The sequence below is a fragment of the Mytilus edulis genome, chromosome 11 (assembly GCF_963676685.1).
Source record: "Mytilus edulis chromosome 11, xbMytEdul2.2, whole genome shotgun sequence".
NCBI classification, from domain to species: Eukaryota; Metazoa; Mollusca; class Bivalvia; order Mytilida; family Mytilidae; genus Mytilus; species Mytilus edulis.
This window is the reverse complement of record NC_092354.1, coordinates 53,887,265-54,031,443: the sequence shown is the minus strand read 5'-3', so window position 1 is coordinate 54,031,443 and position 144,179 is coordinate 53,887,265. Positions and strand designations below refer to the sequence as shown.

At 31.3% G+C, this 144,179-nt stretch overlaps 2 protein-coding genes and 1 long non-coding RNA gene across 3 annotated transcripts; 1 reads left to right on the top strand and 2 right to left on the bottom strand.

Annotated features, from left to right (window-relative positions):
• Positions 1 to 38,787: 38,787 nt before the first annotated feature.
• LOC139494887 (uncharacterized) lies at positions 38,788 to 41,002 on the bottom strand. The gene is made up of 2 exons (XM_071283032.1): positions 40,235 to 41,002; positions 38,788 to 39,256 (listed from the first exon to the last, which is right to left on the bottom strand). Exons 1-2 carry the CDS (start codon positions 40,977 to 40,979, stop codon positions 38,883 to 38,885), a joined length of 1,119 nt encoding a protein of 372 aa, XP_071139133.1. The 5' UTR covers positions 40,980 to 41,002; the 3' UTR covers positions 38,788 to 38,882.
• Positions 41,003 to 71,530: 30,528 nt separating this feature from the next.
• Positions 71,531 to 72,879, top strand: LOC139494886 (uncharacterized). Its single transcript, XR_011657197.1, has 3 exons — positions 71,531 to 71,805; positions 72,162 to 72,240; positions 72,807 to 72,879. It is a non-coding gene; the product is annotated as an uncharacterized lncRNA (long non-coding RNA).
• Positions 72,880 to 93,151: 20,272 nt separating this feature from the next.
• On the bottom strand, positions 93,152 to 97,556 carry LOC139494885 (cysteinyl leukotriene receptor 2-like). Its single transcript, XM_071283031.1, has 2 exons — positions 97,414 to 97,556; positions 93,152 to 94,801 (listed from the first exon to the last, which is right to left on the bottom strand). The coding sequence occupies exons 1-2, from the start codon at positions 97,414 to 97,416 to the stop codon at positions 93,653 to 93,655; spliced, it is 1,152 nt and encodes a 383-aa protein (XP_071139132.1). The 5' UTR covers positions 97,417 to 97,556; the 3' UTR covers positions 93,152 to 93,652.
• Positions 97,557 to 144,179: the final 46,623 nt, after the last annotated feature.

Here is a 144,179-nt window from a genome sequence, read left to right as displayed (position 1 = left end):
AATGGCCAGAGTCAACTCAAAGGAATTATTTTTTTCTAGCAAAACTGTTCTCTGTCTGTGTTTCTAATTTTGTTTTAAACGATAGATTGAAAAATAGGTTTTCTACATTAAGAAATGACTGTACCAAGTCAGGAATAAGCCAGTTGTTTCATTTATTTGGTGTGTTTGAGCTTTTGATGTAGCCATTTGATGATGATTGTTATTCTACTTCTGAATCTGTATCTTGTTAGAAGTTTAAATATACAATTGCTTTGCAGATTTTCAGTTAAAAGACAGGGCAATACTAGTGTGTTGCTGACAACATTATTAAACGGGAATACTAGGTATGTTAATATTTTTTTTACTGAATTGAAAATGGAAATGGGAATGTGTCAAAGAGACAATAACCCGACCATATAACAGACATCAGACAAAGGGCACTTATGTCTAATGGGTCTTCAATGCAGCGAGAAACTCCTTCAGCTGGCCCCTAAACAAATATTAAACTAGTTCAGTGATAAATTGACGTCATACTAAACTCAGAATTATACACAAGAAACTAAAATTAAAAATCATACAAGACTAACAAGGCCAGAGGCTCCTGACTTTGGACAGGTGCAAAAATGCGGCGGGGTTAAACATGTTTTTTTTTTATAGAGATCGTAACCCTACCCTTTTATCTCTGGCCAATGTAGAAAAACAAACACACAACAGAACGCACAGTAAACTCAGTTTAAGAGAAGTCCGAGTCCGAGTCCGATGTCAGAATATGAAAAAAAACCTGACAACATTATCGTATAACTATATCCTTTCTTAATAAGTCAGTTTAAAGGTTTTGTTAGATTTTGATGTGAATACTGACATTTTTGTGCTTTGTAAAGAAAATTACCATAAAAGATTGGATGTGAAATACCAGAACGTCTAAAATGTCTGCATGTTGAGTTATATTTACGAATGAGGTTCTTATACGATGATAAAATGTGTTTTTTGGGGGCAGTGGTCAATGTTAGTATTAGCCTTATTGTAAGTAAGTTCAACAGGAAAAATTTCTCTAGTATACATAGTGAAGTCGTCATTATTGGGAGCCAATATATCATCCAAATATCTAAGTATTGTGATTTTTGTAACGAAAAAGCACGAAGTAAATGATTCGTTTATTCAGATAAATTTACTTATAACATTGTTAGAAATGTTGCCGGTCCTTAATAAATAATACAAGGTAAAATAGAAACTGAGTCTGTTCAATATACCTTCTTCACAACATACAAAACTAAAGAACATGATATAGTTTATTACAAAGTTTTTTGAGTGCATCTTTGACCTCAGCGTTAAATTTCATTGTAATTTGTTTTTAAATCCCTGCCTTTGATGTAACACTGAAAGATATGCATGTCTAAAATAATTTGTGCTATGCACCAAAGTCTCTAGCCATTTATGCACTGTAACAAACTGCTGTATCTAGCTAATTCTTCTGTCGTCTTCTCCTAAGGAGAATGTATAAGCTGGAGTGATTTGATCTCGTTCAAAGCAAATGTACTCGTCATATATATCAGGATTAAAACTGTGTTTCCAGAGGATATATAAGACACAATGCGTACATAGCTATTGATCTCACCCCCTTTTGTTTATTGAATGTGAATTTACATTGTGTCATAGATCAAATATATTCGTTCAGTGTATGCACATTTGTGTTAATATGTCTTTGATTGAGTTAAACCATTTCAATTGATATTTTAAAGTGTGTATTTCTATGGTGTAATGTTACACAATTATTTCAGATAAGGATGAAGGTTTGTACATATTAAATCATTTAACCGGATGCACTTTTTGCACCTGTCGTTTGTTGATGTGGTTCATAAGTGTTTGAGTTTTGTTATATATATATCTTAGACCGTTGATTGGTTTAACACTTGTTATTTTTGGGGCCCTTTATAGATTGCTTATTGCTGTGAGCAAGGGCTCCGTAGTTTAACCTTTACTGGTTTACTTTTACAAATTATGACTTGGATAGAGAGTTGTCTCACTTGCACTAATTCCACATCTTCTTATATAGAACTAGTTTCCAAAATATACATTTTATGTATGCCACTAGACTTTTTAAAGTATTGATGAATATTATAGAAAAACTATATCACATGTAACAAAATTTCGTCGAAATAACTAATATTGATATTTTGTAATCAGCAAATCTATGCATAGGAAGCTATGTTTTACCGTAGAAATTGTCAATGACATATAAATACATCGAACAGGAAGGGAAATACAAAAGATTCATTCATCTGAATGTGTCTCTTTGAAACAAGCAGAATATACCATTGTCGTTTGGAAAAAGGTTCCTAGTAAAAGTACCAAAAATACCCAAAATTTGTTGGCATTGCTCAAAATTGCAAATATTTCTTTTTTTAAACTAGAAATATTGCAAAGTTATTTACATTCAGTAATTAAAAATGATTTGGACACTTAATTTTGAATAAGATGTGAATTGTATAAGTTTAAAACTTCTAAAATTTTGTTTATGTTGAAAAAAGAAAAAAATATTTTTTTTAATTTAGTAGAAAATATGAACTGGCATTTGATTTATATGTTTTTTTGCACATGATTTTTTTTTATTATATAAAATATGCTGAATGGAAGGTAAAGATATGATTATAGTGCTCTTTTCCCTCACAAATATAAACAGTTAAACATAAATACAGTAAGTGGCTCTTCTCCTTTGACAGAAGACAGAGTTGTCCATCGTATACTATTAGTATGTTATAAAAAAAAAAACAAAAAAAACTCAAATTTGATATAAATACTATGAATAAAGAAGAGCATAACACTTATTAACTGTTGTCAAAAAGTGCTTAGAATATAACGAAAGAACGGATTAATATTTTTAAACTGATTTATGTGTTTGTCGAAAAATTATCAATTGATCACTTGTTACTATTTTTTATTAGCAAAAGGTAATTAATACGAAATAATTTTTAAAATGAAATGCAATAACATTAACATTGTTAATGACAGCATTTTTTTATTTTTTTTATTGCTTATCATATTTCCAAACGTGTCTTGGTGCAGTTCTAACGTAAAGTAATTGTATTCAAATTCAAAACAACATGTACTAGTACATGCAACAAAATGCAGCTTGTTTCCGTAATTTAATTCATTGCTTATTCGATAGGATATTATTAGTCATCTGACCACAGATGAATTATCACGTTGTGATTGGTTAAACGCCGTCACGTAGTGACCCCCTATGAGACCGTATGGGTAAGCACGTTTCATATGGGGTTCATGACGCGTTAATGGCGACGTCATCTATTAATGATGTTGTGTGTCATTGTTTATTTTTCAACAAAACGCCGCAGAAAAAGTCCAGCGTCCGATAAATTCGTTATACGGTTAACTACTGACCCCCTACGGATCCATAGAGGGTGAATAAAATTCATAAGTGACTCGGTCTCCGGCCTCACCCCCTTTGGATTTTACTTACCCTCTATGGGTACCGTTTTGTTTTTTTAAAGGGACGTTACACCACTACTTACCGTGTATGAAATATGCCCCGCCTCCCTAATAACCTAATATTAAATGTACACGGTCTCCACGAGTACGCTTTTAACCAATCACATTCCTAGAAATGTATAGGAGGTAAGATAAATTCAGTTACACACTATGATAAGAAGATTATTATTACTATATCTCAGTCAGTGACAAAGATATTTTTAATAAATCAAATGTATTTTCTAAAAAAAAGTAAATCAAAGTTTAGTGCCAACATAACATGCATGATACCGATCTGTTGTACTGTACTTTTTATTTGCCAAACGATGCATCAGATATATATGTAGTACGCTTTTTTCAAAGAACTTAAGGGGGTTCGCGGGTCTTAATCATTTATATAGGATTTCTCTATATTTTTCTATAAATGAACTTTATCTTATAGTTAATAGAAAAATAAAATAAAAACGTAGGGTCACCGTTCATTTTCGCTCACAATCTACCTTCGAAAGAAACAAACATTTTTGTTAAGGCGGTTTTTCTGTTGAAGTAATAGAAGAAATAAAGGTAATATCGAAATAAAAAAAAAAATTATTACAGAAATCGCTAAAATTTTACAATAATTTAGTTTAAGTACAGCTTATATGGAAATTATATTAAAAAAGATAGGTCACCGATGAGTTGAAAAAGATATTTCAATTTTAGAGCCAAAAAGTGGCAGTTTTCCACCAAAGGGAGATAATTTGGAACTTTTTCAATGATATATACATTTTGAAAGTCATCTTGGACCAACACGAATTGATTGTTTTGAATGATTTTTGTACCATATGATAAAGTAAAAACTACAAAAGGAAATAAATAAAATTTGTAATGAAAAACAAATGTTTGATTTTTTTCTGAAATTTTTATACCCTCGAGCCTCCTTAAAGTAAACAGCAGTAAAAATATATGCGCAAGTTTTTGTAAAAATTACGCAAAAAAGGATACAAAAAGGAACATATATTTAGTTTTTCACCATATACAACAAAAACAAAAAATACAATTAATGTGCTCAATTGTAAAAATAAATTTGGTTGTACTGGCCATGGTATAGTAATTTTGTGTAATGTAATTGTCAAACTAGTTTTCTAAAATTAAAACCATCGAATCCAGTTTTTCCTTGTCACGTTTGGTATCATCCACTTCTTTAAAACATTGCCTTTTGTCGAACCGCAGTTAAATTATCACGTTGTGATTGGTTTAACGCCGTCACGTGGTGACCCTTATGGATCCGTAGAGGGCCAATACATTCCATTCGGGGTTCATGACGTAACGTTTACTGTTAATAGTGATTTCATCTATTAATGTTGTTGTGATTCATTGTTGATTTTTCTACAAAAAGCAGCAGAAAAAGTCCTTTGTACGATAAATTCGTTATATGGTTTGCTACTAACTGCCTACGAATCCTTAAAGGGTTAGTAAAATTCACAGGGGGTGAGGCCGTATGAATCAGTTTAGGGTTAGGACCAAATCATATAACTTATATTCTTATCCGTGTCGACCAATTAAGAATAAAATACAGATCAAGACCTTCAATGTACATCTATACATGTATAGTTAAGGTGTCATATTTATTTCTTTTATTTTATTTTCCAGTCGTTTAGTATATAAGTTTTATTTTTACTGGATATTTTTTCGTTTTTGTTTTTGTTTGATTATCTTAAACTTCTTGTTGAATAACTGTTCCATTAAATTAATTTCAGACATTTTGTATTTATGTCGAACACCATAATGTGTTTGATCAGAGCATCATTGATAAGTGGAGATTAAAAGCGCATGTGGCGTATCAAATTATAAGCCTGGTACCTTTAATAACTTTTCCTTTGTGAGAAGATATTTTCATATATATTTTTTTTAATCTTATAAATTCTTGTTCCTTGTGAATTTCTTTCTAGCATATATTTATTTAAAACAATATTGATATACACAAAAAATCATGCTGACATAGTGTATGATTGGTTAAATGTTAGTAACAAAAAAATATTCATGATGTTTTGAAATGCATAAAGTAAATTGTGTCTTAAACATAAAACATCAAATGGTAACCGATCATACTATGTGGTTGTAGATAAAGGCAACAGTAGTATACCACAGTTCGAAGTTCATAAATCGATTGAGAAAAAACAGATCCGGGTTACAAACTAAAACTGAGGGAAAAGCAACATATTAGAGGAGAACTACGACACAACAGAAAAACAACAAATTAAATGTAACATACACAGAAACGAACAATAATATAACAATGACCATTTTCCTGATCTGGTACAGGACATTTAAGAAAAAATGGTGGGTTCTAGACTAACAAATGCGTTTTTTCTTTAAGATTTAAGCATAATTTCTTGAATTTTGAAAAATAATATATTTCGGTCATTTATATGTCTAACTAATTTTTTTTTAAACAAAAAGCAATCCAGTAGTTCTTCTTTATCATTTTTATAGGCTACATACAAGTCTATTTTTAAATTTTACGATCAGTATAAATGTATTCTACCATGATATTTGATTACAAAAGATTACAATTAAGTGTTTCTTCTAAGGAGAGACTGTTGATAAAAAGGGAATATTCAAGGTCAAGACAAATGAGATGCAGAAGTTACAGAAAGGACGTCAACAAAAGGCTTCATTAGTATACCGCTGTTCGAAAGTCATAAATCGGTTGATAGTCAAACCTCCCGTTTGTATGGCAATGTTAAATATAACACTTAAATGAAAAAATAACATGACAAGACTATAATACAAATAAATGGAAAAAACATACAGGACAGAGAAATACACAAACAAACAATACAATACAATAGAACATTACAACATGCAAATATTTGTAAAAGGTACCTGGCTTATAATTTAATAAGTCAAACGCGCGGTTCGTCAACATAAGACTCATAGGTGACGCTCTGGTCAAAACAATCAAGAAAGCCAAACAAAGATGAAGAGCAATGATAAACCAAAAGTCTAGAAGTTTGTGCTAAATACGGCTAAGGTTATCTGCCGGGGATAAGAAAATCCTGAGTAATTTGAATATTTCATACTTTTACAAATAGGAATTTTATAAAAAAAAAAGATTGATATACATGTCATCACCGAAGTAGTGACTAACTACAGAATAAAACAAAAACGTAAAACAAGCTAGGTCAGCACACACAAACAGCTCAGCCGAACCATACATTGTATATCGCCCGACTGGATTGACAAACAAACTTGACGTCACAGGCCAACCTCCAACAAATTTCCCCCAAAAAATAAATATAGCTCAAGGTGAGGTTTGTTATGATTATAATCGTATAATATTATGCATTTGATTAAAGTGAATATTATAATACTATCAATACATTGACATACAAAATGGTGTTAGTATTTAGACAAGTAGTTGTATTATCTAGCTATGTCAGAATTTAATCCAAGTCAAACTGTAAACCAAAGTTTGGAAATATTCTAATCACTTGATGTGATACTGGTGAACAGACAGAGCTAAGATTTATCTGTAGCTTAGAAATTAGAAAGATGGCATGGTTATTAATAATATGGTGTAGTTGTCATGTATTAAAACATACGATTTGAGACAAAGTATTGTACATAGTGATTTAAACAGCTAAAAACATAAAAATTCAAGATTGAAGATAAGCAGATAAGAGTTTTATTCCAACATGAACAGATAGAAAATGTGGTAAAAATGTATTCAATGTTGTTGTTAGAAGGATAGGTCATAATTTTTACATAAATAAGGCCGTTAGTTTTCTCGTTTGAATTGAATTGTTTTACATTGTCGTATCGAGGCCTTTTTTAGCTGACTGTGCGGTATGGGCTTTGCTTATTGTTGAAGGCCATATGGTGACCTATAGTTGTTAATGTCTGTGTCATTTTGGTCTTTTGTGGATAATTTTCTTATTGGCAATCATACCACATCTATTTTTTTATAATGACTATTTAAATGATAGTTTATAATACAATAGTTGTGATGGACGTTCATATGAAAAGAAAGATAATCGCTATTGTTTCTGAGTTTCAACCTTTGTCTGCATTTCAATTTTTAAAACGGAAAATATAAATACTACAACGAATTTAACCTTAAATTAGACATTTTCATAATGGTATGTTTTTCTCTTTAATTTGTTAATCACAACATTAATTAACAATTTAAGTTTAATACAAATTTAAGAAAAGTATGTTTCCGCTCGTCATCTTACACATTTGATAGCATAGCAAAAGGTTACTAAAATATTTGAACTGTTTTTATGACAGTTTATTCTCGTCTTTTAAAATTACATGTACTTTATGGTCTCACATGTTACATGTTATGCCATTTCATCGAATTGGAATATAAATTAACAAAAGTGAGTGAGATAGACAAAATACCATACATAACACATTGAATTATAATTAATTTGATTAAATAATTTTGCTTATTTATACTTTTGTTGTACTTTCATCATCATCATAAAATATGAAGCTTTTTTTTATTTCGGATATCCCAAGCGGTTATTTTCTTTTTCATTTGCAATAAATGTTGTTGTTTCCTGCCTTCTATCTCCGATAATTTTATTTTCGTGTTGAGATACCTGATTACCGCAGTCTTAACAAACTAGTTATCAATGTAAATGAATTATATTAGTTCACCTGACCTCCGAGTCCCAAACCTTTGACAAAACATCTCCTTTAATTACATTTACATGTAAGTCAGGAATATGACAGTTGTTATCCATTCGTTTGATGTGTTTGGACTTTTGATTTTGCCTTTTGATTTTGATTTTCCTTTTTGAATTTTCCTCGGAGTTCAGTATTTTGTGTTTTTACTTTTTACATAACACCTTCTTTGAAACTTTATTAATCTATGCATGCAAGAAATGACTGATATGTCCACCATCTGTGGTTGTTATACAGATTCACTATTCGCTTTATGAAAGGCAGTTTGGTCTACTTTCTGATTGATTGACGTTAATTGCACATCTTTGTAAAGGCATAGATTACCTAAGACGCATTTAGCACCACTTTTTGGAATTGCTATTCAACTTTGAACTTGTTTGTCTTTATAGCTATTTGATCTGAGCGTCACTGATGAGTCTTGTGTTGTAAAACGTACGTCTGGCATATACAATTATAATCCTGGTACCTTTGATTACAATTATCTAATGCTATTTTCATCGTTTCGTTATATTAAACACCTTATCATCATGTTTGAACTATATCTTCACCATGAGGGTGAGGTGTTGCTCATTTTCAAATGGTCTAAACAAACAATGCATTTAATGTACCAGTAACCTATCAACACTACAGAAGTTGCACGCACGATCGGTTCAAATCTGTATTTTTGCCATCAAAATGTTAGTTTTTTCATATATGTTGACTATCTATAATCTTTTGCAATCCATTACCTTCTTCAGTTTTATACTTGCTTTTCTTTCCAAGGTGTTTGATCAGAGCGTCACTGAGTCACTGATAAGTATTATGTAGACGACACTCGCGTCTTACGTAACAAATTATAAGCCTGGTACCTTTGATAACTAATTATATCAGATAATATTCGATAATTTAGCATGTGTAGTAATGATTGGACAAATCTTTCATCAAGTATGCAGTACATAGTGTTGTTCTTGCATTGTACGCAAAATTATACAATGCCATCGAGAAAAAGTCCAGATAACAGTTACCTCTTACTAAGGTACGTAAACGTTATACCTGATAAAATGTCGCAGTATTGTATCAATCTTTTATTCTTATATCTGATTAAACTGAGTTATTATTTCATTTTGAACACAAACTAGCATAAAGAAAATAAGATTAAAATCAAGACACATTTTCAATTTAAAAATAGTAGTTCAATGTTGATGTTTGGACAATAATCTTAATCAAAATCACTACACAAGGTGCCTGTAAGATAAATTCAATTTCAAAACGCAATATAACGTGTAGAGACATGATTGCACGGTTGATATCTAATTGTGTTTTCGTGTCTATTAAAAGTTGTTTCATAATGAAAGTATAGTGACTGCAAACATGACATGTTAATGGACATTAAAGTAAATATAAAAAGAAATCCAAAAAGATCGATAAAATACAGTGTGTTTTTATAGCATTTCATAATTTTTTTTATATTGTTTACTTTGTCATAATATAAAATGCATGACATATCTCTGCAAAAAACTAGTTCGTGTTAAAATGACTGGTTTTCTATCTACGTGTACTATATACATATGAATGTAGTACGATGAGTTCGTGCATGCGACTATAGATTTTGTTGCGACGTGTGACATTTATAAATATTAAAAATATATCTAACTCTACAAGAATTATTAAAAACTATAGTATACACAATATTAAAGAAGATAAAGATTAAAATACTCAAATGCCAAAATACGACACGGAGTACTGAACTAAAAATGGAACTCCGTAAACAATTGTAAAAAAACGTTTCAACCATAAATAAGGGATTTACAAATAAGTTGCGGGATACATGTAATCATATTAACTAAAGAGAAACCACACCTTTTATTAACCAATCAATAATCATGTCAAATTGAACAATTTGATTGTTTAATGGATTGTTGTTTGCTACTATGTATTTGCGGTTGCAAAAGGCCTCCCCCTGTTTTCAATGTAATACAAAAATGATAATGCATGTTATGCTTGATGTGTAGTTGGTGCTGAATAAGGCCAAACAGTAGAGATGGAGAATATATAGAAAGCGACTGTATCAATAAAATATTGCATGTTTCGTCTCTTGACATTTCCTCAAATTTTCTTTTAACACATATCTTATATTTTTCTTTAATATTAAAAGTTTTTAGTCGGCTGTTCTTTTAAATTTGGCAATACTTATGATTTCGTAACCAAGAAAAATATTTCGGAACTTGAGACTTCGATGTTCTTTCCCTTCGAACTTTATTTGGTCTACTTTGCTTGATGAAAGTGTCACTAAGTGTATTTTGTAGACACAACGCGCAACTGGTGTACACAATCTTATCCTGGTATCTATAAAGGTTTCAATACCAGTAAAAAATACCAAGGTTAATAAAATGAAATGACAATCTCTTAAAGATCCTTAGTTTTTTGTTACATTAAAGTTCATTATCCCCGTCATTCTCACATTACACAAATAACATAATGAAATCATCATTATAATAAGAGCTAGTTTTAATTTTGAATAATTTATCATTTATATGGACATTGTTGGAAGAACACTACAAATGCTTTTTTTGTGTAAAGTGTTAATATGTGTATATGAGTAATTTTCTGTTGATACTAGCTTTCTTACTCGTTCCTGTCATTACTAGGTTGACGCTTAAATTTTCTTACCCTCCCCTCCCACTTCCCCCTTAAAAACATTGTGTCTGATTTAATTATCATATGAAACGTATCTATTTTCACAACTCAGATGTCACCTTTCTTTCAACATTTTGGCATAATTCATGAGATGTATTCCTTTTACATAATGTAAATAGTTATCAAAGGTACCAGGATTATAATTTAGTACGCCAGACGCGCGTTTCGTCTACATAAAACTCATCAGTGACGCTCATATCAAATTATTTATAAAGCCAAACAAGTACAAAGTTGAAAAGCTTAGAGGATCCAAAATTCCAGAAAGTTATGACAAATACGGCTGAGGTAATCTATGCCTGGGATAAGAAAATCCTTAGTTTATTGAAAAAATCAGTTTTGTAAACAGGAAATTTATAAAAATGACCACATTATTGATATTCATGTCAACACCGAAGTGTTGACTACTGGGCTGATGATACCCTCGGGGACGAAACGTCCACCAGCAATGACATCGACAATACAAACATAATAAAACCCCAATGGTAAAATCAATTTTGCAAACCTTATTTAATGTTGATACTTACATTCTCCTTTATTGTTGCTACTCTTGAAATAAATCAACACGTCAATTTCTTACATTGAGGCTGCTATAATATATATACACCACTAAAACGATGCAAATTATAGGACAAATGGGGAGAAACTTAGTACATGTAGTAAGAATTGTATCAAGTTGCTACATCTTACACATGGTTATGTTTTATGAATTATAAAGCTTCTAATAACACTATTTGTTTTAAACACAAATCCGTAAGTGTAAAGTTTTTAAATGCAAAAGAAATATGCCCGATATCGCAAACACAGCAAACAACTGTCTTGAATTGGAAACATTATGAAAAAAGATTTAACAAGAAGTTAGACTGCTGTACGATCCATTATAGCGACAATTTTAAACTATTTGTAGTTGGATAGTTTTTGAACGGTTCCAATAATATAGGGTTATTGCATGAATATTCCCGAATATTCATGCAATAACCCTTTTATTGTATAGCAATGCAATATTTTCAAGTTAAAAATTGTTTATACTAAGATTTTGACGTTGATGACGTCATGAATCTGAAGATTTATTGCACTAGTGCAATATTGGAATTTATTGCACTCTAACTTTTGGTTACTTTTTGTGGAAAATATTATATTGCTATACAATAAAATATTTTATTTGTATGCAGTCTTGTGTACATAAGTTGCTCGTAAAAGACTGAATAAGATGTTTTCACGCCATGTACAGTCTTTGATTAATGTAGAGAATTATCAACTTTGTTGCATTCAGAACTCGAAATGAATGTAAATCATAATTATGCATTTACGTTATTTTTTTTATGAATATTTAATGAATGGCTGTTATTTATTTTGAATTTAATGAACCATAAAATTAATTTTTGACTCTTCACATTGAATAATCCTCGAAGCCATTCATTATCAATAAATTTCTATCAAAAATAAGGCTCAAAGATGTATATTAATACGAATAACAACGTACACAGATGTTTGTGTATGAATACACAACGCAAGAGTGGACGTTTTGCCACAAAAATTGATAACATTGAAAATAAAGCTAATTCTTTTAACCAATCCAATTAAATACACCAAATTTATATGAAATGAATAAAATTTATCAAATCATAAAATCCTCTCATCCTTATTTCATAACTGGTATGTGAAAGGATTCAATGTTGAAGAGAAAGCCTACAATAATTGCTTCCATATTTTTATTAAAGAAACTTATAAAACATGACCTATTTTTTAAGATTACATAAGCACTTTTTACTAAATAAGGAGAATGACATATTAATTACCAAGCAGAAAATAGCGAAGCACTATAATTGTAGGATAATTCAAATTAATGACATTTGTGGATCATACAGAACGAGAGCAAATCGACAGCAAATCGACGGGAAACGGACCATAGGAACAGATACAAGATATAAAAGAGAAAAAATTAAGCTAATTATTACAGCAAGTCTTGCAAGAATCATTGGATAATATAAAGAGTTGCTGAAAGACAATGGAAATGTCATGTAAAAGGAAGGAGATCTGGTGAGTCACCAGGGTAAGCATCTCTTGATTTGCACGCACCACTTGCCAAGCGAATCAACACTACAAATTATCTCGTTTAATCAGAAAAATAATATTATCGTAACATTTACAGATCAGACTACTATTCTGGTTTGTACATATATGACTGGAAATCCGCCTTGTCCCTTAGGCCGTTTCCATATTGCATGTGTGAACAAATCTCATGTACAGGCAACTAAACCAGGTGCATAGATCCGAAAACATGTAATGTGAAACAAGTGTACAATAGTAAGAAATTCTTAAACGTTTAAGAATTTCTTAATATTGTAACGTGGTTATTTTCTGACGTCATACAACAATAGGCGTTGTAAGGACGTCTTCGATAACGGCGGATCAAAACAGATTGTGAATGCGTAGAAACAGATATAGTTCCTTGCATGTTTTACATTAATTTCTTCAAAAAAAGCCATTTGCCAATGTAATAAAAAGAATAACTAATTAAAGAATTAAACTATCGACAAATATTCAACTCGTGACCGAACAACGCTGATAATTAACTCATGCGCTACGCGCATTCGTGAGTTAATGTGTTGTTCGGTCACTCGTTGAATATTTTTCTCTTTTTGACTTCTTCCATTAGTTATTCTATGATTATATTTAGGCTAGTATTCAGACTTTCATATAACTACAAAAAGAAAAATCCACGACAATGCAAGTTTTCCTAAATTACCGAAAATTGGTACCAATCAAATCAATGAGGCATTTACCCAGCAACACATGGTCACCGTACGAATACAAAATTGTAAATAAGAAGAAAAGAAGCGGTTACACTATAAAGCCAGTATGGTATAAATAACGATTACGTTTACAAATTTTATAACAAAAGAAAATACAAAGTTACAAGGGAGATCCTAAGACTTTCACACAGGTTGTTTTGCAATATTTACAATGATCTAATTGAACCTTTTGTAGTAAAAATAATTACGTAGTAACTACTGTATGATATTTGTGTATACTGTCCTAACTTAAAAACCAAAAAAAATAGAAAACAGGTGAAAGAAGTTTAGTTTAATAAATGTATATATCTCCAAACAATTTGAATTTCGTTCATTTTTTTTTGTGTGTTTGCTGTCTTTTTTTGACGAGCGTTACTTCATCCATTATTGATAGTGGCCCGAACAATATTGAATTAAAGAAACAACAGTTATATCTTTCACTTATTGGACACGTTTTTGATTAACTGTATGCATATAATTGTTTTCTTCGTCTGACAACAACTTCGTTACAATTATATCCAAGGCTTACAATTTGGAGAATAAGACACATCAATCATTATTTATTCCATTTATTGGATAGAAACATATAAAGCATAACACAATTGTAAAGATTGGATTAAATGAACACAGATGACAATGGTGGACGAGAAATCACATATAATTAAGTAAAGATTCAAGTACTTTAACGACAACGTCGAATATATGTAATTACAAACGGTTGTGTGCACGTAAAAGTGCTTGCACCAAAATCAATACTTTGCGTTTAGCACTGTTGTTTATTGTGTTGAGTGCGTCTATTGTTTCATAATCATAATGGCTGCACGCGCGATGACCAATAACTGTTTACATCCAAGTTATTCTACCTGTGTGGATACCTGTCCAAATGACAACCTTGTTTGTATCTTTGCAAAGTTTTTAAGGTAACATATGAAAATTGCGTCCATAGGAAAAGGTCCGAAGCAAAGAATAGATAAAGAGACGAATGAAGGTGTGACCTACAAACATTTATACAAATATCAAACATAAATTGTTTACGGTCTTGGCTATTCGTTTTATCAGAAGAAAACAGGTATCGGTGCTTTTGAAACGGTGGATGTTTCGTTCCCGTGAAATTGACATTATACAAAATATAGCTATGTTACTATATTTAGGAAATAGACACAGCTAGTTATAGTATAAACTCATTTAAGTTGCAATATAAAATCAATATAAGGTCAATGTCACAAAAATATAAACTTATTTGTAACCATCGAAATTCGTATAATATTGTATTAAAATGGATATCTGAGGTAGGTTTTGTTTTATTTTCTGTTTTATTGCATTATTCACATATGAACTGATTTCAGCAAGTCAACATGACAGCTTCTTAGTTAGATTACGAGAAAAACATGTATATCAAAAATGGCAAATATTGGGTTTGAGAATTAAAAGAATTAAATATATTTTTTTTCTAGCGGTTATTCACAAAATAATCAATACAAACTAAAGATTTATTAGAATGGTTGAGCTCTATCTAACGGGGAGTAAAAACGAACAACCACACACATGGCATGACCACCCTCGCTTCAGTTTTAAATGACAATATTTGTCCTATTAGAAACGAAAAAATTCATGGAAGCCATAGATTTATTGTAAATTTACACATGGCCTGGGCCGTGATATTCGTTAATTTTATCCCGCGATAACGCTCAGGATAAAATTCGAATATCACGGTCCAGGCCATGTGTCAATTTACAACAAATATAAGGCTTCCATGAATTATTTCTTAATTTACGTATGTTTTATAGCTTAATATGATATAACGTATACATAGGGCAAATATAATGTTACACCACCTAGCCCAGAAAAAAAGAAACATACCGGAAAGTTATATATATTTAAGACAAAAACGTTTAAATGAAATGAAGCAATAACCAACTTAAAAATTACGGAACCACTGGAGTATTGTTTTGTGGACCAATTTGTCGTTTTATCATCATGTAATTGTACTAATGCATGGCGTTGACAGTCAATGAAATATTTGAGCAGATTCGGCTGACTAATACAATACAAATAAATAAATATGCAAAAATATTGAAAGTTGAAGGCTCTACATTCATTTGTAGCTGTTAATCTTTTCTGAATTGATGTGTTTGTTAGATATAATGGTAAAAATATCACATAGTTGTAATCATCTTACATAATAATATTTGTTAACCTGATCACCTTTTTCTTGTTTTTCTGTGATATAGATACAATGGATAAGCGTTGATTCTTGAAAAAGAAACCATGAGCCCGGAGGGCGAATGGTTTGTTTTTCATGAATCAACGCTTATCCATTGTATCTATAACTTAAACTATTGTGTTAATGTCTTGTCAAAATTAACGCCTATTCTTAATTAGAAGGTATTGTAAGTGAGTTCAAATAACCATGTTATCGTGTCAAACCATCCATTACAATTAAATATCACAAATAAATGTTTAAAAATACAAATACATTATTACACAACACGTCTGCCCTTTAAGATCTTCATATTATCAGGCATCTGAATATTATCTGTTTATACAAAATAAGTTCTATTCGGACTCATTTCTATTAAAATTGAAAATGGAAAAAGATACATATAGTGCATATAATAAGTGTGTTTCCGAAATTTTTTAACACGAAGCCTAATTCTAGGCACATAACGATTTTCTAGCATAGGAATTTGCGAATTAACATTTGTAAAATTATGTAGTAAAACAGATGAAATCATATTATATTAATTTATAAAACAATAATGGACAAAAATAATGTATTCATTTTTATTTCAAACATGTGGAATATAAAAAAAGAAGATGTGGTATGATTGTCAATGAGACAACTCTTATTATGAGACCAAAATTACACAGAAACTAACAACTATAGGTCACCATACGGCCTTTAACAATGAACAAAGCCCATACCACATAGTCAGCTATAAAAGGCCCCGAAATGACAATGTAAAACAATTCAAACGAGAAAACTAATGGCTTATTTATGTAAAAATTGAACAAAAAACCCACTGAATTACAGCTTTGCTCCTGACTTGGGACAGGCACATACATACAGAATGTGGCGGGGTTAAAAATGTTAGCGGGATCCCAAACCCCCTAACCTGTGACAGTGGTATAACAGTACAACATAAGAACGGACTATAAAAATCAGTTGAAACAGGCTTAACTCATCAGATGGACAGAAAAACAAGTGGACGTGGAATAGCCAACATTTATCCGATTATAAACGACTAAACTCGCTTTTATTACACAAAATATCCACAATAACATACAAAACAAGAACAAAAACTGGAAAACCAGAGATTATTGACAACAAAGAGAATTCAGGGATTCGAACCTAAACAGACAAGACCTAAACTTTACCTCATTAATCTTAACCATGAAACCTCGTGGCTACAAACTTATACTGTACGTTTGCCTATTATTAATATATAAAGGTACAAGCCCTGTGTGTATGTTGAACCGATGTATATCATTTATTCATTTTTATATATAAAATAAACATATAAATCGTAACCAATTGGTAGCCCAGAGGTTTCATCGATATGTTGAAGTCAGTAACATTTAACAGAATTCATGGACGGGTTCGATTCCCAGTGAAGGCATACAGAAATTACAAAAATTAAAGGTAAGTTTTTAAAATAATTCCATGTGTGAACAGAAATCAGTAAATTAGTCAATTCAACCTTAATGAAATTAGACACACAAAGGAAACAATAGAATATAATCTGGTGAGTCCATTTTAGCGACAGATTTAGGAAGCGTAGATTCTAGAAAAAGAATCCACGGTAAATGAATAGGCTGACGTCACCACAATGGTTTAAGTGACATTATTTTAAATTGTTTTCATATTTGTTCAGGAATCAGCTATGTAGTAGTGAAAACTAAAACAAAAGAAACTTATATAAAATAGTATTCCATATGGCATCAATCAAAACGTCGGAATTGAGGAAAAGTATTTGCCGGAACATTTAAGGAATGACTGTAATGTTTTTTCTGTCTATGAAGAAATAACATAAAAAAAATTGGTGCACACTGAATAACGCGCGTAGCGGGTTATTTAACAGTGTGCACCACATGTTTTATGTTATTTCGAAAAGACAGAAAATATATTACAGTCATTTCTTATAATTTAATTCTAAATTCCATTTTAAACCGTAGAAAACCATGAAAAAACCGATTTTTGTCTAAATTTTTATTGTCTGTTATCATCAACTTATTTTAAATCTCATTAATTTTTTTTTATGAATTTGCTAATCACATCTTCAACTTTTTTTTATCAAGTAATTAAGTTTTTAACGGATGGTTAATGTAATATTTTACGTACTTATCATGCTTATAGCACAATTCAAAGTAGCTCTATTTAATTTAAAGATTGACAGTAAACTTAATCAGAAATAATTTGAGATAAATATAGTTTGTCACATATTGGAGCGAACTTGTCTGAATAAAATTTGCTTTTTGGGAAAGTTGAAATAATATGATATTTCAAATTTACTAAAAAATCGTGAATTTGTTTTATCTACTTAGATGGTTACATGGTAAGTTTTATTAACAGCAAAGGTGCATTTGACTTTTTTCATGTTCTTGTAAAACAAAATCCTTCATCTGATCAAAGTATGCAGAGATTTATTACTCTTTAATTCATTGTTAATTGTTGTCTTTTGTATTTTGTAGTTATACGTCATGAACTCTTTATTATTGTTAAAAAATGTGTTTGGAGGACTTTCTTTTTTTTTATATATTTTTTTTAATTTTTATATCATTGTCAAGTCTCATCTATAAGTTTTTGCTTTATTGGCAGAGCACAAACTCATAGAGACCATGTCAATCCTATAGTAATATCTAAGCCATTCTATTGCTTCAGCAACAGATGGGACTGTGAATCTTATTCTACATAAGTAAACATATCACTTCAATATGAGAATATATGTATTAAGAATATCTTTAAATACATGATATTTTACACCCAAGATTATACTTGATGAGGTTTGGTGAAAACTTATTTTACATCCATCTTCCAACTTTAAAAAAAAATTAAGACAGTGTGTTCGGACATATCTACATTCAAAAAAGAGATGTATATATGTTTCTTTAGCTTCTGTACAAAAAGTACACAATTCTGTTTTACTATATTTAAATTTCATAAGTAAAATATTAGTTCCTATAATTATATGGAGTAATCTGTATTGAAATGCCCTTAATGTGGGATCTTCAGTTATCATTAAAAAAAGACTAAAAAAGAAACTACATTCTTCATTCATTGTATAGCATAGCTTGTATCTGCTTTAATATATCTGGAGGACTTAGTTTGGATGTATAACATCCATATTATTAATCATTTTACATGTTATAAATGAGTTCTAGTCAAATTTTAAAATTTGAACAAGCATTTATTTGACAAAGTAAAAAGTAAAAAAACAAAGTATAATTCTATCAACTTGTTTGTATATATTTTATATATTTTTAATAGCCTTTATCTACCATAAAGTAACACTGGTCTAATGATTTTCTTCATTTCATGCATCACATGGTTAACTTGCACCAACAAAATCAACAAAAAATATTTTACGAATCTAATTTCATATGACCTTAAACTCCATTACCGTCTGTTATAACAAGGGATGTCAACTCGGTGAAGATTTACTAATCGAGTACTCGTTGGATGATCGAGCGATATTCGAGTACTCCCTCGGTAAAACATTAACCAAATTGAAACACAATATTATACCCATTTTATGTATTATGGGTCGTTGTATTTTGAATGTAAAATCCTCAACATTGTACATTAAGACTAGATAATAGTCCATGGAATTTTATACCATAATTAATGGCTCATTATGCTAATTATGGAAACGGACAATAAAAAAATATCAAGTAATTAATTAATATCTACAGAAAAATTATTACTCAAACAACAGGATTTGGAAACCGTAGAAAAACACATTTAATTATCAACAAAGGGGTGATTAGAACTTACTGATGGTATTTTTCTGGGTACGACGAATATGTTCTTATTAAAAGAATATTATCCTGTCAATTTTTTCTGGGACGAGGCTATTTCTTAAATTTGTTTTATAACTAACATTCCCGCGAATGATAACATGATAACATTGTGTTCTAAAAATAACTTAAAATTATTTCTTATAATCCACTCAATGTTTATTTACTTTTTTAGTATTGTTTCTATATTATCTTTAGATTTTTACTATTTCAAAGTAGATGCATTCAATTTACATGACTCTTATTATATACACATAGTTTCAATGGACATAGAAGTATATTTTAATTTATTACTTTTGTTCGTTGATGCATCAGTTTCAGTAACTTTTTTACTTCAAATTCATCCCAAATATCGATCTGACTTGAAAGTTTCTCATTCTATAGCACGAACTGGGGGAGTAATGAACTATTGCATAACTGGTTAATGCTATATAATATCCCTTTAAAGACTTAAGCTTACAATTAAGTCGATGAATTTAATTCAATTGATTGACAGTTCAACAAATCAGTTTTAATTGATAAATGAGTATGTGGTGTACCTTATTGGATTGAACATACGCATTACGAAAGAATTCGAGTTTTGAAATTCAAATTCATTTCAATATCGATCAAAAGTGAAAGTGTTTGAAGATATTAAACAAGCTATGTAAGATAGGCTAACACGAAGTGTGAATGTATGCTCATACCAATTCTTGAGTATTTTCTTTATATATCGATGGCCATATATCATATATCAGATGAGAACGGTGTCAGACATAGATATGCAATATGTCATTACAATCCTATTTAATAAAAAACAACTATAAGAATAACAACATTGTCCATTAACACAGAGGTAATATTCATAAATTTTCTAATTACAAACATCGAAATTTCTATAAATACCTGAACAATTGATGCAGATCGATAGGTCGAGCATAACTTAAGATATTGTTTAAGGGGTACCATGTCCTCGTTTGTCATACATTTCCTAGCATTTTGTGTCTATGGGTGCTGAAAGTGGAAATAAACTTGTTCCCGTTCTGCTTTTAGTTTAACATACATGTAGTTGTGCTTATTGTGGTAGTTTCATTATTTCAGAAACGAATGTCATGTTACCCCCTTCAATTAAACTCTTTCTCCAGTTAATAATCGTGCAGAAAAACATTACACTGTAATGTTTGGGAATCATTTTATATATCAATAGGTACTTAAAGATTTGAGGTCAAAATTAATTTGCAAAATTAACAGTTGCAGTAATTTAAAAATCTATGAAACTTATCTAAAACGTATTGATGATGTAGCCCTGATCCTAATATTTCCTTAAGCTAATTTTAATCCCTTCTGTACTAAAATATCACTGGAAATGGAATTAACTATTTAATGGTAACTTAAGTGTTATATTGCTATTTTGTTTTTGGTTTGTTTTTCTTTTCAGGAAGAATGAAACTATATCTTATGACGAAGCTTTGAAATATCTGCACTTCACATTATCCAATCTCTATTGCATTCAACGTTCAAGTGAATTGTCTTGTTTAACACCATCATCTAATTACATAAGTTTACTTTTTCACTGACTTTATATTCATAGAAATCGTCGACTTTTCATGTTCATCTGGAATTCTGCAAATACAAAAATAAAAATAAGATTGATATAGTTTTATAAAAAAAGTATTTTTTCTATATGGCTGTAGAAGTTTATGTACTTTTGATATCTTCTCATATGTTTACAGATCATCAGGGTAGAGATAGTTACATATAGCACCTCATGTCAGTGTCACGCATACGGTGTAAGCTTGTATTATGTTGAAGCACAAGTCTTTTAATAGAAACTTACTTAATGCTTGTTCTTGTTAATTTATGAAATCTTATTAATGACCGGTAATTATATAATTGTACCATGTACTTCACGTGACGTGTGTCAAAGTAAATATGCTCATCAGTAATTCGTTTTCTAAACCTTGGGATGTAAGCCTGCTGTTTTATTAACGCAATTTATGTAATTTGAGATGAAAATAGATTTTCATTTCATTCACAGTGACGTTTTATTAATACAGGTACAATTCTTAACGTGCCATAATATATTTATCTTAAAAAATAATCTGATTAAATTGACCGTCAATCTTGTAATTGAATAGAGCTGCTTTCAAATTAGACTAAAAGTACACGAAATGGTACGTTAACCAATCATAATAAATCTCGATAATGTACTTTTTTTTTATTGGAGACTAGAAGGTAATTGTAATCTTTTTTTAATGTATCACATGTATCGTTACCCACTTTCCTCATATTTCCTTATCTCATTATTGAATCTCAGTTCCATTAAAGTGTTTAACTTAATTATGCGCTTCAGTGTTGCATGACTTAATAATGTAAAAGATTATGCACTTTAAGACTTGAGGTTAAACATAAGTAGTTGCATTTAATCATGTTAATTAGTTATGTGTAAATGTCTACAGATGTCTTCATAGGTATATTATATAATATTCATGATCGTACATGCGCTTTATTAAAAAAAAATTTCTGAAATTCAAATTTATTCTTATATCGATCAAAAGTACAATTTTTGATCATATTAAAACTCTGTTACATAATCTTTTATGGGTCGTACATCCATGTAGTCGACAATATTGTCGCTTTTTTTTTAAATTTCAATAGCAAAATACTAAGATCGGATGCGAAAACCAGACATATATATTAAACATTTAATTTCATACTAGCGATATCAATGAATATAACTTTCACGTTGATCGATTTGAAATAATATGACAATAATATGCATATAAAATATTGTCGCTTTTTAAAAAAAAAATTCAATAGCCAAATACTAAGATCGGATGCGAATACCAGGAATAGATATTAAACATTTAGTTTCATATCAGCGAACATATTGAATATAACTTCCACGTTGATCGATTTGAAATAATATGACAATAATATGCATATAAAATATTGTCGCTTTTTAAAAAAAAAATTCAATAGCCAAATACTAAGATCGGATGCGAAAACCAGACATATATATTAAACATTTAATTTCATACTAGCGATATCATTGAATATAACTTTCACGTTGATCGATTTGAATTAATATGACAATACTATGCATTTGTCTGTGTCATTTTGGTCTCTTATGGACAGTTGTCTCATTGACAATCATACCAAATCTTCTTTTGTATATGTATAGTGTATGTTCACTTGTGTTAAGATGTCTTCGGATGGAGTTAAGCCATTTCAATTGATATTTTATAGTGTCTTACTATGTTGTGATGTTACAATATTGTTTCAGATAAGTTTGAAGGTTTTGTACCATTAAAGCGTTAAAACCCGCTGTGATTGTTTGCAACTGTTCCAATTCAGGAATCTGATGTTCAGTACAGTAGAAGAGGGACGAGAGATACCAGAGGGACAGTCAACCTCAAAGATCGAAAATAAATTGACAATGCTTTAGCTAAAAAAGAAAATAAAACACTAAACAGACACATATAAGTACATTAAACACAACATAGAAAAGCAAAGACTTAGCAATACAAATCCCACAAAAGAACTGGGTGATCCCAGGTGCTCCGGAAGGTTACGCAGATCCTGGTCTACATATGGCACCCGTCGTGTTGCTCATGTTAATTACAAACCAGGTAGGTCACATTCATTTAAAGGGAAGGGGATTGTAGTAACGATATAATCTGTGAAACGGTTCTTCTCTAATTTTTGCGCTATTTTCACATTTCCTGACCGGTGTGAGAAAAATATTTCTCCTCACTAGTGAAAAATCTGTTCTCGGCAAATGATTAGTCGAAATTTGATTATGACGTCAAAATGTTTTGTTTTCTTCTCAATTTTCCTATTGTGACGTCATGAAAAAAGGCGACCTTGCCTGATGACGTCGCATATAAAGAGCACAATTTTCTGAAAATCTTTGAAAAAGAACGATAAAAAGCATTAGAGAAACAGATTCCGACACTATAACTCGTGTATTACGATATTCTCCACTCTCGACAGTTAAATTTTATTATTTAAAGGGCTCGGCAAGCCTCGCGCTTTAAATAATAAAATTTAACTGTCTCGAGTGGAGAAATATCGTAATACACTTGTTGCAGTGTAAGAATCTATATTTCCATAACGGGCAACCAACTCGTGATGGCGTCCGAAGTTGTCGTTTGTTTATGTTGTTCATAAACGTTTCTCGTTTCTGTTTTTTTATATAGGTTAGACCGATGGTTTTCCAGTTTAAATGACTTTACACCAGTATTTTTTCGGGCCCTAAATAGCTTGTTGTTCGCTGTGAAACAAGTTTCGGTGTTGAAGACCGTACTTTGACCTGTATTGGTTTACTTTCGTGCATTTTGACTTTGATGGAGAGTTGTCTCATTGGCACTCATACCACATCTTTTTATATCTATGTTGCATTGTCGTCTGCTTCTTTTTGCACTTCAGAGTAACTGTTGTGTCGTTGTTTTTCTCCTAAAGTTTCCCTAGGGTTACGTTTGTAACCCGCATTTGTTTTCTCTCAATAGATTTATGACTTTTGAACAGCGGTATACTTCTGTGGCCTTTATTTATTTAGAACTGTTTAATCTTAAGTTATGGTTTTTTTTCTATTTACTCAGTCAGGATTATACTTTGTCAAAATCATCTCACCATGATGCCATGTAGAAGTTATTGCAGATATATATCGATGAAGAGTGAAAGATTGTTACAATTTAACACGACCTCGATGAGTGATAAACCATTGCATTATTTTTCAACGTGATACAATACGCATTTTAAGAATTAAGCCGACACTAAAGTCGTTGCATTCATTTAAAATAATTGACAGTTTGAAAAATCAGTTAGGATATGACTGTTAGTATATTATATAACTGTTCAAATGTATCTAGTAGTAAGCATTATGAACTTGACACGAGTTGCGATATTCCAATTCAGTTCATTTGGACCAAAAGTGAAAATTTGTTCCTATATACCACAAACAATGTGGCTCATATTGGTAGTAGACTACAATTGTTTGAGTTTTAAGTATTGCAATGCCCATATATCATAGATAAGATTTAAACAGTATCCGATATGTATATGAACCTTTTGGATACTGAATACATACTTTTAGCCTTATTTGTATTGAAAAGGGAAACAAACTGGTTCCGTTCAGACAGTTTATGGAGTACTTTTCAATTTCGTGTCAGATTCAATATGTCTGACATGAATGCACGTGCACCCTTTACACAAGGTATCTCCTCAGTAAATCATCAATCTAAAAACAAATCAATTCTATGTTATGGTATCAATTGATCTCTCATGGTAAATTTCTTTTTACTTTTTACCCCATCTCTGCACCTTTGGATTTTAAAGCAGGACATATGGACACGATCCTGAAGAAATGTTGGTTTAACTAAATAGCTAAATTCGGTAATGAATTGCAACATAACTTATATTCATGAATGGGATGACCTTCCCGGTAAAACGTGTATGTTTTGATTCGATAAAGAACTGCAAATTACACCTCTTTGTATTACGTTATTTTCTTAATATTGAAATATAACTGTGTGTATAATTCACAAGGGAAAACGGAATTATGTTTTATGATATACAGTGTACAGATGAGGAGATGGCATTACTATCTCTGCATCCAAATTTATGTCTTAGTAATGTATAACGTTCTATAAGTCTAATTTGAAAGTAGCTCTATTGTTTTAAGTTGATGATCACAAGGTTTTAAACACGAATATCGGGGTATCACTGAGGAGCATACTTATATTGACATTCTTCACGGGACGTACATGATACAGTTATATTATTTCCGGTCATTAATACGATTTCACAATTAACAAGAAAAGGCACTAAGAAGGTTAGTAATTTAATATTTATGCTTAAAAATAAATAAAGCTGACACCGTACGTATGACTCTGACATGAAGTGCTATTATATCGTGTTTTTTTTTATCGTTTTGATATAGTTTGTAGAATAACAAACTGACTAGTTGTATGCATCATAAACTCATAATCAGGAAAAGTAACGTCCTAGACAAACCGATCACCAAGGATATGTTACTCCTTGAATTTTCCTTTCAAACATGCGTTGTTGTTTATAAAAATAAAATTGATTTCGAAAAATAGTGTGTTGATTGATTTATTGCTACTTGCTCAACAACCAATTAGTTCATGCATGTTAAGGACGATACCATATTTTACAATAAATACAATAGTGCAATCACAAAGCAATTGTTATATAATTAAAAAAACAAATACATATACTGCATATTAAAAACATGTTTTTTAGTGGCACTAATAAAAACCGATTCTATATAAGATTTTATCAAGTACTTTTTTTTTTAAATTTCCCGCTAACAGGTTAGCCTCGTTGTCAATAAAATTGAGAATGGAAATGGGGAATGTGTCAACGAGACAACAACCCGACCATAGAAGAACAGACAACAGCTGAAGGTCACCATCAGGTCTTCAATGCATCGAAAAATACCCGCACCCGCAGGCGTCCTTCAGCTGGCCCCTAAACAATATGTATACTAGTTCAGTGATAATGAACGCCATACTAAACTCCAAATTGTACACAAGAAACTAAAATTAAAAATAATACAAGACTAACAAAGACCAGAGGCTCCTGACTTGGGACAGGCGCAAAAATGTGGCGGGATTAAACATGTTTATGAGATCTCAATCCTCCCCTATACATCTAGCCAATGTAGAAAGGTAAACGCATTACAATACGCACATTAAAATTCAGTTCAAGAGAAGTCCGAGTCTGATGTCAGAAGGTGTAACCAAAGAAAATAAACAAACTGACAATAATAAATAAATAACAACAGACTACTAGCAGTTAACTGACATGCCAGCTCCAGACTTCAATTAAACTGATTGAAAGATTATGTCTTCATCATATGAATATCAGGTACAATCCTTCCCGTTAGGGGTTTAGTATCATACCATCATAACATATATGAGAAAAACATAACCAGTGTCATGTCAACAACTGTTTTTTTAAATGAATGTTTTTGTTCCGATGCAAAGACCCTATAAGTGAATCAATATTAACGCCAAAATATGCAATCTTTAATGAACGGACAACAGTATCAGTCTATTTTCGATTAATGAGTTTGACTGTCTCTCTGGTATCTTTCGTCTCTCTTTTAGCTTCAACTAACATGGATGGTTGACCATATCTAAAGATCTGATTTTGTTGATTTATTGAATCTAATTTTTAGTACGAAAATATTAATATACTGTCGTCAATGTAGCCTCAATCTGAATGTTTCTTGAAGTTTCCGACATCCATTCTGTACTTAACTATTAATTGGATAATTGACTATTAGTATTTATTGATTGGTAAATATAATGTAATTGTACAATTTTGCTTTCATATCATTACCAGTTTACCTTATCTTTTCTTCTCTCATTATTGAATATCTGTTTCATTCAAGCGATTAACCTTATAATGGGATTCAGTGTATTGCATTACTTGGGTATATGATAGTTTATGCACTGTAAGATTTGAGGTTCAAATAAGGAAGTTGCATTCAATAAATGATTGACAGGACTCAAATTCAGTGTCAGTGTCTACATTAAGATATTTCATGATTATAAGGATCGTACATTAGCTTTATTAAAAACAAATCTGAATTCCCAATGTAGTCTAATATCAATCAAAAGTACAATTTTTTGATAATATAGGTGTAATACCACCAAATCATGGTACATCACATCCGGTTGTATACGAAAATAGGTCGAAAAAAATATTTCCTTGAATTTGACAGTTGTAGGTAATTAATCCTACATTTTATTGCAGTAAAGGATTTCTGTGTCATAAACATATGTCTTGGGTATTTCAAAGCACCATTATTTTTTTTATTTGGGATTTCTATAGAATATTTTGTAATCTTGAGGTTACATGATGACTAAACCTTGCACACAGATAAAATAAGGGGAGAAATTTGATTGGTTAACTTCCAGTGATGGTTATTTTCTTATATGCAATGAAATGTTATGTGATTTTTTTTCTATAGTACTGGACAGGATAAACCTTTACTCATGTAAAGTATTTCTTTATTCGAAACAAAGATAAATTCTACAGAATTTTTTGAAAAGTGCAAATTTAACAAATACTAATAGGGGAAAATCAATGGTGGTATTACACCTATAACCTCTATTACATAAGCATGTTATGTTGCTCTCTTATGAACACTATACTATTGGGTGTTTTTTTTTAAAATCGCAATAGCCAATTACACTGATTGACAGATGGAAAAATAAGTCTCGATGTTTATCATGGAATATGTTGGATTGTATCTACGCGTTATGATAATAAAGGAGTTCAGAAATTCCAATTGAACATGTTCAATTCATATAGACCGAAAAATAAGGTGAGTGACGAAATACCACAACTAGGTTAGATACTACCACAATGGTTTTGTCGTAGTTCTCCCCAGTTTAAGTTTGTAACCCGGATTTTTTTTTTTTTTTTTTATCTCAATCGACTTATGAATTTCTAACAGCATTATACTACTGCTACCTTTATTTTCCTTGTATTTCTATACAAAAAAGTCAAATATATCAATGTGTAATCAACAGTAAAAAAAATTAATCAAAACAAGTACGGTTAAAGGCAAAGTAGACTATATATAAAAGAAATCATTTTATACTCAACTATACACTTATTCATATTAAACCAGAAATCTGCAAATTAGAAATAAAACAGGATTTGAATAAGTTGTATAATGCTAGTTTTTTTATAGATATAATCAAGAACATTTAAGATTTTGTTAAATCATGTCTGAAGTAAATCAACTTCTTGTAAATTCAGATATATTCAACCTATTTTACCAAGCTTTGTAGTTGTGTCATAACATGTATCAACTTAGATTGCATTTAATGAATTATATTTAATTAGTTGATTATATCTTCAATCAACTGACTAACTTAATCAAGCAGTACACGTTTTTATGATTAGTTAACGTTACATTTCGGTTGCTTTTAGTTTAATTTGAAAGTAGCTTTCTTCATTTTTAAGATTGACAGTAAATTTATTCAGAATTTTTGTTTCTTTACAGAAGTATATTATGTCAAATTGAGAATTGTGCTTAGAAGAATCATATCTTTTACTCTGATTTACAATATCTAGTTCAAATTTTTTTATTAGAAAAATGAGTTGAACAATACAAATGGATTTACCAAAACTTAGAAAAAATATACTTTTTTAATTGTCTTTCATTTACATTCATTCAGATTTTGAAATTAAAAAGTATTGCTATATCTGAATCATACTTGTTTTCCTTATGGCTATAAATCTAAGACATATTAACTTTTCTTTAATCCGGTTTGATATTCAAAAGAAATTGGTTATTCATTTATGACTTAAAATAAGAATATACACATTATAAAACTCAAAACAAACGCACAGAACAGCGCGTTTATAAATTAAGTTTTGTCATCAAAAAGTCAAAAGGAGGCCTTAAACACGGAACATAATAACACCTCTCACCTAACTGCAAGTTCAATATTTATCATTTTTATAGACATTTTCAGATGTTATTTATTGTGACCCAAGCTTTAAACTTATGTCATTATCAATCTCCACTTCAATTTCTTTTAGTGAATTTGCTTATAATCTTATCACTCAATTGACTAATTTAATTATGTGATAACATTTTTATGGAGGTTTACAAAATGTTTAACGTACTTTTAGCCTAATTTGAAAATAGCTCTATCTAATTTCAACATATAAAAGAAATCTAATCAGATTGTTGTTTTCGTGCTAAGTATAGTATATCATGATAAGGACTATACTTGTATTAATAAAACGTCTGTGTGAAAGAAATGCAAATCCATTTTCATCTCAATTGACACAGAGTCAATGAAAAAGCGGGCCAACATCCAAAAATAGATAAATATGAATATCGGGGTTTTACCGACAAACATACTTAAATAGTCATTATTCACGTGAGGTATGATACAATTACATTATTTCCATTCATTAACAAAATTTCTCAACTGACAACAACAATCACCAAGTAGGTTCCCAATTCAATACTGGTGCTTCAACATAATTGTAAGGTGACACCGTATGTGTGACACTGACATACATTGTTATCTCTCTTTTTTCCATCATGTTGACCGCCCAACCTGTAAGAAGTGATTACAAAGAATACATATAACCAATACCAAACAACTTTACTTTCAATGATAAATTATTTTTTATAATTTTTGATATAATTCATGAAAATGACAACTTCAAAGTTGTGTTCGTGATAAGCTCCTATCATAATCGTTATGTTTGATTAAATCGTCTATTTTGTGTATAACGGAAAAGACGGAAATGATATTATCAAAAGTCTTTGCTTTATTCAAACATAAGAAATCCAACACTCGATTCCTGTACGATATAAAGATATAAATTCATAGATTTTAATAGAAAATAAATGTGGTTTCAAGATACAAAAGAAGAAAAAGAAGAAAAAGGGAAAATGTATTTTCAAAATTTTTACTTCTTTAAACACTATTTAAAACACATTTGTCGTGTATTATTATATACCAAAATGTTTGAAAAAATTAACCTTCAAATTGTCTTTTGAAACTTTCACTTATGTTAACACAATACTAAATTTACCTGATTCAGATTAATGAAAATTGATTGAATACTTTTTGTTTGCTTAGCGACCAGTGGCAAATATATCATGATTGTTCAAGGCGATAATAAATTTATAATGAATATGATAATCATGTTTCAAATATCCATTGATATGTATTCTTTTGAATAAATTACAAATAAAAAATCAACAAAATATGAGTATGAGGGAATGTAACCTAGTTAACTTAGGGGGATCGAACCATACACTAGGAGCTTCACGAAAGATATAAAAAAACATTCGTGAAACTTTAAATGTCCTAGACCTTTTTTGATATACTGCTGGCTGATTAGCTTTAAACATTAAGGGTTGACAATACTTAAAGACTTGATTTTAATTGATTACTATGCTTTAAGGCTTACTTTTCCTATATTAAAATTGATTTGCAAAATACACAGTTGTAAAACAACTTAAAATGGAAATACAATTTCGATGTAGCCTAGATCTGAAGTTTTTCTGAAGTTTACCTCATCCTTTCTGTACTAAACTATCTACTGAATAATGTCACATTTTATTTTGTAGTAAATGAAACGTAGTTTTGACAAAAAATGATGTTATATGTAATATGGTTCACTTACCCTATATTTCCTCCTGTCATTATCGAATCACAGTTTCATTTAAGGGATTGACTAAATCATGCGTTTCAATGCGTAATAAACTATTGCATTACTTGGTAATATGGTAGTTTCTGCACTTTCAGTTTTAAGGTTAAATCAAAGTAGTCGCCTTCAATACGCATGATTGACAGTACTCAAATTCAGTGTCAATGTCTATTAAAGTATATTAATTTTAAGGATTGTACATTAGCTTTATTAAAAAAATAAACAGTTTAGAATTCAAATATATTCAAATACTAAGCCTACAATTACATTGATAAGAGGCATATAGGGATTAAACCTAAGGATCAATTATATACATTTCTATGGTTTTCGCTTTGCTCGTGTTTGACGGCCGTACGGTGACCTCTAGTTTTTAATATCTGTGTCATGTGGTCTCTTGTGGATAGTTGTCTTACTGGAAATCATCCCTCATCTTCTTCTTTTTTGAATTTATATTATTGAATTTCTAGATTTGTTCTTGCCCAACTTTGGCATTTTTTTGGGTAAAAGGTTTAGGATAAAAAAAAAATGTTAATCATTAAAGAGAAATTTCTTATCGAAATGTACGTTCATTGTAGAAAAATTGGTACTCCAAATGGCATTCAAACATAATGCGTTTTTATGAAGGGTAAATTTACACACGTGGGAACCAATTATTATTTTAGACAAGGAAATTTAGCCGTCTTATGAAAGACTAATCTTGGGGGAAATAATTTTTATGTTCATTTCTTTATATGATGCAATATATGTTAAAAATAAGTCATTAATCAATGTCAAGTCAACATAATTATAACAAGGATGTAGAACGTATTTAGTTTAAGTCGTAACACTCACATACATTTAAATAAATAACATAGATATACATTTATGATCCTCAATGATCTTCATATTTAATCTTTTTTTCCCAATTTGTTTAATTCGAGCGTCAATCATGAGCCTTTTGTCAAAAAAAGTGTAAGTTTGGTATATAAATTGAATGTATTTTAATACTTATGACATAAATAAAAAGAATTACTGCAATTGGTGATGTCAATATAAAAACAATTCCTGCCATTACTGTGAAATATTCAGATTGAATTGAATGTATGCTTCTACGAACAATGTAGTTCTATTTCAGATATTCAATATTGGAATGGTCTTTCTGGTCAATCATATAGTTGGTATGAAGTCAATTGTTCTCAGGCTTCCAAAAAAAATTAATCAGCATCATTTATAATAATGTTCTAAACATATTTGAACATCAAATGTCGTAACCATTGTCTCTTGAGACTTCAACTTATAGATTGATGTCGGAGTTTATAATTCTTCGACAGGTTTCCTAGCTTGTGATGGAACAATCTGGTACTCGGCCCAGGAGGGCAGCTAAAAGAGGTAAATAGATCTTACAAATGATTGGTTGTGTTCCTTTATCAATGGCGTCGTCAATTTGTCTTTGGTCGGTTTGTTTTAAATTAATTAATTAATTAATCTCTTGGTGTCGTTTTTATAATCAATACACAAAAAATATCAAAAAATGATCAGTACTATATTTCTTCAAAGGATTACCATGACCTTTATTCAACAGCTTAAACAGATGATGTTTCAATGCATCTGGTAAATTCACAAACAAGACTAGCACATTAGACTGACCTGCAAGTCCTGGTTAATTGTGTTTTATTAGCTTAAGTAATTAAGAAACTACTTGTACAAGATACAAAATCAAAACTAATGTCTTTGCTCAAAGATTTTTAATAAAGTAAACATTTGAAATGCATAAAAATGTGAAAATTGCTAGTTAATTTTATTACTCAAAAATGATTAATTTTGTGTCGGTTATACAACTGATACCAGTAAATATTTGTCTGTTTCAACAATCTCATTTGATTGTAATATAATAATAATAATTATTAGTATGATTATATTGATAATAATTAATATTATATTTATAATAATTATAATCATATAATCATAAGTATTATAATTCATTAACTCAAAACAGAGATAATGTCTGCGCTTTACAAACAATGGTTTAACTTAATATAACAGTACACACAGATTGAACTGATTGAACTGATCAGTTTAATGAAGACAGTTGGTAAAACTAAATTATATACTACCAGTTTTGATGTAGGATTATCGAGTCATAAGGTTGACCTTAATTGACGATTTATAGGTACGATTGCTTTTCTAATTGACATTACGTCAGCAAGGGAGATTGTCAGTCATTAACAAAAGTTAAATCGTAGTTATATATTGAATAGATTCCCTCTATGTAATTCCTATTGGATATGTCACGTAATGGTTATAGACATTAGTTATATTGAATTAGTCCGGACGGCAGCTGTTAATGTGTCTCAAATTTCTCCAAGGAATAAGAACATAAAAACAATTTTGGCATCTAAAAAAAAAACTCTTCTGGTTACCCAAAAAAGTAGAATAGTTGAGTTAGAACCGAGTGTATCAAGTGCTAATTTTTCTAAGTACAGTTTGTTTTTTTGGGTATTTTATGTATGTGTAACTTTTCTGATACAGTATAAAAACATCTACAACTGGTTTTAAATTGTGTTTGTAAAAGCAATAAAAAAAGTTAAGTCTTTCAAAGAAAATAAAATGACAAAGTAAATAATGATAACACATTGTTGAATAAAGTGACAACAACTGTTATGATGTTATTTTCATTTTACATTTTTTTTTCTCACTTTTATAATCAAAATATTTTACCTGATCCTCCAACTTGGGTTTGTTTTCGTTATGGGGAGAAGATATATGAAATTTAATCGATGATTTTTGGTTAATCCTTAGAATAGAAATATATAAGGTACATTTAACGAACATTCAAAAATATCTAAAATTGAAGTGTATAATACTTGATTAATATAATAACTAATACATACTTTGAAGGACAAATGCCGATTTCTGGTTGCGATTTTTCTCATTTCTATGTCAAAACCTTCCTACAGCGACTGCAAATGGAGACTATATACATACCTCCAGGGGTCGAATTTAAGCTTTTGTGTGTACTGGCTAGCCGAACCAGTGGACTAAACACTCTACTGGTCCGGCTCTAAATCTACTAGTCCTGCAAAAATGACATTCATTTGACAAACACTAATATAAATGATAGATGTTTTATTTTATTTTGATGCTTTCGTTTACATAAGTTAGACAGGAACAAAGGGATAGTCTTGATTCTGATGTTGATAAAGGCTTTGATAATCTCAATGATTTTCTTTATCAAAATCTGGATCAAAGACAGAAAAAATATCAACATTGTCTTCCACGTTATCGCAATCCTCATGACGACTATAGGGTGCCTGACGGAGTCGTCTGGAGCGCTGTCCAGAAATATTCAACATTTCAATAGCCGGGACCGGATCAAATGATGCTATATCTTCAGTGTGAAACATAATGAATAAAAGATCTGATAAAACAGTTGGACGCAATTTTGATCGCCAATCATTCTTTACAAGTTTCATCTAAGAACCCCCCTTTCTGCATCAGCAGAATGAGCAAGAAGGGAAAGAATTAAATCCATAAGTCCTATAATGTTCAAAAAGTCAGTGGCACCATCTTGGTTAACATTTTATATTGTTGTGAAGGACGCTCACCCGAGATATTAATTAACTTGATCAATTGTAATACCCCCCGGTACCGTGTAACTGATTCCACAGGTAAATTGTTTTGTAAACAAACGGAGATTGCGATGCAATCAGTGATTTTTATCGACAAATATCTACTGGTCCGCCGGACCACCAGCTGACAAAATCTACTGGTCCGACGCACATTCTACTGGCCCCGGACCACCGGACAGGCGATAATGTCGACCCCGGCATACCTCCCAGTTGACCTTTTATTCATATACTTGCGTTTCCCTTTATAATTTCCTTTAATGCTTGTTAGACTGTTAGTACTAACTATTAAGCAATGAAACCACGGCTTGCAGTCAGGTCTTTGACAATTACACGGACGCTATTAAGATTTGGTTGACTGCTATTTGATTTTTATGTCAAAGATGACGAAAGATATGTTTCTTTTGTCTACTTGGTCAAATTATTGGCAGATTAGCCTAATATGTATGTTTGAGTTGCTGACCAAATATGTCAGTATTACAAACTATTAACAACTGTTATATAAGGGGGGGGGGGTCAGCTATCGATAATTTCATTTGGGAAATGCCCATAAACACTCATAGATCAACATGACTTGTGGCAAATGCAAAGCAGGATCAGCTAACTCTCTCGAATCACACGAGATAACCTCCGCTTTTTGTCGTGATGTATGTTGTTCGGTCTTTAGTTTTTATGTTGAGTATTTGTAAACAATTGTTTGTCTTTTTTTTAAATTTGTTTTTGTCATGTCGTTTTCTGTTCCTCGACAACTGTTTTTTACTTGATTGTTTGAACACCTGTATTAACTTAAATGACAAACGCCTCTATATATTGGTTAACGGTTACAAACAAATCAAAATTACCTTTAATTTTTTTATACGACACTTGCACCTATTGTTACTTTAAATTTTGGATCTTATATGGCAGAAAACATTCGATTTATCTTAAATTAATTCAGATTTAAAATATAATTTCTACTTTCGTTTGTGAGGTTTGAATTATAATATCTTTAATAGTAAATATTCTATTATTCAAGGTATGTCGGTGCCAATATAGAAATTTGAGCATAAAACTTTTCTGCTCAAGACGAGAAAATAGCATAGAACATCAAAGAACGTTGCAAATTATCAAACACGGATAATTTTTCGATGAATATTTTTCAATGATTCCGTCATGATTTTTATAGTTCGTTCTTATGTTGTAGTGTTATACCACTGTCCCAGGTTAGGATGAGGGTTGGGATCCCGCTAGCATGTTTAACCCCGCCACAGTATTTATGTATGTGCCTGTCCCATGTCAGGAGCTTGTAATTCAGTGGTTGTTGTTTGTTTATATGTTACATATTTGTTTTTCGTTCATTTTTTATACAAATAAGGCCATTAGTTTTCTTGTTTTAATTGTTTTACATTGTCATATCGGGGCTTTTTATAGCTTACTATGCGGTATGGGCTTTGCTTATTATTGAAGGTCGTACGGCGACCTATAGTTGTTAATGTCTGTGTCATTTTGGTCTCTTGTGGATAGTTGTCTTATTGGCAATCATACCACATCTTCTTTTTTTTATATGAACAGTTGTTTCAATCAATATTTCAATAAATATTTTTTAATAAGTAATCACTATAAAAAAAGGTGTATCAATCAATTATTCGACCTCGCTGACAATTTTATTTTTTTATATCTTTGTCGATTGGTTTTTTTTCAAAACTTTTAAATGTTACTTAGGCTTGACTTTATTTTATTCGTACGTAATACAATATCATTATCTATCAAAATTTGTCTTTATATCGTGACACCTTTCCTTTTAGTTATAGTTTCTCGCGCTAAAAGAGGGACAAAAGATACCAGAGTGACAGTCAAACTCATGGATTGAAAATAAACTGACAATGCCATGGCTAAAAATAAAAAGACAAACAGTCAAATAATAGTACAGACGATTCAACATAGCAAACTAAAAACTAAGCAACACGAACCCAACCAAAAACTGGGGGTAATCTTAGGTGCTCCGGAAGGGTAAGCTATATCTTAAATTGCGTGCAGTATCTCGTGTGATGAGCTGCATGTAACTAAATGTGAAATTCATGATATACTCTTGAGAAAGTAACAAATTTTAAAATTGTGATGTATTTTCTTGAAGGTTAACTATCTTGGTATTAGGAAATCACGTAGTATTGATGTATTAAAATAAAGTTAATTAATTTGTATTGTGACACATTGATCTTCAAAGGTCAACATGTTCATGAATGCTTCGTTACACTTAAGAAAAGTCGAATAATCTTATATACTATGAACCAAGCCTTGATTTTGTTGCATTCAAGTAAAAAGTTAGTTTCTGTCAATGTTATCAATAAAGTTAACGCACACCATGTATCAGTTTATCAAATAAAACCATGTCATAGTGTTTCAGCCCATAACATGTAATGTGGTATTAAAGCAGATCAGATAAAAGTGTTTTCAGAGCAGACCATGTTGTAGAGTATCAACTCACATGACTCAGACCATATGATAGTGTATCAACGCAGACTATGGTGTAGTGTATCAACGCAGATCATGTTGTAGTGCTTTATCTAATACTGTATGTTCGCAGACAATGCATTCATGTACAGGTATTGAAACATGCTATGTTATAATGTTTTCAACGAAGACCATGTGATAATGCATCATCCAAGACCACGCAATAGTATATCAACGCAGACCATGTTAAAGTGTTATAAGGCATACAATATCAAAGTGTATCAAAAGATACCATGTAAAATTGAATTAACATACTGTGAAAGTACTTTAATTCGTGGGTATCAATTTTCATGGTTTGAGGAAAAGTTACATGTTCGTGAGTTCTTAAATTCGTGGATGTCATTTTTCTGAGAAAAAAAAAACTACGGAGTGTTTGTTATGTGGGCACTGCAAGCTCCGGTGTTAAGATTTTGTTTTCTCTACTCTAGTCTTGATTTGATTGAAAAAATTGCAAAGTAAACATTTAATTGTTTCACACCTGTAATCACAAGTAATAAGTCCTAGATCGGAAGTCAATTGTCAACAGATTAAAGATCATCAATGGTGTTAATTGGGTCATAAATATGTCACTTTTAAATAAAAAATGAAACGTTAAATTTAAAAGTTGAAACTTCGAATCGTAAAATTAGTTCTAATGAAATAAAAAATCAAGCACAATCAGAGATATTTTTGATCTGTTGAGAATAATGAGGAGATGGACATTTTATCATGAATTTTTTACCGGAAGAGCAAATTTTACCGATCAATATTTGTTTTAGAATTAAAGGGTAAAACTTGTTCTTCATGGAATGGAAGGATGAAATCGATTGAATGGAACTGTTACTTATTTTATTATTTTATTTAATGAATATATATATCTGCACATGTGAAAATTATTATTTATATAATATATATTTCTCAGTAGCATGGGTTCGAATCCCGGCGAGGGAAGAACAACACATTTTCGAAAGCAAATTTACAGATCTAACATTGTTGGGTTGATGTTTAGACGAGTTAATTTACAGATCTAACATTTTTGGGTTGATGTTGAGACGAGTTTAACCATGAAATAGTGTATCTACACAGACCATAAATAGACTATGAAATAGTGTATCTACGCACAGCATGTAATGATTTATTGACACAAACCATGTAAAAGTGTACCAACGCATGCATGCACAACCATGTACTATTGTTTCACCACACACCATGTAATACTAGTTATGTTGAAGTGATTCAACGTTGACCATTTAATAATGTAAACACACAGACTTTGCAATAGTCTATCAACGTACAGGATGTTAAATAGTATAAACACAGACCATGAAATAGTATATCAACGCAGAGCATGCAAAAATGTTTGAAAGACCACCATATAAATGTGTTTCAACAAAGACCACATAATAATGTATTAACGCAGAACATGTTGAAGTGCATCATCATAGACCAGGAAACAGAAAGCGCTTCAAATTAATGGTAACGAATAAAATTTTCGTTTAAAAAATCATCAAATACAAACGTTATCGTTATACCTCATAGAGATGTACAATTGTTCCATATAGTATTTAGTTATGTGCACTTTAAGTACAAATCGACACGAATCATAACCATACTCAATTGTTCAGCACCCAGGAGTAGTCAGTTTTGTACTAGCTGCTTTAACTTGTTATTAAATAATCGGTTACAGTTTAGGATGACGATGAACGATACATTATGACAATAGCTTACATATACATTTCAGTCACATTGATCTTAGCACTACTGTCATCTTGGATAAGGGTGCTGAATCGATTAAATTGTTTAGATAACCAAAGACACACAAGAGAATACCGAGAACTACGAGTATTCAAGCATTTTTAATGAACAAATGCTATCCCCATTTCAAAATAATTACGTACAGAATGTATCTTTATAAATTAAATCTTCAATATAACATAAAATGATAAAATGATTTCACATACATGTAGATTTTAGTTCAGTGCACTTTAATTATTGTAAGACACGAGTATGCACCAAACACACTGGCCAATTCTCCATACGTATCAATGTGTACTAGGTCCGTTACATTAAGTTCAATAGCGGCAATACCCGTACTCATGTGAAATAACTGATGCGAATCATGCATTGCAGTGTACGTCTTAACTATATAATTTTCGTTTTTATAGATTGCAAAATGGTCATCACTTGCTCGGGACATTATTGAAACGGAGATATGATATAATCCAGCATATTCACAGGTAAACAGTCCAGTAGTTTCGAATGAGGTAAGGTTGACTCCGACGGCTGTTTTTATTGTTGGAAATTTTATTATCCTTCCGACAATAGTAGCATCACATGCTGTAAATGCAACTGAAAAATAAGTTGTAAATTTAACATCTAGTTGTCACAATTCGAAATAGTGGAGATTTCTAAAAAAAAAAAAAAAAAAGAAACACACAACGGTTTCTAAAAATTGTTACCATAATGAGTATATTTCAAATCAAGATAGACGAACATTTGTCAATGGGTTTCGACGGAAAACAAAACAATATATGTGTGTCAAAGTCTTTTGTACAAATAACAATGGTACATTAAAACCCAGAAAAACAATTAATCGTTTCTGGTGAACATGATGACATAATCTTTAAATTAATATTGTTTAACTGGTTAATCACAATTTAAAGTTTCCATTCTGTAAATATGACTTCTAGAGCTTGTATGTATAATGGAGTGTCTGCTGAAAGGTTTATGTGAAGTTTCATTTTAAATATTTGAGTGCATTTGTGTTTGCTTTTTTAAATCAACTATGACGTTGTGTTATACAAAAAGAACCTAAGTCGACTGTCTCTTGTACATCAACTCAAATAATTAAATGTGTAACACTGTCAAATCGTGGTATGTAACATTCCAGTGTCATTCGAAAAGGGGTCGAGAAAATATTTGAACGTAGATGACGGTTGTAAGAAATTATCCATGCACTTGCAGACAAATTGTTTGCATTCATGCATATTTATTTTTTAGTGTTTCAAAGCACAACCATCGTTTAATCTGGTGTTATAATACCGTATTTGGTAAGGAAAAGGTAACATGGCTACCAACACTTGCAGACAGGAAGAGCACGATTCATACTTCCCGTAATGGTTATTTTTTTTCATATGCAATGGTATGTTATGTGAAATTTGTGGCATGGTATTAGAAAAGATAAAACTTAAATCAAGTATTGGTTATCGTAATAAAGATAAAGTCTGTATATTTTAAAAAAACTGCCAATTTAAAAAAAATGTGTAGGGGACAATCAATGGTATTTATGTTACTGTACTTGTGAAACTTAAATAAATATAAACACACCTTTGCGTCCCTCGTTGCTAACAGTCTGCAGTAATCTAGAATCAAGTGTCATATTGAATTTTTGATCGAGTTTCTCTAAACTTGCTTCTGTATTAATATGCAAATCTGTTAGGGACTGGTTTGTATACGTTTGAAAATAGTCTAATTCATTCTTTGACGTTTTAATGTCGTTATACATAGCAACTAGGTCTTGCTGTCGTGCTAATTCCTGACTACGTAGCGCATCTGTTTTTGATTTAAGAGTTGTTATATCGCTTTGCATATTTTGCAAGTCTTGCAACTGATGAATTGATTGTAGACTTTGAATTCTATTTAGTTGATCCTTCAATACATAACTTCTGTTTTTTAAGTCCAGCAGTTCAATTGTCTGAGCACTAAAGGCGGATTGTAGGGTTAAATGTTTATGATTCAAGACAGCAATAGTGTTGTTCATTTTATGATTATTTTGTGTCAGTTCGGTTATTTGCGTCTTTAAATCCGTTATGTCATTGCCAATAATCGTCGTATTATCCGTTTTCGAGTGCATTTGCTGTTTCAGTCCAATCATCTCTTGTTGTAGTTGAGTAACGAACTGCTCAAGCTGATGGCGCAATTGTTTCTCTTCCGACAACAGTTCAATTACGGTTACAAAATGTCTGTCTGTCAAAGACGACTGACCTAATATTGAAGATTTCGTACTTGTATCCAACAAGAATGCAAAATATAACCCAACTGGTAAGGATAGAAAATATAAATGAAGTTTCATCTTGCCTACCAAGTCTTCTTCACGAATTTTCTCATTTATCTAGTGACTAGTATATTAAGCGTGACATGTATTGATTACACACTACTAATATACCTTTATCATATAGATAACCTAGTGTTAATCTGGTATTTTCTATATTTACAATAGCTTGTCCTGTTTGTAGTTATGTAACACTATTTACCTGTAACGTAACAATACCCAAATTGCGCATATTTAGCAAAAATAGCAGCGGATATCTAACAAAATTTCTTAGAGACTTAACAATTTGTATTTTTATGATTTGATACTATGCACGTCTTTCAACATCAGTAAAAATATTTAGATAAAAACAAAACGTTCACAGTATTTACCACCAGATGAAGTGTTTACTGAAAAAGCAAAATGTTCGGAAACGTCGCCATGCAACGTCATCAAAACATCATGTTTTTTAAATTAGCAAATACGATATTTTACAAGTATCCATTTCTTAAAAAAACGAAGACTTATCATGGACTCATATCCAATTGTTCAAAATATTTGAAGAAATTAAGCAAAAGGTCTGTTATTCGACGTTTGACGATGCGAATTTAAGCATGGATACAATTTGGAATCATTGATGGTTTGGAGGTCAGTTCAGACCAATTTTCCTATTTTCCTATTTTTCATATGGATTCCAAATAAAATTGGTGAAACTATATAGGTTGCATTTCTGTAAATATTGACAATGCAATTTTCCATAAGAACTCCTTTTACGGCTAAAACTGTACCACTTTTACTATGAAGTTTAAAAAAAAATCTTATCCTAGAATTGAAAGTTCATATGCACCACAATTTTTTTCAAAGGTCAAAATATAGGGCTGTGCGGCATATTTTCAACGTTTATATGCCCTGAACCTCTTAGAGTTTAAACTAACACTAATTTTCTTAACTACCCCTACCTCGAATGAAAGGTTACAACAGATGTCAATGTAAACAATATGCACATGTATATTTACTGGTAACATCCCCAAGTTATGTCTCTGTGAGATGGAACACAGAGAGCATAACTGGGAACCAGTATGTAAACAAAATTAATTTTCTATGAATATTCAAATATCCACAAAAGAGCAGTCTGTTTTTATCTCATGAATCAATTAATAACTGCCTACAATAAGCATGTTTTCTATTTGATTACACAAAATATACAACCTCGTCTGGTAGGAACAGGAACGTTGGATACAATGGCGTGTTTATGAAACATGCACGGTGTTAGAAGAGCATGGACGTTATAAATAGGGTTAACAGAAAAGAGAATAATCAACAGACTTAAGAAAAAGTGGTGCTAAAATAAAAACAATAACTGCAAAAAAATGAATAATTTAACCAAATATACTGATTTCAACATAATCCAACTGCGTGTATGTATGTTCACAGTACACGAGACAATGTTCCGATTTGAAGAAATAACTAATGTGTAATCAAATTATTTTTCGTTTTTGTTTGTTTGTGTTTATTCTTTGATTTTTTAAAATATTTTTTTATGTCTATTTATACTTATTGTGATGTTTACATAGATTTATGTGACACAAATGTACATTCGTTATCGTCGCTTGTACTTTGAACATATATACACGCAGTTGTGATTATTTTATATCTTTATCAGTACGAATACCTGTTTTACTTTACTCTTAGACTGTTCACATTCACGCAATGGTCAGTATTATGCGTAAAAATGGAGATCAATTACACAGAAATACATGTATCGAAAATAATAGTCTAAAATTAGGACGAAGCTTGCAAATAATATCCCCGTCTTAAGTTTGAACGCCTTACGATCAAAAGGACTTTTGAAGATTTTACATTTTACGGAATCACCTTTGGCGTTTATGATCTCATCTTTATTATGTTTATAGATTGAAGATTTAAGATTTTTCGTTACGACTGAAAGGTTGTTAAAATATAGTTATGCATAGGTAAAAAACGTTCGTGTAACTTCTATGTTTGCTTGGCATTTCATTTTATGATATAGGCAATAGTGTTTATGGTCTATCAACTTATTTACTGGTAAGGTTCGCATATATGCTTGGTAGTGTTTGGTGTCAATCAACTTATTTAAATGCTGATTACACGTATATGTTTTGTAGTGCTTTTATATATAAAATGTAGCATACGAATCCTTTTAATGATTAATAAGCGTAGTAATTGTAACGTTTTTCATATTTCCTCAAAATATATATATATGTACTTGACAGAAATGCAATTTTCAACTGTATGTAATGGTTCTATTTTACAATATAAAAGTATCTATTTAATGGTACACAATAGAAACATTTCCTAAATGTTGACTACATGATAATAATTAGTAAATATCGTTATCCTTTGAGGAGCAAAGAAAAACCTTATCAAAATATAATAATTTAATTTTGGATGTAACGCGTCTTCTGATTGGCTGACGTTATTTTGTTATCAGACCATAGACATAATTTAGTCATGTGACTGTGACGTCATCCACGTTTTTTCAAGGTTTTCAACGGTTTAAAATGGAATTTAGAATTAAATTATAAGAAATGACTGTAATCATGGTAATATTTTTTCTGTCTATTCGAAATAACATAAAAAAATGTGGTGCACACTGAATTACGCGCGTAGCATCAAATTTTTTATGTTATTTCTTCATAGATAGAAAAAATATTACAGTCATTCCTTAAATATTCCTTTTTTTTTCGTCAGGAATATCAATTTGCGATTTATTATAAATAACCAAAAACACGCATTCGCACATGAATAGATCATGCGATAAGTTAAACAGGTCCGATTTTGTTTTTTGTCAATAGATTTATAAGTTTTGAACAGCAGTATACTACTGTTGCCTTTATTTATCAAACAGTAATCAGATAAAGGTTCCGATTTCAGTAGACATTTTGCAAGTCAAGAGGTAAATGAGTGTATACATTCAACTAAATATCTTCACTTAAGGTGGTTTAAAACAACTGGAATAACACAATTTGGCTCGTTTAGTTTTAATAACATTTTGACAAAATATTTACTAAGTACCTTTGATAAATAAACTAAGATTTCATAAAATGTTAACTATCTTTTCTTGTAACAAATTCATTGGATATATAGAGCAGTTTGACCAGTACTAATTTTTATTATGGAGAAACTTTATAATACCTTAACAATACAACGGTCATTAAAACATTTAGATGATTTTACAGAGTGATCTCCCTGTAGTGTTGTATACCACCTTTAAAGTTGTTGTGCAATTTAAGTTATAAATGTTTTATGCAGACGAGTCCTGTCTATTTCATAACTTGTCAAAATCATAATGTTCTTTTCAGTTCTAAATTGATGTACTTGTAATCAAAAACAGAAAAGAAAACATAAAGTCAATCATTTAAAGAATTTTTTATATTTATCAAGTTCAATATGTTACATGTTACACTTGAACGGCAGTTACCATTTATAAGTTTGCCTATAAAGTAACATAAGTAAACAAGATGTATGTTATTCTTTAAAAATTAATGTTTTAATGCAGGAACAAATATTTATAGTCATATGCTGTGACGACAATTTAACGATCGTATTACCTATTGCGGGGTGTATTTTTAAACAACAAACACAAGATTTATTTCTAATTTCTACTTAGGATTTCATTGAATCTCTAATGAATTAAAGAGTCGTGCAAATCACACAAAGTTCAATTAACTATCAACATAATATAATTTTTTGTGACGTTGATATTGATATTGATGTATTATTGCTCTTACTGTATCAATTTATGGTTCTCATATGGCGTGTTGACATTGATGACGCATTAGCAGCATGTTTTTGTTATTATGTAATTGTTCTTAATGTATGTGACATTTCAAGAATTAGTGCCTATATGACAACATACGATGTTTGTCTAAATTTCCCAATATGGATAAAAATGACTCATTTAAAAACATGTAGTATCTAGAGTTCCTGAGCAGGTCTATTTCAGAATATAATTTTATCAAATGACCATTAACCCACTTATTCATGGTATGGTATCAATATTTCTGACCTGACACTACGTACTTTTTATTGCTTAATTCATTAGAATTTAATATGCAATGTTTCGGGTTCTTTCCGGAATAATCCCAGGTAAACCCTCATCAGAGGTCGACCTTTATATTTATTTCGTATCTAGTATCATAGATAGATGTGTGTCTGTTTCATAACAGTTTTTTTAATTTATTAACTACACGTGCATATAGGTCTACGTTGTAGCTAGTCTTTCTACAGACTGAAAAAAACTGACCAGGTTGATCAGCACTTTTGTTTAATTAATGAAGAGACTTATTATTATTTTTATTTTTATCACTAGTTACTTCAACATAAGTCTACATGGGATATTGTAGAGATATTGTTTATCAATATCATATTGTTAAATCCAGGGTATACTGGCGTGTTTGTTTTATCATTTATATGATATTATACAAAAGTCTGCATGTTTAGCATTTGAAGAAACATAAGTAGGTACCCTGCCGGGTAGAAACATGGACATATAAGAAACCGTCGGTTATCTCAGATACGTGATCTATTGAAATAAATCGGTGTCATGTCTTTATTACATCTGTTTCATAGTATACACTATATTATAAAGCTTCCTGTGGAGGGCTTCGTCGACTGAATGATTAATTATCATGTCGCTAATATTCTCATTGTTTTTGAAACCCATATCTGGTTTAGATTTAAATATTTGTTTGGCAATTGGATCTTTCCGAATTATATACCAGAATTTTGTTATAATCTTTTTAAGATATTCAGCATTATAATGATATTACTGCTTGTTATTTTATTCTTATTTTGTTTCTTCCGAAGTTTTAACTTAAGGTGGTTTAAAACAACTTGAAATAATTTGACTCGTTTAGTTTTCATAACATTTTGACAAAATATTTACTAAGACCCTTTAATGAATAACAAAAAAGAATTAAAAAAACTTTGACCACCCTTTCTTTTAAAAAAATCATTGGATATATATAGCAGTTTGACAAGTACTAATTTTGATTATCGGGAAGCTTATAATTCCTTAACAATACAACGGTCATTAAAACATTTAGATGATTTTACAGAGTGATCTCCCTGTAGTATTATATACAACCTTTAAAGTTGTTGTGAAATTTAAGTGACGAGTCCTGTCTATAAAATGACTTGTCAAAATCATAATGTTCTTTTCAGTTCAAAATTGATGTACTTGTAATCAAAAACAGAAAAGATAACATAAAGTCAATCATTTAAAGAATTTCTCATATTTATCGAGTTTAATATGTTACATGTTACACTTGAAAGGCAGTTACCATTTATAAGTTTCCCTATAAAGTAACATAAGGTAAACAAGATGTATGATATTCTTTTAAAGTTAATGTTTAAATGCAGGAACAAATATTTATAGTCATACGTTGTGACGACAATTTAACGATCGTATTCCCTATTGCGGGGTGCATTCTTCAACAACAAACACAAGATTTATTTCTAATTTCTGCTTTGGATTTCATTGAATCTCTAATGAATTAAAGTTTCGTGCATATCACACAAAGTTCAATTAACTATCAACATAATAAAATATATTTTGTAGTGACGTTGACATTGATATTGATGTATTAATTGCTCTTAATGCATCAATTTATGGTTCTCATATGGCGTGTTGACATTGATGGCGCATAAACAGCATGTTTTTGTTATTATTTAATTGTTCTTACTGCATGTGACATTTCAAGAACTTACGACGTTTGTCTAAATTCCCAATATGGACAAAAATGATTCATATAAATACATGTAGTATCTAGAGTTCTTGAGCAGGTCTATTTCAGAGTGCATTGGCATGTATAATAATATTGAATACACTTGTGTATCATATTATTTTCATATGATTACATGAATGACGAATATACTTTTTAAAATTAAAATCTTTTTCATATTTTATGAGTTTACGTCACTATAGGAGTCATCAGGAATTTGTGATTTGAGAAAATATAGTACTTTGAATGAAATAAATTATCATTCATGGCATTATGGCTGGTTATTTGTATTTTTTAATAAAAAAATTAAATCGTCAAATAGTTACTGAATGGGGTTACTGTTCTTTAAATGCTTTTCACATGTTTTTGTTTTCTTTCACTGGCTAATTTAAAAAACAAATATGTTAAACAATGAGAGAGAAATGTAAAAAGCAAAATTGATCCACAAGGCAATATCCACAAATACGACAATATTAGTTAAATTGATGGTCAACTCTGGATAGCAGTTAGTGTTATTTGTCATGTTGAATGATAATATTGACCATTGTTGTGTATGTCCTATTGTTGTTAAACTGTAATGGACAGAGAGAACGTGTAATACTAATGCAATTCGTTTGTAACGATAATTTTCAATGGACTTTGACAAATATTGTAAAGAGTGAGATTCCACGTTCTACCAGTGCGAAACTAAGAAAGCAATTTTTTATTCTGATTTTTTGAGATGTATAATTTCGCAAAAAAGATTCAAGAGAGCAATTTTGAACCACGAATTTTTTTTTTTCAATATCAAAACCACGTACTGAAATTAACGAAAGGCATAAATGTGTCTTCTGTTTATGCTTGACATTCTGAGAATGCAACAGTTGCGATGACTTTTACCTTTTATGTATGTTTGTTTCGATCTCACACATTGTTGTAAATTTAATGGAATTTTTATACATCTGTCAAAGAAGTGAGAGATTTAGCTAGCTTTTAAACCAGGTTTAATCCACAATTTTCTACATTAGAAATTGCCTGTGACAAGTCAGGAATATGACAATTGTTATCTATTTGTTTGATTATGAGCTTTTTATTTTTACCATTTGATTAGGGACTTTCCGTTTTAAATATTCCTCGGAGTTCAGTATTTTTGAGATTTTACTTTTTAAGAAGGTCAAGCTTCAGTGTTCTTCATATTTGTCTTGAAATAAAACTACCTGCCTTACTTTTGAAATTTCATTTTTCGAAATGTTAAGAAATGGCTTTTACTTCATGCATTACAAATTGTAGGCGCAACTGAAAACATATTCAAGGACAATCCTAGATTGTAATATTCATTTTCCTATCCTCCATAATCTTATGCAAGTAGATAAAAATAAAAAAATCGCATAGATGTATTGTTTGTAATTCATTACCAGTTTTTATGAGACCATTGTGAAATTATTATCTGGTAGTTTTATTTTACATGCTATAGTACATGTATATACTTAACAATTTTCTATACCAGGATTACAGAAACTACAACAAAAAGTTATAAACAATTAACACAAATCATACTCATAATGTCTATTATTTTAATATCCCGTTTGGGCATTGATCTGTTAGAGTAACTACAATCCCCTTCCCTTTCATGAATGTGACCTACCGAATTAGACTATTTACCGGATTTGTAATCACATAAGCAACACGACGGGTGCAACATGTGGAGCAGGATCTGCTTACCTTCCGGAGCACCTGAGATCACCCCTAGTTTTTGGTGGGGTTCGTGTTGTTTATTCTTTAGTTTTCTATGTTGTATCATGTGTTCTATTGTTTTTCTGTTTGTCTTTTTCATTTTTAGCCATGGCGTTGTCAGTTTGTTTTAGATTTATGAGTTTGACTGTCCCTTTGGTATTTTTCGTCCCTCTTTTGGAGTAACATGGTATTTGGAGTTATTGGCTTCAATTGTTTGTAGCTAAAAGCGTGTCTAATAAGCGTTGTCTGTTGGACAATCTAATTCAAATATTTAAATAGAATACTGTTAAAACTAAAATAAACAAAGCAATTTCAGGAAAATTATACGTGTCTGTTCATCTCACTTTCTTATTACATTTACATCAATGAATTTTGGGCGATATTACTGATATCCATTAATAGTAACTATTATGGATCATAATCATACAAATTTATCGGTAAGGACATATGTTCGTTAACTTTATAGATTCATTCTAATTCTTTTAATGTGTTATACCAGGTTATTACCCTAAAAAACCTAAATGAGTGCTGTCTTTTATTCAGATTGTGTCATTCTAAATGAGCGTGCAATTTCCTGATTGCTTCGTTGACATACAATTTTTTCAATATAATCCGTTTATATCATAGATTTTCACTAATCAACACGAAATGAAAAATTGTTTGACAAAAATGCTCTTTTTAGACGAGTTTTTTCATTTTTCAACCTTGATTACCACATTTGTTTTCAATTTCATTTTGTACTTTTAACATTAACAATTAACCTTAAACTTTAATGATTATTTTTTACATATAGCATTGATAAATTTGCAATTGCTACAGTAATAATTAGAAAGTAATTATATAATAACATGAATGTTTGTTCTTAGAAAGATAATCTACATAAAATGTATTATGTCAGCGATGTTAATCCGTTCATGGATAATTACAGCTAATTATAACTACAGGATATTAAATTTTTATTTCACGGCCTACTGTTTATTTGATTGGTGAATCTTTAATCTCGTAAATATGACAAACATTATATTGTATAGTCAGCATTCGATACTCTGTGTCATAAATGACAGATTGTATAAAAACTATATCAGCCACTTGTATTTGTATTCCTGTTAGTATGCACTAGATTTTACAACAACCATTTTTAATACATTACCGCTATGTTGGAAATGTATAAATATTTTACAGACATATTACGATTATTATACTTATCAAGATAGTTTTGCTCGATGACCGATACATTTGAGAATGGTAAATACATAGACACAATTAAGAAATTTCTATGTGCACGTCATTAATAGCTAACTTAACATTCATCAAATTTAATTCAAAAAAAAAATACAAAGTATGATAGTCTATCCTCTATGCAATGGAAATGGCATCATTATTCCATTCTGCAGACTAGCATTAACTAATGATTCTTTTATTCCATCAACCATACGTCTTTGGAATAATCTTGATGATTCAACTCGTGATGTGGAATCAATTAATAAATTTAAAACTGAACTAAAAAAACCGTTATCCTCAGAGTAATACATTTTTACCGAAGCAATATGGATTTAAAAATCGAAAATTGAACATAATTCTCACCCAACTTCGATGTTTTGCATCATACTTAAACTATGATCTATATAGGGTCAATATTATTTCTGACCCTTCTTGCCGCTGTGGTGTTAATCATGAAGATTCCTATCATTTCACCTTTTAAATGTATATTATATTCAGACATATGAAATAAAATGTTTGAAAGTCTGCGCTGGCTTTCGAATGATTGTAAAATTAACATAGAACTACTAACCTCAGGTAGTTGTCTTCTTTCGCTAGAGCAAAACCAAACCATTTTCAAAAATGTCTTCGAGGTTATTAAAAGTTCGGAAAGATTTCAAATTGCATAGATAGCAAACCATCATCGCACACTTTATCTAAGTAAAATTCTTCACCCTTTTTTTGTCCTTTTTATTTTTCGTTTTTTTTTATTTTATTTTTTTGTGTTTCTGTTTTCTAAATATTCATTTATTTTTTTTATATATTTTGTTTTCTGTATTATTGTTATTTTCTTTTTTCTTCAATTTTCCGTCTTTTGATCCATATATCATGTATATATATATTCCGATATACCATTCTATACATGCATTCTCATACATATATTTTTGTATTATATTGCTATAAATGCTATAAATGTTAAATGGAGAAGACTTCATAAGTCTGTTTGACTTGTGTCTTATCCAATTAATTTTGTACTTACACAAATAAAATATGTTTAAACAAAAACAAATAAAAAACATTCAGCAGGTACGCTAAATGCAAAATGTTTGAAAGGACATCGGTATATGTATTTTAAGGCTTCAATACCATAAAATTTAACAGAAAGATAGTATTGTCGCTATGAAATAGACAGTAAAAATACCAAAGTTTGCAATTAAATGTCATAAACAATTAACAAAATGCTAAACACAAAAATGGTGATAGTCAAACAATAGAAAACACTTAACAAATAATGCACATCGAGTAATTTAACACCACTTACATACAAGGGTGAAGTCATTGGCTTTTTTTGAAAATTAAGCAGTTATGTCTTTCTTTGTGAAGCTCATCTCAGTTGTTGTGTATGTAGATACTATTGCATTGTGCAATTGAAATTTACAGAAAACACGTATTAATCAAAGTCATGACCACAAACTGGTCATCACTAGTCAGTTGACAGGATTTTCTCAATGCATTTCCTCTAAAGAGAAGATTTTATCGAAATTTTGTAATAGACTATGCTATACTATCTATAACTATTTTAACAAACATTTATTTCGCAGCGACGTTAAGGGCGTTTCGAAAAAATTCCCATTTTATACACAGGAAAAAGCATATTGAACTCAAAGTTAGTTTTGTTTGCCTATAGGCCAAAAATGCACGTTAAAAGCGTAAACAGAGGAGAAAATATCTATTCTGAATTGCATTCCAAACTTTTATTTATAGAAAAATATAAATACATTGGTGTCACGTGACTTCAAACTGAAAGTAATGACATTTCCCAAATAAGTCAAAAGGGCAGGTGCAAGATGAAATCGGATCGCCCTGGTTTTGGGCTCCCTGTAATCGGGATAACTTATTTTACTAGAAAAGTGCTGTGCCTAGTTTGATAGCAGAGGTTTTGTAAATAAAAAACAATAAAACGTGGAGAATTTTTTCGATTTATTGACTTTTTGACACTTCGGGTTCTGAAATTTCCTTTAAACGAACGCTAGATAACTAGGCACAGCACTTTTTGGAAAATTTGAAATGTCGCCTGTCTACCAATACCAGAATCAAGTGGGTTGGTATAGTTCTTGCACCTGCCCTTTTGAATTAATTTAACATGTCGTAGCATTATCGTCTTCAAAGGCGAGAGAAAAACGTTTGAATGACGCGGCGGAAGTCGGATCGGCTGACGGAAAAACTAAGTGTTTTTTTTGTACTCGCCGTCAAGCGTTTCATAATAAGCCTACGTCTTGTTTGGGCAGATAAACACATATTCTGTTATTGCTTGCTTAATTTATTGAAGTTTCAAATTCATAATTGTTTCTATTTCAGAGAATATTTAATTGTGATAGGCAGGACTTTCATAAAATAGAATATTTACATCTTCTTGCATTCCATCTCTTGTGCAAATGGCAGAGGTGCCACCCGTGGGATTTAGATGGGCTCTGACCCCTTTGTGTGTGAACCCGTTATGTCGCACTTAATTAATAACTTCCATTATTGTTGGGACACGCACCCCCCTTTTTTGTCCAAGTCCGGAATCCACATCTCGGGTCCTAGTGATGATCTCATTTTGCAAGTGCAAGTATATTGGGAACTATTATCATTTTAATGAAAAAAGTGGGGTTTTTACAAACTTTATACCAAAATTCAGGATTTATTTTTTGCTCTTTGTCATTAATAATATTTAATTAATAAACATAAACTCCTACCTGCATATAAATATTCAGATTTACTAGTTGAATATCTCCTGTTACTCAAGTGCGCCTGGTATCAATTTGTAAAACATGATAGGGAGGTCTTTTTGAATATATTCTGTAGGGACAAGGTGATTTTTTTGCATCACTGAATATGAATTTTCACCAGTCACCAGGGCAGTATTTTGTATGGCTTGCTTTTTTTTTTTAATGATGTCCCTAGTGAATTTCTACATTTTCTTGGACAGAATCTTCCGTTTCATTCCATCTTAAAAAATAATATTTTACTAATTCTAACAGTCTTACAGTTACTTGGTAACTTTTTTTTTCTGACCTCCCATTATTAATTTAATTCTGGTTGAAAGTACACAAAAGCATTAACAATTCTGTTTTCCTCGAATGAGTATACGTAAGTTTGAATATTTGCACAAACGTATCTTCTTTGGGGTATTATTAAAGGATTAGAAGCTATGGCGTTGAGTATCTGATACTTAAAAAAAAATGTTCCTTGAGCTCTCATGGTTTCCATGTATGCATATACAATGTATTACTAAAAGTAAATTTTAATCGCATCTGTGAAAAAATCCACATCCGATTAGTTTCAGATACTTGTACATGTATATATGTACCTATGATTCAATCAGCAACCTTGAGTGACACATACATTTACATGTATACATTAGCCAAAATTTTTCAACCTGTAGTATATATTTGTACCAAGAAGTTGGAAACAGTGACCCATTTGTTCTGCCGCTGATTTCATATTAAATTCCTGCCTACCAGTAGACCAGTGTCAACCAATACAAACGGACAGCCAAGAAAAAACTAAAAGTGCTTACCGGTACATGTATATGTACGTCTCATTCAGCACAATCATTTTTTTTTTCATTATCAAGTGCCATTATATTTTAAGGTTCATATTAAACATGATAAAATCAGAAAACTGATTTCCCCATCACCTGCTGAGATATATTGGAGGCTACTGAATGGTACTTTTTTTCTGTCAGAATAAAAGAAATTCTATGTACCAGTACATGTACATAATAATTTTTTTGTTCTTCCCTCTCCAGGATTATATAATGTACATTATATATTGTATATGTATCATTGTTGAAGGCTGTACGATTACCTAAAATTGTAAATTTCTGTGTCATTTTGGTCTCTTGTGAAGAGTTGTTTCATTGCCATTGGCAATCATACCGCATCTTCTTTTTTAAGTACATGTACATGTATATATAATATACACATTCAGAAATCACTCAATTAATCACAGTTCTTACAAAAGTTTCAGGTGAATGAATCATGACATAGGGGATAGGACAAAATAGTCAGCATGGAAATTAAAATGACATACATGTATGAATGCTTTAATGTATAAAACTACTGCCTTCCATGCCTACCAAATATTATTGACAAGGGTACCATCAGTGGTTAATCTTTACCTGACCTAATCACAATCATGACAAAAAGTAAAATTACTTAATTGTTAATCAAAACTTCATTGACAATTATACCACATGCTGTTATCTTTAAATCAAAATTCTAGCTGTATTACAAAAATATGCATGGAATTTCAAAAAAAGAAGAAAGCAATTTCTGTCTGTGTTGGGGTCATGCTGTCTCATTGCCATACATCACATCTTATGCAAAACATGCTATATATAAGAATCTTTAGTCTACTAATACTGTGAATATTCCATCAAGTTTTCAAGTTTATATAATTATAATGTATATCCTTCAAATAGACTCAAAAAAGTGCGAGTAAATTTAGTCCCAAGATAATAATAATTTATATTAAACAATGCCAGGACAATAAACATGATAAATGTGAGATTTATTATTGCAGTTACAGAAAATCCTGGATACAAATAATGCATTGTAATACCATCATTTAAATAAATTTATATTTTTTTATGCCAAACATTTACAATTATCATGTCATTAATTTATGTCATTATATAACCAATTTTAGTTTAGACAAGAACAAGAAATGAAAACATTGCATTTTCTGATTTCCAAGTATAAACAAGCTACATGTATGTACATGAGATACACATCTTCATGTACAATACATATATACATGCATGTACAAAATGGAAATACCCATAATTATTTTGTTCAAAATTAACCATTATGTGGCTGTTATACAGATGTTTTGCTCATTATTGAAGCCCAACATCAATATCATACGACTTTCAGATGAACAACAACTGCATGATTACAACACTGTTTTATGCTTTTGAACTTTTTGTACACCTACAAATGTAGGCCTGTATTCAGTGTTTATATGAAATGAAATAGAAAAATTATAAATCATGATAAAATATGATTTTCTTGTTCTCTCATGTCTCTGCAGGTGGCCAATTTATAAACAACTATTTTTTGCCTGATGGAGAGTTGTTTCATTGGCAATCTGAGTGAATCAATTTTTTTTATATGTCATATTCTTACTTTTATCATTACATGTACATGTAACTCAAATTAGTGGTGTGTCAGTGAATTGTATGCCTACATGCATATATGTACAGTTGTATATCGCATGTATATCTGTAGGTAGGATTTATGTTTAAATCAAATAACTTTATCTTATAATTACTCCCTGTCATGCCTGTAATTGCCAAAAAATAACTAAACACTCATATTAAAGTCTTATAAATAAATAGATTTCCTTCTTTCAAATTCATCTGAATGTCATACATGTCATATGTTCATCTGTAGATCTCTAATAAACTACTTGGTTAGATATTGCAGATTTTTCAAATATTTCACGAAAGAGACCACAAATTAAATCCATGAAACTGTTGCAACACATTTTTTTTTTAAATGTAATCCTTTTTAGAACTCCAATTGTAAGAAATATACAAAGTCTCCAAACTGCCTGTATATATATATTTAGAATTCATTTTAACTGAGGAAAAAGCTCTCTCCGATGGTAAACATCAACTTTAATGATCACGATGATGAAAAAGAAGCTAAACTGTTCACTTAAATATTCCTCTGTCTCACTGCATCAAAACACTAAACTCCAATTCAACTGGGTCTTGAAACAGCAAATGCTTCTGCTTAGTACATGATATACATGATATAGAATTGCTGTCTTTTTTCTTCTTTTCATTGAAATATTTGGTGGCTTTCCAAACAAATTTTAATCAGATTTTCGGTATTAAATGGTCATGATGAGTTATAAATAAGTAACTTTCTTCTGCTGTCTCGGTACAGGTGATCATCATTTGCTGAAATATGAAAATGCAAATATAATGTACATGTATATATATTTAAATGAAATGTTTAACATGATATTTATGATTAAAGTATTAAAAAGTAAGTGCAAACATATTTCTTCAAGAAGTTACTGTTAAAATGCAAACAACATAATTCCCTGGTCTTTATTCAATAACATGAATAATAAAATTGAGAAAGGAAATGGGGATGTGTTAAAACAACAACAACCCGACAATAGAGCAGACTACAGCCGAAGGCCACCAATGGGTCTTCAATGTAGCGAGAAATTTCATTAAACATTTGAACAAGGATGTAATTTTTCACACACATTTTAATAAGGTGCACTACTTTGATAAAACTTTAAAATAAAATGAGTTATATTGAGATCAGAATGTGTGTTCCATTATTGCAATATTCAAAATGCAAATTTGCTATATAAAACATTACAATAACTTCTGAATATACATCATACATGTACATTAATATTCTTACAATGTAAGAAAACAGAAATTTATTTGCACAAATTAAAAAACGCTCACTAGCATATACAGTAGTTGTCTTTTGTTTATGTAATTTATATGTGTTTCTTGTTTTTTTTTATATAGATTAGACTGTTGGACTTGGTTTTACCGTAAGAATGGTTTTACACTAGTAATTTTGGGGCCCTTTATAGCTTTAAGTTCGGTGTGAGCCAAGGTTCCTTGTTGAAGGCCGTACGTTGACATATAATGGTTAACTTTTATAAATTGTTTTTTGGATGGAGAGTTGTCTCATTGGCACTCACACCACATCTTCCTATATCTATAGACTATTAACCCCTCCACATTCTGTATGCATGTGCCTGTTATTCAGTGGTTGTCTATGTTGCTGTGTTACATATTAGACTGTTAGTTTTCTCCTTTGAATTGCTAAAAAATACATTTGCAATTTAGGGGCCTTTTGTAGCTGAATATGCAGAATGGGCTTTGCTCATTGTTGAAGGCCATACAGTGACCTATAACTATAGTTGTTAATTTTGGTGTCATTTGGACACTTGAGGAGAGTTGTCTCATTGTACAAAAGTTAGCTGATTGCAGGATAAAACAATTTACCTGTGTATAAAAATAAAACTCTCCAATTTCAAACCATCACTTTATATTTCATCAAACCTGGAATGGCATACTAGTGTATCTTGTAATTAACAGGTAAGCTGAAAGAAAAGGTAATCATTTAATTACAAACAGATACTTTTTTAAATATTAGGAACATAAACATGTGTATAATGATTCAAATAACTGTTAAATAAAAAAGTAACGTCTGCCACGTGCACACAACCCTTATTAGATGCAGGATTTCCTTCATAGATACATGTATAATGCCCATTTTTTCTTGGATTTCTAGAATTATACAAAATAGAGATCTGCCATGAACACCTTGTATCACCAGTACAGCGGATATAGTTACTTACCAGGGGTGGATCCAGCCATTTTAAAAAGGGGGGTTCCTAACCCAGGACAAAGGGGGGGGGGGGGCAACTACATGTCCCCATTCAAATGCATTGATTGTCAAAAAAAAAGGGGGGTTCCAACCCCCCCCCCCCCCTGGATCCGCGCCTGCTTACCAAGCAAGCATGATCGATATTGACCTCACACGGTAACGAAAATCATTGCTTTGTTCACATATAAATATCAATATGTAACTCAATCTAAAAATAATTGTTGATTAAAGAAATGATTTGGTCGTAGGTTGAGGATTAGAGATGTCTCATTATTTTCCCAAAACAAAAACGATTACTAAAGACATGTCCAAATACTTGTCAAAGAAGTTGGCACTCGTCTCATCTGATATAATTCTATATTAATTGCAACTCTCTTTCTGATAGAAGACCACTGTGTGTTTATTAAAAGTATAGTTGTTTCAATAATTGGCATTGAAATCTTTCATGTACAGTACACACAGAGAGGATGTACATTTGTAATCTCATACTCCCAACACTGATTCTGGTGTAACACAGTGTCACACTGTGAAACACAGATTTCCCCTCCCAAAAAACACCAAGTAATTACTCCCATCTGGGAGGGTTTTATGACCTGTTGATTGCAGGTAAAAGTAATAAAAATCAACAAAGCATGACTGCATGGTCATGACAGAGACACATAATTACATGTCCACTATTCTCTCACTTCTTTCTATTTTGATCATTTCCTATTCAGTTTAATTTTATTTCTGAAAGCTACTATAAAAAAGGTTAATGAAATGATTTTAAAAAATTATATACAAAAAGTATTTTTAGATTTGAAATTTATGTACATTCTTTCATAATCTCATAATTAAGAAAGGTAACTTGATATTCACAATAAGTTGTATTTATAGTCAGTTTAAACATATATAGATATTAATATATAATACATGGTTTAAAAATAATAGTAATGATACCAAAAAAATTAATATAATAAAATAATGTAGATTAATTTCATACATATTATAGTTAAATAATCTTCATTTGTTATTTAAATTTATCAAAATAAAATTGAATAAATTCAATTAAAATATGTGTCTTTATTTTCTATTAATTATACTCCACTTACAGGTGATATTTTGTTTGTTTTAATTATGTTTCTTAGGTATGAAAAATCAACACTGTCAGAACAAATGCTGAATATTTTAATAAATAAAGTTGTGCAGGAATCTTTAATAAAATCAAACTATAATATATCTCTGATAAAATTTAACAAATCTCACACTTTTCATCATTTTTGTGACTGTCATTTAATGACAGGAAACATAAGAAATGTTAATTGTAGTCAACAACTAGTCAGTCTAATGGCACACTTCAAAGGTAAACATAGCAATAAAAATCATGGTGTTGGGAGAAACCACACCAAGGTAATAAACAATTAAGGAGTTTTAGGGAGGAACTACTCCAAGTTTCTCCCAATTTCCTCCCAAAATTTGTAGAGTGTTGCTGGAGTTTCCTGGTGTGACACCAAGTTTTTACACAGTGTAGGGAGTATGAGATTACATCCTCTCTGTGTGTACTGTATATATGGTTTTTTTTTTATATTTTATTCCGAAAAGAAGCGTTGTGTACAGTGTTTAGCTGACCACATAAATCTGTCTGTATGGTGCACAGTCATTGATAGTTAAGTTGCTGCACACCGACACAAAAATATTATTTTCATACTCGTTTTTTAACCAAAAATGTTCAAGAAATGAGTAATCACAGGTCGGTTTATGATTGGTAACTATTACTTTTGTCCTATATTAGCCTTCTTTAAGGTAAAACATGTAAATGTCTCGACAATTATATGGAAATTGAAAGTTGGTGTTGACATACACAACTATTTGCGCATTTACAAGTTAATTGTTCCTATATATATATATTAGAATATAAAATATTCTTTAATATAAATATGAAAAAATCGATGCGAAAATTATTTTGGAGCAGGAATTTCAGATGTTGAAAACTGTACACTGAATGTTGATAAAACAAAACAAAGATTTCGTTACCATGTCAGTTCAAAAACGATCATGCCCGCTTGGTTAGTAACTATATCAACTGTACGATAATACACAGTGATAATTGGCAAAAAAAAATACATGTACATGTATACATGGTATATGTCTGTTTACAGTTACTCGACTGACCCTAATTTGAGTGCTGACTCAAAACTATTTTATTCCTGTCATTAAGTGAAAAATTTATAAAACTCGTGTCAAAAGCGAAGTAAGGGTTGCCAATAAATTTAATCAATTGCCTGATACATCCCAATGTTCTCAATCGTGAATATGACAGCTGTTCTAAGGAAACTTGCAACTCGTGTCATAAAATAAAAACTTCACCCCCATTTTTCCAACCAATAACCAAGGGAAATAATCCAATCATTAAAAATATGGGTAAACTCGGCCCATGGACAACTGAGACCATGGCACAACTCAAAATCATGCACAAAAAAGGAAAAGAAAAAAAATTAGTAAAAGTGAAATACTGACCTACCTACCCTATATATATTGATGATATACATGTAAGACTGTAACCTTAAACAGACAGACTGACATGGCCATATATACAAGTGTGGTCATTTTGGCTCTTCTTTATACATGTCTTAAATCAATTTTCATGATTAACTAGAAATACTGAAATCACTGCCCGTAATAGCCAGCCCCTCCAAAATATAAAATTTAAAACAAACACCTGAATCTCTGTGAGCTACTGCTCACTAATAATATTCCCATACCCTTAAAGTATAAGGTTAACAGAAAATTGTTGAGTAATGAATCTGAAAAAGCATGACACAGTATAACTGACTCTGACATGCATGTATAAACTCTGAAGCCAAATTTCAGAAATCCTTGTAACATTCCTGCAAACAGTGCTATGAAAAATATTCATGGGACGGACTGACCTAAGGATGTACAGACAGTAGTAAAACAGTATGCCCCAACTTTTTTAAATACTAAAAGTGGTGCCGGGGTACATGTACAAATATAAAAAAAATTGCCAACAGTGGCACAGTTCATGGATTATTTTTTGAATAATATTAAAATCCCATAAAGAGAATGAGTAAAATCTAAAAATATTCATTGTATAAAAAATCATAAGGGATCATTTCAGCAAATTTTCATGAAAATTTGATCAAACAGTTTAAAGTCATTATTTGAAAAACGCAATAATTTCGACCCTTTATTACGAATAATGTCCCTATACATGTACTACTCAAAAACAAGATATAAATTATATGTAATAGAAATGTGAGAATGGAAATGGAAAATGTCACCAATGGGCAGGGGCAGATCCAGTTATTTTAAAAAGGGGGGTTCCTAAACCTGGACAAAAAAAAGGGGGGGGGGGTATCTGTGTTCCTGATGCCTGGTTTGTATAACTGTTACAAATGCACACTTTCGTGTTGTATTTTATTTTGTCTCATCGGCTTATGGTAGACTTACTTTCAGAGCAATAAGAATATGAGACGCCCTTAATCTACAGGTTCCTACAAAGAAATGTCTTTCTCTGTTTAGAATTTAAACAACTTTCTTGCAAGCAGGCTCCCCAAGAAAATTTTATAACTTGATATAGGAAGATGTGGTGTAAGTGCCAATGAGACAACTCTCCATCCAAATAACAATTTAAAAAGTAAACCATTATAATGGTGAAGTTGAAATCATCCCTTCGTAAATTTTACGGACGCCATCACGAGTTGGTTGACCGTTATGGAATAACCGTTTCACAAATGATATCGGATATGTTCCTTACGTCGTAACTACAATTCCCTTCTCTTTCATGAATTTGACCTACCGAATTAGACTATTTACTGGATTTGTAATCACATAAGCAACACGACGGGTGCCGCATGTGGAGCAGGATCTGCTTACCCTTCCGGAGCACCTGAGATCACCCCTAGTTTTTGGTGGGGTTCGTGTTGTTTATTTTTTAGTTTTCTATGTTGTGTCATGTGTACTATTGTTTGTCTTTTTCATTTTTAGCCATGGCGTTGTCAGTTTGTTTTAGATTTACGAGTTTGACTGTCCCTTTGGTATCTTTCGTCCCTCTTTTAAAGTACAGCCTTCAACACAGAGCCTTGTCTCACACCGAACAACAAGCTATAAAGGGCCCCAAAATTACTAGTGTAAAACCATTCAAATGGGAAAACCAACGGTCTAATCTATATAAACAAAACGAGAAACACGTATATATTACATAAACAAACGACAACTACTGTACATCAGATTCCTGACTTAGGACAGGTGCAAACATTTGCAGCGAGATTAAACGTTTTAATGAATCCAAACCTTCTCCCTTTTTCTGAAACAATAGCATCCCTTCTGTTTAACGGGATACATACATGTATAGCTTAAAAACACGAAATCCCTGGCTTAAAAATACAAAATCTGGAGGTCCAGAAATTCGAAAAAAGAATTCCCGGATCCTGAAAGGGTCAATCCCCAAATCCCAATCTAAAAACACCCGGTCCCAGAGTCCTGATAAAGGTCCTATCCCCCCTCATAATTATTTGGACTAGGGGAGGGGTACAACATATGTTAAGCTCCAGATTACGTGTTTCAGGTTCCTTTTGAGCAAGTATGTATGCACCCCTGTGCTCCAAATTAATAGCTCCACGATATCATTATTATTTGGATTAGAGCAATATGTACCCAACCAGGAAATTAATGACAGGTACTGAGGTAGGCAGGACACCTGCGAAACGAAAATTAGAAACGAATTTCGGGGTAAACGATGAGAATGGGCCCTTGGTATAATGCTGGGAACTTGTCTCATTCGATATCTTGTTCATTTATTGACGAGACTCGAAAGATAACTTAAATTTCAGCTATTTGTTGCGGTCTTGTTTTGTTTTGACCACGTGTATGTCATGCTTGCCCTCATTGGACTCGTTTTTTTTCTTCTTCTTCTTCTTCTTCTTCCAATACAGTGCAGTCCTCTAATTGAGTATTATCGCACTATTGCCCATGCTGGGTGTGACAACAAAGGTGCAAGAAAATATTTACAGGTGCAAGTTGAAAACAGTCTGATGGTGCGATTAAGGAATACTGCAGCTCAGTACCCCCTGCTTGAAAGCATCTAGTGAGGTACTGTCCACCAAAGGTTGTGGGAGGCTGTTCCATATCCTTATGCTGTCTGGGAAGAAGGAATGCCTGTAGGTTGAAGTCCTGGCATAAGGTACAAGAAATCGTGTTGTGTGTCCTCTTGCTACGGATGATGTAGAGTGTAGCTCTAGCGTTGGTATTGCTACGAGGCCATTTACTATCCTGTACATCATTACTGCTTTGCAGTTGGCCCTCCTCTCGGCTAGTGGTTGCCACTGTAGAGTTTTTAGCATTGATGTTACACTGCTGGTTTGTTGGTAGTTGTTCAATACAAACCGGGCTGATCTTCTTTGCACACTTTCTAATTTCTGAATGTTAAGGTTGGTGAACGGGTCCCAGACTGAGCATGCATACTCAAGCAGTGGTCTTACTAGCGTTGTATAGCATACAGCCTTGGTTTGTTGGGGACAGTGCTGAAGATTTCTTTGGATGAAGGCCCTGGTTGAATTAGCCTTTTTAGCTATACTCTCTATGTGAGTGTTCCAGTTAATAGTTTTATGTATCGTGACGCCTAGATATTTTGCCGAGTCAACCAGTTCTAAATTGTGACCATGAATGTTGTAGCTTGTTAGATGTGGTTTGCGCTTGTTGGTAACGCGTAGCAGTTGGCATTTGCTGGGGTGGAATTCCATTTGCCAATCAGATTCCCATCTGAGCAAGTTGTTCATGTCTTCTTGTAATAACTGAGAGTCTGCATCATTTTGGATCTTTCTGTACAGTACACAGTCATCAGCGAATAGGCGGACTGTTGATGACTGAACATAGTCCGGTAGGTCATTGATGAACAGAAGGAACATGAGTGGTCCAAGTACGCTCCCCTGTGGTACCCCTGATTGGACTGGTGCAGTGTGAGATGTTTTACCATCCACAACGACTCTCTGATTTCTGGAGCTGAGGAAGTCCCTGATCCATTGGAGTATTGGCCCACTTATCCCATAGTACTCTGCTTTGTACAAAAGTCTCTCGTGAGGGACTTTATCGAATGCCTTAGAAAAATCTAGCAAGATAAGGTCAATCTGTTCACCGAGATCTATGTTTTTGGCCAGGTCCTGTATTGTGAGGATAAGTTGTGACTCGCAGGAACGGTTCTTTCTGAATCCATGTTGAGCGTCGTTCAGAATGCCGTGTATATCAAGATGTTTTGCAATACTACTGCATATTATGTGCTCTAGGATCTTGCATGTGACTACAGTCAATGAAACTGGACGGTAGTTACTGGCACGTGATTTATCTCCTTTCTTGAAAATAGGAACAACGAAGGCTTCTTTCCATTCAGGTGGTATGGTGCCTTGATTTATTGACGCTTGAAAGAAAGTGGTAAATGTTTCTGCTAGATATGGTGCAAGCTCTTTGAGAAGTCTTGTCGGGATCTCATCTGGCCCAGCTGCTTTGTGGATGTTCAAGTTGCTGAGCAGTTTTTGTACGCCATTTTCAGTTACATGTATTTTGTTCATTGTTGGATGTGGACTCTTTCCTTTATTCGGTATGGTTTTAATATCCTCACTGGTGTTGAATACAGATGAAAATTGGTCATTCAGAATGTTTGCCTTCTTTTCACTTTCTGAGTAAGTGAGTCCATCTGTATCTTTGAGAGGTGAAACTCCAACAGATTCGCATTTCTTACTTTTAATAAATCCCCAGAATCTTTTAGGGTTTGCTGATAGTTCAGGATTAATGATGTCATTAATATAGTCTCTGTAAGCCTTCCTACATTCTTTCTGTGTTGCGGCTTTTAAACGATGGTATCTGTCAAGATCAGATTTTTTCTTGGTCTTTCTTGCTTTTTCAAAGCTCCTCTTTTTCTGTCTTGTGAGTTTTTTAATTTTCTGGTTAATCCAGGGTTGATTGAATCTTGAGGATGACATTTTTGATGGTACTGTCTGTTCAAGTATGGTAAGTAAGCTGGTTTTGATAAATTCCCACATTTCAGTTATAGGACTCTCCAGGTTAAATTTCTCCTTAAAGTCTGCATTTAATTTCATAGCCTTTTCAACTTGTTCTTTGGCATCCGCCTTTTTCCAAATAAATATTTTTCTCTTTACAGGTTTGTTGATTTTAGCTGTTATATCAGTGTCGATGAATACAATGTCATGGTCACCAATGCCTGGTAATGGTTCGCATCGATTCACCAATGAAGGCCGATTTGTTAGAAATAGGTCTAATGTGTGGTTTTTTCTTGTTGGAAAAGTGACTATCTGTTCCAGGTGGTTGTCTTGTACTAGGTCGAGGAAAGTACTGTTTATTCGTATTGGATTTTGATGGTCCGTGATAGATTGTGTTTTCCAGCATATATCGGGTAGATTTATATCACCCCCAAGCCAAACAACTGATGATCTGTTTTTTCTTATCAAGTTGTCTACTGTAAGTTTAATTTTCTCCATGTAGTTAATGTCACTGCTAGGTGGTCTGTAAATACTACCAATAATGAGCGATTTGTTGTTATGAAGTGATATTTTTATAAATATCGACTCAGTGTCATTTTCAATGTCTACAAGCTCACTGATGTAGTCTGATTTAACGGCTACAAGAACTCCCCCATAGCCATCCCATCTATCCTTCCTGTATACAGTGTACCCGTCAGGGAAGATCTCAGAGCTACTGATGTCATTACGTAGCCAAGTCTCTGTTCCTATGAGTATATTTGGATTTGCAGAGTCTAATAGGTTACAAAGTTCTTCTTTTTTGTTTTTAATACTCTGGAAGTTGACAACTAGTACTTTTGTGTTCTTCGGTTTTTGGTAGTTGTTCCTATCTGTTTTATTTGTTTTTATTTTTTATCTAATAGTATACAGTTTTTCGCCATCTGGGGCGAATGAGAAACACAACAAGCAACATATGTTTCATAATAAATACATGTCTTGTGGCTCACACTTACTTTTCTGGCTAGATTTTCACGTAGAAGTGAAAATAATTTTCGCTGCAATTTCTTTCCATTCTGGAAACTGCAAACATCTATGTGACGTCGATCGTCTTTTCATTGGTTGATCCGATGGGTCCAAAAGCCGACAATCTCGCCAAGAAAAACAGCTATTGTAACTGTTTTCATAATAATCCAGGCACAAACATACAATATTTGTATTTCGATAAATAAATTACATCATATTAATAGCCGTTTTTAGTTAACAGGCATGTATGTAATTTGATTTCATACATTTTCATCGATAGACGCAGCCTCCGCCATTGATGAATATATGAATAAATAATGAGGTTCTTACGGGGTTATGTGCCCCTGAAAATATCTTATGTAAATCGCCTTAACATCGCTGCGTTCATTTGGTAAATATTTTGTGTTACATCAACTTGAAATAATTTGATCGAAACTTTTTCAATTTTGAAACGTATATTGGAATGGAATTGTTGACAATTAGTCAAAGGTACAAATTGTTTTCACAACAAACGAAAGGATTTTGTGACATAATTTAATTAAGAGCATCTTATTTCGTTTGTTTAATTGTCGTCCAGAATTGTATAACACCAGCTCAGTGAATCAGTACTGAAGTAATTTGTGACATAATTTTCTAAACTCTCTGACATAGGTTTTTATTTCCTATCCTAATGCTTATTTTATGTGCATTTATATAGTATGTATTCCTTCCGTAATCATATACAGCTTCATTTGTGTCGTGACATTTATGATGATGGTTTGAGGTAGGTATTGGTTGTGTTGGCTATTTATTGCATTATTCACATATTAACTGATTTTAGAAAGTGAACATGGCGGCTCCCTCGTTACAAAATGTCAACAGTGAATTTGACGGTAGCTTACAATAGAGAAAAAAATGGCAAATATTGGGTTTGAGAATTAAAAGAATTAAACACTTGTTTTCCTTAGTGATTATCTATAAAGAAATAATCATGCAAACTAGAGATTTAAATTTTTTTTTTCCAGATTTATCTCACAGGAGAAAACATAGATCAGATCCACACATGGTACACCTACCTTTGCTGAAGATCTTTAATGGTGTTATTTACGCTCGAAATTATTCATGAAAGCCATACATTTGTTGTAACGCTCAAGAAAACATTTGAATATCCAGGCCATGTGTAAATTGCCAACAAATTTATGGCATCCAGGAATTATTTCTTAAATAAAATTTGAAAAACTGATGGATATATAACCCAATAACTTAATAAACTGTTTTACAAATATTAAACTCGAGATTTCCGAGTTACATACACAATACATTTACAAATGCAAATTTTCACTCTGCAAACTACATGTAAAATGCTTTACTCTAATTTGCGATAATTAGTTCCATTTTTTACAGGTTGGTTATGAGGGTATTATTTGCGAAGAACTTAATCGTTCTGCGATTTTATTTGTTTACCGGAGTTGTTGAAACAAAAAATGGACAGCGAATACAATTTAAAATCATACGTGTAGTACATGTACATTAGACATATCTAAACTTTGTAGATATTTTGGGAAAAATCTTTTAAAGATAACTGTTGTTAAATAGTTATTTAAATATGTATACCCCTTTTTTCCTAAATGTTATAATAAACGAATGTCAAGAATGTACACCAACAACCAGAAATTATAAATCATAATTTGTCGTGCCTGTACAATAGAGGCTAGAAACCAGTGATACAAGATGACCAGTACAGTGCGCAGTTTTTCACATATGTGTACAGATTTTCAAACTGAAAAGGTTGGCAAACATAGATGTTATAGAATGGAAGGCAAATCATAGTACATGAGTATGTTGAGGAGATAAAGTGCTGTAGACCAAACACAATCGAAAGCTTTGTAGTTTTGGCGAAAACAAATGTTTCAAGCTCCAACATGATGTAATTGACATGAGTTTTATTACCAGCTAGAGTTATGTAAATATTAAACATTGGCCATACGTCCACATGTCGCTTTTTATCTGTTTGTTACAAAACAAATATTTTCTAGTATCTAAATAAAATTGAGAAAGGAAATGGTGAATATGTCAAAGCGACAACCACCCGACCATAGAGCAAACAACAGCCGAAGGCAACCAATGGGTCTTCAATGTAGCGAGAATTCCCGCACCCGTAGGTGTCCTTCAGCTGGCCCCTAAAATATGCATAATAGTACAGTGATAATGGACGTCATACTAAACTCCGAATTATACACAAGAAACTAAAAATTAAAATCATACAAGACTAACAAAGGCCAGAGGCTCCTGACTTGGGACAGGCGCAAAATTGCGGCGGGGTTAAACATGTTTATGAGATCTCAACCCTCCCCCTATACCTCTAGCCAATGTAGAAAAGTAAAAGAATAACAATACGTACATTAAAATTCAGTTCAAGAGAAGTCCGAGTCTGATGTCAAAAGATGTAACAAAAGAAAATAAATAAAATGACAATAATACATAAATAACAACAGACTACTAGCAGTTAACTGACATGCCAGCTCCAGACCTCAATTAAACTGATTGAAAGATTATGTCTTCATCATATGAATATCAGGTACAATCCCTCCCGTTAGGGGTTTAGTATCATACTATCATAAAATATACGAGAAGAACATAACCCGTGTCATGCCAACAACTGTTTTTTTTAGAAATAAATGTGTTTAGTTCCGATGCAAAGACCCTATCAGTGAATCAATGTTAAAGCCAAAATATGCAATCTTTAATGACCTGACAACAGTATCGTAACTATATCCCTTTTAACTGTATAGCAAAAAATATGTAGTATTGTTTTGTATTACATTTAAGTTTCCTTTAAGGATCGTGTGAAGACTTGAGAACAGCCTTTGGATAGTAAACTTCAAACAAGTAATTGATTGGATTAAGATGTTTAGTTCGTTATAAAGAAACTCATCATATACATGATATATACCAGGAATAAAATTTAATATTTACGCCAGACGCGCGTTTCGTCTACAAAATACTCATCAGTGAACGCTCGAATCAAACATGTTAAAGAAGGCCAAATAAAGTACGAAGTTGAAGAGCGTTGAGCGTTGAGCTTATCAAGTGACACATTTCAAAGATATTTAACAAATTAAAATAGCGGGCATTACACGCGAAATCGGACTAAATTGCTTAATCACGACTAAAGCTATTATGTTATAAAATACAAATCACAGCTTCGATGTCAGATTTTCATAGCCGTGTACTCAAGAACAAATTTAAATGAGGAAATCGTCAAGTTCTTGTTAAATATTCGTTATCGTTTTATTTTGCACACAAATAGACGTCACCATTGCATTTATCATTGGAGTAAACAATCAATTAGTCTAAAGTACCAAAAGAAGAAATAGATTAGGACATAATTTTAATGAAGACAACAATTATAGGTATTGCATTCATTCCATTATAGCTTTTAAATCGATTAACTCTCTGAGATATAAAACAGTTGATTCATAGTCTCTACAATAACGGTTAATGCGTCATCTCAAAGAATAATTAGCAGATATAATTGTCGAAATCTATTTTTGTGTATTTTAGCAGTCTAATTGTGTTGTAATATAAAAAATAGATATCTTTGCCCCTAAGTTCCCCTAATAGTATGATTATTTGGAATATATCACTAAGGTCTAAATCGCATTTAGTATATCAATGATATATCATAATTTGTAGCATTTCAATATATTTTTCTTTTTTAAGACATAAAGGCTCTTTTGCACTTGTTAAAAGTGTTGAACAAAGCACACTTTGTATAAAACGCGCGAAGGCGATTCATTCTAAAAAAATGTGTACACGACAAATATGTCATGTCATGATATGTGAAACATACATGTAATGTAGATCTATTTGGAATTTCTTTCCTTAAAATTTCAGATAAAACCAAATAGTTATAAAACGTATCAGGATTATAATTTAAAACGCAACACTCGCGTTTCTTCTACAAAAGACTCATCTGTGACATCGATTAACATCTTAGACTATTTTGTTTTTAAAATACAAGCAATTTGTTGAATATACGGTAACCGTCTTAAACATGCAGTGAGATGAGAGTAGTTTGCTCCATGTAGAAGACCTCACTTAGACTATGAGATTGAAAACAGCTAAAAATCGCTGTTGTGTTGTTTTTGAGCAGTGTTTTGTTGTTGTACAGTTTCTGATTTTGTGTAATGAATAGATTCCACATATCCTTCATTTTTCCTATTTTACAACATAAGATAAAAGCGAATTTAGGAAAGCCCTTTCGCAGCACCTTTGATCTACTCCAGTGTTTGGTCTTTAATTTCTTATGCTATGTTTTGTTATCTGTTTTCGTATTGTAGACTTGTCCTAATCAGTTTATTTTCGACTTTCAAGTTTGAATGTCCTTTAGTATCTTTCGGCTCTCTTTCAGAGAAGGTGGTATTTAAAACCAGACTAAAACAATACGTGAGTAATTATTAGTGTTATAGGCAACTAGCATCTTTATATTAAGTTTGCAATTCATACTGTCATACAAAAACGAATGATTAAGTACCAATGTAGTGATAGAAAAACACGCAAATCTATAATTCAAAAACATTTTCTAAAAGTGCTAATGCATTAAGAAATTTGCTACTGTATCTGATTTATCAAACTAATTTCTATTTTAAAACAAAATAAAAGAGATCTTTTTTATATGTAGTTCACATATAATTGTCTCATATCTTCCGGGCTAAAGCCCTTCAGATGTAAGAAGTTTCCATTTAATACCTAAACATATATAGTTATGAAGGACAGGTCATTAAAAACGTTACGTGCTTGAAAACGTTATTTCCGATGAATAGAAGCATACTTGATGAGTGTCGTAATTGTGGTTTTACTCCATAAACCCTTGTATTAAAATGATCTCCGTAAATTGAAAATCGACTGTGCGATCTAAATCTTCTCCTTTGATTGATATACGAATATAATATCCGTACTCTAATTCTGAAATTTGCCTTGTTACAACTGATGCTAATACATTTCCCAGATCATCCCGAAACAGACTCATGAGTTAAACAAGGAATGAATTAGTGTCATGATAAAGGAAATAAAAATTGAACACAGTATTTCCATTATTGAAAAAACAGTACACGAATAAGATGACTTTTCGTTTTCGATTTTTGTAGTTTTATCCAATTATATGTTAAAGTTGTGTCTAATTGGACATTGATGTTGATGGCATAGTTTTTCAGTTAAGCACTTTCTTTCCCAAGTTGTTGTGTTTTTAGATACGAAGACATTAAGAAAGTTATACACAGCTGTAGTCAGCATATAGACAATTTATTTTAAAGTTTGTATTATGACCTACAATATATAGATATCCTTGTGTCACTTGGTGCAATTACACTTGAAGGTACCTAATATCTCAGTACAAATAAAATTGACAGATCAAAAAGTTTTACTGGGTAATATATATGTAGGACTCGATATATGTAGTGCGATGGTACTCTAAACCGGATGGTCACGCTAAAGTGCGATTGTCTACGCTTAAGTACGATGGTGTCTCAAGCTAAAGTGCGATGGTTGTCCGTTTGCTTAAGTACGATGGTAAAGCAAGCTAAAGTGCGATGGACTAGTATAGTATGGTTCGAGGGCTATAATCTAATGGTTCGTTTACAAAATCTAGTATTAAAAGGTATATTATATGTGATTATAATTCAATAGTAGTCTTGAATGAATTATTCTAAACGATAAAAAAAATTGATTATTGTCGGACTATGTAATATTTATTTCACGGCCGACACTCGGCTAATCGAGAGATTGGTCGGTAATCTATATTGAGTATGCGGCTATATCGGCGGTTGCTCTGTTAATCGGGTTGGCTAAAGTCTGTTAATCAGGTATTATCGAGAAAATTATTGAAAGTTCAGCATGTTTCATTGTATAACTAAATATATTTTCATCATAAAAAGTATCCATGTCTAACAAAACAATTCAATGTACTGAATTCAGTGGTGTAATTATTATTTTTCTATCTTCGATGTACGATCTATAAAATGAAAAGGCGGGTTACTCGTCGATACATTTATACACATTTTACAAACATAAAATGTACACAAAATGACACATTGGTTAAATTTACTTGCATTCCATATTTTGAACATCGAAAAAAGAAAGGCATTATGGTTGTTAACCATATTGATATCATTGTGTGAAAAATCTACACGAAAATCTGTATTTTGGTGACATAAATCAATCTTTCTTTAAAACGTGGTCTGTTAATGGGTCGGATGTATAAAACCCGGTCTGTTAATTGGTCTGTTAAGAGTTATGACTGGCAATAAAAGTATAATTTTATTGCTATATGGGGTGTTATCGGATCAAATGGGTAGGCTCAAGACGAGCGGCTAAAATATACGAAAACAACACATGAGCAATGAAACATAACATATACGGAAACAACACACGAAGGTGTAATACCACCAAATCATGGTACGTCACATCCGGTTGCATTTTGCATTTACATGACAGTTGTAGAAAATTAACCCTGCATTTCAATGCACTTAAATTTTCTGAGTCGTAAATATGTATGTTGGGTGTCTGAAAGCATCATTCTTTTTTTATTTGATGGTCTTATAAAATATTTTGGAACGTTAAGGTTACATAGTTACCAAAGCAGGTAACCAGTAAATAACAGTGTAAAAATTGGGTTGTCTACCCTCGGCGGTGGTTACTTTCTTATATGCAATGAAATGTAGTGTGAAATTTTCACTGTATCACTGGAAAGGATTGAACTTTACACATGCAAAGTATTTCTTTGGTTGAAATAAAGGTAAATACTGTACGATTTTTTTTAAAAGTGCCAATTTAACAAAGACTAATAGGGAAAAATCAATGGTGGTATTACACCTATTTAGGGAAACTAAATGTGCACTCGTGACCCTATTGTACTTTCATTTTTAAAAGTTATTAATAAACCAGTTCATACATTATAAACATGGACTATTCGGAATGGATTTAGACACAGAAAGTACGTTTGAGGTATAATTGCATTGAAATGGGGGTTTACGGGTGTTTTCTTAGTCAAATGGGTGACAGACGAAGCTGTATTTAGATTAGTGTGTTAAATTTTAAATTACCCTTACAGTTTTTGTTTTGTTTATACAACATGTGAATTTTTTATTTCAGTGTTAACCATGTTCTGAAAAGCATTCTGTTGAAAAATCTTATATGTGAATTGGTCTGCAGATGACACTTCAGCATTAAAGTATGTATCAACTATCATCATGTTTTGTTTGTTTTTTTGGGCCGCAAAAGTTTACAATTTGCCATTGTGCAGTCTACATTTTGCACAGACAATAACTCATCTAAACACTTATTTGTCCTGGATTTATACACATCAGAATCTAGTCTCACATACTTAAACTTTATAATTCTTACCAATTATTTTTTTATACCAGCATTCCAAGGGACATAACCCTTTTTAAAAACATTTTGAGGTATTTTTTTATTACTCTTTCTCCCCATTTTCTAATGTAAAATACAAGAAAGTGGACTTTTTGTGTAAATCTATTAGAAATATACTGTTATGAGTAAATAAAAAGACTTTGATACCAGTAGCAATAAATTATTGACTGAAAGGGAACCGTTATTTCCCACACTAGGGGAACAGACCAAAAACTCAAGTTACACATAAGGGCTTATAGAAACTTCCGTGTAGACTGTTAACATTTATAGAGACAGTTCTTTCAGCTAAAACACTTTAATTATTGATTTAACATTACATTTATTTCATTTTTGTGGGAAAATAATCACATTTGTTTTATTTTTTAGACGAAAGATATCAAGTTTTGATGAAAAGGGAAGGAAGGAGGAAAAATGGACCAAAACAGACCAAAAACAGACCAAAACAGACCTTCAAATGAACTCTAAAAGGTGCAATAAAATTGTTTATCATCTTAAAGTTGTCTTTTGTATTCTATTTAATTGTTTGAATGCATATATCAAGAGTTTATGATCAGATATTAGTCAACACTGCATTTTATAATGATACACTGAAATTAGGATTTTTCGAAGAAATTGGACTGAAATTGCCGTAGGATATGGCCTTACGTTATAGTGATTTTCTCTGAAACTATAGTTCTGACTGAGACAAAACTTGACAGTTATGCTTGAAATAACTTGCAATTGGAGGGGAAAAAATTGCATTAAGTTTATTTGACATTTAGGTGTTCTTTAGGTGTAATACCACCAAATCATGGTACGTCACATCCGGTTGCATACGAAAGTAGGCCTAAAAAAATATTCCCTTGAATTTGACAGTTGTAGAAAATTAACCCTGCATTTCAATGCACTTAAATTTTTCTGAGTCGTAAATATGTATGTTTGGTGTCTGAAAGCATCATTCTTTTTTTATTTGATGGTCTTATAAAATATTTTGGAACGTTAAGGTTACATAGTTACCAAAGCAGGTAACCAGTAAATAACAGTGTAAAAATTGGGTTGTCTACCCTCGGCGGTGGTTACTTCTTATATGCAATGAAATGTAGTGTTAAATTTTCACTGTATCACTGGAAAGGATTGAACTTTACACATGCAAAGTATTTCTTTGGTTGAAATAAAGGTAAATACTGTACGATTTTTTTAAAAGTGCCAATTTAACAAAGACTAATAGGGAAAAATCAATGGTGGTATTACACCTGAAATTAAAAATTGATAAAAATGGTTTCAAAAAGTGTAATATTAAAGTAATATTAATTTCATCCAAGAATGATTGCATATATCATGTTGATTCTGATATATGAATGACACAAATTTGTCATCTACATTGGTAACCAGTATATAAATCAGAGATAAATGTCGTTATGTAACTAAACATCAGTAAGTAACATATATTGGGATGACAAAAAATGAAAAATAAAGAAAGAATAATGAGTAAGATTAATAAAATGAAAAAAAATGTCGCGTTTTTGCGTTTTCGCCCTATGTAGCTGTATTCGCTCCTTTCCGTTTACTTCTTTAGAATGATTTGTAAACAACATATGATTAAGTAATATAAGAAAACAAAACCAATTGGATGATACTGACGAATTAGGGTTTAACGTCCAGTGACGAATATCATGTTCATATGAGAACGAGAACACGTTATATGTACCCTGTGTTGTATTAGAAAGACCCTTTCAGTCGGAATTGAGAACGTGCTACTTCGAACAGACACAAAAATTAAGGCTGATTGAAAACGTCAATGAAAAAAATCATGCATATTCCCGAAGCCAATCCATATCACGCTATATTGAAGTGACACACCCTTCAATAAAATGCAAAGAAAGTCAAAATAAAAATGCTCTTTCTATGATACTGTGGCACCGTATTGTCATTTTTCTTACTCAGGAAAATCTTATTCTAAAAATTTTCAAGGGGAAACTATAAAGGTAGCAAAATTATTGTCCAACCCATTAACAGACTTTATTCCCATAATTTTCACTAAAACGTGGTATTATTCACGTTATTTTACAATTAAGAAATATTTACTAATGTCAATTTATTTTTTAAAACCACAGTACTATTTTTTGTCCTTTAAATGATACCTACATTTGTATGTTTCGCCTTTTAAAAAAAAATGCTATGCGTATAAGCAAAAATACTACATGCTTGCGCGACGCCTTTTAGTTTTACAGAAAACTGCGCAGACTAAGAAATGGTTTTACAAGTGAAACATGTTCTATGATAGATATCATTTTGTCAGACACTTTTCTTTTTTTGGTTTGCTTCTTATAACATGCCAAAAATCTGTACATTTAATAGAGTTTAACATTACATTAAGCGTTTTACTCTTAACAGACGTATAACCAACCCGATTAACAAATCAATCGCCCATATAGCCGCATACTCAATATAGATTAACCGACCAATGTCTCGGTTAGCCGAGTGTCGGCCGTGTATTTGTTAACGTTTTAATTTAAATAAGAGATAGAAAAGCGATTTTTGCCGAGCGTAATTTCACCTTATTTGATATCGACTATACATCCATGTCTTATTTTCCTGTGATGTACAATCTAATGTTTTACGCCGACAGTTTATAACTTACGCATGCACACATGTACCTTTATTTTGCCAACTTTACTTTTAAATAAAAGCGACAACATTTTAACGGGGACCGTAAAATAAACTGCGTCATAGATTATGATTCAAATGCATCCGTTTGCTTCCAATATTAGCAGGATACAGGATATACAATAAAAACGAAAATAGTTTAACGGGGACCGCAATGTAAACTGTAACACAAACAATGATTGTAATGTATTCCTTCGCTTTCAATAAAAGCAAGATACAAGATATTTATGCAAAATTAATACTTTTTTGTATCTAAATAGTTATATGGTTGACTACAGGATACAAGTTTTTTGTTCTTGCATAAAACAAACACATTTGCTTCAGACGAAAAAAAACCCGGTTAGGTTTTAAATAATTTAGTCGTTGATTACTTTGGTTTATTTAAAAGTTGTTAATCAATATTTGTAATTCATCTTCTGGAGCGTTCATTTTTAGTTTGTATAAACGAATGTTGATTAACGTCATAATCCAACTATACATTTGACGTCTATACTTTTGCGGACCATCGGACTTTAGCGTATGGAGGCATCGCACTTTGGCGTATACCATCGTAATTTAGCGTGACCATCGTACTTTAGCGTGACCATCGTACTTTAGCGTGACCATCGTACTTAAGAGTGACCATCGTACTTAGCATAAACATAGCGTCTATGCTCTATATCTATCTATTCGTCCCATAAAAGGACTATCACAATTAGAATAAGAATTGTCAGCAAAAAGAGGGACGAAAGATACCAGAGTAACAGTACAAATCGTAGATCGAAAATAATTGACAACGCCATGGCCAAAAAATAAAAAGACAAAGAGAGAAATATTAGTACAAAAGATACAACTTAGAATACTAAAGACTTAGCAACACGAACTCCACAAAAAACTGGGGTGATCTCAGGGGCTCAGGAAAGGTAAGCAGATACTGCTCCACGTATGGCACCCGTCGTGTTGCTCATGTTGTTACAAACCCGGTAAATAGTCTAATTCGTAGGTCACATTCAATCAAATCAATTGTAATTTGTTCCATGTTATACCATTTTAAATTATTCACCTAAGGAATGTATGTCCTTGTCTCACAAATAAAATTACTATCGTGCATGAACATAATTATATGATGCTAAGATCAGCATTCATAAGTGAAAAATATCTGAGTCTATGTCTGTCAACTACTGAATATAGCCTAGGTATATATTTTGATCTTCGTATCTAATAATAGTATCTATTTTTGATACGTTTAATAACTTAACATCATTACGACTTCTTTGGGGTATACATATTATTAAATCTGAAAATTTGGCTAGTACGACTATACAATAGATTAATATGTTGCCTTAAGTGGTGACTATGTCCACAAATATAGGAGAGACAATTGTGTCCTTTCATAACCAAGAGCCTATTTGACAATGCTTACAACATTTGGAAATCTTTTCCGGCATGAATTTATAATAAATTTTTTCCCAAAACCAAACACCAAAAAAGCGGGCATTTTCAAAGAACACCATCATGTAAAAGTAAACATAAATCATGTTCTAGGATAAATCCGAATGAAGAAATATTCATAAAACATACTGTTTCTTGAAATAATAAGTACATTTATCCTGATTTAGAGTAATTTCTCGCAATTTGATTGGCTGATATTGTCCTAATAAATTTCAGTACAATTTTTTATTACGTCAATAGAATTTATCTCCCTTATTTATTACGTCAATTGGGATTATTTCCCTTATACCATTGACCTAATAAAAACAATTAGTTGCTTCATAGTCCTAATATTTTAATTTTTCACAGTTTTAGATTAAATATCTAAAATATATTTGGTTGATATTGTCCTTATATTGAATTTAAATATAATAATATGTAATATAACAAAATCAGGATAAATTCGTTACACAGTGTTCAATTGTCCTAATATGGAATTTATCGGGTCAATAAAATTCATATCGGGTTTGGCTTCGCCTCACCCGATATGAATTTTATTTACCCGATAAATTCTCGTATTAGGACAATTACACACTGTGTAACTAATAGTATCATATTTCACTCATTGGGTTTTAAACATCTAACAAATTAGCCAAATATATGTTTATGCAATATGTTTTATAATATCAAAACTCATTTGTACATTTAAATTTTTTGGTTTTGCTATGTTTAAATGTAGTTAATCTAATCACACTAACTTTTGTATAAACACGTTCTATGTAACGAATACCCAATAAAACACCTACACGTAAAGGTTTACAAACCATTAACATTTTTTTCTTTTTGATATACTTCTGTTGGTGTGTCATGTTTCAACAATGTTATGACGTTTTGTTGTTTATACGTTCGTTATGTCAATGACATTAAACGAAAAGAAATCATAATGTGATGATCTTTTACATATTACAAGCATGATGTCACGTCGCGTTGTTACATGAGGTGAATTTTATACAATTAGTTTGTTTATCTACTAATAAATGAAATGTTAACCTCCATTCATTTTTTAGGCTATCTCTTCTTATTTTGTTCAAACAGTATTCGTTTTTATACGCCCGTCAAAATTATGTTAATTTATATTCATAATTTGGTCTCAAAACATATCGGTATGTACACAGTATATGTATGAATATTAACTTGAATTTCAGGATAACTTATCTAATTTTAACTCTTTTCCTTGATAATACAGAAAACAACCCTGAATTAATCTAAATCTTTGAGTTATGAATTTTTGAGATACTAGTTAACCTTTTCCATCCGTCTTTCTAATTACAAAAAGAAGTCAGAATGTCACATTAAAATATAACTTGCATATTTAAATTACAATTCAAGCCCTATACGGAAGTAAATCCTAGTGGTGAAGCAACTTAATGGAAATACGATATATGTGTTTACAAATACAAATGGCTTCTGCAAAACTGAAAACAAATTGGAGTTTGAAATAAAATCCTCTTTCTATTAAATTTGATCATAAAAATGTCTTCAATTCATATAGATGATACAATAGGGGAGCAATTTAAATTCAAATTAGTTGACTTCCGTCCATTCATACTAATCAGTTAGCAGGGTTAACCACGATACATATCAATGAACGTTTTATAAACATAAGTGAAAGGGCATGTTGTTTACCACTAGTGGGTAATGATAAGTATCGATGACAACTACTATTAACATATTCAATGAAATATCCCATTGGGAGTTTTACCAAAATGTTGGCTTTCAACGTTTTTATTGCAAACTATTTCCATTTCAAGAGACTTTACAATAACTGTGTTGTGAAATTTTACTTTTGTCACTTTAGAGCTTTAAATTTCAATCGCAAATAAAAAATCAATGTCAACCATAGAAACTAAGAAGCAAGGTGTGATTTGTCAAATGGACAGAATTCCGGGCTTTTCAATTACTTTAACTATTTAAAAATAAATACGAACGTTGTCATTCTCAATGTGTTGTGCTATTTTACAAATTCTTGATCAGTGTGCGAAAAATAATTCTCATCACTAGTGAACTATCTGTTCGCATTAAAAGATTGGCCGAAATGTTTTTATGACGTCAAATTTGTTTTTGGATTTCTTTTGAATTTCTTAATGTGATGTCATAAAAGGTGATCAAATCTCATGCAGTTACATAAAAATAACACACGACTGTCTGCAAATCTTGGAATAGGAAACAGAAAAATCATTAGAGGATAGTAGTCCATCCCTAAAACTCATGAACTACTATATATATCAATTCCTTATAGTAAGATTAATTACTTAAAAACCTCGGTTAGCCTCTACTAGTGTAACACTAACACTAGATAATTTGACAAACTTGTATTACATTATTTTACAATGTATGTGAGAGACAATGTGCGTATAGTGGTATCGGAGATTTCGCTCCTCGTTAGTAAACAACACTGTCAGTTTATATATCTAAACACTCGACTGACATCAGCAACATGTGTTGCGTTCTATTGTTTCTTAACACAATGTATTGGTCATTTGTGAGATCACTAGGTAAGTAGATAAATTATTGTTCCATTGTTTGACTGACATATCCTCGATGTAAGTATAAGTCTATATGAGTAGATATTAATCACTGGACGTATTATAAATTTGATGACGCATATAATGATGATACAAGTAACTTTGTTACATTCCTCCAATGCTATGAAAAGAAAGTTTCTAAACATAGAAATATTCTTTAAAGGTCGATGTAAATAACAGTGTCCTTGTGGGATAAAGATATATCTTTATAAAAAGTTTATATGGAAATAAAATGTTTATACGGACTGTTTCCAGGTAAGTCCAACATGACGTTGTCTGGTTCCTTCATATTAAAGTTTATGTTAAATATACTTAAACATATTTATTCCTGATATACAGTTTCTTCACTGTTCTATTGCTATAGAGTTCCCATAGTAATAATATATAATTATTATCACAACAAAAATCCATGTCATATAATAGTATGTAATTATACAAGTTATGAGTGAATTCTATTTCTAATTCAATTACACAAATTATTGCTCAGATTCCACTTCGTGAATCGACTCGGGAATATTTCCAAGGGTTGGCGTTCGACTTATCCTCAGCTACCGATTTTCCAATGAAAGTTCTTCGGATTTCCTAGTTTGCTGAGGTGATCGACTTGACAACGATGTGTATCTTCTGGTTTCGACTTCTGTCTCATGTCCCTCAGAAATGAGAGTGGCTAAGATTGTTCATCTTCATTTGTGGTGACCACGCTCTGAGTTTCATTTGTGACACCCGCCACTTCTTCGTCAGGTTTTGTCAAATAAAATTGAGAAAGGAAATGGTGAATATGTCAAAGCGACAACCACCCGACCATAGAGCAAACAACAGCCGAAGGCAACCAATGGGTCTTCAATGTAGCGAGAATTCCCGCACCCGTAGGTGTCCTTCAGCTGGCCCCTAAAATATGCATAATAGTACAGTGATAATGGACGTCATACTAAACTCCGAATTATACACAAGAAACTAAAAATTAAAATCATACAAGACTAACAAAGGCCAGAGGCTCCTGACTTGGGACAGGCGCAAAATTGCGGCGGGGTTAAACATGTTTATGAGATCTCAACCCTCCCCCTATACCTCTAGCCAATGTAGAAAAGTAAAAGAATAACAATACGCACATTAAAATTCAGTTCAAGAGAAGTCCGAGTCTGATGTCAAAAGATGTAACAAAAGAAAATAAATAAAATGACAATAATACATAAATAACAACAGACTACTAGCAGTTAACTGACATGCCAGCTCCAGACCTCAATTAAACTGATTGAAAGATTATGTCTTCATCATATGAATATCAGGTACAATCCCTCCCGTTAGGGGTTTAGTATCATACTATCATAAAATATATGAGAAGAACATAACCCGTGTCATGCCAACAACTGTTTTTTTAGAAATAAATGTGTTTAGTTCCGATGCAAAGACCCTATCAGTGAATCAATGTTAAAGCCAAAATATGCAATCTTTAATGACCTGACAACAGTATCGTAACTATATCCCCTTTTAATAAGTCTATTTAAAGGTTTTGTTAGTTTCTGAGGAGAATACTGACATTTTTGTGCTTTATAAAGAATATTTCCATAAAATTTTGGATGTGAAATACCTGAACGTATAAGATGTCTGCATGTTGAGTTATATTTTCGAATTATTTCCTTATACCGGTGATAAAATTTAGTAAATGTTTTGACCAGTTTGTGATATCGAAAACCCTGGTGTAATAATTTTTCAGTAATACATAAATTTCTCTCGCTAAAATCTAATACATTGTTACATACACGAGCGAATCGTACAAGTTGAGATATATAAACACCATAAGATGGTGACAAGGGAACGTCACCATCTAAAAATGGATAATTAACAATAGGAAATGAAAAATCATCTCTTTTATCATAAATTTTTGTATTAAGCTTCCCGTTTATGATATAGATATCAAGATCGAGGAAAGGGCAGTGGTCATTGTTATCATTAGCTTTATTTAAAGTAAGTTCTACAGGATAAATTTCTTTAGTATACATACTGAAGTCGTCATTATTTAGAGCCAATATATCATCCAAATATCTAAAAGTATTGTTAAATTTTTGTATCAAATGTTGTTTTGATGGGTCTTTGCTAATTTTAGTCATAAATTGTAACTCATAACAATACAAAAACAGGTCCGCAATAAGTGGTGCACAGTTAGTCCCCATTGGAATTCCAATAACTTGACGATATACGGAATCTCCAAAGCGAACAAAAATGTTATCAAGTAAAAATTCAAGTGCATAAATAGTATCAAAGCATGTCCAATTGACATAGTTCTTTTGTTTATTGCTACTAAAAAATGATCTAAAAGAGTTTGAACATATGTACTCGCATTCCGACTTTTTAAATGCCCAGTTAATTAGGGATGTGAATTTTTTCTTAATAAGAATATGAGGCAAAGTGGTATATAGGGTAGAAAAATCAAAACTTTGAACAGATTCAAAATCACCAATATATGCATGCAATTTATCAAGTACTTCCAACGAGTTTTTTGACACTCCAAAAGTAATTAATTCCACTATTTTCAAAGGCCTTATTTGAACAATTTATTATCAGGTTTTTTATTGTACCAAGTGTACTAGTAAGTAAAACAGACAATTTAGTAGTTGAACAATGGCTGGAAGATGAAATAAATCTATATTTGTAAGGTTTTTTGTGCAGCTTCGGAAGCCAGTACATAGTTGGGACTTTCATTGTGTTTGGTTCTGCTTGTAAAGAAGTAGCTAAAAGTTTATGTTTGTTACAGATGTCGTTTTCTGAAAATGAAGTCAGTTGGAATGTTGGTGAATTCGTGATTTCCTTTTGCAGAACCTCTATATAAAATTTACGTCAAACAATAATGATATTATTAGCAGCTTTATCAGCCGGGACAAAAACAAATTCCTTAGCTAGTTCTGTTAGTTTATTTTTGATACGCGAAATAGGGTTTTTATAGTTTTTGTTGAGGGTAAAATGTTCTTTAAAATGTTGTATTCGAATATCAACTATCTTCATTACTGAATTAAAAAAAGAGTCCAAAGATTTTTTGTCAGCTTTTTCCCGTTTTACCCATTTCAAACAGTAGGCGCGGAGTGAGTCGTTGATGATATTACGACACTCATTCCAGTTAATAGTTGACGGGGGACGATATTTAGGTCCTTTACTGAGGAATGATTTTAACTCTCGGTCGCGAACGATGTTAAGGTCTCCTGTTATAACATGGGAAATTGGTCCATAGGTGTATTCTGAATTACTGCAATTACACGACATAGGTGTATTTTCAGTGATATTTACATCTTTACACAATTGGCTATAATTAAACACATATTTTCGGGTAGATTTCTTGTAAATATAACAAATGAGAGGGAGTTCAGTATTATCAAAATATCCAGGAATTTGGTCTTTAACAGAATGGTCGTTAAAAATACCGGCAATATTTACAAAATCAAAACCTTTATTGACATACTTTATTTTAATAAAATGTTTTTTATGATCTTCAGGGCGATCAATTTTTGGAAACAGTTTAGAATAACAATATGCCATTATAATTTGGACAATTTCATACTTAGGACTGTAATATGAAATTGTGTTGCAATCCTCTAAAATTTTATTTAATTTATTTATAGGTAAAGAACAAAGCTTGGTTAACAGATAATGTCTGCCGTTGTTTTTTGAAATGGAAATTAGGTCCGAAATATTTGTATGGTTGGTCCGAAATTTTCTTTGATTGCGATTTTTTCTGCGTCCATGAGAACGATTTTTACGAACAGTTTTAGAAACTATATCCAAAATGTTAACAGAATCGGTTCTTGATATATTGCCAATTCCCATTATATTATCATTAAGACCGAGAGGGTAGACTGTCTGTAATTTTTTAATCCAATTTAATTCATTTATTTTTCGTGATCGTACAAACTTGGAATGAGATTCACCAGGCTGCTTATTTACTACTTCTAAAGGTTGAACTGTTAAATATTTAATAGGATGACTGTGCTTCTTAAGATGTTGATAAATGATACTTTTGAATTTATTGGGTCTTTTAAAACGATACAGGTGTTCTTGCGTGCGTTTAGATAAATATCGCCCAGTTTCACCTACGTACTGAATACCGCATCCCGGTTTGTTTCATGTGAGTAAATAAATAATACTGTTTGTTTTTCAAGTAATATCAGTTTCAAAATTTAGAGAAAATGTGCGACCATTAAATGTGGACCTTACTGTATTGTTGGTGGAAAGACGGGGACACGTAAGTCATTTTTTGGCATGACACTTATCGATAGAAGGGTAACCACGATTTTTATTGTTAAAAACGTTAGCTATTGTAGTATTTTTAGATAAGCGATTCTGAAGATTGAGACGTGTAGATACCCTTTGAACGAGTTTAGTATTTAATATTTTTCCATTTCTAAGCTTCATATTTGTTTTTTGGTATGTAGATTTATTACAAAGGAGCAAAGACTGGCGTCCAGAATATGAACCATCATACAGTAGATTAAATTGTGTAAAAATGATAAAACTGTTCGGCTCAAGACGTCAAATGCTTATTGTCATAAGTTACCCGACAAATTTAACAAAAGATAGGGTATATCAAGGTAGCGACTGACGTCTGACTAAATAGATGAATGGGGCTGAATATTAAAATACTACTTTTTGATAGATATTCCTAAAGTAATGAACATAGAGAAGTTCTCGCTCGGACACACACTCCATAATCTAGTATAATATAAGAGCATAAACCTTAAGCACGGGGAGGCACTCTACTGTCTCCACACGGCACTAAAGACAAACTCTGTAAAAAATAAAATTGAGAAAGGAAATGGTGAATATGTCAAAGCGACAACCACCCGACCATAGAGCAAACAACAGCCGAAGGCAACCAATGGGTCTTCAATGTAGCGAGAATTCCCGCACCCGTAGGTGTCCTTCAGCTGGCCCCTAAAATATGCATAATAGTACAGTGATAATGGACGTCATACTAAACTCCGAATTATACACAAGAAACTAAAAATTAAAATCATACAAGACTAACAAAGGCCAGAGGCTCCTGACTTGGGACAGGCGCAAAATTGCGGCTGGGTTAAACATGTTTATGAGATCTCAACCCTCCCCCTATACCTCTAGCCAATGTAGAAAAGTAAAAGAATAACAATACGCACATTAAAATTCAGTTCAAGAGAAGTCCGAGTCTGATGTCAAAAGATGTAACAAAAGAAAATAAATAAAATGACAATAATACATAAATAACAACAGACTACTAGCAGTTAACTGACATGCCAGCTCCAGACCTCAATTAAACTGATTGAAAGATTATGTCTTCATCATATGAATATCAGGTACAATCCCTCCCGTTAGGGGTTTAGTATCATACTATCATAAAATATATGAGAAGAACATAACCCGTGTCATGCCAACAACTGTTTTTTTAGAAATAAATGTGTTTAGTTCCGATGCAAAGACCCTATCAGTGAATCAATGTTAAAGCCAAAATATGCAATCTTTAATGACCTGACAACAGTATCGTAACTATATCCCCTTTTAATAAGTCTATTTAAAGGTTTTGTTTGTTTCTGAGGAGAATACTGACATTTTTGTGCTTTATAAAGAATATTTCCATAAAATTTTTGGATGTGAAATACCTGAACGTATAAGATGTCTGCATGTTGAGTTATATTTTCGAATTATTTCCTTATACCGGTGATAAAATTTAGTAAATGTTTTGACCAGTTTGTGATATCGAAAACCCTGGTGTAATAATTTTTCAGTAATACATAAATTTCTCTCGCTAAAATCTAATACATTGTTACATACACGAGCGAATCGTACAAGTTGAGATATATAAACACCATAAGATGGTGACAAGGGAACGTCACCATCTAAAAATGGATAATTAACAATAGGAAATGAAAAATCATCTCTTTTATCATAAATTTTTGTATTAAGCTTCCCGTTTATGATATAGATATCAAGATCGAGGAAAGGGCAGTGGTCATTGTTATCATAAGCTTTATTTAAAGTAAGTTCTACAGGATAAATTTCTTTAGTATACATACTGAAGTCGTCATTATTTAGAGCCAATATATCATCCAAATATCTAAAAGTATTGTTAAATTTTTGTATCAAATGTTGTTTTGATGGGTCTTTGCTAATTTTAGTCATAAATTGTAACTCATAACAATACAAAAACAGGTCCGCAATAAGTGGTGCACAGTTAGTCCCCATTGGAATTCCAATAACTTGACGATATACGGAATCTCCAAAGCGAACAAAAATGTTATCAAGTAAAAATTCAAGTGCATAAATAGTATCAAAGCATGTCCAATTGACATAGTTCTTTTGTTTATTGCTACTAAAAAATGATCTAAAAGAGTTTGAACATATGTACTCGCATTCCGACTTTTTAAATGCCCAGTTAATTAGGGATGTGAATTTTTTCTTAATAAGAATATGAGGCAAAGTGGTATATAGGGTAGAAAAATCAAAACTTTGAACAGATTCAAAATCACCAATATATGCATGCAATTTATCAAGTACTTCCAACGAGTTTTTGACACTCCAAAAGTAATTAATTCCACTATTTTCAAAGGCCTTATTTGAACAATTTATTATCAGGTTTTTTATTGTACCAAGTGTACTAGTAAGTAAAACAGACAATTTAGTAGTTGAACAATGGCTGGAAGATGAAATAAATCTATATTTGTAAGGTTTTTTGTGCAGCTTCGGAAGCCAGTACATAGTTGGGACTTTCATTGTGTTTGGTTCTGCTTGTAAAGAAGTAGCTAAAAGTTTATGTTTGTTACAGATGTCGTTTTCTGAAAATGAAGTCAGTTAGAATGTTGGTGAATTCGTGATTTCCTTTTGCAGAACCTCTATATAAAATTTACGTCAAACAATAATGATATTATTAGCAGCTTTATCAGCCGGGACAAAAACAAATTCCTTGGCTAGTTCTGTTAGTTTATTTTTGATACGCGAAATAGGGTTTTTATAGTTTTTGTTGAGGGTAAAATGTTCTTTAAAATGTTGTATTCGAATATCAACTATCTTCATTACTGAATTAAAAAAAAGAGTCCAAAGATTTTTTGTCAGCTTTTTCCCGTTTTACCCATTTCAAACAGTAGGCGCGGAGTGAGTCGTTGATGATATTACGACACTCATTCCAGTTAATAGTTGACGGGGGACGATATTTAGGTCCTTTACTGAGGAATGATTTTAACTCTCGGTCGCGAACGATGTTAAGGTCTCCTGTTATAACATGGGAAATTGGTCCATAGGTGTATTCTGAATTACTGCAATTACACGACATAGGTGTATTTTCAGTGATATTTACATCTTTACACAATTGGCTATAATTAAACACATATTTTCGGGTAGATTTCTTGTAAATATAACAAATGAGAGGGAGTTCAGTATTATCAAAATATCCAGGAATTTGGTCTTTAACAGAATGGTCGTTAAAAATACCGGCAATATTTACAAAATCAAAACCTTTATTGACATACTTTATTTTAATAAAATGTTTTTTATGATCTTCAGGGCGATCAATTTTTGGAAACAGTTTAGAATAACAATATGCCATTATAATTTGGACAATTTCATACTTAGGACTGTAATATGAAATTGTGTTGCAATCCTCTAAAATTTTATTTAATTTATTTATAGGTAAAGAACAAAGCTTGGTTAACAGATAATGTCTGCCGTTGTTTTTTGAAATGGAAATTAGGTCCGAAATATTTGTATGGTTGGTCCGAAATTTTCTTTGATTGCGATTTTTTCTGCGTCCATGAGAACGATTTTTACGAACAGTTTTAGAAACTATATCCAAAATGTTAACAGAATCGGTTCTTGATATATTGCCAATTCCCATGATATTATCATTAAGACCGAGAGGGTAGACTGTCTGTAATTTTTTAATCCAATTTACTTCATTTTAATTCATTTATTTTTCGTGATCGTACAAACTTTGAATGAGATTCACCAGGCTGCTTATTTACTACTTCTAAAGGTTGAACTGTTAAATATTTAATAGGATGACTGTGCTTCTTAAGATGTTGATAAATGATACTTTTGAATTTATTGGGTCTTTTAAAACGATACAGGTGTTCTTGCGTGCGTTTAGATAAATATCGCCCAGTTTCACCTACGTACTGAATACCGCATCCCGGTTTGTTTCATGTGAGTAAATAAATAATACTGTTTGTTTTTCAAGTAATATCAGTTTCAAAATTTAGAGAAAATGTGCGACCATTAAATGTGGACCTTACTGTATTGTTGGTGGAAAGACGGGGACACGTAAGTCATTTTTTGGCATGACACTTATCGATAGAAGGGTAACCACGATTTTTATTGTTAAAAACGTTAGCTATTGTAGTATTTTTAGATAAGCGATTCTGAAGATTGAGACGTGTAGATACCCTTTGAACGAGTTTAGTATTTAATATTTTTCCATTTCTAAGCTTCATATTTGTTTTTTGGTATGTAGATTTATTACAAAGGAGCAAAGACTGGCGTCCAGAATATGAACCAGTCTGTCTTGTCCTAATGACAGTTTTGGCTAACCAGCATTTTAAATTTGTCCCAACCCAGTAGGCAATATTTAATATGGCTACAGTAAGGACAATATAGACCCATATTGGAAATGTAGACTCTCTCTTTTGCAAGTCCGGCATCTTATTATCCCCATTAAGTTTTTGAACCAAAGAATCCATTGAAAGAGTTTCAATTTCGTTTAACACTTTTAACAGCGGACGCGATTGATTTTCCGGAATGGTATCGTATAAATGTTTCCACATATTAACATATGTATTATTATAATTTTTTCAAAAACTTGGCAAATGGTTCATCAATATTTAGTTTATATTCAAGTTGATAGTAGGGTAGTAAAGTAAGTTAATCGTAATTAGCCGAGCAATCGACTTCGAGAGTTTATAAATCGATAGGCGGTTTCATTATTTTTTTCTACGGCCTGAATGTTAGGTCCACAGTTAATTTACATACGCAACGGCTTGGCTGTAACAATTATCCACGTTCCCGAAGATAAGTATTCCGCTATTGGAAGTATTGCATTTGTTTTAATTGTGTTATGATAATTATTTTCAATCAATTTTACTTCATTCCTAAAAAGGGCAACTATACAAAATTTACTTAAATTTATTCGACATACTGGACTTCTTATGTCACAAAAATGTCTTATCGGATGAATACATTTATTTAATTCATCATCATTCAGAAGAATATATTCAGTTCTTTTAGCATTTACACCTAACGCCTTAGCTGCAAGATTAGAGTACGCGAGCATGGACTTTGTACTGTCCACTTGCGGATTTAAGTTTTTCGGAATAGGTAAATTAAATGGTTTAAAAATCTCAAAATTACTGTTATAATCTATCAATGGTACCGACAAAATAACGAAGATACGATTATTATCCAACGCGGTGTGACAGCTTAATATTTGATAGTAATCCCATATTTCGTAATTGGATCACTCGGTAGCATTATGCCTGGTGGCAATTTTGAATTAATCCTAATTAACAGTTTTCTTAAATTTTTAGGAGAAATCACGTTTGGTGACAAATGACCTAACGACAGCATATTCAGCTGCATTTGTAGGTGAGAAATATAAAATTGAACCAGCGTTACAAGACGCGATAATCCTTCAGTTATTGAATTTATCATAACATGTCTCTCAATTTGAAAAATTCTTTCTTTCACAGCTCTAGTGAAATTTTTTAAATCAACATACAATGTGTTAAACGCAATAAACAAGTCATTTATTGAATTTCTATTTTCCGAGATATCCGAACGAGATATATTTAGAATAGTTAAACTTTCTTTTAAAACATGTACCATCTTTTGTTGGTTCTTAGCCAAAATATTCACATTACTGTGTATAGAATCCAAATCTTGTTCGGATACGGTTCCGAAGAGAAAACCTAAAATTTTTCCTACTACCGGAATAATTGATCGTTTCGATTTTCTCAATAACGATTGGCATTCTTGAAACATGTCGGTAATTGTTTTAAGCGTAACATTTAACTTAACCAACTCTTGTTTGAGGTTGGTCAATGACTTGACCCAACGTTTAGGTACATTTACACGTACAATTTGCGCCAAAGTTATTGCCGATTGAATATCACACGACAGATCCCTTAAAAATGTCTGATATATTTCCAGATCTATAACAAAAGTGACGAGCCATTTTAAACGCGTCGTTGTAATTTCCCCTATTTTATCAAATATCACGTTATGTTGACCATAAACAACACTGGTTAAGCACAAACAGATCAATAGTCGACAATTCATCTTTGTTACGTTTTATATCTACAAAACAAAATATCCTAATATTTATATACAATTTATAATCCCGTGCAATCAATATCAACATATTGTGAAGCCTTACAACCTGTTAGAAATTGACGCCAACAATTCGTTTACTCTAACATTTTAGCTTTACATATATTTGACGGCAACGGTCGCCTAACTTTTTTCGTTTTCAGATTTGTCTCGATAATCTCGTTTACAGACATTAATTCCTCTGAATCTTTTCTTTTAAGAGTTTACTTAACTCCATAAGAGGAATTGATTCTTCATCAGACCTATGTGTTCCTTCTTTTCGATATTTTTTTGCAAGAGTAGCAAGAGGTTTATTAAAATCAAAAGCCGAGTCAGCGTCAACCTCCATATCTGATCACTGACATCAGGAGATGCAACATACGCAGCATTTCTTAACTGTTTACACTTATTTTTAGGAATATCCCATTCATCGATTTTAGCTATTCGCAGATGTTTGGCAGGTGCTTTTTGTACCACTCCAGTCAATTGATCCTTGATCATGAATGACACTGGCGAGGTTTGATCAACAATACGTAAATACGGTGTCCATCGATTATCTAATTTATTTTTCTTCAAATGATTTTTACAATAAACATGATCCCCTATCTTAAAACCTTCATCTACACAGTTTTTATTTTTATATTTTAACTGTCGTTTTTTAGCTTGTTTTATGGACCTGTGTACCAGCACGAATGCTTTATGTTGTTGATTAAGCATTATTTGATGCAAGTCTTCGCCCATATATTTCCTATGAGGTTTCATTATGTTATCAACGGGAAGAACGGCATCTCGAGTGTATAACAAATAGAACGGTGAAAATTTAGAAGACTCACTTATGTTAAACCTTATAGCGGCCAAAGCTTGATTAAAAAACAAATCCCGCCTTGATGTGTCGTCTTTCATTAGTTTAGATACAACATCATGGAGAGTACGATGGAACCTTTCAATTCGTCCGTTACTTTGCGGATGGTAAAACGAAGTAATAATAAGATTTATATTCAGCGTTTTGCATGTTTCCTTCATAACTTTATTTACATTTTCAGATCCGTTATCACTTAAAATTTTAAATGGGCCTGAATGTCTTATAATTGTTTCCTCGATAAGCAAATGAACAATTGTTTCGGCTTTTTTTTTTTTTTATCTTTTACTGCAAAAGCTTCAGGAAATCCCGAATAAAGATCAATGAACCCAATTATGTATTTGGTCCCTGACAATGTTTCTGGATAGGGTATCGATAAATATAATGCTATCTTAGCAAACGGATCTTTTCTTAAATTTCTAGTTTGACATGTAACACACATGGTTACATAAGCATATATCTGCTTGTGTAACCCAGGCCAATAATACCGTAGCTTTATACTGTTATACCTTTTGTCAATACCTAAATGACCATTATAATCATGATATGGAACGACAATATATTCCCTTAAATGTTCTGGGACATATAATCGGATTAGAGGATCAATATCAGGCTGTGTCAGAAAATAAACAACATCTTCAATAATCATAAATTTACTTTGTGTAGAGCTACTCGCTGTACCTGTTTCGATATCCTTTTTAACCTTAACAATGTTCAAATCTTTTGCTTGTTCTAATTTCATATCTAAATCTTCATTTTGAAAAGTCTCCTTACTAGGTAAATCCGGTTGTTCTACAGTGCAAGTAGCAAAATTTATGCGATAGAAATTAATTAGGTTTTTCAACTGCAATTTGTTCGTCAGTTATCTGTGTCAAACATGCACCAACACATGTATCACTTGCATCAGTGTACAAGACGTAAGGCAAATTAGGGTTTGGATATGCCAGTAGAGGTACCACTGTTAAACTATCTTTTAGGTAATTAAATATAAAAAAGAAGATGTGGTATGATTGCCAATGAGACCACTATCCACAAAAGACCAAAATGACACAGACACTAACAACTATAGATCACCATACGGCCTTCAACAATGAGCAAAGCCCATACCACATAGTCAGCTATAAAAGGCCCCGATAAGACAATGTAAAACAATTCAAACGAGAAAACTAACGGCCTTATTTATGTAAAAAAGCAAAAAACAAAACAAAAAAAAACAAAAAAATGAACGAAAAAGAAAATGAACGAAAAACAAATATGTAACACATAAACAAACGACAACCACTGAATTACAGGCTCGGGACAGACTTGGGACAGGCACATACATAAATAATGTGGCGGGGTTAAACATTTTAGCGGGATCCCAACCCTTCCCTAACCTGGGACAGTGGTCTAACAGTACAAAATAAGAACGAACTATCAAAATCAGTTGAAAAAGGCTTAACTCATCAGATGGACAAAAAACAAGCCTACGTCACAACCCTCTGACCAATGATATTTCGCATATGTTCTCGTTAAATTGCCAAGAGGTTCCGCTATTTTAGAAAAATTCGGAATGAATCTTCTGTAGTAACTACACATACCAATACATCCTCTAACTTCTTTCACAGTTTTGGGTATCGGAATTGTTTGAATAGCTTTTACTTTATCTTGATCTGGTCTAACACCTTCACGCGTTATAACAAAACCCAAATATTTAGTTTCTTCTTTAATAAAGCTACATTTCTTTAATTTTAACTTCAAATTATGTTGTCTCAACCTACCAAACACTGTCTGAATGTGACGTAAATGGTCTTCAAATGTTTCAGAAAATATTAAAATATCGTCCCAAGTTGCCTGATCATTCGTGGTTAAGTGTCTTTCAATATAAATGCTCACAGCCCCTTTACTGGCCTGATACGCAATTAACTTAACGCGATCCGCGTTCCCTATCGCATGCGTCAAAACATCATACTTTTCAACTGCCTTGATCCATTCTTTAAACTCTTTTGGATTCCCCCCAAAAGATGGAAAAACTTGTGAAACACTTTGCGTGCCCACGGTATTTGATAAATGCTCGACTTGAGCCGAGAGAGCCTGCTGGTTATGACCTTGATTCCCAATAGAATCCGATAACTGCCCCCAAGGTGTGGGCCAAAGCCTGGAAAATTTCCCCCACTTGCTGGTGAGCCATACTCCCAACACAACAATTCAAAATATATGCATACCTTCAAAATCTGTGGCAGACGTCGTTGACGATCCTGGTCACGCGGCACCAAAAATTACTAGTGTAACACTAAAACTAGATAATTTGACAAACTTTTATTACATTATTTTACAATGTATGTGAGAGACAAAGAGCGTATAGTGGTATCGGAGAAGTCGCTCCTCGTTAGTAAACAACACAGTTTGCATATCTAAACACTCGGCTGACATCAGTAACATGTGTTGCGTTCTATTGTTTCTTAACACAATGTATTGGTCATTTGTGAGATCACGAGGTAAGTAGATAAATTATTGTTCCATTGTTTGACTGACATATCCTCGATGTAAGTATAAGTCTATATGAATAGATATTAATCACTGGACTTATTATAAATTTGCTGACGCATATAATGATGATACAAGTAACTTTGTTACAGACTTTTATAAAAACACTACCTTCATCCATTCATCAGCAACACCATGTCTGTATTTACATTCTCAAATCATTGCGAAAATTGTAATAAAAAAAGACAAAAAAAAGACAAAGAACTACCTTAATTTTTCATAATATTATAGAAAATAAGTCCTTAAGGGTAAAGTGAAAATGTTGGTATTTATCTTTATTCTTTTTATATTTATTCTTTTTTTTCATCAGTTACAGCATATTATTACTCGAAAACTGTTAAAGAAGGATTCGTGGTTGATTAAAGGGAACAACAACATGTATTGCCATTTTTCAATATATCAAGATAGCTACATCCCGAATGGTATAATGAGTGAATCAAGTCTATATCGAGCTTGTTCTTCATTTTGGTCATGACATCACCATCTAAATATTTGAACACAATTGGTTGAACAGTTTATAAGGTATTGCAATGAATCTATTAGCAGCCACTCAACGTACTTCACACATTTTGAAATTTAAAAAAAAACACAGCAAGGGTCAACGTTTCATTTTTTCCTTACTCTATTGAGCAAGGAAGTTCAGATATAACAAATAGAAATTCTTCAGTACAAAAATAGTATAACAGTGGTAAAATTACAAAATTGATATAGAAAAGTGTTTAATAACATACATAAATACAATAATGCTATTTCATAAAAATATATAGTACGAGAACACAATATTTTTATAATTTTTTCGTCTTTGATGAGTCGCGTATAATTGCTGTTATAACCCCATGAACTCTTGTATATGTATTTTTAATTGGAATTACCTATATTAGTTTTAGACAAACATATGCAGCGTCATCTTTAACATTGCGATCTATACTTCTTCGTAGAGTTTTGTACGAAAATAACACTCGAACTTCACGTCTGAAATATGCGCCGGTTATCAAATACAGAAAGAAATTAATACAGTAATTGATGTAGAAAATTGTACGAACAAAATATAAAAGCCCTTGCCAGTAAGATAAATTGACGTCTGATGTGCTGGCGTTTAATGTTGTGACATATTTTGAAGTAAGAAAGTTACGGCACCACAACACGAGATATGGAATATTGAAAATAATAAAACATATAGACAGCGCTAAAAGAATAATGGTAAATTCTAGACGGATTGTACTTTCTTCTGTCATTACTCTCTTACAATTTTTACTACGTTTTTGTCTGAGTAGCTTTCTCATTATTAAAATATTAATAACAATAATGATTACGAAAGGAACGAATGAAATTAGAAGTGCAAATATTGAATCGAACACAAATGATACGAATCCGTGTTTTGGAGATCCAGTGCAGTATAGATTACCGGCATCACTCTTGTAAATCCCACTAAGTATTGGCTTGTATATTACTACGATAGCAGAAAATAAGAAGATTCCAGAAACAATTTTCCGAGTGCTTGTCGTTGTACAAAGGTTTCTTCGAAGTAATGGAAAACAAATGCCAATATATCGTTCAACTGTAAAAGCCACTAATAGCCAAGACGACATAAATCTTGACACATACGATATATACAATTGAAATTCACACATACCATTGACATCAAGAAATCTCAAGTTAGTTCCAGGGAATAAAAAGGTTAACCCTCTTCTTAGCCATTCAACTGTAACGTAAAATGTAATACTAAAAAGATCGGATACAGAAAGGGCTGCTAAATACGTACTTGAAGACAATGATCGTAGATTTCGTGAAAGAAATACATTAAGTGATAGTGTATTTCCAAGAATCCCAACAACGATAATGATAGGTGTAAAATAAGCATAGAAATATCTCCCAGCATGATAAACATCTCGATATTCAGTACTGGTACTGTACAATGTTAAACAGCTGGAGGCATTAGTATTGTTAGACAATATATTAAACAGTCTGTTATATAACGAATCGCGTTGACATCGTGGTGAAGACATATTATTCATGTCGATCTGAAATAACAATATTTTTAATTAATGATTCTATTATAAAATATAAATACGCTACACATGGTATAATCAATTTAAATAAACGGATTCTGTAAAATCCTGATGAGTATCTTCCATAGTTATCAAAGGTTCAATAATTTAATACGCCAAAATTAATTTGAAAACTTAACTTGATAAGAAACTGTTTTTTTCAGATAGTTTTCTTGTTGTTTATTTATTTGTTGAGACATAAATTTTGCACTACATCTGATTTTGTTTCATGTTGCTTTGTGCAGACAAAAAAGCCTACTGATTTGAAAATTGTGTTCTTATGTCGCACTATAATACCACTGTCCCAGGTAAGGGGAGGATTTTATTTCACACATATTTAACTCTGACGCATGCTTTGTGTGCATATCTTGACCATTTTCTTGAGTGGTTTTCGTTGGTTTATTTCTGTTACATTTGTTTTTCGACAGTTTTATAAATTAGGCCTATAGTTTATTGTAATTCAATTGTTTTATATTTTTCTATCGGGACTTTTACAGCCGCCTATATGGTATGTTTGGCTCATTATGGAAGGGCGAACGGTTGCCTATAGCTACTAATATCTACTTCACTTGTACTTAAATGGATAATATTCTCTTTTAATAATACCGATAAATAGACTTTTCGAAATTTTTTACCATCAATGCATTTCAACTACGTATTTCAGTAAGTTTATAAATAAATGTATAATACTGTTTCTAGTGAATCTTTTGTAGACGAAACATGCAATTAACGCACACAATTACATTAACGGTACCAATTATCCTGCACCAGATGCGCATTTCGACAATACATGTCTCTTCAGTGATGCTCGTGTCCAAAATATTTGAAATCCAAAGCTTAAGGTGATACCCAACACTTTCACTAAAATTAATTTGGCTCGTTTAATTTTCATAAAATTTTGACAATGTATTTACTTTGACCTTCTAACGAAAATATAAAAATTTCTAAAATTTTGAACCAACCGTTTTGTCAGAAAAATTACACTGGTTATATGGCAGTTTGACAAACACCAATTTTGATCATTGAGAAGCTTAACATTTCCTTTACAACACAACATAATTAAAAAGTTCAGCTGACTTTACAGAGTTATCTCCCTGTAGTGTTAGGTACCACCTTAAATAAAAGATGAAGAGCAATAATCCAAGAGGTCAAAAAAGTATAGCCAAATCCGTGAAAGGAATCATAGCTTTGCATGAGGGAGATACATTCCTTAATTTATAATAGTTTCTAACATTTTGTAACAGAAAATATTAATAACACAAAACATCCGTATTTTCATGGCTACTGGGCTGGTGATACCCTCGGGGACTAACAGTCCACCAGCAAAGGCATCGACCCAGAGGTAGTAATTAAATTAACGGTACCAATTGTCCTGCACCAGATGCGCATTTCGACAATACATGTCACCTCAGTGATGCTCGTGTCCAAAATATTTGAAATCCAAAGCTTAAATAAAAGATGAAGAGCAATAATCGAAAAGGTCCAAAAAGTATAGCCAAATCCGTGAAAGGAATTTTCAATTTTAGCCATGGCGTTGTCAGTTTGTTTTCGATTTATGAGTCTGACTGTCCCTCTGGTATCTTTCGTCCCTCTTTTATCTTCACTGCATTTAACATAACCGTCTGTAATCATTGGTCCTCGATGCTTTTTAACTTTGTACTTTGTTAACTTTCCGGTTTGTGTTTTGCTAACTATTGATGACCGTTTGTTTACTTATAGTTCCTAACATCTTCAGTGTGTGGTCTATCAACGGACATCATACAATGTTTTTTTATATGTGGAATAGCGAGTTGTCTAAAAATGCTACCTTTACCAAAAAACATTATGAACATTCCCCTGAGGATAAACCTTGCTTCATACGTTATTGATTTTTTTCATACACAACGATAAATTTTACACACAATAACAATTTTGACAATACGTTGCATATTTGACCAATAACTGTATATCTATTTCTTTATTTTTAGGGATTATAATTGGATATACAATACACATATGACACGTTATTTTCTTCTCATTTTAATTTCTGTTCAATTTCTTCTGGCTTCTAATATTGAATGCATATATATACTGCATTTTCTGTAATACTAACTTACGATCAAGAACATATCAATACATAGTGTAATTCTATATTCCATGATAAAACTTTTAAAACATTACATTTTTTTCTTACTATTGGTTAGTGGTTCAATGCGTTTATTTTAAGACTTAAACCTATTCTGAAAATATTCTTACATTTTATTTTTTGCTATTCGTTCATTAAATCATATAAATATGTTTCTGTGGCCTAAATAATGAACAGTGAATTGTTAACGAGGTGGTTGTTTATTTAACGTTACATGCGGTGTTGGTTTTTAAGAATAGTTAGCGGTCTGTATGTTTTGCTTATATTGGTATTCCTTTTCTTTCTTTCAAATAATATTAAAAACAATTGTCATATTATCTGCTAAATACTGAATATGAATAAATCATTGTGATATACAAACCTATATACCTACAGCAATTTAAGGAAAATGATCACAAATTATACATTCGTTAGATTCACATTTAATAAACACTATAACCATGATAACAGTAATTCTTACCATTTTAAGTTTGTGTATTATTCCTCATTTGCAATTACTAGTAAAGTTCATACAATTAGAAGTAATATCAACATTATCTTTTATATATCCGCTATACTCATGTGAGAGGAATGCGCAGTCTATAAATATTGACTTTACGTATACCAATATCCTGATTGGTTACTTATCAACTGCTGACAACAAATGAAATAATTTATAGATCTGAATTAGAATTCGAAATCACTACTTTCGATATTTATAGCCACCTCCGTTGACTATCGTAAGACTCTTTTAGCAATCATATGGGATGGCGACGATTCAAAAACATATTGAGTTTTCTATGTCTGTATGTGATGTTAGAACATTTAAATTGTATCTGTTCATTGTTAAAAAGATTCTTTGATAAAAAGAAAAGATATCGGAATTTCGTATAACAAACATAAGTTTTAGATCTATCGTCATCTACTGGAATTCTATGATAATAACATGTTTTTTATGAAAATATAGCAATACTTTAACATATATTGGTTTTAGGCAAGTGCTTTCTTTTTTTGTCAAATTGGGAACTTGATTATCTATTGGAGACATTGCGTACTTTTTCTAATGAGGAATCCTTGTAAATTGTTTAATTACTTCTCTCAACTATGCTGTTGAGATGGTCTAAAGCCAGTTTCAATATATATGATAATGGCTGAAAGAGAACTAAACCTGTCAGAAAGAGGTTCCGTTGCATTTCATCAGGGTTATAATTCAGAATGTGTCGTTATCAAATTTGGAAAAGTTACCAAACACAGAATTGCTTCGATTTTTTCAACTTATGTAAATGTTAATCGACAAAATTAATAGAATGAATATTTCAATTTAAACATGACTTATTACCAATGGTTTTTCAACTGATCGGGCGGAGCTTATGTTATAATTTGCATTAGGACAGTCTATTTGAAGATGTGTGTGATAAGGATGATTGCCGTTATAAATATAATTGAATTCTAATCACCTATCAGTGTCCCAAAATGCATATACAAAAGAACTGAGGGTATGATACGGACGAATAACTGGACACTTCGTTGATGAGTTTATCCTAAAACTCCTGTCTTAAGATGGACTGGTTTTAAATAAGCGAACTTCTTAAACCCCGCCCAGTCAAGGGAAATAAATCGGGTAATAACTCACAACGTGTTTGGTTTTCACAAAACACCGATAAACTTATTTAAAAGTAGTACTATACAATTCTATATATAAAATCTGACAACAACCAGTAAAGCTCACTCGCTATATGAGTCTGATATGCATGTCATTCAAAACATGGATTTATTTGAACTCCCACTAAAATTATCAAGTAAGAGTTTTCGTAACCCTATTTCGCCAAAATTATTTTTTTTACATTTTTCAATGATTTTTTGATCTGGGAATGGGTATTTTTATGTTGTTTGCTCGAATGCGATGTTAAAACACGCCTAGTAGTGTCTTCTTCGGTACAAACATTCATTTTATTTTAAAACTATGTTGCATAACTATACATGTATTGCTTTTCAATGCAGTTTTCAATTCGTTTGGTCCTCCATCTACCAATGCTCTTATTTAGATTGCCATAGGCGGATCCAGTCGGGCGACTGGAGGGGGGGATTTGGTTGATTATATAGAAAATTACTGAAGTGTGACAGGAGCGCAACCCCCTCCCCAACTCCCTTAGTTCAGTCAGCCCCACCCTCCCCCTCTAACAAAAAGTTGTGGATCCGCCACTGAATTTGCGTTGTCTTTTGCTTCTATCATTATGTAACGTTCTAGCATTTATGTTGTCTGTTAAAATGTGCAATAAATTCAAACTGTTATATTCGGTTATAACGATGACCTAAGATGTGATCATTTCATAATGTCTGGTTGAACCAGAGACAAAGCAGTCTGGTAATGTATGATGGTTTATCATAAGAAAAAACAAAAACATTGATTGTCACTTGTAGATCAAGAATGATATTTTCCGGAAAAATTAGACCATCTTGCACCATCTTGCTCCATCACTTGTTTCTGTTTTAATGCTATTTGCCTGGTATTCCTTCCTTTGTTTCCATTTGACAATAGTTTATCAACTTCTTTTAAAAAATTGGTGGTTGTGAAATTAAATTCAATTAAATCTAAATCCAAAATATACTGCGTTATAGACACTGATGTACGAAATTTATTGCTTTTCTATATGTAAAATTTTCTATATGTAAAATTGCTTTTCTATATGTAAAAAACCTAGGTTTCAACATATACTTATCAATTTAATACATACAAAGTAAATCAACCACAATAAAGTGAAACCTTGGGCATCAAAAGGTTGAGCCTTTCCAATGGTTGTAACACAAAACATCCCACATTTCATTTTGATTAATCATTTGTGATGTTACGACAAAATGCATAGAATGCATAGTTAAAGATTAAAAAAAATGTGTCACTAATATTTTCGTCTTACAATAAATAAGTAGACATTAATAAGGATTTTTTTTACTCTCTAGTATGACTTACTGTCTTCAAAAAGTTCAATACTGCAACTATATGCATTTCAAAAGACGAACCTTCTTTGTACAAAGATGAATTTTATTTAGAGTATAAAACAATTTCCTGGTTTATCTGGTCTTTGAACGATAAATCAAGTTAAAATTTAATGCTACTGACATGTGCTATATTATTGTCTCTGTTTTTTTTTTTTATCAAAGATTAAGCGTCTACAGTTCAACAAAACTATGAGTTATATTACTGATATTTAGTAACAAACCTTCAAAGAGAATATTAGAATACTGATAGCCGAAACAAAAGCTTTAAGATTTTATAAAATTGGATATTTAGTGAGTAAAAATTACCATTTTGTTACATGTTACCGGAACAATTATGCGCGACACTTTTTCACTTTAAACGAACTTGTCTATTGATAATTACATATTTGTTACTAAAGTAAGCCGTGTCTGTCTCTATTTCACTATTTTCTAAGCAATACACATATAAACGACAAATGGTCGTTTATCCGATAATAGTATTTCCGAAATTGATGTACATAAATTACAAGGGAGACTGTTGTATCATGTTCGACTTTGTTTATTTCAATTAAAATAATGTCGTTTGTTGATACATTGTTTTATTCTTTTTTATTCCTTCTTACTTTTCCACTCAGGAACATGACAAGAACGAAGTGTATGCATTTTCTTGTTCTGTTTTTTTTCTAAGGAGAAGGTTTGATCAGGTCACATTATTATGTCTTAATACATTTAGTTTTTTCATCAGTCATATTCAATAAAAACCAAACGATAATCTACACTTTAAACAAACGATTGGGTAACATGGACCCTATCGAATAATATCGGAGGTTCTTCTTAGTAAAGTTTATGCAACATCGTTGTGAATGTGGCAAGAATATCCTACAAACTTAGTTGGTAAGAAAAGGTAATGACACTTTTGGCATCAGCTAAAAGTACATGTAGAATGGCAACACAGTTTTACCTGAGTTTCCTGATGGTTGTTAATGGAAAAAAACTCTTTTAAGATTTCATCCTCCGAAACGTTTTTCCATTCATTTTCATCATAACATGTTTTCATAGACGTCATCATTTTACCATCGACCTTTGTATAAACCATTACACATAACAAACCTTGAAACACATGGTTAGTGTTAATCATAATAAATATGTTTACAAATAATAAAAAACGTTTTTCTTGATATGACTTATATCATCTGATAATTTCAAAAAGGCAAATCTATAGAAAGTGATGTTGAGTAAAGGTTAATAAAAGAATAAACCAATAAAACAAGAACATATTGATATTTTTGAAATGACTTATAACCGTTAATGATTTAGCTTTTACCAAATAAACAAATATTTTTCGTTGATAGCGATATTTATCATCTACAGAAGGTTAAATTTATAAACATTAAAATGCGAGGTTTGACAATCGAATTAAATTGTATTACTAGTAAATATTGTTTCTCTTCGTTATTTATTGATTTAAGGAAACATTTGGTGTAAAGGAATCCATATTCTATATCTGAAATCTAAACTAACTGGTCGGAACTTGCTGGAATGCATACATAAAGACCGATGATTTTAAATCGAATGTCTCAAGTATTAATGTATTTATTAAAAGTATTGGTCACATGACGTAGTACCGGTCAAGTGATTGTTTACTCTAAACACGTGTTTGTGTTAATATGAAGCACATGGTGTGTATTTATGGCATATACCCAAAATGCGGGTTTTATGGGTATATGCGCTCATACGATTCGTGAAAAGCATGTTTAAGTATTACTTAAGGGGTTCATTTGAGAAAATTAAGGTATTAGAAATTTGCCTATAGTTAAAGTAGCAGCAGTTCGTTATTGTTGTACATGTATGTCGGACTCCGAAATAAAAATCTAGATTCGGACCATGAATCTGGTCTAAGTGTATCTTCGTTGCCTGGGGTTAATTATGCTCATCATAATGGTAATACAGACTTAGTATACATTCTCGCTGTTTAAAACCTATCTTGACGGGAAGATTGGTGCTTAAAGACATGGCTTCTGGTATTGAGAAATTTGCACCCAAACATAAGCAAGAAGTGTATATCTAATTAAACAACATTCGCACTATTATCGTCTATTGAAAACAGATAAAACATATATCTCTTTAATTTCATAGTGACCTTAATAGAATAGAAAACGTCTTTACTTTCAGTAGATATGTTAAAGCATTCAACAAACGTAGTTGGTACATTTGTAAGAAAAGTTAATGACACTTTTGGCATCAGCTAAGTGTACATGTAGTATGTCAACAAAGTTTTACGTGAATTTCTTGGTGGTTGTAAATGGAAAATTAACTTTTTCAAAAATTCATCCTCCGAAATGCTTTTTTTCGATTTATTTCATCATAAAAGAAAATAATATCTGTTTTCATAACAGAAGCGGTTATGTGAACTTTTAGCAAGTTGAAGAAGACAAAAGATCGCACTTTACAAGCAACAAGAAATATGTTTTAGGATATTCCGTTTATTGACATCAACACAAAACAAAATCTGAATGCAGCCTAGATATTTTAAGACTGAAGAAATAAGAAAATTGTAATCTAATAAACCTAGTATGTAATACTTCCGTCTTATTCCATATAATCTGAGCACTTATTATAAATACAAAGAATGTGAATGATGCTTTACAACAACACTACATATTTTCATCCTCTACCACTTGTCTTCAATTAACAATTAATAAGGATTTTTTTTACTCTCTAGTATGACTTACTGTCTTCAAAAAGTTCAATAATGCAATTATATGTATTTCAAAAGACGAGCCTTCTTTGTCCCTGTACTTCTACCTAGTAGTAAATAGTCCGATCAACAGGAATGAATTTTATTTAGAGTATAAAACAATTTCCTGGTTTATCTGGTATTTGAAAGATAAATCAAGTTAAAACGTTATGCTACTGACATGTGCTATATATATTAATGTCTCTGTTTTTATCAATGATTAAGCGTCTACAGTTCAACAAAACTATGAAATTATACTACTGATATTTAGTAACAAACCTTCAAAGAGAATATTAGAATACTGATAGCCGAAACAACAGTTTTAAGATTTTATAAAATTGGATATTAAGTGAGTAAAAATTTTGAATGACACTGATGAATTTTGTTACATATTACCGGAACAATTATGCGCGACACTTCTTCACTTTCAACGAACTTGTCTATTGATAATTACATATTTGTTACTAAAGTAAGCCGTGTCTGTCTCTATTTCACTATTTTCTAAGCAATACACATATAAACGACAAATGGTCGTTTATCCGATAATAGTATTACCGAAATTGATGTACATAAATTACAAGGGAAACTGTTGTATCATGTTCGACTTTGTTTATTTCAATTACAATAATGTCGTTTGTTGATACATTGTTTTATTTTTTTTTATTCCTTCTAACTTTTCCATTCAGGAACATGACAAGAACGAAGTGTATGCATTTTCTTGTTCTGTTTTCTTTTCTAAGGAGAAGGTTTGATCAGGTCACATTATTATGTCTTAATACATTTAGTTTTTTCATCAGTCAAATTAAATAAAAACTAAACGATAATCTACACTTTAAACCTGACTTGGTACAGGCATTTTCAAAATATAAAACTTCTTTGTCTCTGTACTTCTTAAGTGTAGGAAGTAGGCATATCAACATAGATGGGTCTTTTTTTAGAGTGGTTTCACTGAATACAATAAATATAGAATTTCAATCCTTGGATCTATGATGAGCTAGTTTCTAACTAACGCATCAATTTCCTGGCCTATCTGGACTTTGAAAAATAAATCAAGTTAAAAATTAGTGCAACTGATATGTGCTATACTATTGTCTGTGATTATTATCAATGATTAAATGTCTATATTTCAACAAGAATATGAGCTATATATGATTGATATTTAGTAACAAACCTTACAAGAGAATTATCACGTCGACTTCAAATATAATTTGAGAAACAAGATGATATCACGTAGTCATTAGGTTCAATTCAAAGTTGGGAGTGAAAATTAGAATACAGATAGTCTAAACATCAGTTCTTTGATTTTTGCAAAAACAAATCTCGTCTATTTTCACTTCTAATAAAGTGAAAACAAAAACAATATTCATTTCTTTGGGGTATTTGATTACGTAAATTATAATATTGTAAGAAAACGTCTTATTTATTTTTTCGAAATAACACATTGTCCATGTTCATTTCTTTTTATAATTACCTTTCAATATTTAAGGAAACTTAAAATTCTAGGAGACAAATTTCACTGTGTATAAACAAAGGCAACAGTAGTATACCGCTGTTCAAAATTCATTAATCGATAGAGAAAAAACAAATCCGGGTTACAAACTAAAACTGAGGGAAACGTATCAAATATAAGAGAAATACGACACAACAAAAACACAACACCGAAATGTAAAACAAACAGAAACAAACTATAATGTAACAATGGCCATTTTTCAGACTTGGTACAGGGCATTTTATGAAAAAATGGTGGAATGAACCTGGTTTTGTGGCATGCCAAACCCCCTGCTTTAATGGCAGTGTTAATTATAACATTAAAATGACAACATGAGTGGTCTAGTTAATTATGCAAACCACTGGGTATAAAGTTTTTTTTAACATAATAAAACGTTATATCCAAATATATAAAAAGTCTAAAATAAACAATTTAAAAGGCATGGGCTCAATTGCCAATATGTCTCCTTATCTATCGAGTTGGCTTCCTTTGGAGAATGTCGACAGTCATTTCAACGATATAAATACGAATATAAATAGATAGTGAACCGGTGCAATTTATTTGTCTTGGTCTCTCCAATTTCATATTATAGGTTAAAATTTATATTATACTTTTTGTCAAAATGTAGGCTTCTGATTAATAAATACGAGGAAGAAATATTACTCTGTATCAAGACAAATACTCTATAACCCTGCAGGGAGAAGTTTAATGATTTGTGCGCCTCACTAAACCGGGATGTTTATAATGTACAATATGTCATAGTTTTATTATTTGCATTTGAGACAGCAATAAAAGAACATTCAGTATATTGAAGTAAATAACACATAGTTGAAAGGACGATAGGGCTGATTGTTTACCTTTGAAAAGATATTGTCAACCTTGACTTTGCTGCACTTTACAATTTTATTCGGGGTAACAATATGTTATATTACCTTCTCAGCGTTGTGTTATTTATATAATGTTAATCATCGTTTTTACTATATAATAACTTTCAATGTTGACATTATTTTCCTTAAAATATCTGAACACGCATATTTCATGCGTAATCAATCCTTAGCTAAGGGTTAAATTGATGGTCACATGAATACGGATTCGAGGAGGTTGAAATATTTACTTGTAAGTGAATAACTCATCATCGTTGTTTCTTAGCTGCTTTTGACTAAATTAAGCGATTCTTACTGCTTAAAATAGTGAAATGCTAATTCGCTTTCATTAGTAATGAAAAATTCATGTTTAATTTTATATATATACAACTCAAAGCTCATGTATCTAGTTGTTAAAGCCCCGTTCACACCTTTCCGGATATCGCGAACAGACAGTATTGATTCAATATTTGAAATTATAATTCTTTACTTTGGACAAGCAATTGGAGACATACAAACTGCAGAGATATGCAAGTAATAAATAACAAAGCATATCGATCTAAGGAAGCATTTCAAATTTATCAAATTTCGCAGTAATGTTAAGACAGTTCTCCATAAGTTTTCAACGATACTATCGCTTTCTTATCGTTTCTATTGGTTGTCAGCACATTTATTTCTACACTCAACGTCATTTCAAAGCTTGAAAAGGCATCAAAACAAGCAAGTGCGTGTCAGCTGTTATGAGTTTTTCATACGATTTGATGATGTTCCTGACGGAAAACATGACTCGAGTATCCAACTGTAAGTACAATATGACTTATCTTATGTTCGTTTTCATACGATGTGTAAAATTCGCGAAACGTTAGGTGTTGTTTTGTTTTTCTATACAAAAAAGGGGGAGGTGTTATCGAATTCCAACTTGACCATGTTTATTTTATAATCTGACCGCGTGATCACTATGAAGTGTTCGTTTTTTAAGTCGAAATAAATCTGGATTCGGGCATATAACACTATCTGTTATTTGTAGTGCTCTTTATTTACTTACAATAAATTGCCATTTGATTTTAAAAAAAATCAATTAAATATTTACATAAATTTACTGATTGATTGTCTAATCAGACTGACAAGTATCATTAGACGAACCTGAATTTGTATTTATTTCATCGGTACTTTATTTCATGGAAAATAGTAGAGAAATAAAAATGTGGGGGTATTTTTCAAATGAAAAGTTATGAATAATCAATTTTAAATATTGATGCATAAAAAAAAAAACCATAACTCTGAATATGTTGAGAGTTCAAAAATATTGTATGACAAACTTCATTGTTTGTAAATCTTTGTCAAAATTACTATAACTTTCATTCAGGAGAAAGTGGAGGATACATTATTGCACTTTTTATAAATATGTAAATCATTTATTTCTCTATAATTATCCAGTAACAGGCTATATAGTTGTAAGTGTGTGCACATTATATAAATGTAGCTAGCTAGCAAGTACAAAGTATTTATACTTTAAGGAAAAATGCCTTTTTTAAATCTTCTATCATATCATAGCATGAATAAGAAAAAAAATATATAAAAAAGGTGTCAAAAAGATAGCCTTGTAATATAGAATGTATAGAGCTTTAATCAAAAATTATCTGATTTAATTTTGGCATATCAAGTTTTTCAATCATTCATGTGTTCTCTGTTTTCTTTAAGAAAAGATGTGACCAGACTGTGCTGTACTATGAAATTAATTTGTCATCAATTGGAATTGACTAAACAGGTAAATTTCAGTATAAAAAAGAAGATGAGGTGTGATTGCCAATCATGATTAAATGATGATAGTTTTTACATTTGTACTACAAAATGTATTCGGTTTTATAAATTTTTCAGTGGGTAAACTCTAGTTTTCTTGTCATTTCAAACTAAATTTGAAATCTATAATTTCATTTAATGAACTGTTTACATTAATGATTATATTTTGAATATGGTACTAGATTTTGAATTTATAGAAATTCCAATTGAACAAAATGCATCTCTTTAATTATATAACTTCAAGCTCATGCTCATTGCTGTCATTATATCTACATGTCAGATTACAATAACACTTTTAAAAATATGATCAGCTAATTTTTGAAGAAACTTCAAAACAATCAAGAATGATTTAGAGCTGCACATTATTAGATTTTACAAACAGTTTCATTACATATGTATGACATGTATTTTCTTGGGTCCTGATTTCACAAGTCGTGTTGACAGGATGAATTCCTGATAGTGTGTTTTGAACAAGCATTTATGATGAAGGTGATCACAATCTTTGGAGAAGTTATAATGATCATAGTATATTTATATATTAGTTAAAATATTCCAATGTATTTGAAACATCTACAATGTACATGACTTGTGTGAAATTTTGTGTTTAATTATTGTGGTTGACTTTTCATTATTATTATATTTCAGATCAAATGAATATATCCAAACTGTGATAAAGTGACCTATATACATGTAGTTACACTAGAAGTAAAACATAGCTTTTATGATGTCAACTGGATAAATCCTAAGAAGGAAGGATTGATTCCAAAATATTCATCACAAATCATGTGATATTTTTACTTAAAAATTGCTATGAGAATAAACAGTGATAAATCAATTTGAATAGAAAAGGAAAATTCAATATGATTCATGCACTACAAGGATTCAGTGATTAAAATAAATGTGTAGGAAATCATTCATTATTAAGGAGGTAGAAAGTATACATTATTCCTTCTAGGATATTACACTTTTAATTGTAAATCTTTGTCAACAGTTTGACAGGTGACATTCTTTGTCTATGACATTAGTAAAACTACAAATGTATTTTATTCAAAACTTGAATGTAATTTTCTTTACTTTTAGCAATAAAAATGAAAGTGTTCTTATGTTAGACATTATTTCTAATTCTTTATACAGATAGACCAATTCTGAGTAGAACCACTATTACTCCTATAATGCTGATTTTGAACTTATATCTATATATCAAAATAGTTCTCATTTGAGCATGATATATATGACTATGCAAAAACCTCTCCAGCTGAATATTATAACAGGGGTATATAGGGCCCAACTTGTGCAAAATATGAAAGATAAGTATAAGCATTATCATAATGGATATTTGCAATTTAAAATATTTAGTAGCCAAGTCAGAAGTCTAAACGAGCCTTGGCTACTATTGACCTGCTTGTTAATGTATTTGCTCATTAATGTACCTAAAGCAGACCATTTAAATATATAGCTAATTGCAAATCAATGGGTCATTCTTTGATGATCTATGGACAACATGACATTATTAGATTATTAGAATAACAATGCAACAGGTACATCAGAATAAATTCAACATTTCTCTGAGCAAGACTTTATGATTCATGTATCAGAGTCTGAAAGGGATAATTATGACAAAATTCACTGCACAAAAATAAAAAGGAAATATAGTACTGATTAGTGTCTGTCTAATGTAGTGATTATCAGGCAAAAGAGTAAATAACAGAAAAGGTTACCTAGACATTAAAAAAATACAGTTTGTATAAAATAAAGGCCACCTCAAGCATTCCTAGACTCTAATTTATCTTTATAGAATGCACTGCATTAATGGGTGTTGTTCGATGACCTATCATTATAATTGCTTATATCCACAATATTTGAATATCTTAATAGATATATGTAGTTGTCAACATGAATGGTTAATGCCAATGGAAATCTGACCACATCGTCTTATTTTTATATTTGCACATCAATGAAAGAATGACTGCAACTGAATACAATAAAGGAGTATGGCCACGAAGTGCCGATATTAGCTATGTGAGGTGACAAAAAATAAAAGTCAAATAAGGTGTATCCTTTATAGCTAAAAAATATCTATGTATATTGTTATTTTTTATTATAGTATTAAATCATATTTTTGTGACGTCATTAATGTGACGTAATACCCGGAATCGAACCGGAACGCTCAAAATGTCAAAATTTTTAATGAATTTCACACTTCCTGGTTGAAATTCGCATCGGCCACAGACCTCGACCAAAGTATTTTTTCTCTCATTTTAGTTGTTTGACATTTTGACTCATTTTGCAACAACGTTTAGCGTGGTCGAGGCCTGTGGCCACATCGAAAATCTTACTTTTGTTAACAAGCAAATCCTGATTCAACGCCGCCATTTCCGAGGTACGACACATTCTCTGACGAATAACTGTACCAATAACTTGTATAATATCGCTATCCATAAACGTGATACATAGAAATAAATTATAATTGGTTGAAATAAATATAATTATGAATTTGTAAATTATTTTAACGATCATTTCCACGTTATTTGTAATAACTAGCCCTTTACTATGCATAGTTGAAACAAAAAAGAACAGTTTTAAATTCACCGTTTCAGAATCTAATGCATCCTGGGTAATATTTTCAAAATCGTACACCAAAGCGTTTTGATTGGTTTAAAACGTTAAAAACAATGGAAATTCAACCAATGACGTAACGTTATTTTCAATTTGGGGTACGAACAATGAAATTACCCATGATGCTTTAGATTCTGAAACGGCCAATTAGAGCAGTAGTTTTATCCATAACATTCTACAGTCAGATCGATATGGGTGCCAATATTATAATTTAATACGAATAATTATCCTTTTAATAGATAGATCCTATACAATTCAAAAATGTTGTTTTATAAAGACGAAATCGTTGAAATATAAACTTCATGGAATGAAATCTCATGTTGACGCTTTTTAGAAGTGCTTTCTTTCACGTCCGCATTTTCTATCGAGTATGGCATGCCAAATTAACATTTTTTAAAATACATACTACGGAAGGGGAAAACAAATAACAACATTATGAACAATAATATACATTGAAAATCGTAGGACAAAACACGTTAGAAATCACGTGAGAATTTTTATATTGCGCAGTGATTGAATAAACTTTTCAATATGTTTTTCATATAAGATAAAAAAAAAAAAAAAAAAAAAAAAAAAAAAAAACCGACGCCTTATTGAGAGTAGGGCATGGTATAAACTATCCGTGACATTCAGCTACAATAATATTTGTTTAATATTGAAAACTGAAATAAATATGACACAAGTAATGATACAGCTTCTGAAATACCAATGAAATATCTTATAGACACGCGGGATAGCACGTATATAATTGGTCAGAATGCATACAAAGATAATTGTTTTATTTGGTCCCTTTTGGGGGGTCTCTTTTAAATTTGGGTGAGACTGCTAAAAATGCTATCCTAAAAATGGCTGCTTACTTTATTTTTTTATATTTCAGGTTTTTGTGGAGGCCCGAGCTCCAAGCTTCGTGTTGAATCTGTAGTTACCTGTTTTTATCTATAAACTGTTATTGTTGTTTTCCTTTTGTCGCTTCTATGTTCATGTTGTTGTATGATTTAATTGGTCTTATGATATTTTAGTTTGCCCCCTCATTTTCTCTTATTATCAATGATAACACATTCAATTTCTTGTTTCGTGTGTGAAATATATTCTCTAAATTGCTCTCCGTCATAAATATGCATGAAGTATAATTTTGCTACTAGACGTTCGCAAAACAAATATCAATCATATCTCAGCTATTTCTTAAAGTACTATAATAATTTAAGTATAATAAAATAAATCATTCACTTTTTTTGGGGAAAAAATAAAGGAATATTGGATATCAAAGAAAACCACCATTTTATTAAAATGTGTTGTTTGTTTCATGATTATGGATGACTGTTTAACGCCCAGCGCAAGTTAAATGCATATTCTGGAAGAGAACATGTTAATTTGCGCACATTGGCTAATATGTATACTCCAGAGTTTAGGGAATACAGGACATAATCTGGACATCACACATTGAGTCCAGAATTGAGGAGCTTCTCTTGAAGATGCAGCATGCCGTAGACAAAAGTGAAAATTGGCAAATATTAAGATAGAATTTAACATTATAAAAAACGTGACTGACGGAAACTTCGTAACATGCCTGAGGCATCCATATACAAAGCCGCTGCCGGATCACTATCCCTATGTCGAGCTTTCTACGACAAAAACACAGGCTCAATAATAAAATGTATTTGTTCTTTAAAAATCTAATTCAAAGAAGCATTGCAAAAGTCGGATATATATGATTGAATATAGCTAAATTGCTTAATGAAATCTTCAATAACGGACAACTATAATTAGCATTCTATATTTTTTTGAAAGTTTTTTAAACTAGGGAATGACTATTTTGCCGACGCTGTCAAAAAAGAAAAAAATATGTATGTTATTTTGTCGTCTTTGATTTAAAAAAATATCTTCATTAAAACGAGCAAAATAGCACATTTCGATAGCAATGGCTATTTTACCGGCACCGGCAATATAGTTAACTTGTTATTTTGCCGGTACTTTGTAAAGAGTGAATGTTAAATTTTGAAAAATACTACGAAAATATCCATTGTCATAAAAGAATTAGATTGTTATTCAACATTTAGTCGAAGATAAGTGTAACAATATTTAAGATACATATAATCGTGTAAAAACATTTGAGTCAAAGTGAAAGTAAAAATTTGACAAAAAAAAAGGAATAAAAATAAAAACTATTGTGAATCTACTTGTAGCGATGAACTGATATAAATAATGTATATGAAATTATTTCTAAAATCATTCTAATGATACATGTATGTGCATAAGAACAAAATCTCAGAGTTTTAATGTATGCTGAAAAAACAAATGAAAGATAAAAATCTTAGAGCATAAAGATTTGGAAAAATAGCCACTGCCTTTGAATTATGACTTTGTCTAGCAAAAAGATTTTGGAAAATGTAAAAAAAGGATTTATTGAACCATTTGAATGAATTATATTTCATTTTCACAGGTGACTATATATTTCATGCACTTTAGGTACAAATAGAGAGCAGTACTATTTATACTGCACTCGTTCTATTTGAGCAGTCAAAATGCGTTGACTTTATTTTTCTATGTCATATACAGTCACTGACCCGATATCCCTTTTCCTCATGAATAATAGAAGTTGCCGAAATAATATTTAATTATTCGTACGACCTCTTCAACCTGTTCTTGTTTCCAATGCATACAACAATGCGTGGAACGACTCAACCTTGTTGCTTTTGTCATTATTGGAAAAACATATTTCATTTGTTAATATTTTTCGTTTGCAACCTATAAATCATTATGTGTTATGCTTATGGCTGATATTTAAGTCCATACTCAAACAATTTCGTTCACCATCGAGTATGGGTTTCAACAGGTAAATGCACATTTCATTGTGTTGTATATTTCTCCGCGAGCATGATATGAGGCCTTTTTAAAGGGGCAACTAAATAACCTTAACGCATTAAACAACAATTGAAAATGTTTTTTTAGATTACAGTATAAAGACAATAATGGTCCCGAAACACATGTACAGTCTCGCATTTCCCCGTGTCTAAGCCTCATCCTTATATCGTTGATATGTCAAGTCAATGCACTATTATTGCTATATATAATGTCCGTAATATATGAATGGCAGTATTTAAAGAAACTAGCGTTCATTCAAATGTTTAAATATTGATTTGAGAGTAAATATAAAAAAAAAAAGATTCGGTATGATTGCCAATAAGACAAATCTCCTCATGACACCAAATATCACAGAAATTAACAGCTACAGGTCACCGTACGGTCTTCAACAGTGAGCATCCCATGAATAGATTACCTTAGTTGTATTTGGCACAACGTTTTGGAATTTTGGGTCATCAATGGTCTTCAATTTTGTACTTGTTTGGCTTTATAACGTTTTTGGATCTGAGCGTCACTGATGAGTCTTATAAAGACGAAACGCGCGTCTTGCGTATTAAATTATAACCCTGGTACCTTTAATAACTATTTACTGTGGTCATTACTTGAGAGCATATATCCTTGACAAATTCACAACGATGCTGCATAAAATCTACTAAGAAGAAGCTACGATATTAATCGAAAGGGTTTGTGTTACCCAATCGTTTGTTTAAAAATGTAGATTATCGTTTAGTTTTTATTGAGTGTGACTGATGAACAAAATAGGTGTATTAAGACATACTACTGCGACCTGATCAAACCTCCGCCTTAGAAAAAACAGACAAAAAAAAGCATATACTTCGTTCTTGTCATGTTCCTGAATGGGAAAGTAAGAAGGAATAAAAAAGAATAAAAACTATGTATCAACAAACGACATCATTTAATTGAAATAAACAAAGTCGAACATGATACAACAGTTTCCCTTGTAAGTTATGTACATCCCAATTCGGTCTACTGTTATCGGATACACGACTATTTGTCTTCTATATCTGTATTGCTTAGTGGAATAATGACAAGCACGACTTCCTTTAGTAATAAATATGTAATTATCAATAGAAATATCCGTTTAAAGTGAAAAAGTGTCGCGCATAATTGTTCCGGTAACATGTAACAAGATGGTAATTTTACTCACTGAAAGACTTTAAGTAGTTTCAATTCTCGTCTTTATTGTCTTTAGCTTTAAAGAGCAATCTTGATTTTTATTATGTTTGGTGTTTTAATATATACAAATCATGCGAAGTTAAAGATATGTTTGTCTTACTCCTTCAGAAAACGATCCTATGTTTTGTACAACTAGAAAATAGTTCACTTTTTTTACCTGTTCTTAATGGAATCAACATTATCTTTTCGATTGTTTTCTAACGAGACCCTCCGGATCATTTCCATTATATTATCAGGGATTCATGGAAATATTCTGCAATCGGCTAATAGAATATTAATAAAGAAATTTAACGAGAAACTGTGTTTGCCTTAATAACTGTGATTAGCCTCAATTTAAATTAGGACGTCAAATTGTTTTGATCTCTTCTGAATTTTCTATGCTAAAGTTATAAAAAGGCAACCTTACCTGGTGATGTCATACATGTAGAACACAACGATCTGTTAAGAACGAAATGAATATTAACAACGTGTAATTTAACGAGTAAAATCGAATTTGTATTTCCATAATTGTAGATTCAGTTAACGTGATTAAAAACAATAGCCCAGATAAATAAACATTTCTTTTGTTTTCCTTTAATTAGAAATGTCAAATAACGGCAACAATAAAATACCAGCGTTTTAAAGTCACAAATTGATTGAGAGAAACCGAATCAAGGATGCAAACTAAAACAGAAGGAAAAAAATCAACAACAACAGGAAAACAGTAGCAAGAACACTGAAGTCATCAATAAAAACGCCAACATACATATACACAAACTATTTGATAACAACTGCCGTATTCCTGAATTGGTACAGAACATTTGCAGCAAAAAAGGTGGGTTGAACCTGGTTTTATGGCTAGCCAAACTCCCGCTTATTTGTCAATGTAAAAACGAAAAAATATATCGCAATACGACGAACACTACCATTTGTTGATACATACGTTTTATCAGCGACAGATCTGAAACTGAACTTCAATAAAAAAAAAAAAAAGATGAAGATGTGTATTAATTATGAAAAATGGTGGTGTGTCTAGTTAGATATAAAAAAAAAAAGATGTTAGCAAAAAAATAATAAAAAAAAAAAAATGAGCATACCCAGTATTTAAAACGGAATTCTATGCCCGTCGTTTAAGATATGTATCTGAATGATAAAATTAAGCTGTAATAAGTGTTTTCATTATTTAATTTCATATAAAACAAACTGTTAAAAAATTACTGTCTATCTGATTCGTATGAACTCTTATTCCCAACAAAATATATGGCTTTGCTTATATACAAAATTTAATTGCGCTTTCATGTGGTTAAATTGTGAAATTATATATAAATAACGCATTGCCTCAAAAACGATAGTCTTAGCAATTATTAGAATAATTAGAAAAACAAATGTTTGATATGTTTTAAACATTCATTACAATAGATTTAAGGGGGCAATGATTTAGGGTTAGAAATTAAAAGAAAAACATATATAACAGTCTAAACAAAATGTTTCTGCAGATGATACCATCTTAAATAATATATATTGGTTTTGAACATGGTTGCTTTGTAATTTACAAATTTTTCGGGTTTAATTTATAATCTAATCATCCCTGACTGACAAATCATTGCTGAAGGATACTACATTTGAAAAATTGAATTGATACGGTCATTTTTTTCAATTTTATATATTCTTCGATGGGCCATATGCCCAGAATAACATGAAAATAATACATTTTATATAGCTTCAACTTAAAACACAAAAGCCATTAACTACTGCATTATATATCAGTTATTTAACCTGACTTTAACATATTTCTGTTTTGCTTTGGATCACTCCAAATGCATAATGAATCACCACGGTTGTTCTTGCATTTGAAATGTGTGTAACATGACAAGAATAACATTTAATGCAGCATTATATATAATTTTATCTTCATAAATCAATCCAAAATCGTTTAACTTCTCCATTCAAACCATTAGTATATGGCTTAACGAACAAAGATTTCTCGACACAGTTGAACATGTTGTGAAATATCATAATGCACTAGTTATCATGGTTATAGTGGTGTAATGTGTTTCCCAAATGATTTTTAACCTTCCTTTATTCCACAACTGTTCATGTACAACCACGGGGTCGAGGACACTGTCGGTTGAGTTTTTATCACCTAATGGTATTACCATCTCCGTAGTCAGCACTTCTGCGATGACATGAATTATAATATATATGGTCTCAATGTTGATAAACTGTTTACAAACTTCCAATTTTAAAATACTAAATATAAATAAGAAGATGTGGTATGATTGCAAATGAGACAACTAAGACAAAGGCTGTTTTAGCTCATGCATAAATTACCTTAGATGTATTTCGCAAACATTTTAGGAATTTGTGTCCTCAATGCTATCTAACTTCGTACTTTATTTCGCCATGTTAATCCTTTTGGACTCGAGCGTCACCGATGAGTTTTTTATAGACAAATGCACGTCTGGGGCATATATTAAATATCATGCCTGGTATCTATGATGAGCTTATTTACAACCACTGGGTCGATGTCACTGATGGTGGAGTTTTTATTCCACAAGGGAATAACCAGCCCAGTAGTCAGCACTTCTGAAATTTCACTCCTGGTATCTATGATCAGTTTATTTACATTTCATGCCTAGTATGCATCAAACTGGTTTCTTTGTACACTACTACTAGCCGACATCTTTTTGTACTCATAACTGATTTTCATACAGAACATTTTCGAAAAAAAAATCATCTTACAAGGATAACTTTCACTTTTATATGTATATTCATGGTATTCTTTCACTCAATGTGATATTTATTCATGATATTTTCCCCTAATGAATGGTTGATGTCAACATATATGATCAGGGAGTTAGTATACAATATTATGCAAGAACGTAGGAAGATATAATCTACCTAAAATGTATCTTGTCAGTAATTGGATGATAATAGGATAAGGACAGAGTAATACATGTTGTTTTTGATGATAATGTGCCCATTGGATATGACTGTTAAGTCTGAAGTCTTGCAGACATAGAATATATTATATTGAAGAGTCAATATCATATGATTTCTGTCATAATTGACACAACCAATATGTCAAGAAAAGTCAAGTTGATCTGACAATAAAATAATCATGATAATAGTCAAAGAGCAAAACAAAAGACTGCAATACAGCAACTTGAATTGATTTGCATTGGTAGTTCTAATATAACTGCATACATGTACAATACCAATGTACAGACAACATGTATTGGTCAACTGAATGTATTATCGAAAGCACTGGCTTCTATTGCATTGCTGCACATTTCTGTCGTACAAAAAGGTATTAGTTGAAATATCTTGTTCGATTTGTGGTTCATATTATTATTGATAGCAATTGAAGAAACTAGCTTATACCGTTTCTTATATGTGTTGCGTAGTCTCCGACAAATAATTGAAACATATTGACTTATTTATAACATGATTTGACCGGTGTAGAGAAAAAAAATACATAAACGTTTATAAAACAAATACCTTATCACCAAAGAAAAACGAAGAGTGTTAAACTACATATTGATTACGTAACGTTCTGGCGATATGTTTTAATGGAACGCTGCAAAAACTTACAATATTTCTGAGATACGTGCTAGTCTGTCTTGGGATTGATATGATTTGTTTTCCAGTATGTTATTTGTAATTTTGTTTTGAGACATATTTATGTTAATCAGGGTTTAAAGATTGTATCAGTTCTTTCTAACTAATTGAATCTTTTTTCTCTCAAATCCTACCGTTTTGATGAATTCACATATAGTTTCCACATCTTACTCTCATATACACAAAGTCATTTCGAAAGGTATCGACTAAATATGTCGTTAGAGCATAGGCAGATTGAGTTCGAAGATACAATGTCTTGAGGTTATTACATTATGTATACTTAAATTCCACCATTATAAAACATACTTTAACGGAAATTAATCATCTTAATAGTATTATATAATAATGTGATATAAATAAAAAGATGTGGTATGATTACAAATTAGACAAGGTCCATACAAGACACCACAAAACACCACCTAACAAATACATTAACAATAATATGTCACTGTACGGCCTTGAACAATGAGCATATGCTACATAGTCATGAATAAAAGGCCCTGAATTGACAAATGTAAAACAATTTAAATGAGAAAACTAACGGCTTAATCTAAGTTCCTCAATTATTTCAATAAATACTGTTGAGATTAATTATAGATGTGTAATTAAAGTCGCTTGCTTTTTATTGTCTATGTTATGTAGGAGGTTCATTTCAAATCAAGTATGCACTATCTAATATTTACAATATTAGAATTTGATGAATACTCCTGTTCTTATAAAATAGTTCTCCTTTGGTGATCAATTCCCTGAATTGTTATAAGCTTCAAAGAAATAATTGATTGGATTGAGAAAAATTTTCTAACATGACTGAATCAAATGTCAGACTTCAATAGTATTTAACAAAGGGATGTATAAGCCTCAATTTATTAAGTATGCCTTATCAGTCTCTTACTGGTTAATGTTTAGTTTTTTCGTTCTAAAGATAGATCGTAGGTTAAAACAAACATTTAAAGATTGAAAAAATATGATATTTGAATAGCAGTGGTCTTTGCTGAAATACATGAGAAGATATCGGTCACTACAAACACTGCATACAAGTTTTACCTAAACATTAATAATACATAATGATACATTATCATTGCTAGTCATATGTTTAATGTCATTCCAATGTGTATAGGTCGATTACATGTAGCCTTGATCTGCAAACAACTGCCCGCATTGTGCATTTACACTGGTTGATTTTGTTTATACGTATTAATCATTAAGATCTTTTTAAAGACTATACAAAAATTATCGTAAAAAGTTAATTTCACTTTCAATTATATTGCAGCTATTCTGTCACACCGTATGCTATTTTCAAAACAATCACGGTAAGTTTTTCATAATATTTGCTCTTGGTGAGTTTCATTGTCGACAAGACAAACCCAGAAAGTTAATATATAGTACTATGCACATACATTGTACGTTGGAAGATAATATCCATATAATGTTCTGTATCACTAATTGGATACTTATTGGATAAGGACAGAATAGAACATTTTTATGTAATTCCCTTCTGTCAAGTGACTATGATTGCTAAGTCTAAATTAGCGGTCAAAATAGAATAAATCATATCGAAGAGTCATATCATAAACTTTCTGTTATAATTGACACAACAAGTATTTCAGGACGAAATAGAGTCAAATTGACCTCACAATGAAATGTAAGTATATTACAACAAAACCAAAACAATACATCAACCTATATTGATTTTCTTTTGGTACTTTACGTATAACTACATTCTCTGCAAACATTTACAGAAAAAAACATATTGATATACTGATTCAAAAGTACTTGCTACCATAAAAATGCTACCCTCGGGTATATTTTGCACATTTCCATAGTTTATAAAAAGTAACTTAGTTCCAAATATAGTTTCCATTTGGTGTTCATAATATTGATATCGATTTAAGAAACTGCAAAATGACTGACTTAGGACATCCGAAGTGAGATTAAATTTAAAAGAAAATATGCATACGAGTCACGTCTTTTTAAAACCTGTTAAAAATATGTTCTTTTTGATTCATAATTGATAAAATTAATTTACTAGTAAACAACAAAAAAGGCAAGCATGTATCCAATTATTCAAAGAATGTATTATATGTATCGAGTTCAACATGTTAAATGTTACTCATAAAATACAATTATATGATTAAGTTTCCCCAATACATGTAAGTAACATACGGTGTACAAGATTTTTGTGGTATATTTATGCACGAACCAGTTTTTTTTTATAGTGATATACTGTGAAGACAATTTAACGATCGTATTCCCAATTGTGGGCTGTATTCTCAAACAATAATCAAAAGACTTGTTTCTAATTCCTACTTCAGATTTCATTGAATCTCTCGTCTTACATAGCACACAAAGTTCATCAAAATATCAACATAATGTTAAAAATAATTCTTGTGATGTTGATATTAATACTGATGTTATAATTCCTCTTAATGCAATTTATGGTTTTTATATAGCGTGTTAGCATTGTTGACGCATTAACAGTATGTGCTCTGTCATTTATATAATTGTTCTTTATGCATATGACATTTAATGAACTAAATCATTTTCATTTTATCACCTGAAGGAAAACAAATCCTTTTTTCAAAGTTATATCATTTTCATTTTTTTTTTATTTACGTCACAAAAAGGAGTCATCAGGAACTTGCGATTAGAGAAAATATAGTGCTTTCAATGAAATAAATAACGAAAAGCTTAACCAAAATGAATACAAGGTTCAGTCTTAGTATTATGCCTGGTCATTTGTATATTTGAACTGATAACACAAATTCTACAATAAAGATAACCGTCAAATGACTACTGCATTGATCTGTTAGAGTTTCAAGGTCTTTGACATTTTTGGTTTTAATTGTTTGTAGGTAATAAATATAAATAAACCAGAAAAGCATTTTGAAACCAACCCTAAGTGCGGGGGTCTATTAAGGCTTTGCCTGTTGCCGAATATAATTCAGTTTATTTTAATAACATACTGTTGTTGAGTTACATCCTTATGCAGTCAGGGGCATTACTTAAACAAGTAACTTTTAAAATTACCTATATAAGTAATGTTGAAAACGAGGCTATTTCAAAAATTACTTATATAAAGTTACTTTTATAAATACTATTTTTATAGGTGACCAATTATTCAATTTTTTGTTAGTTTTAACAAATTTTTACAGTCATCTGGTTATTTTTCCCATGAAATATAAAATCTAATCCTTCTGGAACACTAATTTCTTTTCTGACGCACTTATCTTTGATATCGACGCTTCTTGGTCAAAGGTTGGTCTCTTGGGACTATTAAAATATCGTTTATTTTCAAAATCTTGAAGGTAGACAGATATAAATAGATAGAAACTCATGAATTAATTCAGACTTTAAGTTATTTATAATTTGTAACCCAAAACAATTACATATGTTCCTTAAATACGTGTTATTACTAATTTTTTCAAAGATGTACAAAATAACTTATTCAAGTAACATTTTTGTCGTTATTTTTAAAGTAACCCTTTATGTCTATTATCCTCTCAAATCTTACAAATTCTTAAATTTATGATATAAAATGATGTAAAAATTCATGAAAACTACATTTAGTCCCTGCTTCTACTGAAATTAAAAATAACACTATTGAGTAATTTTATATTTTTTATAAACAAAAATTACCTATATAAGTGACTAAAAAAAGTTACTTGTTTAAGTAACGCCCCTGACTGTTATGTATGACTTTGGGTAGATATTTCCGATTATCATTTTTAGCAACTATAATGAATCAAACTCATACAAATTTATCGGCACTGACATATTTTAGTTAACTGTATAGATCTATTCTTATTCTTTTAATATAGTGTATTTTGGGCATTACTGATACACGTAGTCAATGTATAATCGTCTGACATATAATTTGAGTTCATTTGTTAAAATTAGTCAACTGCAATATGTTAGGCAAATACAGAAATTGCACATAACAATTTCAGTCTCAAAATTGTATTAGAATCATTATCAAGCATATCCTTCATTTGTTCTATGATTATTAAAAAAAATGACTGTAAAATTGTTTCTGTCTATGAAGAAATAACAAAAATGAAATATGATGCACACTGAAAAGCGCGCGTGTACACAATTCGTTTTAATGTTATTTAGAATAGACATAACACATATTACAGTCATTCCTTGTAATTAAATTCAAATTTTTTCATTGGCTAAAAGTTGCCGTCAAATCCACAGTTGACCAGGCGTAACTAAGGAGTGACCCGCCATTTTGAATTGATTGAATCAACAAATGTTCGATTACTGCTATATAATCGAAAATAAAACAACACCTACCTCAAATTCGCCGATTTAATGTAATTTTATCCGAATATCAATCGTACAGGTAAAGTAATAACCTCCAGTTTGTAAGTTTTCATTTGTATGACGTCAAGTTTCCGCTTGACGTCTTTGCGCCAACATCATTAATAAAGTTTCACGGATTTTTTGTATTAGTCAAATTTAGACATTTTATCAAGTTTAATCGTATCATTTCTTTTTGTAATGCATTATAATCGAAATAACAGTACTGTAGATGATGAGTTTTGATTTGACGGTCACAAATCTCCATTTTACTGTCTCCGCTACGCTTCGCCAGTAAAATTGCATTTGCGACAGTCAAATCTACAATTGACAGTGGCAACTCTTCAAGTCTTCAACTACAGTTCTGTTATTCCTTAATTGTAGTACTCTTTTGCCAGGTAATTACCCAAAAACCTATTTTGAATTGACATAAAACATATTACAGTCATTCCTTATATTAATTAAATTCATAATTCTATTTTCAAGTAGTAAATCATGAACAAACTTTGATGACGTCAATGTCATATAACAGAATGTATATGAGCTGATAAACTAAATCGTTTCAGCCAATCAGAAGACATATTACATCCAAAATAAAATTATATAAGCATTATGCAACGGTTACATTCTAATGCAATTATTATGTATGTAACAATTTTTTTCATTGGCTAAAAGTTTCCGTCAAATCCACAGTTAACCAGGCTTAACTAAGAAGTGACCCGCCATTTTGAATTGATTGAATCAACAAATGTTCGAATAATATTATTTTATCCGGATTTGAATCAACGTAATAACTTCCAGTTTGTAAGTATTCATTTGTATGACGTCACGTTTACTCATGACGTTTTTGCGCCAAAATCGTTAATAAAGTTTCGCGGAATTTTTTATTTGTCAAATTTAGACATTTTATCAAGTTTCATCGTATTATTTCTTTTTGTAATGCATAAGCATCGGAATAACAGTACAGAAGATGAAGAGTAGCCACCGTCAATTTTGATTTGACGTCGCAAATCTCCGTTTTACTGTCTCCGATACGCGTTGCCAATAAAACTGTATTTGCGACCGTCAAATCTACAATTGACAGTGCCAACTCTTTAACTACAGTACTGTTATTCCTTAATTGTTGTACTCTTATGCCAGGTTATTACCCGAAAACACTCAAATGAATGCTGTCTTTAATCCAGATTGTGTCATTCTAAATGAGCTTGCAATTTCCTGATTGCATTGTTGACAAGCAAATTTGCATTTTGTTGTATTTTGCAATACAATTTCAATATACATGTAATCTGTTTATATCATATATTTTCACTAATCGACATGAAATGAAAAACTGCTCTTACAAAAATGCTCTTTTTATACGAGTTTCTACATTTTTCAAACTTGATAACCACATTAAATTTTGTTTTTCAATTTTTTCAGTTTGTAATTTTTACATTCACAATTAACCTTAAACTTTAATGGTTTTTCGTTACATGTAGCATTGATAAATTTGCAATCGCTACAGTAATAATCAGGAAGTAGAAAAATATAGTATAATAAATGTTTGTTCGTAGAAAGATAATCTACATAAAATGGATTATGTCAGCGATGTAAATCCGTTCATGGATGATTATATAATTACAGGGTGTTTTATCTTTATTTCACTGCCTACTGTTTATGTGATTGGTTAATTTATGACACATATTAAATTGCATAGTCAGCATTTGATACTCTGTTTCATCAATTACACAACTAAAAAAGATAAACTAATAGCTGACAAAAAAATATAACAGTAATAAATCGCTGTTCAAAATTCATAAATCTTTTGAGAAAAAAAAGTACATGATATTTAATCTTTATTTCACTGCCTACTGTTTATGTAATTGGTTTATATAAAATATCGTAAATATGACACAAATTATATTGAAGAGTCAGCATTCGATATTCTTTGTCATCAATGACAAAACTAAAAGTGTTTAACTACAAGTTGAAACACAAACGGCAACAGTAATATACTCCTATTTAAAGTCATAAATCTGTTAAGGGAAAACAAATCCAGGTTCCAAACTAAAACCGAGGGAAAAAACTACAAGAGGAACTGAACAACAATAAAACACTGAAGACAACAACAAAACGAAACGATGTCAACAGGTTGTATCAGCATATAAGAAGATGTGGTATGAGTGCCAATGAGACAACTCACCATCCAAGTCAACATTTGTAAAAGAATACCACTATAGGTCAAAGTACGGTAAAAAAAGAAAACACAGAACCGTGGCTCACCCGAACAGCAAGCTATGAAGGGCCCCAGAAATGATTTTTGGTATGAATGACTTATGATCTGTTCATTGATCATTCCTCAAAAGAGTAAAAAGTGTATCCAATAGCATCAATATTCAACATGAAAACGAGTTTTTTAAACAAAAACGCACATAACATGGTATATAACCCCTGATATAAAACACGTAATTTGTTCCAAAATCTGATGGGTTGAAATTCATTTTAATATGAACCTAATTTAACAACAGGTATAGTTTTTTAAATTGAAATAAAATGTTACTGCTAAACTATAACAATCATAGATATCATGAGTGTTCTACCCGATAATCGATAAATTTGAGATTGTTAAATACGTTAAAATAATCTGTATACAAATCTCTATAAGGACGGCATGGGTCACGACATTACAGCTGATCGATACGCTGGAGATGCATGATTACAAAAAGACATACATACATCAGAATCGGAAAACTAAGGCATTTCACCAACGAAATTAAACAGAAAGATGTACTTGTCTGAGAGAGTGAAAATCCCAAAGTGGGAAATAAAATATCATAAGCAGATACCACAAAAGAGAGACAGGAAAACGGCAATAGGTCAAACAAAAATAACAAAACGTTTCGCCAACAATTCAAATCAAGTAATATTATCCCACGAAATGGGCTCTGGCATGGTACAAAGTTATGTCTTTCTTAGTGAAGGTTGTCTCAGTGTAACTAGATACTAGTTATAAGTGTAATTGAAATTTACAGACAAAACGTATTATCCAAAGTCATGACCACGAATTGGTCTTCACCAGTCAGTAAACAGGATTTTCCCAACATTATTCCTCTCAAGAGATGTTCACATTGAACTTTTGTTAGAAAAGAGGGACGAAAGATACCAAAGGCTAGAAACTATGCTTTACTAAGCTTTCTATTTTAACAAATATTCTAGATCATTTATTTCGTCCAGTACATTCACTGTATTTATCATGTACTTGAGTCTGACTTTATTTCAAAATGCATGTTATAAAGGAATTTCTATTTCATGAAATTAGGTAGGTGTAATCTATTTCCAGAACAAATAGAAGGATTTCTGGTAATGATTTAATACAGCATCTTATTTCGGTTGCTTTCAATTGACCATAAACTGTTGATGATTCAAATCGATGTTTACAAAGTTCGGGTGCGGTAATTTTATCTGTCTAGTCAAATGCTGTCAGAGAGTTACGTAAAGTAAATATATGTATTTATATATATCATTTGTCTAATAAAAAACAGCATAACAGTGTTAGGTTAGTTCTAAACAAGTGTGTTCTTCCCTCGAACACCTGCTACTGACATATATTGGAACCGAATCACCTTGAAATATGCCCAGCGCACTAAAAACTAGAAACATAAATAAACAACGCAGCAGCTTAAAAATCAATTGACCATTGTACGGAGATGGACAAAATTATCACTACGCAAATTAACCATGGTAAAACAACTACATACCGAATGTTACGTATTTGCCATAAATATCACTCCCTTTAACTGACCTAATATTATAACATATTGCAAAACCAAACCCAACTGTTAAACATTAGGTTACAAAAAAAAATCTACTTTGAAATAATACATTTATTGTGTTTTACTATTTGTAATTTCAACATATCCCTTGTTGACTTTATTGACCAATTTTAAAGTATTACCATGTTTGAGGTTATTGTTTTAATGCACATCACAGTTAAGTAGTATGGTTGGTCTGAACACATAAAATAACTATCCTGCGTCCTAATATGATTTTCCTCCTGTATATAGTATACATTAGTCTCTGGAGTAAGAGATTGGGCTCATTTCAGAGAACCATAGCGTCCTGACTTCTACCTTCTGATACAGCTAAATCCAAATTGTTCTAGTTAACCAGAATTATTAAAACCCATCTTTTTTATAATATTTATATATTTTGGTAAATTATCTGTGCTGAAAAAATTAGTTCATCAATGAAATAAAAAAAAATATGTCTTCAGATAAAATATAGCACTTCGTATTTTGATTAAGGATTAACGATTCTTATACAAAATATATCGGCGTAATTGGAATTTGATGTTTTTTTTTATAAATGAATGGAAACACTACGTGATTCACCTAATAAACTGTAAATTATTATAGACCAAATGGATCATCAGCTATTCAATCATTTTCATAGTTGTCATTTCTCGTAAAGAAAACATTTCAAATCATTCACATTATATATTTGTAATTATGTGTTAAGTATATTTTGGTTACTTTTTTTAAACTACTCTTTTTGTTTTCGTTCTCGTATAATACGTCTTAGTGTTTTCATTTCTCAAAACATTGTTGAGTTGGTTTTTTTTAAGGAGGAAGGGGATGAAACCTTTCTAATAAGACCAATCAAATAAAACGCTATGGACCCTTATCCTAAAATACAGTTCCTCATATCTGCGAATCTATCACAAGTTGCGTTGGCTTTAATATATAGAGAAAACGTAAATAAATAAAAGGCTAGAAAATAGCATTAACCAAAGGAAAAAGTAAAGACAAGAAGACAATTGATTAAATAATGTTACATTTCACTGTGTGTTTTTTTATATATGGGAATATTTTGTTTCTGCCTAAACTGAAAATATCTATTGATAGATGTATTTAGATCACGTGTTCAACATACCACACGTCTAAAATAGTTGTATAGAATATGACCTTGTGGTCATATTATATCATGTAACAATTCGTTATATATTTTATAAACCTTATTGTTATATATATTGTCATATTTTTCATTAGATACATTGGATTTTGTTTTTATAACACTCAAGTTTCTAAGAGAAAAAACTGTTCAACTAATTACCGTAATTGTCTTATTAGAATCGAAATAGTTCATGGAAGCCATTTATTTGTTGGAAATTTACACGTTGCCTGAGCCGTGATGTTCGAGCGTTGAGAAAATTTACAACAAATCTATAGCTTTCATAAACTATTTCGATTCTAATAGCACAATAACGGTCATTAAAAAACTGAAGCGATAGTGGGTATGCCGTATGTGGGGCTGTTCGTTTTTACTCCGTAGTCCCTGGCACAACTTTTTAGAATTTTGGATCCTCAATGCTCTTCAAAATTGTACTTGTTTGACTTGATAACTATTTTGATATGAGCGTCACTGATGTGTCTTATGAAGACGAAACGCGAGTCTGGTGTGCTAAATTATAGTCCTGGTACTTTTGGTAACTAATAAGATCAAGCTAAAACATTCTAATAAATATGTCGCTTGCGTAAATTATTTCATAAATACTAGCTAAAACAATTGTTTTTAATTCTTTTCATTCTCAAACCCAAAATTTTTGATTGACAGATTTTTCTTGTTAGCAGATGTTAAATCCAAAGTTGACATTTCGTAACTAAGGAGCCGCCATGTTGACTTGCTGAAATCAATAAATATGCGAATAATGCAATAAAATAGAAAACACAACAAAACCTAGGTCAACAATGCATTTTAATGCAATATTATACGAATTTCGATAGTTCACGTAACAAAAAACCCTTCAGCTTTAGCGTTTTCATTATTATGACGGCATATTAAATTGTTTGAAGTAAGAGGTTATTACGCATTATATGATTTAAAGAAAATGGGCAGTGTCTAATATTCAAGCGACAGTTCATTAAAATTCAGTAACTCATTCAGAAGAAAAACGTATGTACAGTATACAAACACAAACATGACAACACAACCACACGAATAAGGGCTTGTAATAATTAGAATAATTCGTGATGGCAATCATTATTTTTTTTTTCAAATTTCAACATCATGTGCAACGATTTATGTTCTTTCGGCATGTTTGTCTAATTTGCTGTTGTAAATAGAATAACAGATTTCAATACGGCCAAACAAAGTTTTCATTTGACAATCTAAAGATTAATATATATATTGAATAACAACCGTCATATGTTCACAAAACAATAGTTTTTTTGATAAAAAATGGTCAAGAAACCAAAAGGATACTACAATATTTGTGACAACGACAAAATTATTATCAGGATAAACATGTATAGAAAACACTACGCAGAGGTAGAAAAAATAGTAGCAGGAACCCTACAAAAAATCGGAAATAGTTCGGAAACAGTTAATAGATTCTGTCCAACTTGTAACGCCCGTCCTGTTTTTAATAGTACTTACAATTTAGATGATGAGAGATAAAGGGATTATGTGTCATCATGTTAAATATTTCTGGACTTCAGGTAAATGATATGTCAGCAACAATTCAGTTAAAAAGGGAAGTTCAGGTCAACCATGAAACAATTCAAATGCAAGTTTGCGCAAATTTTGTCTACTTCAACATGTTCAAATTCCAAGATTTCTAGGTAAACGCGGGTTTACTAAATTGAGGTTAACCTTTTGTTTGCATAAACTACGTACCACTGCCTACTGTTTTTGTGATTGGTGAATTGTAAATGTCGTTAATAAGACACACATTTAATTGAAGAGTCAACATTCGATACTGATCGATACTCTGTTTCATTAATGACGCAACTAAAAGAGATAAACTTAAACTTGACATAAAAACGATATCAGCAGGATGTATTTATAAATGACTAATGATATCATCATTGTACATTGCTGTTGAAAAAGATCGCTTAAAATAGTAGACGGTGCATCAAGAAGCATCAATAATCCGCAAGACAAACGAAAACGTATAAAACATGTAAAACATGGTATGAAATATACAATGCTTGATAGAATACAAACAATATCGTACAAACATGATAGGTTCTGTAAAATAAATTATAATTATCATAAATAATATGAGTGTTTTTATACTTAATACGCACGCGATAAATTTGAGATTGGAAAAATCTAAAAACAATCTGTTTACAAATTTGTATGTGAACGACATTAGTCGCGAAAGGACAATACAATAGAAATATTCAGAAATTCAAAACAAAAACCTAAACTGAAAGATAGACCTGTCTTAGAAGAGAGGTAAAACAACAAAAAGAAGCCAATGATATATCATAAACAGACAACACAAAGGAAAACAGTAAAACTGTGATTGGTCAAATAACAATTAAGAAGCGTTTCACCAACAATTCAAATTATATAATTGAGCCCCGTTTAATACGGGAATGCAGTCATGGACCCTGGAAGGATAAAAACATATGTCTTTTTTTTTTAGTAAAGCTCGTTTCAATTGTCAATTCTGATAGTATAATGAACATTTTGTAATATAACTACATCAGTTAATCATTAAAAAGCAATAAAAACAATGACATTTCTAGTTAAGTTGGTACCCAACACCTTCACTAAAATTTGATAAAGTATTCACTCTGGCCCTTTGACAAAAATATAAAAATTTCAAAAAATTTGAACCAACCGTTTTATCAGAAAAATTACACTGGTTATACATGTATAGGAGTTTGACAAACACTAAATTTGATCATTGAGAAGTTTTATATTCCCATAACAACACAACGTAATAAAAACGTTTATCTGATTTTACAGAGTTATCTCCCTGTAGTGTTAGGTACCACCTTAAGGTCTATGCCAAAAATAATAGAATAAATTTGAGTGGTTCCTCTAATCCTAACGTTGAATATATAAAACATAGACAACGAACAGTTTCGAAGTCAATTTACCATTCAGTGGAGATGGGCACAATTATCTCCACAAAATTATTCAAGGCTAAAACAACTACATGCCGAATATTGTTTATTTGCCACAAATATCACTCCTTTCAATTTATCTTATCACAAATTGCACAGTTAAACCCGACTATTACACATAAAGTATATAAAACAAATCTACTTTAAAATGAACAAATGTTATTTATTGTGATTTGATAATTGTTTCCACCAATTCTTTGTTGACACTATTGACCAACTTAATAGTATTCTCATGTTTATTGCAGAAAACAGTTAATCAGAAGTGATTTATCTGAAAACATATAATAGCAGTCCTGCGTCCTGATATGAAAAAAAAACCAAGATTTTGCTTCCAAATATTTTTATACAGTTAGTCTCTAGCATGTCTTGAGTAAAAGATTAAGTTCATTTCAGAGAACCGTGGCGTCCTAACTAATACCTAATCATACATTTAAATTAAATTGTTCTAGTTAACCAGCATTATCATATTGCATCCTTGTTTTAAAATATATAATATAAAGAATTAGCTGTGCTTTAAAATGTAGGTCACCTATAAAATCATTAGAAACCTATCCCTAGATGAAATTTATCATTTTGTATTTTAATTAAGGAAACAAAAAAATCTATCGGCATTATTAGTGTTTTATTTTTTATTATAAGTTGAAGGAAACACTATATGATTCATCTAAAAAAACTGTAAATTATAACCGGACTACAAGGATTGCCAGCTATTCTATCATTTCATAATTGCGATTTAAAAATAAAAGAAATTACATCTCATCTTGTTTTTCTGTTCTTTTTCATTCAAATCTCAACATGATTTGTTACTTTGTTTAAAGTGTCCTTGATGTGTCTAATGTAAACACAACGTGCATCTGGCTTAATAACAATGATGAAAACTTTTTATTTATTCATATCGTATATTTTGTTCCTGTCTAAACTAAAAATTTATATTGTTGGTATTATTGAAATCTAGTATTCAACATTAAACACGTTTTGCAAAGTTACATAATATAAAGACTCGGGGCCATATTTCCTTTTTCATGTCATAATATATCTTTAAGACCTTAATAACAAATTGCCATTATATATATTTGATTTGTAAGAGAAGAAAAACCTGGTTAATATTTGTTCGTCTATAGCCAAGACATGTTTTGGTATAAGTTCGTAATAACTATATCTGTATTATTCCAGAAGAAATTAGTCTTAGAACTACTTTGACATCTGATGATGTTTTTTTGCTGTCAGCAGTGATAGACCAGAATGCAATATATATTATATAAAAAGTAGAATAGGGCAGGCAGTACTATTCGTCTATCATAATCGATCAGATAACTTTTCTACACAAATATGTAATTTGTATTCTCACGTAACTCATTTGTCGCAACTACGAAATTGTTCTCCATCAATATTCGATTAACAGAGACATTCTCTCTATATTGTCTATAATATTTTGATTTACGTAAAGTTCTCGTGAGAATTCGTAACCAATTACAGCGGATGTAGGTTAATACGTTACAATGTGCCAAGGTTACCAGGGTCATTTTCATAATATGTGTGACAAGAAGCGTAAAATCCAGTGATAGTTATTGAAAATTCAGTAACTTACTTAAAATATTAACTTATGTACAGAATTCAATACCAAAAAGAATACACAATCACAATGGTCGCCTGTTGAATGTGTTATATTTATCTGCCATTTACGTAAGAGGATTTCTAATAATTGAAATTATTCGTGATGATAGTCATTTCTAATCAAATTCTTACACAAGCAATGCATAATGTGCAAGGATATATTACCGTTCGGCACGTCCTTTCGGCGTGTTGTTTTTTAATTTCTTTTTGTAAATAGCGTCAACAGGTTATGATACGGTCAAAATCTAAAGATAAACATATATATTGAATAACACCCGTCCTATTTTCACAAAGCAAAAATTACTTTGAATTACTTTGAAGTAAACGGCCAAGAAACCAAAGGGATAATAACATATCTAAGATAACAAAAAAATAACGTTGAAAGAATACACAGGTTAACATGTTTACATGTTTACAAAACACCGCAGAGATAGAAACAAAATGAGCAACACGAATCCAGCATTTAATCGGAAACGTTTACAAAAGAGTGACAGATTCTGCTTCACTTGTGACACCAGTCCCGTGTTTATTTCTCAAATTTTATACAGAACAAAAATATTCAAAAAGTACTGTCCATTAGATTAAAAAAAAATCATGATTTCATGTACAAGTTTTCAGTATCCATGAAAGATATATAAAAAGAAATCAATTGCGTTTCCATGTGGTAAAATTATGAAATTAATGTATCGAACAATATTTTTAGAAATTATTGCAAAAGCTCCTATCTAATTTAAAAAAAGGTTTTATATGTTGTAAACTTTCATTGTTAAAGATTTAAGGGGACAATGATTTAGGACTAGACATAAAACAGACCACAATTTACAGTCTTAACAAGATTTGTTTGCAGACAATACCATCCGTTCCAACTATATATGGTGTTGAACACCATGGTTTCATTTTGAAAATGTTTTCTTTGATAAATATTACGACCTATTATCGTCAACCAGTATAATCACAATACATCTACCTTTAGCGCAAACGCAGTAATACACAAATATGACTGTTCCGCGTTACGATCAACTTATTCAACCTGCCAGATATTCTCAATTGTTTACATCAAAAACGCTCAGTGTACGTAGGCCAAGATTCAGAAACAATCTATTTATCTCTCGTCCACCGCAAAATAAAAAAAAATAGTCCATTTTAATTGATTTTTCATGGTCCGATTTCATAAAACGAAAATCCCGCAAAATGATGTATTATCTGGCGAGGCGAAGATACAAGTTGACGTCACAAGTATCTTTCCGTAAACAAAAACATCTTATGTAAATACCGGGCGTTTTAAAGCTTCGTGTACGCCTCAGAACGAATGAAATTACATTGGAAGAAAATATATAAGTGAAAAATGCGATTAAAAAAATAATCATTGAATAATATAATATTACGAATATTATCACAATTGGGTAAAACGGAACAGCCAAAACAGTATCGTATGTATAAGGCTTTCAAGGTCAATAAAATTACCGAATTTGTCCTATTAAAATCAAAATAACTCATGGCAGCCGTAGATTTGTTTTCATTTTGCCAAGGGTTGGTCATTTGTAGTTTCCGCTCAGGGTAAACTAATCGAAAATAAATGCCCAACCAATGGTTAAATGAAAACAAATTTACGACTGCCATGATTTTTTTCTCATACCTAACAGATCATTGCTGCGGAACACTGCATTTGAAGAAATGAATTAATACAGTCATTATTCAATTTGATATATTCTTCAATATGCTATAGGACCAGAATAACACGAAAATGATGCATTATATATGGCTATAACTTAAAACAAAGTTTTTTAACTACTGCATTATAAATCAGTTATTACCTGACTACTTTTTGTTTGATTTATGTCAGACCAGTCGGTTTTCCATTTGATCAATCCATCGGTTTACGACCAGAATAACATTTAAAGCAGATTTATATATAATTTTAACTAATAAATTTTACATTGATTGTTTCATAAATCATTCCAAACTACTCAATTATAAATTACTTTTTTGTTTTTCTTAAGGAAAAAAAATCTCTTGCCACAATTAGTTAATAATATTGTTTACTTTTCCAGCCACTTCAAACAGTGGAGAAACATCGTAATGCATAAGTTATAGTGGTTGAATCTTTTTCTCTAATGAGTTTTATCCTTCCTTTTTCAAAAGTTTGTATTCTTCACATATGACGTCATTAGACATGGTCGCATTTTTTAATGACGACACAATACAAAATTTCAGAAGAAACCAAGAAAAATGTTTTACACAAGCTAGGAAACATATTTTCTCACATCTATCAAGAAATAAGAAAATAGCATAAAAATATAGAGAAAAAAACAATTCTATTGAATTAATTTTAATGCATAGCAGTTCTGTTTTGACATAAAATATCATTCATATGGTCATAATTATTAATTAACTGTTCATTTATCTATGATCAGTTTATTAACACAGTATACCTAGTCTGCACCAGACCGGTTTCTTTGTGAACTACTACTAGCCAACCAAATGTGTGACCTCATGACGCATTTTCATGCAGATCATTTTCAAAGACAAATGAAAATCATCGTGTAAGGTTAAGTTTCATTTTCATATGTATATTGATGATATTCTGTTACTCTATATCTATCCATACATTTGTCCTTGATGAATGTTGGTTTACAACAGTTATAATCAGGAATTTATTATTCAGTCTAATGCACGAACGTAGGAAGATATAATATACCTAAAATGTATTTTGTCAGTGATTGGATGATAATAGAATAAGGACAGAGTAATAAGTTTTATCATTGATGATATAGTGTCAAGTGGATATGACTGTTAAGTCTGAAGTCTTGCAGACATAGAATATATTATATTGAAGAGTCAATATCATATAATTTCTGTCATTATTGACACAACCAATATGTCAAGAAAAGTCAAGTTGACCTCAAAAGAAAATAATCATTGATTTTCCTTTGGTAGTTTCCGTAAAACTACATACCGTGAAAATATTAGACAAAATGTATCGGTCAACGAAATCCATTACCGAAAGTACTTGCTAATATTACATTACTACTCTCGGTCATATTTTGCATTTTGAAAGAAAAGATATTATTTTGATATATATTGTTCGATTTGTTTTTCATATAATGGATAGCAATTGAAGAAACTAGCTTATATTTTTTTCTATAGGGGTGGAGTAATTTGCTTACATATGATTGGAATCAATTGGCTTACCTATAACATAAATTGAGACAGAAAAATACACTTACTTTTATTAATAAACTTACATGTATCACCAAAAGTGAAAGGAACAATATTTATCTACAGATTGGTTAAACTATGTTTTGGAGATAGGTTTTAATCGAACACTGCAAAAACCTGTGATGGTTCATAAATTTGATCTTGTTTGTTTTGGGGTTTATATGTGTGTTTTCAAGTATATTGTTTCTCATTTTTTCTAATTATTTCATGCACATTTATGTAAATCAAGCTTTGAAGATTGTAAAAGTTTTTTCAAAATATTCATAACGTGTTTCTCTCAAATCCAAATTTTTCCCCAAATGTCACGCTCATAGACACGAAATCATTTTCAAAGACACCGAATAATTATATCGGGAGAGGGTAGGCAGATTAAGTTCGAAGACACAATGTGTAGTTTTAAAATCGACTCGTAAGGTGGTATTTAACACTACAGGAAGGTAACTCTGTAAAATCAGCTAAACTTTTTAATTACGTTATGTTTGTTAAGGGAATATTAAGCTTCTCAATGATCAAAATAAGTGTTTGTCAAACTGCTACATAACCAGTGTAATTTTTCTGATAAAACGGTTGGTTCAAAATGTTTGAAATTTTTATATTTTTGTCAAAGGGTCGAAGTAAATACTTTGTCAAAATTTTATGAAAATTAAACGACCCAAATTGATTGTAGTTAAAGTGTTGGGTACCACCTTAACCTTAAACAACATACTATAGAAGAAACTGATCATCTTAAAAGCATTATTCATCTAATATAAAAAGCAGATGTTTTATGATTGTAAATGATACAAAATTCCGACAAGACCACACCATTGCACATACATTACCAACTATATATCACTGTAATGGCCTATACCGCATAGGCATAAAATAAAGGCCCCATATTGACAAATGTAAAACAATTTTATCGAGAAAACTAACGATTGAATTTAAGATCAATTATCAATGTGTAAATAAAGTCCCTTGCCTTTAATTGTCTCTGTTTTCCAGGATCTTCATTATAACATTCTGGTCATCCCAAATCAAGAATGCATTATCTTATATTGACAGTATTTGAAATTGATGAATACGCCTGTTCTTTTAACATTGTTTTCCTTTGAAAGTCATTTCTCTGAATTGTTATCAGCTTCAAAGAAATAATTAATTTGATTGAGAAAAATGTTCTAGCATGAGTGAATCAAATGTCAGACTTTAATGGTATCTTACAAAGGGATATATAAGCCTTAGTGAATTAATTATGCCTTATCGGTCTTTTATAGTAATTTTGTTTTTTTCTTTTTTACCATAAATCTTAGATTTAAACAACTAATTGAAGATTGAAAGAATATGATATTTAACGAGCAATTTTCTAAGGTGAAATACATGAGAAGAAATCGGTCAGGTGTAACTAAAAACAATATAATGTTTTGCTAATACAACTGCCTACAATATATCATTGATCGCCATTAATGGTATCGTCTGAACTAATGTAGTTCAGAACTGGAACAATTGGTGACAACACTGACATGTTTGAAAAACAAAACTTTACAAAAAAAACATACTGTAATATACCTATCGGAAACCTATTAACTATTTGTTGACTTGAATTTACAACACCCACATCTAAGACTTATATATGTCATATGTACGTGTGATTGATGCTGATCCTTTGACAGAAATTAAAATACAATTACACATATTGTTTATGGGCCAGCTAAAGTCCACCTCTCGATGCGGGAATTTCTCGTTGCATTGAAGACGCTTTGATGACCTTCGGCTGTCACCTGCTCTTTGGTCGTGTTGTTGTCTCTTTGACATATTCCCCATTTCTATTCTCAGTTTTAATGGTGTAATATTCTAAAGTAAATTTATAGTTGCTAAATTTATTGTTCACTGTATGAACGCTTGTATTCTAAATACGTCTCTGTTAGTTAGAACTAACAAGATCAGTCGGAGACAATTATATTGCGATCTGACCTTCCTTGTAAACTAGAGTTTTGTACAAAAATAACACTCGTTCTTCAAGATAATTACCAAGGTCAACTAATGCAAACAGATAAAAAAAAAGTTAGTTATGTAGAAAATTGTAAGGACAAAATATAAAAATAAAATCAGGGCGCTTATCTGAGACGGAGAGTGAAATTAGCATCCCCAGGATAGCAATTAGATCAGAGGAAAATGATCAAAATATAAAGAAACCGAATATCATTTGACGCGAAATTTGAAAGTATATCGTCTAATTCCGATGAAAAATAATAAATTATAATTAGCATAATTACAAATGAATTAATACTAGTGTTTTACATAACGCACGCGAAAAATTTGAGATTGGTAAAATCATAAAAACAATCTGTCTACAAATCTCTATGTGAACGACATTGGACGCGAAAATAAAATGTATCCGTTTCAAAAAAAAAATTGAAAAATGACAATAGTATAGAAATATTCAGGAATTCCAAAAAAAAAAAAAGACTAAACTGAAAGATATACCTGTCTTAGAGGAGAGATTACAATAATAAGTGGGCAATGATATATCATAAATAGACAGCACAAAGGCAAACAGTAAAGCTGTGATGAGCCAAATAACAATAACGAAGCGTTTCACCAACAATTCAAATTGTATAATTTCACCCCGCTTAAATACGTGAATGAAGTCATGGGCCCTGGAAGAGTAAACATTTATGACTCTATTTTTATAAAGCTCGTCTCAATTGTTTTGCAATAAATTTTTAATTCTGATAGTATAATGAAAATTTTGTAACTAGAATAACAACATTTAAACATTAAAAATCAATAAAAACAATGACATTGCTAATTAAGGTCTTTGCCACGAATAAAAGAATAAATGTTAGTGGTTCGTGTCATCCTAATGTTGAATATATAAATAAAAGCAACAGTAGTATAGTGCTGTTCAAAATTCGTAAATCTATGGACAAATACATAAAAAATCAAAATCGGGATAACAAACCAAAACTGAGGGAAACGCATTTAATATATGAGGAGAACAACGAAACAACATTAAAATGTAACACACACAGAAACGGACTAAGCATTAGACAAAATCCGATGGGAATACCAAATATAACATCAAAACCATACATAAATTTGGGATAGAAAAGTACAGCGACACGTCAAATAGTAATGTGAATTCACACTCAAATATAAGACAAAACAAACGACACAACGGAAACACAACCTTTAAATGTAACACACACAGAAACGAACTATAATATAACAATGGCCATATTCCTAACTTGGTACAGGACATTTTTAAAGAAAAAAATGGTGGGTTAAACCGGGTTTTGTGGCATGACAAACCTAGACATAGACAACGAACAGTTTACCATTGAGTGGAGATAGGCAAAATTATCTCCACAAAATTATCGAAAGCTAAAACAGCTACATGCCGAATATTATTTATTTGTCACAAATATCACTCCTTTCAGATTATCTAACCACAAATTGCACAATCAAACCCCACTGTTACACATTAAGTATATAGACCAAATCTACTTTAAAATAAACAATCTTGTTTGTGACATTTACTGCGATTTGATAATTGTGGTTTACACATATCCTTTGGTGACACTATTGACCAACTTAAAAGTATTGCTATGTTTAAGGTTACTGTTTTAATGCTTACACCAGTTAAATAGAAGTGGTTTATCTGAAAACATACAATAGCAGTCCTGCGTCCTAATATAGTAAAACAAGATATAGCTTCTAATAGATATAGGAAGATGTGGTGTGAGTGCCAATGAGACAACTCTCTCTTAGCTTCTAAGTATTTTATATATTTAGTTTCTAGTATGTCTAGAGTAAATGATTAAGTTCATTATAGAGAACCACCGTAGCGTTCTGACTGATACCGAATCATACTTTTAGATCCGGATTGTTCTAGTTCACCATCAAAAGCATACCACATCATTGTTAAAATTTATATAATCTTTTAGATTATCTGTGCTGAGAAATTCAGGTCACCAATGAAATCATTAATAACCTATCCTTAGATTAAACAAAGCACTTTGTATTTTAATATAGAAGACAGAACACCTATCGATTTTTTTCATATATATGAACATTTTTGTTTCAAATTTATATAATCTTTTAGATTATCTGTGCTGAGAAATTCAGGTCACCAATGAAATCATTAGAAACCTATCCTTAGATTAAACAAAGCACTTTGTATTTTAATATAGGAGATAGAAAACCTATCGACATTATTAGTTTTGATGAAATTTTAACAATCAAATGGGTCAACTTTTGATTGTCTTCTATCTATCTGCCATTTGCGTGAGATGATTTCTAATAATTGAGATGATTCTTGATGGAAGTAATTTCTAATTAAATTCTTACACAATTAATGCATAAAGATATAAGACCTTTCGGCATGTTTGTTTTAATTCCTTGTTCTAGCGTCACCAGGTAATGATACGGCAAAAAATGCATTCATTCAACAACCTAAAGATTAAGAGATATATGGAATAACACACGTCCTATTTTCACAAAACAATAACTGCTTCGTAGAAAATATTTAAAAAACCAAAAGGATAATAAAATATCTGATACAACGACAAAACTATTGTAAGGACACATAGAATTACACTACAAGGAGATAAAAAACTTAGCAACACAAAACACACATATAACTAAAAGTGGTTCCAAATTAAACATGTTCTGCTTTACTTGTGACACCCCTCCTGATTTCATCTTTTAATTTTTATGTAAAACCAAACTATTCAAAAAGTTATTTCTATTCGCTTCTTATTGTTCATGACGACATAATAAAATTGAGAATGGAAATGGGGAATGTGTCAAAGAGACAACAACCCGACCATAGACAAACAGCAGAAGGTCACTAACAGGTCTTCAATGTGGGGAGAAATTCTCGCAACCGGAGGCGTCCCTCAGCTGGCCCCTAAAGTATATACTAGTTCAGTGATAATGAACGCCATACTAATTTCCAAATTGTACACAAGAAACTAAAATTAAAATAATACAAAACTAACAAAGGCCAGAGGCTCCTGACTTGGAACAGGCGCAAAAATGCGGCGGGGTTAAACATGTTTGTGAGATCTCAACCCTCCCCTATACCTCTAGCCAATGTAGAAAAGTAAACGCAAAACAATACGCACATTAAAGTTCAGTTCAAGAGAAGTCCGAGTCTGATGTCAGAAGATGTAACCAAAGAAAATAAACAAATTGACAACAGACTACTAGCAATTTACTGACATGCCAGCTCAAGACTTCAATTAAACTGACTGACAGATTATGATTTCATCATATGAACACCAGACACAATCCTTCCCGTTAGGGATTTAGTATCATACCATCATAAGATATATGAGAAGAACATAACCCGTGTCATGCCAACAACTGGCTTTTGAATAAACGTGTTTAGTTCCGATGCAAAGACCCTATAAGTGAATCAATATTAACGCCAAAATATGCAATCTTTAATGACCTGACAACAGTATCGTAACTATATACCTTCTTAATATATCTATTCAAAGGTTTTGTTAGTTTTTGAGGTGAATACTGACACTTTTGTGCTTTATAAAGAATATTTCCATAAAAAAAAATCATTTATGTCAATTAGAATTAACAAGATCAGTCTGACATATTAAAGATAACGATCTGAAATTCCTCATAGAGTTTTGTTTGAATTTAGCACTTGTAGTTTACGAAAGATCTCAAGGTCATCCATTACAGATAAACCATAATAGTTTTGTATATGTAGAAAATTGTTTAAACAAAATACAAAAAAGTCACTGTCGGCAAGATAAACTGAAGGTTGATACGCTTACATGTAAACACGTGATGTGGTTATGATAATACCAATAATCAAAAGACTTGTTTGCTAATTACTACTTCCGATTTCATTGAATCTCTCATGAATCAAAGAGTCTTGCAAAGCACACAAAGTTCATCAAAATATCAACATAATGTTAAAAATAATTCTTGTGATGTTGATATTGATACTGATGTTATAATTGCTCTTAATGCATCAATTTATGATTTTCACATGACATGTATGGCGTGGAAACATTGTTGGAGCATTAACAGTGTGTTATTTGTTATATATATAATTGTTCTTAATGCAAGTGACATTTAAGGAACTAGTGCCAATATGAAAACATGTGATGGTTGCTCTAATAACAATATGAAGAAAAGTTATTGATTTGAAAACATGTACTATTAGTATCTAGAGTTATTGAGTAGGTTTATTTCAGAAAACAGTGGCGTGCATACTAATATTGATTACTCTTGTGTATCAAATCGTTTTCATTTCATCACCTAAAAGAAAAGAAATCCTTTTTTTAAACATTTTCAAAATACTTTAATTTTTGATTTACGTCAGAAAAGACGTCATCCGAAACTTGTATTTAGAGAAAATATAGTACTTCGAATAATATAAAATAACAAAAAGCTTAACCAAAATATCCATATACGGCATTATGGCTGGTTATTGGTATTTTTGTGATTGAAAAAACTAAATTATACAATAAAGATAATCTGTCAAATGACTACCACATTGATCTGTTAGAGTTTCAGGGTCTTTGGCATTATTGGCTTTAATTGTTTAAAGATTAGAGCGTTACTGATATAGATGAACCAGAAAAGCACAGCTAAACCAAACCTATGTGCGGGGGTTTACTCAGGCTTTGCTTTAAAAAAACACAAATTAAAAAACAACGTTTCAGAAATATCATACGTGTGTGTACATTCTTATTCCCTTTTTTGTTCATTAAAATTTAAATACGATTTGTTAATGCAATCCAAGCGTCACCAATGGATCTTGTATATGTAGACGGAAATTGCATTTAGTTAAATACAATTTAGTGATTTACATCTGCGATGTTTTTCTACCTCAAACTGAAAACATCGAATACTTTGTAAATTTATACACTTAAGCATTACTAATGCAATTCTTATTTGTAGTTATATTACAGGTTCCTGGTTCGATTCTCGTTCGGGATTAAATTTTAGAAACTCAATTTTCGGCTCTCCCTTGACACCATTTGCGAGTATGGTCTTGAGGAAACGATGATAGTCCGTAGGAAGGGAACGATAAATGTCTGACCCGTGTTAAGAGAGAGCCATATTTCTTGCACGATAAAGACACCCTTGTAGATTTCGAAAAAGAGTAGGCTAATGCCACCACAAGGCAGCACTCGCACCCGCAAAGTGGAAAGGAAATAATATGAGTTGCAAAACTTGTTTCACAATCCGTTATAAATAAATATGTTTAAACTAATCAATTAACATCCTTGTATATGACTTTAAGGCGATATTTTCGATTTCCATGCTTTGGATAGAGTTTTCTCATTGGCACCTCATCTTCTTGCTGATTGCTTAAAATAGTAGACAGTGTATCATGCAGCCTCAATAGTCAACACGAAAAAGAGTCTTACAGACTCAAGCCAACAAAACATGGTCTAAATAACCTGATATAAAACACACTCTATTTTTAAAATAACGATAGGTGAAATTCGTTTTGATATGAACTTAATTTAACAACGGGCATAGTTTTTTTTTTTGTAAAATACACGGATTAAACACATAAATGTCTCGCTTTCTTATGTGTAATTCTGATAGTAGAATGAAAATGTTGTAATAAAATTTGGCATCATATTAAACCTCACAAATCAATAAAACCGATGTCATTGCTAGTTAAACTGTATGCCAAGATTCATAAAATACCTTTTAGTGGTTCCCTTTATCCTTACGATAGACATATAAATATATAAGAAAGCCAAACCATTTCCTCGCAAATTAGCTATGCTAAAACAACTGCATACCGAATTTTACCCTAAATACCACTCCCTGTAACTGAACTAATCGCAGATTTAACAACAAAAAACCTACTGTGAAACATTAAGTTATAAAAAAATCTATTTTAAAATATTCAAATTTTCTTGTTACATTTATTATGATTTGCCATTTGTGAGTTCTACAAATTCATTGTTGAACAATTCAAAAGTATTCCCATGTTTAGCTGTCCTACGTTCTAATTTTATAAAACAAGATTTCCCTTCTATATGTATTATACATTTAGTCACTAGAGTAAATGATAAAGTTCATTTTAAAATATTATGGCGTCCTGACTAAAGTATAATCCTACTTTTAAACACAAATTGTTCTAGTTCACCAGTATTATCATACCGCATCCTCGTCAACATCTTTTATCTGTGCTGAAAAAGTAAGGTCATAACTGAAATCATAAGACATTTATCATCAGATAAAATATAGCAATTCGTATTTTGATTAACGATTACTGATTTCTTTAGAATATATATAGGCATAATTTGTTTTTGATGAGGTTTTTTTATAAGTTAAAGGAAACAGTACGTGATTCATCTAATAAACTGTAAATTGTTATGGAACAAAAGGGTCACCAGCTATTCATTCATTTTCATAGTGGTCATTTCTTGTAAAAACATTTTTTAATCATTCATAATATCTTTTTGTATTTAAATGATATATATAAATAAAAAAAAAAACAGGAATCAGGAAAATTCAAGACGGTTAGTCCGAAATCCAAAATCAGAATCAAAAGTTCAAACATATCAAACGAATAGGTAATATCTGTCTTATTCCAGACTTGGTAAAGACATTTTCTTTATGTGGAAAAAGGGTGGATAAACCTGGTCCCATACACATTTCATTGAACTGACAACAAGGTGTGATAACATAACAAGCACCTATATGAGGTATAAATGTCAAAAGTATATGTGTATCTCCTTCAGACTAATTTGACTTAGATTTTTAAACCACTCTTTTTATTTCCCTTTTTGTAAAAGACATATAAGGGTTTTCGTTTCTTAAAATATCTTGTCTTACAAATGTCTTATGTTATTTTTTTTTGAAAGGAGAAAAAAGTAAATAACAACGGAAAATCCCTAATCAAATGGCAAAAACAAACGATAAAACACATCCAACGTATGGACAACTACTGTCATATTCCTGACTTGATACATACATTCTCAAATATAGAAAGTGGTGGATTGAACCTGGTTTTATAGCGCTAACCCTCTCACTAGTATGACAGTCGCATCAATTTCAATTATATTTAAAACGATGCGTGAAAAAACAGACATGATATGTACAATTTTCAAAATAGGGATACAGCCATCATCACCGTGTCACAATATCAATAGAACAAACCCGGGAATATAAAATGTAATAACTACATGCATTGCTACTTATATGAATTTAAAATCAACCCAAATGACTGCATGGTGAGGGTCACATCAACTCGAGTATAGAGTCGCGTGTTTGATGTTTCTGAATGGTACGTCACACAGGAAAAGATATACGACAGTATTTTCAATATTATAATAGAACAATAACATAACGACATATTAATAGAGTAATAATATATATGGGGGGATGTTAAAAGTACATTACTACGTCATGTGTACCAAATAAAAACAACATAAAAAGTAGCACGTACAAAGCACATCAGCAAAAATGAAAGATAATACAAACAACACATTAATAAAAATATAAATTAGAAGTTCAAAGTATTGTAATATCATTACAGCACATTGAGAGAATTGCATTTTACATGTTTTAATAGAACACAAACATAATGACGGGGTGTTAAAAAGAACAGAGCCACGTCATATGTACCAAAGAAACACGAAAAGTTACACGTACAAAGCACACAAGCAAATAAAAAAAGATAATACAAACACATTGACGGGATGTATAAATACCGAGCCACGTCAAATGGATATTAACAAAAACACATCAAACAGTAAAACTAATATGAAAAATAGAATAAAGACCAATAAAAGAACAATTATATAAAAAACATTTAATAAGATCAATTAGGTAAAACACTTTGTAGCCTTATCATAAAATACATTTTTTTCATATCTGCGAATCTATTTAAGGTTGCATTCGCTTGAGATATGGAAAACAATGAAACTTAAAAATAAGATCACAAATATACTGAATTCCAAGGAAAATTCGAAAAGGAAACTCCCTAATCAAATGGGCAAAATCAAAAACTGAAACATTTCAAACGAATGTATACTAACTGTCATATTCCTAACTTGGTTCAAACTTTTGTTTATGTAGAAAATGGTGGAT

Bases quoted from the DNA above. Each gene is read 5' to 3' on its own strand.
- LOC139494887 (XM_071283032.1), bottom strand. From the start codon at position 40,979: ATGAAACTTCATTTATATTTTCTATCCTTACCAGTTGGGTTATATTTT. The intron at 39,257-40,234 runs GTGTGTTTATAT...CTTATTTTTCAG, and splicing joins TAGCAACGAGGGACGCAAAG to TTGCATTTACAGCATGTGAT.